The 135,044-nt window shown below is 38.1% G+C and overlaps 2 protein-coding genes across 6 annotated transcripts; both read right to left on the bottom strand.

The window, feature by feature from the left end:
• Positions 1-19,463: 19,463 nt before the first annotated feature.
• On the bottom strand, positions 19,464-20,529 carry LOC125374829 (uncharacterized protein KIAA1958-like). The gene is made up of 2 exons (XM_048386492.1): positions 19,896-20,529; positions 19,464-19,663 (listed from the first exon to the last, which is right to left on the bottom strand). Exons 1-2 carry the CDS (start codon positions 20,527-20,529, stop codon positions 19,464-19,466), a joined length of 834 nt encoding a protein of 277 aa, XP_048242449.1.
• A 26,128-nt stretch (positions 20,530-46,657) lies between these two features.
• On the bottom strand, positions 46,658-112,569 carry LOC124141029. 5 transcript variants are annotated; one of them, XM_048386101.1, is made up of 10 exons: positions 112,002-112,065; positions 81,095-81,242; positions 73,970-74,094; positions 67,756-68,381; positions 58,872-58,925; positions 57,767-57,905; positions 56,789-56,904; positions 52,999-53,071; positions 51,632-52,108; positions 46,658-49,891 (listed from the first exon to the last, which is right to left on the bottom strand). In XM_048386101.1, exons 2-10 carry the CDS (start codon positions 81,121-81,123, stop codon positions 49,818-49,820), a joined length of 1,713 nt encoding a protein of 570 aa, XP_048242058.1. In that variant the 5' UTR covers positions 81,124-81,242; positions 112,002-112,065; the 3' UTR covers positions 46,658-49,817. The 5 variants fall into 5 exon arrangements, with proteins under 5 accessions (XP_048242058.1, XP_046364841.1, XP_046364842.1 ...); XM_046508885.2 differs by lacking the exon at positions 81,095-81,242 and having other exon boundaries at positions 112,002-112,569; XM_046508886.2 differs by lacking the exon at positions 81,095-81,242 and having other exon boundaries at positions 51,639-52,108; positions 112,002-112,568.
• Positions 112,570-135,044: the final 22,475 nt, after the last annotated feature.

The raw sequence follows: 135,044 nt of genomic DNA, 5'->3' as shown, positions 1-135,044 counted from the left end.
TCAACCTTATCAGCTGGTGAAAGACTAAAAAGTTTTTGAAAACAACGTTTCAAAGGGTATAAGAAGAAAACCTAAACCCAATATAGTCTACAAACAAGAATCGTCGTTCCTAATAGGCAGTAGTTGCTCTCTGTGTGCGTTTACAAATTGTAATTATTAAACGTCTGATATGAACAGACGATACATTGATATAATACTAGGGGCCACGGGTAGCCCAGTCGTCTAAGGCGCCGATTAGCTGTGCAGAGTTGCGTCCCTTGGGCACGCCAAAAACCTATGATTGTGAGTTCGAATCCCGGTTCGCCCCGATTATGTTTCTATTTTTGTCAGCACCATACCCGTGCTCGTGGGTTTCACCGAAGTGGAAAACGTCTAAGACATGCATCACTTCGGGCTTTCCTCCCACATTAAGCTGACACGCCGCGTTATAACTGGAATACTGTTAAAAGCGGCGTTAAACCCAACTCACTCACTCACTATAATACTGATGCGTAAGAGACACTGGTAGCACGATGAAGGCGCCGCAATTCGCTTCGCAGAGCTAACTCCCGTATACGTAGTCGTATCGTTTGTTCTCCCTAATTATGCTCATTGGTTTGTCAATAATGTTGCCCTGCTAATTCCTCCACCAAGTTGGTACGGATAGTCCATTTTGGGCTTTTCTCCCACATTTAGCTGACACTGAGTCAAAGCTGAATAAACCCACCTACGTATTTCCAAGTAAGATAGAATTTCTTATTTAAACTGTTCTATTCTTACCATACCTTACAGGATACGGAGCGTTACCTAACACGAAAAACGTGTTTCATTTACACGTTGTGTATGCTGAATAGTTGTTTTTGTTAGATACATGTCACAATCAAAGCCTTCTTTTAACTTACTGTATCCATTCCTATACATTTCGTGGAAACTAAATATGTTTACGTTTTCGTGAAATAAAGCCCCAAAGAAAATGATGCGATTTCAAGTAGATCCTTGGTATTTTAAATATTCTCACGAATAGTGATTAATGGGTATACGTGTTATACATACGTGTGTAAGATTGATATCTTGCCACCTACTCGTTTGAATTCGTTTAGCCTTCAATTTCGTCTCACAATACACCGGCAAATTTCAAAGAATTTTCTTAATTTGTGCACGGGGACAAATAAGACCATCTGTTTCCTGAAATACTCATCAACGATTTCAGCTCAATTGGGAACGTATACAAATATTACAAATATTTACATAATTAAAAATATTATGTTATTATATACTTACAAAACATTAAAGCATCATTACAAAAGTTAATAATATTAGTCATGCCTACATTGCGTATATTTACACGTGCACATTTGTTTTATGTGGATCCATTACCGCCGTGCAAAGGAGCAAAGACATGGTATGCTGAGTGCCCATCACGGGCCTACTAGAAATGCTAAATATAAATATGATAGACCTTGAAAAATTGTTTGGACAGTTTTCTGAAGTGTTGATATGACGGATAACGTGATTTACAGCTTGTCAACAAGTACAGAGGCATGGTTAGAATGTTTCTTAAGGTCGATTGGAGAGTTTTCTTAAAAGGTGGGGGTGAGGTGAAATGGAGTTTAACGTCGCGTTAAGATGATTGTATGCGAGTGAGTGGTGAGTGAGTGAGTGTGTGAGTGGCTGCTTGTACTAGTCCGGACTGATGCTGATTTTAAAGTGCTAGCTCACCGAGATACCATGCCACAGTTTAACACGAATACCAGCTCAGACACAGTATACAGACTTGTTTTGGTATGACGCGACCTTCCGCTCTCCGGGCGGACGCTCGACCACTAGAACAATTAAGCGGTCTTTTCTTAAAAGTGATTTTTTACAAACATTAGTTCACATGATTTGTCACGGAGGTTATAAAAATGGAACCTTTCACCCATTCTACCAATTTAATTAATAATTAAGCAGCCTTACCAGTTCCATTCAGAATATTCCGTAAATGGAAGCAATGAGGGGATGATTTCTGGGACTCGTTTGAAGACAAATGGTTCACTTTACAGGAAGGCGTGATCGGCTGACAGTAAAGCACGTTCCCGACAGAACTGCAAATACACATATAGTACTAGTCTGTACGTGTGAATGAATGTTGTTTTACGCAACAACAATATTTCAGCTAACGAAAAGCGACATACCTTTCCACAGTCATAAAAAATATATGCGAAAAGCAGAGTCCATTGTACGATTCCGATCATATCATAAGCATGTCTATTAATCACTAACAATGGCGATGACACCACGTGTTTGAGAAAAGGTGAGCGTGCCGTGCCTCACAGGTGGCACCCGTCAAATATACACAGAAAAGGCAAGCCAATTGTTGACCTGAACAAACACGGAAACATATGGTATAAATCAAAATAGGGTTTCTGATGTGTCAAATTTGGAAATATCCTCCACATGTCGAGCATGAGACGTTTTTTAAATTTTACTAAGGCTCCGATCAAACAACTCGTGATCAATTGTCGTATAACACTTTTTGAGTTTTTGGTTGAAAAAACGTGCTCAATTGTACCTAAAAATTGTAAAATGAACACACCAAAGGCTGGAGCCGCTGCAGTATTGCTCATCATTAAGGGTAGGTTGTCTTTTGAAAAGTTGAAATCTTCCCTCTTGTCATACAATCTTATTGATTGTTTTTGTTACTCTGAATCATTATGTATAGATCTAAATATGAAACAGATTTAGGCGGTTTGATTGGTCTTTTTCATACCTGATGTAAGTAAATCAGTGGAAAGGAATTGTTCATTATTGCACAACATAAGATCTTGACCACGTGCCCTTGATTATGAAATGAATGAATGTTGATTCAGCTTCCACACAGGACGTATTTGTGTAAATATAACAGGATTTCCTCTTCAATATTTATCTTACTGAAAGGTTTAATGAGAAAAATGTTATGCGTGCTATGTCATGACTTAACAGAGACGTAAATGCGATAGCAAAAGGTCATGATTACAGAACAATTCACAGGAAACGATAAACTCAGGCGCTGTTGAAACCGTAAATACTTCCCTCCAGATGACCATAGAAAGGAGCATATCACCTTCCCAAATATGTTATTTCTAATAATAGAAATCACATTGGAAATTTATATCTTTGTTGCCTCAGTTAATATTTTTGCGGTTCCTTGCCCTCGTTTAACACCGATATCTATATCATTCGATCTGGTAATCGTGAAGAAATCTTGAAGGGCAGCCCTCACTTTAAGCCCGCTGTTGTCCATTAAACCATTGATCGATGCTGAATGAGATCATACATTCCACAGACGCTTAACCGTTGCAAAGCTCGTTATGCACCTGCAAATGTTTTACTGAGAGGTATGGGTCTGTCAGATTTCAAGCACCTGGTGCGTTGCCATCAGGAAAGGAGACATTAACAGGGTTAGATAACTCGCTCTTCTTAGGTTTTAGGCATTCCGTATCTAAACTACCAATTTAAACCTCGTTACTAATGGAAGGGTAAATGGAGAATCTTTTTTTTTGTCAAATACTAAATTCAACAGAACTACCCACTGTTCGCATGCAAAGATTTCCTTTCGAATATTCTATATCTATCTATTCTAGGTAATTTGGTAAAACGTTTCGTATTGTTAATCTTTAGCCATGTCGTCTTGTACAAAATGGCCACGTGAAGTCAATAGTGTGATCAATTTCAATTTATTAATCATGTACACGCTCCTCAAGCTTATTGGTACCCGAGTTAGAATTAGCCTTCAACAACCCATGCTTGTCGTAAGAGGGAGCAAATGGGATCGGTGACATGGTTGATTCATGTCATCGTATCCCAATGGGGTAGATCTGATGTTCATGGTGTCAAGCAATGGATTGTCTGGTCCGAACTCGATTATGCTTTGGACCGTGTACAAGTGTACAAGTATAGCTTAAATGAATGAAAACACCTTCTTATACAAGCAAATCCTGCAACCAAGATGTTTCTACTGTCTATTGATGTTTCTACGTTTCGGTATAGATTCTTATATCGTTGTCAAGCAAGACTTGCTTGCTTGACAACGCATTAAGGATCTATACCGTAACGTTGCTTTTACAGTAATTAAAGAAGTTGTTATCCATAAATTGTGTCTACTTTGTCATCCGTCAACTTCTAAGTAATGCCTATCAAACAATTTAAGAAAGTTAATGAAAGGTAACGCATCTTAAAACTTTTATTACGTGTAGAAAGAAACATATAACCTATGTTTCTTGATAACGGTGAAGGGGCGGTCTGGTAGCCTAGCTGTTAAAGCGTTCGCTCGTCACGCCGAAGACCCGGGTTCAATTCCCGACATGGGTACAATGTGTGAAGCCCTTTTCTGGTGTCCCCCGTCGTGATATTGCTGGAATATTGCTGAAAGCGGCGTAAAACCATACTCACTGATTACGGTGAAAGTGATACTGGGCAATTGTTCGCCGGAACTCCATGAAATTCTTTCTACTTTCTTGGCTTCAGGTACAATATTAGATGGGTGAAGCTGATGGTGACCGCGGGGCTTGTCTGAAATACGTCCACCCACATGCATATACTTCCTGTGCAACTAGTTATTCCTACCTTAGAAAACCAACCTGAATGCATTAATTATGAAACCAAGACGATGGTATCGTATTTATGGTATTGAAATGTTATATTTCATTTCCAAGACTTTTTAAGGATTGTTTTAATGAATGAGGTTATGTGTTTAGTTTGTGCTTCTATCTGTAAAAAGTGACAGAATAAATGTTATACATGATAAATGGACAGAAGCTCAGACAGAATCCCAACATGTATAACCTATGTTCACTTACATAAATAATTGCTCTAGTACACACGAACTACTGCTTGTGTCATGAAGACCATTATATTACAGTATTATTCTTTGTTGCAGAGAGAAAACCATTTTGAGTAAAAGTTTTAGCATTTATTGGATTCTGAAAATACATTGTTAAAGCAAGAGAATAACCAGTCTAGATTATCTGCCGAAACAGATTCCATTGCTGTGAAAACTATATGAATGGACAACTGAAAATCAGTGATGACACAAGGTGTTCTCGAAAAGGGTAAGCCCTACCGAAAACCACCTGCCATTCACACAATTTGGATAAAAAAGTAGGTATTTATAACCGGATGCCGCACATCAGTTCTCCATGCGACGGCGGCCTGTAAACAAACCAGACAATCAAGTGACACGATAGTGCCTTTACTGATTTTGTTGAAACAAATAAAAATCCAGATAAATAGATTGTACCTGTTTATCTGTAGATTGTCACTATTTAAACAAATAGGTATGAACTTCCGTGGGCCTAACACACCCAAGTGAAACACACGTTTTACACTTAATAAGTCAATAAATAACCATGTTACAAAGTAGGTGAGTGAGTGAGTGAGTTTGGTTTAACGCCGCTTTTAACAGTATTCCAGTTATATCGCGGCGTGTCAGCTTATTGTGGGAGGAAAACTCGAAGTGATGCAGGTCTCAGACGTTTATCACTTCGGTGAAACCCACGAGCACGGGTAGGTGCTGACAAACCTAGAAACATAATCGGGGCGAACCGGAATTCGAACCCGCAATCATAGGTTTTTTGCATGCCCAAGGGACGCAACTCTGCACAGCGAATCGCATGCCCCCTTACAAAGTAGGGCTAAACGGCAGATCCACGACTACGACGGCAATAGTCCTGGTATTAGGATGATAGCTAGGTTTCCTGTACTAAATATAAAATCAGTATAATGGATTACAACGGCAGCACGTGTTAATTGTGTTTAACTGTTACTTTTAGAAGCAGTTCTCAAATCATGGTCTAAAAGAGGAAACGTTGTCCCCGTTCGGCTGGAAATAACTTCTTATTGCCTCCCAAAAGTTGTTTATGGAACCTACACACGTGTCTGAAACTCTCACATGAGCATTAACATGAAGGGGCATCGGCAAGTAAGCGATAACGTCAAGATAGGGGTCATAAAGTCATCAGCTTGGTAGATGTCGCCACTACACTTAGCCATCAGTCCCAATTAACATATGAATGTCTGAAATGGATTGTACTTGCTCGGCTGCCAAGGGAGATATGTGCAATATAGAGCTACCCTCTAGTCAGAGGTGTTTGAGTCGATGCTCGTTATCCCCAAGCTGAAGGGACTAAATGAAACCATTGATAAAAGGAGCATTTGGTTATTGCACAACAATTAATGGAGCTGTTGATATCTGATTGTGGCAAATATGGTTTGCAAAAGGCACAAAAACAAACACACACATATTTCCAGGCAATAAGAGACAAGATCACGAAAACCTACCGTGACTCGGTTATCACATACAGTCTTGATTTAGTGATGTTGAGATTGACAGTTCCAGAAGTGGGGGTGGTTGTAGGAGTCTCGGGGGTAGTAAAATGATGTTTTATATAGACAGACATTAACTTAGCTGCTGGCACTGGTCATATATTGATTTCCCTTTCAATGTAATTACAATGAGAGAAATAATGTTATTGCCATCATTTTCATTTAGTTTTGTGATCAGATATGCTACTTCGAGTGATGTTGTCAATTATGATTTGACAATTGAAAGGCATTTTCATTAAATCTTAGCCGTAGTGTACAGAGTCATCTTGAATCATATTCATTCTCTATCTTCTCGTGCATCTCTCCCCACTGACACATATTGAACAAACAAATGCAAAGGCAATCTCAACGGAAATGGAAGATCCCTAGCAATTTTCGGTTGGGGGCGTTTGTTTATAAATAGAAATCAGACAAGTGTCTGGGTCAAATAGAAGAAGTATATTTTAAATGAACTGCCATAAATCGTCGATTAGGCGACGCGACTGAAAGAGAAGTCGAATATGAACACCAGGTCAAAGATATACTGATTTGAGAAGCAAACTATTACTTTTTCAATTATATTTCTTATGGTCGATACAGTCTAATATAAATGTAAGCTGTTTGAAACTAAGAGAAACCGTCCACAAAGGAGGGTCAGTCTTCTTAGGAGTTTGGGTTAAGACTGACCAAGATTAATGATGTTGTTTAGTAAATATAGTCTTAGTAATACATGTACTTAGCAAGTGTACAAATAAACAAAAAACATTACCTAATATGTGTCCGTAGACACATGTTGATTGAAGATTGTGCAGAAACAATTTTGACATTATTGCTTTTATTTTGCAGGCAAACTGCGGAGGATTAGGCGGCCGTTGTAGATATATTCCGCCTGGGCGTTGCGTACACGCTTGTGTTAACGGAGTAGTGAAAAACGTATGTAGACTCGCCCCTAGAAGACCCAATGAACGACGGTGCCTTGTTGGCCCGATCCATTGACTTCGAAGAACCAAATAGTGAGAGCATGTAGCTGATCATACACACCCGAAAAGGAATAATGGATCTATTTGGTAAATGAAGTGGAACATTGCTCTGTTGTACGCCATTATCGTTTGAGAGGATATGCTGCAAATGAAGATTTATTGGCCAGTATATTATCACGAAAATGATATTACCTTTCATTCCGAAATGGTCAATTGAAGTTATACTGAATCCACTGAAGTCACATACGTCGCCCTCTTACACATGGATAGTGGACATTAATATTGACACTGACGGATGAAGACCTAGCCTCTATTAATTGAAGAAGTCAATTCTCTCAATTCTTTATTTTACATAATTAGGATGGTAACAAAGCACCGCCCTGACCGTTTTCACGTGTATCTTATTCAATGCTCTTTGGATTGCTTGATTGTAAACGTTTGTGTCTTGCATAAACATATTTCATGCACGTGTACATGTATATATTAATCAATATGTTAAAACTTCTAATTGAGATATTCCAAATAATGTAAGCGTAGTTTGCAAGGCAATGAAGTAACTTTCGCGTATATTCTGTGAAGGAACTGTCAATCCTTGCCATTCAAATATGCAAAGCATCTGTTATTTGAACTCCCTTAAGATGGTGTAGAACATGTGAAGCTTACAACACAAGGCGGCATTTTGCAATGCGTATATTTTGTATATATCACGGTATTGTTGTATGTAATGCGTCTTGTGCAGCGACGCGTGATTCTGAGTATTTTGTCTGTTTTTTTCTTTTCGTTTCTGATCATAAAATACAAACTACTAATTCTAGGCAATGAAATGCATTTTAACGGTGCCAATGTCAATATATATATATATCAGATAATTTGATAATTCTTTAGCTTTATTACGGTAGCAGCGTGAAAATATTGTTACGTACAGATGGCCTATTTACGAGTCTTTCATATTATTAAGTAAGTATATTTAGTGTATGCACGTGAGAAATAAAGTAAACGGTAAAAGATGTTCTGTGTTCTGGTTGTTACTCAAGAGAACATATATCATGAGAAAGTAACAGATAGCAACGACGGAGCATGAGTTGAGAATCCCAAGTATGCCGCTTGTCACGTGGCAGCCGAGGCGACCCGAAGCCATACCGGTGTCATGGTTTCTCGGTTGGTGTTGATTTAACAGATAACGTAACTTACTGTCAGAAAGCCGAATCGCATTTACACGGGGACGAACTATATGTCCTTACCTTGAGGAGCAAATGAAGATAATTGGTCATATAAATGTCGGGCTATGCATTATCTGTATTCTAGTCGCGTGTTTGAGTTAAGATAAAGATAAACTTACATGCTCACGTTTCTTGTATCGAAGTTGAAGTCTTAAGATAATTTTTACATGAATGAGCCTTAAGATGTCTTTAGATGTGAAGTCCCAGATTGTGAGGAGGGACAGTTTATAATTAATGGTGAAAAAGTGTGTTCGTCTCGCTTTAAACAGAACAGCTTACATGTAATTTATAAGGCTAAGAGTAAGGGGGCGTCGCAATCACGAAAAATGGCAAGATGATCAATTTATGAAATATGAGTGAGTGAGTGAGTGGGTATGGTTTTACGCCGCTCTTAGCAATATTCCAGCAATATCACGGCGGGGAACACCAAAAATGTGCTTCACACATTGTACCCATAGCAGGAATCGAACCCGTGTCTTCGGCATTAGGTACGAACGCTTTAAACACTAGGCTATCCCACCGTCCCTGTGAAATATGAAGACATATATTCATGAACGATTGAATTTGAAGGACAAAATATAATTTGATATCTATCTAAAAATATATTATTATTATTCACGAATTTATCAATAATTGTTTTAGCATCTGGTATAATCTATCATGTAGATAGTTCAAGTATTCAATCACGATACCTATTTCAACAAACTTACAGAGATGACATAATTCTCCGACAAAAGACTAACGTCCTCCGTATTTTGAGACAAGATATAATTTTCGATATACTAGTATATCCAAGGGATCTCAGTTAAAGAAATAATGTTTGCTCTATCCCCGTGTGTAGTGTAATATAGTATTTTAGGCCCTGAACTATTATGTCAAAGTGCTTGGGAAGCAAGCGTCCTCGTGCTTTAGCTATAATAGTTCAGGGCAAAACTATATTTTATAACACGACACACGTGGGTAGAGAAAACTTTGTTTCTATTCTTAGATGCCGAATTTAAGATTAACCTTTTGTTTTATTAGAGATGGGTTTCTAAAGAAACCTGGTATGAGCGGGGCCTTAAATTGAAAATCCACGCGCAGGGCAACTGACGGGCTGTTCCACCTGCCCGTACTCTTGCGTTAAGAGACAAAAGACGTTTTAACATAAAAAACACGAATATAATTAGTGGTTTATGGTTTAACTAAGTAAAACTTTTTTTTATCCGATCAGTGGGTGATTATCAAGAACCCCATGCAGCAATAACAAGCATTTATATACTGAGAGGCATTAAAAACGCACACCCATTATCATGCTAAAAGTCGGCGTTATCTGTGTCTGTGTGTCTAATAACTGACATGAAGTAAAGTTGGTTGGTTGTTTGGTTGGTTGTTTTACGCCGCACTCAGCAATATTCCAGCTATATGACGGCGGTCTGTAAATAATCGAGTCTGGACCAGACAATCCAGTGATTGATATCATGAGCTTCGATCCACGCAATTGGGATCGATGACCTGCATCAACCAAGTCAGCGAGCCAGACCACCCGATCCCGTTAGTCGCCTTTTACGACAAGCATAGTCGCCTTTTACGGCAAGCATGGGTTGTTGAAGACCTATTCTACATGAAGTAAAGGGGTATACAGAACAATGTCGAACATCAAATGTTTGAGTTTTAATCCCAACTGCCATGAACGCAGTAACATGGCGACTAAAACGCAACCATGAAGGTGAAATGTGGGAAAACAGGAAGATCAGAAAAAGTCATGATGCCCGTGAAAAATGGGGACTTGGGCCCTATAAAAAACACAGGGCGGACAGGGTACCATGCGTATTCACGATGCCACGGTTAAGCAACGCACTGAGACATAGGGATGTTGGGAGCTGGTCAGACGCCGAAAGACGTTGCTGCGCACTTCAATTTTCATCGATCAATTGTTGTCAGACTGCAGCATCGTCACAGGACAACTGGGAGTGTTGCCGACCGTCCTCGACCAGAAACGCCGCCTGTGACGTCACGGAGGCAGGACCACCTCATAATTGTGAGTCACCTTAGGGATCGCTTCAGAACAGCACGACAGACTGCCATTGGCATGATGGGAATAAGGGGACGACCAATCAGTGATCGCACAGTCCGACGTCGCCTTGCTGCACGAAACATCCGGTGCCGTCGACCCTATAGTGGCCAGAGCTTGACTCACGCACACCGTCTCGCACGTCAACGTTGGGCAACTAAAGGTGGTCTTCTTGCTCCCAGGCAATGGAGAGATGTCATCTTTTCAGATGAATCGCGCTTCAACGTCAGTTTCCCAGATGGCCGCATCCGTGTACACAGACGGAACCATGAACGTTTTGCTCGAAACTGCGTCATCGAACATAATCGTTTTGGAGGTGGAGGTGTCATTGTATGGGGTGCAATTAATGCCAACTTTCGCTCTGACTTGGTTGTGATTCGTGGAAATCTCAACGCCCAGTGGTACATTGACACAGTGTTGCAACCAGCGCACTTACCGTTGCTGAGAGGACGTCGACGTGGCGTTAACCAGCTAGTGTTCCAACACGATAATGCCCGACCTCATTTCTTGCAACAAAACAATGTTCAGATGTTAAATTGACCTTCTCGATCGCCGGATTTGAATCCAATTGAACATTTGTGGGACAAGCTTGGCCGTAGGGTTCGACGTCAGTTGCAACCACCACAGACTGTCGCTGAGTTAACTCAAACTCTGCAGTTGCAATGGAGGGCCATTCCACAGGCGTTTATTCCAAGACTGTGCTTATCAATGCCTAACAGACTTCAGACATGCATTGTCGCCCAAGGTGGGCATACACGTTATTGAACTTTGAACTTTGATTTCATACCTCCTCTATTTGAGATGCTCTCCATTCATTGGTTTGCATTAAAACCTGAGAAAAACAACGTCATTTTGTCAAGATTGATCTCCATTACACGTTTTATGATCTGTTTATGTTATATCATGTGTGATATTATCAGTGTCGCATGATTTTGACTGGTGTGCGTTTTTAATGCCTCTCTGTATATTTACATTTTCATAATAACTGGCTTCATTTTTAACATGTGACTCGAAACACTCCACAAGTCCATTATGGGGCCGAGCTAACACATGTAAACATGTCCGACGTTCGGTGTCTCTGGTTATTGTGACTTGACGTGATTTCTGTCTCAAAAGTTGTTTCCACCACTTATGTTAGCAGACAGCAGCAACTGCAAGCCATGAAATACCGCGTTTACCGGGTTGGTTGCGCAATGTGATACCACAAACCGGCTTGAATCGACGGCCGTGATATTGCATGACCGTGGGACGAACATGGCGGAGGAAGACCTACAACGGTCGTTCTATTTGACTGCAGTATGTTGCTAAATGCCATACACTGAGCAGCAGGTGTACATATGTCAAAAAAAATTTCAAGGATTTTTCATGCCTGTGTCCATAGGCAGACATAAGTCCTTTGGGCACCAACTCCCGCTTAGGACGATTTTGTGGCACGGATACAGTGGTTTTAATATGTTAGGGCAAAGACCTATTTTATGGTCTCTGGTTAGAAATGGTTGACGTCATCTTGCCATATTTCATCCCAGGTAATAACATAATTATGATGAAATTATTCGACAAGTATAAAACTATTCATCGATAATTGATGTGGCTGTGCCATCTTTATTGACAGTAATGAAAGAACGATGTTACCACGGATACGTTAGATCAGGAGGGAGGTAATTTGAACAGCGTCATGACGTGTGCCCTTTATGACGAAACTTAATAAGTTTATCCCAGGATAAAGTACAGTCGGCGCCTATGTGTTTTTAGCGAAGCATCATAGAATTAGAAATACAGTGGAAGATCGATAGCTCGAATTGTAACTGAAGCACACCATGTCATTGGAAATATAGGATTTACATTCTGAATGAGTTTCTGTGGAGGCCTTGGAGAAACGTCGAGACATGCATGGCAATCGTGCTTAAAGAATACGAGAGTGAATGTGAGAATGAGGCATGAGAGAAAATGCGAGTTAGCTGTGGCATAGGTGACAAACGCGACTGAGTTGTTATTTGACTGTTACTGCCTGAGGCAAATGCCGGCAACACAGGATAAATCCATTAAATCCTTGTATAAATGTGTTCTCACACACCCGATGACATATACAAATGTTTGCTGGCAACAAGTAACACCTCTTACACAACCACACGATAAATACAGACGTCAGTCCAAAGACATGGTGTAAGTACATGACGTGGTCTCTGACGATATAGCAAAAGATACCATTGTCTCACAGAAGGGTGTGGCACGTTAATACATGAACATTGTTATCAGATTCGTGAACAGAATCTCAGGATCATTAGGTATCCATGTCACGCAGAACCTTATAATTATTTCTGAGAATGTCATTGTTGACGATACGCACCTTTTACATAATTATATGTGCAATGACCATTATGGCATATGCAATTACTCGCTTGAATTTATGATTCAACATTTGCAACACTTTCATCTGCATCAGCTTAAATTGCATAATGTCATTCAAACCGTGAACATTTTACCTCATTAACATTTGGCGGATACAGCTGATGGATGGGGGCTAAAGCCTTAAGTGTGAATTACATATTTTTGAAACTTAATTCAATGCAGCGGTAATCCGAGCGAGTCTTCAGAACCTTTAAAAGAAAAAGAAGTTTACATAAATGCAGTTTATCTAGTGTATGTAAAGCTATAAGATCATTTCAAAATGTTTCACAGCCTGAATATGTTCTGCCGACGTCAGGCGGACTGTGACGATGACCGTAACAAGGATAAAATGACAAAGCTTTAATAAATGACGACAGAACAGCGCAAACTAATGTCCTATAAGGCTTTTTTAAACGACACCCAGGTTGTGAAATCGCCTAGTGAAACAAGTCATAAGGCTGCACTGTTATTATTTCAGTTAAGAAATATTCACCACACGCAAAGAAGTGACATATTCATGTGGACTTTTACTACTGATTTATTGACCTTTATAATTCTAACTTTGTATTTTATCTGACCATTATAAGTGCCTAATGGTCATGACATGAATATGCTAATAGTGGATGTTGACAGAAGGAATGCTTAGAATTTCGCAAAGTATCCCAAAGGTCCTAACGATGTTTTTCTTTTCCGGGTTTAGGAAACGGCCTTGGCTTTATGCCAAAGAGTGTCATTCAACCAATTACAACGTTTATCCATTTGTCTGGAGCGAGTTCCTCAGCTGGGGCTACAGTATGGAAATCACAACCATGGAATGTCAAGGTAGCTGCATCATCAGGCATCATAAGGCAATGGACGTCGTCACAGTCATACGTACATGAAGACACATTGAATAAAGTTAAGCTCCTTTTACTGTATAGTGGCATATAAAATGGACACTTTCCAAATTCGTATCCTGTATTAATTTATTAACGAAACATTTTGAATTTTGTTTACTTATACTGAAAGCGAAATCGATTATCTAAAGACCGTTCCATGTCAATAGTTATGGGACTACCCGTTCCTCTGTTTCTTTGCATCATAGGGCATGACTAGGTTCTTGTGATCATCTGGAAAAAAAACCCAATGTGTTCTTGTACTAACGTGTCAAGTCTCACCAGTCTCGTAGACATTTATCAAAGTGAGATCAATACATATAAAACGCTAATGCCAGCCAATAAGCAGTCTCAATTATCCGGCGAAACAGATTTCACTGGCAAAAGGTAAAATGGCGATGAAAATTATATGATTGGATGGCTAAAAAATAGTGAAGACACCAGGTCGTCGTGACAAGGGTAAGCGTCCTGCCCTACCTCTAGCACAATACATATTACTAACCTGTGTACCTAGGTATATACGCAGGTACAAACACAAACACACGCACACACATACACACAAACACACACGCACGCGCGTGCGCATGGTTATGTTTCAAGTGTGATCATTGTTTGACAAGTAAAAGACCAGGAAAAGGTATTGATCCTTATTGACACAGGTGATTATTCACAACTTGTTTTATCAATTTTTTGTCGGATGGGTTTTGTTGGACATCGAAGAACACAGCGATATGACTACATTTGCCACAACGCCATAAGGACATGACAGTTAAAACACTTGTCAATCAAATGGGTAACATAAGGTTTCATGATTGATCTATATTCACAACATGATCGTTTCTTATATATGAAAGTGGGGAAAAATAGGATCAGGCAGGTTTGTAAATTTGTTACATTTACTTTTTTAAAATAATTTTTTAATTTTTTTTACAGCAATGGATATAACATAATCAGTTAGAAATACATTCTTAATTGTTCTTCAATGATGATAAAGGTATTACGAATTACAAATTTAAACACATAATTCATACCTGAAAGGTAAAAAGAGCGTATTAATAATGGTGCATTTCAGCACAAAAATGAAAGAACATAACTTCAAAACAATTAATGGTTTATATGGTTTGAACTATGTTATATACTATATCTGGTATTTTGAACGAATGAAGACAGTGTAGGCAAAAAGTAAACTGCCATAGATTGAAGCAACTACAGTTTTTCTCATTCACGAAGAATGCAAATGATTTCTACCTCAGCGAAGGCCTATAATTTACCCAAGCCCTTAAAATCTCTGCGTGGGAGGTTGTGTTGATTATTTTCCAATAACCGCTTCTTCTCATAGCTCAGTCAGAAGAGGTGTCTACATTCCAAGTATGCGATAAATCGTCTGGTGAAAGTAAGTGTTCACCGGATGTGTCCAAAAAAGCGGAAACAAAGTTGATTAGCGCTGGATTCGACATCCAATTGAGCTTTCCATTGTTTTGGATCCGATATAAACCCGTGGAATACATGATAGGCCTGGTGCCCTTAACAGTAATAGCTCATGATATCAGTTTATATAATTGCTGAAAAGTACACTGTTTATTGAACCTTGCTGTCTTCCAGAACGACATACGTCACTAGATTTACTGATAGGAAAAGTAATTTGATAGCGTTGTAGCAGCAGTCATTATTGATCAGGCATTCACATGACAATACTTCTCAATGCCGTTTATCAGATACCATTCAGAGCGCGTTGAGTACCAATTGAAAGGAATCCTCTTGTAACGAGTTTAGTGTGGTCATTGGTCAAATTGCTTCGAAAGGTTATTTCATAAAGTTAATGGTATTATATCTCGTTGAGGATGAAACAAATGAATAGACAGTTGGCAAAGATGAACATTAATCAAATGACCTGTCTCTTTATATACTACATTTAGATAATAAAACAGCACCGACTTCAAAAATTAATTAACAGTCTGCTACAAATGGTTTCCGTCAAGTATGAAATTGCATAATTGGCTATTCGTGACACATATTTAAGTTTTATTGCCTAGTTACGGCAGCAAAATGTTGATTTTCATAAGACACAGCTTCAGTTTTAATTGAGCAAATAAAAGCAACCAAACCCTTTTCATATTCATCAGAAACATCTGCCCAAAGAGTCGAATGTACATTTCCGACCATATCATGAGCCGTCCATGAATCACTATCAAATAGTGATGATACCAGGTGTTCGCGAAAAGGTGAGTGTATCCTGCCCCACCGGTGGCACCCGTCACAACCTATGCAAAGGCAAGTAATTTGTTCACCTGAACATAGACATTGGACCATATGGTACAAGACAAAATAGGGAAATGCATCGGACATCAGGTTTGTCACTGACGCGTCAAAATTGGAAATGTCCTCCACACAAGTATTCAGTGAACATTCCGCATTTCCCCTCTCATTATAAAGCATCCTGGGAATGACCCTTAATCTCAGCGTCATCTTTAAATGTTAATTAACCGTATGTAACGTATGTAGAGTGTGTGTTGGGCCAATTTAAAGATAACAAAACAATATGAAATATTAAATTGATGATGTGGCTAAAGATATGTGCACGTGTAAAAACTATAGTTTGTAGTAACGGAGATCCCCAACATCTTTTATTGCACATTGTTTTAAACTGGCTCACATGTTACAAAATAACTCTCGATATTGGTCGGGCACACTGTCTCATCATCGTATGTCATAGACCATTGGCATGATTTGATATGTTGAAATCTAACACACTATCTTGCCAGCTAATAGCATTAACAAGGGAGCAAGGACGTTGCGTCGGCTACAGCCGTTACACCAGCAACTATGTTCGTCATCCAAGGAGAGTCGTTACTCAACTGTTGGCGTGTTAAGTAGCAGAACTGGAAACATTGGACACTTGGTCCCGGGGAACGTTCTGAAACCAACATGTATCCTTTCGACCGTTTTTCAACAATTTTTTGTTGAGTTTTGCCTTCCATCTATCAAATCGATAGGACCCAAGTATATATTACACGTGCATGATAACATTATATATTTATTATACAAGGGTGGTCTAGGTAAACCCAACTTTACTCCGTTGCATATGTCTTGGATGCTTGCTGACAAATCCAGCCAGTCTCAATAACACTCTACACCTTTTACATGGTAATGCTATTATATGAAAGCAATGCTTGCTAGTTCTCTATGTTCGCTACAAGGTACAAATTAAAGGTTAGTTCGAATCTCCATCCCCGACAATAGTACTTGGTCTATCATGACCATTGTGTCATAGGTGGTGTTTGTGGAAGGATGTTGCTCGGGATTTAAATACGTTCCCAGGGAGTGAGCACTGTCCATGCCAAACCTGAAGTTGTTATAAAGCAGCTGACATTTTCTCGCTGGACAGTAAACATATTTGATTTCATTTGGAGAATGGTTTAGGCCAGTCTATCGCCGTTTTAATTAATGTTTTGAACCAAATCTAATTTATATCATGCACCGAAGGGCGTCTGGACTATAACCTTTATATCATTTATGTATAAAACTCAGTTAAAACTTCAATATGTTTCACTATACTTTTGACGTGATAGAGAGTGTCGAAAACTAGGTGTAGATACAGATAAAGATATTAACGTCTTACATTTGTTTGCCTAACTCTACCTGACCAGCCCCATGAGAGATGCGTGTCCTGTCCGGTATGTGTTATCGGGTTGACCCATTGGAGTCTAAAGATAATGGAACGTGGTCGTTAGCTGTAATATATATTCACAATTTCCAATTTTTAATATGTGGCATTTAACGTAATAAAAAAATTGTCAAACTTTGTTGATTTCTCCCCATATTAATAGTGTCCCCGGGTCCTTCTAAAATTTCGTCCCGAAATTTCCATAAACAAAATAGAATCATAGATAGTTACATGATAAAAGATGGATGGGTAAAGTGAAATAGCTGGCAGTGTCGCTTCATGTTTAACAGAGACAACTGGCAACATGTACCAATGATGAGAACATATGCAGAAATAGGATTCAAACACCAAGCTGTACAGAGGGATAAGGCATACGATGAAGGTAAGGTGATGACTGCCTTACCTACAGAAACATCTGTGGTGTTGAGCACTGGCATATCAACATATAATCGAGGACGAATGCAACCTACTATTTGGAGATTAGTAATGTTCATTGGTGCTTCTATCTTGTTCTGAGTTCAACATTTGTTAAGTTAAGTAATTGGAATGAAAAAGCATCTTGAACCATTTGTTATTTCCAATAGACCAGTACAGGACTGTTAATATCAGAAATCTTCTGATGGCAACTCCCAATAGGAAGATTAAAATGAGAAGGGACTGCAATGTAAGGACAGTGACCATGGCATGTTTCAAGGTAAATCCCATTGACTGTAATGCCACAAGAGGGTTATTTCTTGATGAACATGACAATCAACAGCTATTAGAAACCTATTTTGTGGGTATCGCCATTATGAAAAGATGTGTTTTCTGCCAATAGTAAAACCTGGGAAGAGGTTTTACATTTTTACCAAAACCCTGGGATGAGGTTTTTGTAAATTTAGTAAAACGTCATCCCAGGGTCTTTGTAAAAAGGTAAGACCTCAATACCAGGTCGTGCCACTGAAAAAAACACATTCCCGATACACACTGATTTTTCATCACAGGGTCTTACTTTAAGGCACATACCCGGACTTCTGCACAAAGACAACAGAAAACAACATCCAGTAACATCCTTTAATGAAAGTTAAATGTAAAGTAGAGAGACCCTTTTGGGGATAGACCTTCCAGACTTGCCTCAGTCGTTGAGTCTACAGAGGTACCTGCCGAAGTACCTGCAGAAGTAGCTGTCTCAGTTGCGGAAGTAGTTGTCTCAGTCACTGAAGTTGGTGGCGCACAAGACACTGTCTCCGTCTTTTTAGGAATCTTCCTTCCGATAATGTCTGAAGCCTTGGACTTTAGATCGTCACTGGTGCGTTTGTAGATGCGGACAGCACTACTCCGGTGCCCTAAAAAATATTTGTTATCGTTAATTACAACAAAGTATACAACCGTACGTTCTAAACATCTATAAAGCATTAAGCCTCTTTGGAAAATATGGCTACATCAAAATACATTTTTATAGTAAAAATTAACCATTTCTATACGTTTGTTAAAGGCCTTTTAATTTTATTCACATATAATATTCGAAACAGTGATAATCATAAAATATTGATAAAGGACTGTCCTATACATTGAACTAAACTTACCAGTTTGTTCGCAAATCTGCTGCTCGCTTACTTCCGCTTCATACTGTCTGGTTGCAGCTGTCGCTCGCAGTGAGTGATTAGTTTTGTTCCCAGAAACACCTGCAGTTTGGCACAGACGCTTGACTGTACCTTGCAAAGTGTTATGACCAACTGGCTTTCCATATAAAACTTCCCCTCCTTCGACTTCTTTAGTGGCGTGTAATAAAAGGCATTACACCTGGAATCTGTAGGAGGGCTGAAATCATATTTTCAATAAGTATTACTTGTCATATTAGGAAACAATTTTTGCAGGATAGAATATAACATTTTGAATTCAGTTTGAAACACTAAGCTTTTGTGGTTAATTACTCAAATTTCCCGTGCTTACCACAACATTTTGTATTTCTCAAATAGCCTCACGTAGCATTGTCCTGGATTGTCAATGTTTTACGTAAGCCCGCACTTCTTTTCTCTCCAACTTGCGATCTCTAATACCCCCTGTATTAGTCTTGGAAACATCCTCTCTATACTTAAAATACCGTCTACCATTGTTGTCCACAAATGGTCCGGTAATCTGGGGGTTCTGATGCAAGCGCAGAGCTTGGTGTTCCTTGCCACCGCGTAGTGCAAAGTAGAGTCCTACGTTTATAATAAGAAATACGAATTTAAATTCACAATGTTATGTTTGCAGAAGCTGTTGTCAAAATGAATGCCTACTAACATTACACATGACAATGTTAAAAAAAGACCTGAAGATTGACAATTTAAGATTGTGAGACGATAGCATCAGTATTATAAAACGGATTACAGTTAGACTTATAATATGTGCATTTGACATAATCACCACAGAAGAAGGAAAACTGATTCTTACCTGTCAGATAAACTATGGTGTCCAAGAGTTGTTGTGGATTACTCTCTCCGAGACATCCCTTTTCCCAGAGACAGTTTTCTTCCTCCCTTGATATTGCTTCTGTATGCTTTCTTACGTCTGCTCCCAGACCTGCACTACTTCGTTCATGCATTACTGCGTCCAGAGATTTTCTAGCATCAGCAAAGGCATCATCTTGCATTAAATTAAACTTACTTCCTCCAAGTTTCAAAGATGAAGCTAACGCAGTATAAAGACCATGCATGGTGACCGAGGGATACATACTACCATCTGCCTTCCTAGCTTCAACCAAGAAGTATTTCAATGCCATATTCATATCACTTGCATCCATATTTTCGAAGTCATCTTTTAATGCACCAAGCGGTTTCATGAAATTTTCTGCAATGGAACGCTGACGCCTTTCCTCTTGCCACCTTCTAAATACGCCAACGGCCCAGTCGTTCTTGTATTTGGTCTTTTGGGGAACACATACGTCGAGTTTCTTCTGAAGTTCTTCTTCAGACAATGGAGATGCAAAACGAAAGTGAAAATCATCTGCGTCGTCACTGACATCCTTAGTTTCCACAAACTTTCTTTGAGTTAGAAATAGGTCTCCGCCTTCTTCCTCGCTCGACATCTCGAACTCAACTGAGAAAGACAACCACGTGTTCTTACCGCATGTATCGCACGTGCACGGTTCAGGTTCTTTCTATATGCTTATCCTGGCAATAGCGAGGTAGTAAATCCCTGTTATAGTGCCCTAAATGGGAGATAATTAAATTTGCAGTAATTCTAAACGTTTAATGGTTTCTAAGCCGGATAAAACACTCCTCCTCGGTTTTGGTAGAGACTGTTAAACCTCAGGAGTCGGGAAATCCCTCCTCCCGAGGTTTTACATTCTCTACCAAAACCTCCGAGTCGTGTTTTCTCCATTACGTAGATCTGATTCGTAAACAAGAACTGAAAATAACATAATCAGTTAGGTCTAAAATTTGGTAGGCATGAGGAGATGTTCTATTTATTGGGACAGGAAATGATTGGACCTAATAGATGGATAAAGGAGAAGAGGAGAATGCTGTCAGAGGAATCTTTACAGTAATATCTATTTTCAACCAATCCTGGGCAAAGAGGAAATTCCCATTTCTATAGTAAGAGGTGACGACTGTGTTAGTGACATGAAAATGAGAATATTGTTTGTTCAAGGTATGCTGGATTCGCCTCAGTGTATGGGCAAGCACTTTGAGTGGAACAAGATAGAGTGAAAGTCTACCATTTACTACTTCCTAGTGGGATGCCTGATGAAGTTGATCCAACTGATGTTCAAGGGTAGTAGAATGGGCAATTTGGCGAGCTAAAAGACGTAGCATTCGCAGATAATATTTTTTCATATTTGACTGTGATTGGAGCAAATCCTTTTCTAATAGCAGAATGTCATCATCGTTTGATTTGATGCCATTCAGCATATTTGAAAAACGATCGTCTTCAATGTGCATATAGGATGATAGATCGCGTCCATGTTGCTTAGTGTGAACCCCATTTCTGGTGTCCCCCGCCGTGATATTGCTGGAATATTGCTAAAAAGCAGCGTAAAACCAAACTCACTCACTCACTCACTCACCCATGTTGCTTACATACATTGGCCATTTCAGCCGTTTGTTTGCTTAGAGATGCCATATGACATCCGATTGTTCGTACATCATATCATCTACTGTTGCTGTTCCCAAAAGGGACCTTGCAAAGGATCCTATAAATCCAAAGAGTGCTCGCCTTGAGCGAAATGGTAGGATGGGTGTCTCAGGGATAAGATCATGAATTTGACCACATGTATGGTTGAGATAATGTGAGAACTGAGATTCAAAAGAAAACATTGGGGTGAAACCATGATGAACATAATGACATCTAGTCTTATTCGTCAAGCAGTGGTTTGTGAAGACTGGGAGATTAGTTTCAGGGAGAGGAATCCGAAGTACGGAGTCTTCAGGGGGTAGTGAAGAAGCAAGCAACAGTTGGAAAATGATCACTATCAGGATACTGGGGCTGTTAGTGACCTTTGAGTTTAGGTATCCTTAGGTATCATTAATCCTTGTTAATAATTTGATTTGGAGATATTTATAGGGGCGTTTCCGTGTCTTACCTTTCATCGTGAAGCGGTTCATGAAAGGCTCCCTTAGAGTCGTCAGTCACATTTTCAGTGGGTTTCCAGGAGGGCTCCGAGTAACAAAATTACTAAATAGTAACGTTCACCCTGTTGCATGCGTTGACAAAGTAGCTTGTCAAGTGGGTAGTAAAGGTCACTTACCTTGGGTATCTGTTGTTCACGAACCAATTCCGATGTCTGAGGGAGTGTTGAATTGGTCATGGTTGTTTCAGAGTGTTCCTCTGATTGTGACCTGATCATGTCATCTTTCAAGCCATCTTGCTGTTGGTCACCTACCTTGGATACCTGCATCTCAAAATCCTTGGTTGTGGTCTAAGAGAGTAAAGGATTGTTGAAAATTGTTCTGTCCTCTGACTGTTAAGTAGCCATGACGTCTTCCAAGACGCCCTGTTGATTATCAGGGTCAATATTCACTTATGTACCAGGTCGACCCTGGACATTGATTGGCTCATTAAAGGGTTTTAACCTGTTTGCATCAGTGCATAATGGAAGCTCTTTCAATGTTTCTCTATTGTGCAGCTGATAAGTGTCATTGGAACACTTTCTGCTAATGAGGTATGGACCTTTGTAATTATTATTAATTTATGTGACCTTTTTGTTATCCAATCACCTTCATCCCATTCGGTCACAACCAGTCTTTTGAACATGCACAAGGCATTGAGCCAAAATGTTGTGGAGAGGACACTTGTTGATTGTAGTCATTTCAGTTATCGGTACATCGGAAAAGTCAAAGGTGAAGTTCAGCTACCATCCATAACGCGTCCCCTGTTGGAATTGATAGGGGCCTGAAATATCCTGCTCATGGAAGAGACGAGTATGCGAATCACATCCTGGGGAATTGTAGCCCACTCTGCCTGCAACGCAAAAGCCAAATGCAGCAACATCTGGGGTTATGGTTGACGTCAGCGTAGAATTATATCCAATTCATCCCACAGGTGTTCTATTGAGTTCAAATCCGGGGATCTTGAGCGCCGGGGAGAAAATCAATTGTGTTGTTGTGTAAACTAGCTCTTGTGATCCGTGTTGTATGCAGTCAAAATGACTCGTCGAACAGGACCTCTTGCTCGTAGACCTGCAGCTCTTAAATGCTTTCGTATGGTCTGGTCGGAGATTCTGCACAGTCCGGGTATTTAGGATGCAGTTGAGGTGGCTGTGGTTGTCCTTTCACGTGGGTGGCACAGTCTAATGTTGCGATCTTGGGCCGGGTGGTTACTCTTGGTCGTCCCGACCTTGGCTGATCACATGTTGACCCATGCTGTTAAAACCGATTCCATAGCCTTGTGATGGTGCTGGGCGCTACATTAAAAACCCTGGCTACAGCTGATCGGGATTCCCCTGCCTGCAAGTGGCCTATGACGTTGCTTCTTTGCACTTCTGTTATTCTTGGCATATTGTGGAACTGTCACTGTTCGATTGTCGCAGATGCCAGGCAATAAAAAACCCTGCACTATAATACCGTTCATAGTGCACCTGCACGTGCAGTGCGTGCAGCTCTATGGCCCTTATGTTAATGCACTGGGCGCGTTTTCCCGAATCGTACGTGTTTACCGACTGATGGTTTGCATGTCCTGGTTATCATTTTGATCCGGGAAATTTGTCACTGACACTATAACACATTAAACCACTTCATTTTGCACCTTTCGATCCGCTAATTGTACTTTTATGGCCAAAAATATCCGTATTGCGTTTCTTTTTTAAGGTAATTTTGCTCGAGCATGGGAATCACCAATTGCATCAAATGCATCCTCCAGGCGAGGCAAAGGATAGGAAACCGGAACTGTAATATTGTTCAAAGATCTGTAATCTATGGCAAAACAGAACCCACCTGATTTCTTCTTGACTAAGACAACGGGGCTCTGCCATGGTGATGTGGAGGGTTCAATGAACCCAAGGTCTAGAAGTTCCTTGGTCTGTCGATCGGTTTCAGCTTTGCCTTCAGAGCTCCTCCATTAAAAAGAAGATGTACAGATTTGGAGCCAGGCACTGTTTCTATCCGATGTGAAAATAGGTTAGTAACACCAAGTTCAGTCTTATCAACAGCGAATACATCAGTGTTTGCTTTAAGAAGTCTAGATAAAACAGATTTCTGACCATCGCTCAGTTAGGCTTTGCGAAGATCAAAGTTTAGGCTTGAAGACTTACCTCGAGATGTTGCAGGAGTGGTTCTGTCCTCGAAGGTTTGTATGAAGGCTATATCAACTGGCTAGAACAACTAGTTCGTTGGTTGGATTTAAAAGGGTGAAGCAGGCCCTACCTTTTTTGGACTTCACAAGACATTTAGCACGTGCCAATTTGTAAATGGTTAATTGAGGGACTGGTGCAAATAGAAAGGCACAAGATTGACCTTTGTGATAATTTAAACTAACAGGAATGGTGACTTCCATGTTAGGAGGTATGGAGACTAGTAGACGAAGAGGTACCATAACTAGACCATGATGGGGGGCAAGGGTATGAGTGCTATAGTCTGTTACAGCTTTTCAGATTAAGGAAATCTTGACCTTGGATGATTGAATGTTGCACAGATTTGAGCACTAAAAAGTCATGATTGACGGCGATACCACCAAGGGAGAGGGAGATCGTAACTGATCCAAGTACTTTAATGTGTTCTCCCCCAACACCGCTAACATCAGACAGTGTACTCGCCTGCATCTGTGATAGGGGAATACTGCCTTTCTCAATTTGGAGAGAGATAAAAATGACAGGTTGGCACGACATGTCTGAAAGATGAGTGCAGAGAAGTTTACAAGCGAGCATGTGAAGTCTGATGATTTAGGTGAGCATGCTAGCCCTGGGCTCAAACATTATTATAGACTATATCATGAGTATATGTTTTAGAAACCAAGAGGTTGATCTGGAATTCCAATCACCTCATGTATGTCACAGCTGGAAACCCCGTCATCTTTGTGTGTGAGAAGTTTGATAAGGCATTCTGCTTTATCGTGTATTTGTTGCTGCTTTGTTTAAGTGCTTAGTAAAGTTCCGTACTGATGATGTTGAACTTCTTTTACCACAAGAGCAATTTCCCCCAAAGCTGTACAGTGTCATTTTCAATGGGCTATGAGAAAGCATTTTCAGATATCCGTGTTACGATATTGATCCCTCGAACCAATCAGTGCTGTGTACAGAAATAGAATCCCAGTGTCAGTGTCAATCTTTGTAGTGGACCTATCACTGACATTCAAACAACAGAAATGTTCATTTTAGTCATTCAGAGCATTGTATTTCTTATATGCACTTGACCAAGTTCAGAATCCATCAAACTGAAGTGGAGCTATTGACGTTGATTGGGTAGAACAATATGCATGCTTGAAACTACTCAGAGGAATATATCATTACATCGAGAGACTAGGAAAAGCAATCACATGATCCCAAGATCACCGTGATCACTTTACTGTTGTTTACTCACGGAAGCAGTTGAGACATTTCCAAAGTATAGATGTGTCATCGTATAATTATCGGAGCATGTATTGTTGCTTTAGGAATACTTGCTATCCAAGACGACAGTAAATGCACCCGTTGCGCTAACCGCGCGACCTTTCACATCTTACAATTCGTAAGATTTTCACAATCTGGACTTTAAGCCAGTCAGGTGCCAACTTCGTGGAAAATTTCACTTAATTCTCCGTAAGGGCAGACATTGGTTACTGGTTTCGCGTGTGTCATCATTTGTGGGGTTTGAATTTGTTACTTCCATTTTCATGTACATTGCAGCACTAATACAAATGTGACTGAAAAGAGATTATCCCGTCGAATGTTAGGTCATCCTCAAGGAGAGTCGAAGTGCTATGTCGATAATGATGCCTCGTACATGGCTGAGGTACTTTGTTTAGCATAGCAATGCTCTTTCCAAGTCTTACTTTACATGTAATAACATCGTTTCCATATTTGTGCAAATTTCAAAATGACGAAATGTCTCTTGTTGTAATTAAATGTTATTTAGACGCTCGGACACCATTATGGCTGGGAACTTGGCCAACCTTTCGGGTTACCGGGTGACCCAGTCGTCTAGGGCGCCGTAATTCGCTGTCAGGAAAACGGGTTGAAATTCGAATTTCTGACGTCCTGAATATGTATCGATGTTTGTCAGCACCTTATCCGTGCTCGAGTGCTTCAACCATGTTGTAAACGTTAACGGCGTGCATCACTTCGGGCTTCCCTCCCGCATCCAGCGGCAAAACGCCGTATAATAACCGGATTACAGTTCAAAGCAGCATCAAACAAAACTAGAATGTGCTTTTACTCATAAAAACGGATGTCTTCCCCATACCCCTTTTTCATACATTAGTTCAAGTTGTTACTATAAATGTGTTTGCAAATTCAAGACACCATAATTGCAAATAAAAGCCTGTAAAGATAATGGTTTAATGCAGAAATATTCATTATTTGTAGAGTCCTTGCAGGAAGCAAACGCTAGTTGTTTGAGACTAAGTCTAAATTGTTTCCATGGAAACACAAGAAATGACAAAAAATGAATATGGACGAACAGGAAAAGGCAATAGTTGAGCATGTGAGGATTGCACATATATAGTTTCATGCAAGAATTATTCTTTAGTTGGAGAGTTATGGCTCGGAAAAGAAGCCTAGAGTTGTTTGAAACTAAGTCAAAATGGTTTCCATGGTAACGTTGAACAATAAATATTTGAAACATTTCAAATTGGCAAAATGCACCAGTTAAGCTGAAGAGTAATGCATATGCCATGTTACGTTAAAATATGTGAGTATAATTCACTCACTAACTAAAAAACAACGGTATTCCTTCGTACCTCATTAAGATTTGCCTCCATGGCATAGTGGATAGAGTTTCTGCTTGGAGAGCGGAAGATCGGTTGTTTGAATCCCTGACTACATCATTCCAAACGACGATAAAATATTAGATCTTGTTGTTACACACTGCAACAACGGCCCAAGTCCGGACTATTACAAGCAGCAACGCATGTCGCTATTCACGTGAACTAATCTTGAACGCGACGTTAAACCCCATTTCACTTTACCTCACCTTTCGCTATTTTGAAATCTGTTCTTCACATTTGCATTTTGTGGTACGCGTATATATATTAGAAGATTAATCAATGTTACAACGTCCAAGTGGCCTTTGTGTAGCTTTCAAATGGTTTTATGGGAGAACATTTCCAAATTTGACGCATCAGTGACAAAAATGATGTTCGATACAGTCCGCTTTTTGACTTGTACCATATATTCCCGTGGGTTTTCTTTAGGTGAAGAGATGACTTGGCTTAGCATGTATTTGTGACGTGGCCACCGGCGGGGCACGATACGCTCAGATTTTCGGGAACACCTGGCATCATCAATATTTGCCAGTGATTCATAAACATATGCGCATGATATAGTCGGAAATGTGCAATGGACTTCTAGCTGTTTTTTTGGTCTTTTTATCAATCAATATGTTTCAGCTTAGGCGTATGTCTATTTTGCACGGTTAAACAGCATAATTTGTCTACAGTGGAATCATATTTAGAAAACAAACATTACAATTCCACCTTTGTCTGTCTGCATCCGTGACATTTATGTAACACCTTGAAAACATATAAGCAGCGTCAGCAAAAATGTATTATGAAAAATGTAGACTGAAACTTGACAGGCATAACTTCGTATGTGAAGATGTTTCTTCTTGCCATTTCCGCTGTTGATAAGTTATTGAGTTTTATTGGTTTTAAATGGCAATTCACTTATATCACGGCGCTTCAGCATCATATGGGAGTAACATCAGCTGCCTCAACTTTTCAAAATCCTGTCCAACTTCCTTCCACAAACACCATCTATCAAACAATTGGCATGACAGACCAAGTACTATTATCCGGGCTATTTTGAGATTCGAACCAACGATCAGCTGATCCTGGCACTCCTGAAGAACGAAGAATATGGTGCCATGCAGCGAACTTTTAGTACTAGCAACCATAGGTATTATGTAATATTATTACCATGTAAATTGCATATAGTGTCAGCAGTGGTTGAGCCCAGGTAAAATGCTGACGCACCTAGAAAAATAATGGGGCGTATCTGGGATTCGGATCCACGATCATAGGTTTATGGCACGCTGAATGTCAGCCTCTTAGACGCTGAACATGGAGAGAAAAAGCATTCACTCTATATTCATGCGCACATTATCAAAATTAAGTTCTGCACACTTATGGGTTTTTTAAGTTACTCATCAACACAATGATACACTTTTCTTCCAAAATTCTTAAGATCTTACATATTACTTCGTTACAACAATTTCCCGTAAGGTAGATATTTTGGATTGGTCACAACTACACTGTCTTTCCGAATACAATAAAAATCGCAGTCGTACGCCAAGCATGCATAGGGTACTGGGGACGCATCCCAAACCGGGACCACTACATGGATCGCCGAAGGTGTAGGCTTTTGAGGATACGATTAATTGACACATAGTGCGCATACGACTGAGCGAGTAAACTACAATCGGTCACATACATGATAGAGTAGGTAGTGTCCGGACTACATACACCAATATTTGTCAGCATCAGCAGCTATCCACGCTACGGTCTACAATAGCACACATATAGCCAGGTTAGGTATTGCAACTGCTTTAACCCCAGTGTCGTGATCTCTGAGGACAAGCATTGGACTTGCCCTTGACATGAGCCCCAGACAGGTAAGAAGGCATGATGGGAGCGTGTTTTGAACCATTTTGTACGGAGACCAGATATTTGTTTCACTGCAGCTGCAAAACCAGCTATTTTGTAAAATAAAAATATAAACCAATATTGCAACCATGTGATTTTAGTGGCAGACAATCACTCCAGCAATATGAGGTTAATTTTTTTTCACGAATTTTCGGGGACGCTATATTTTTTCGATAAAATCCAAGACCCCCAGTCATTCCAAAATATAACATGGTCGACCCCTAAAACAAAAGTTATCACCGCCACGCAGCCGTCATTGTAGGAGTCCCAATACTTTCTTGCAATGCTTTCGAAGCCATCAATTTTTCTGTAAGAAGAGACCATCTTTACAACGCACTTCTTCACGCTGCGTAATTTAAGGCACGCAAACACTTTCCTTACTTCTCCTTCTTCTCGCGTAAACAGAGAAATCGTATCGTAAGTTGGTATCAATCATCAGGACTTGCTTTTCTTCATATTAAAAGATTATCGCCCCAGGCTAAGTTTTAAGACTGCAGTATTGACGTCATGGCTCCATAACAAAACCCATGCGGTGATAGTTTTAATCACAGGTAATTCCTTCTGAATATTCAGAGACTCGTACACTTGTTATTGAGGCATCACCACAGAAAAACAATGTCCTTCCGAGACGATTGGAATTTGTCCACTTTTCTTAAAAATAATGAAAACGCCTATATATACAACGACGACGGTGAAGGCGAAAACTACACTCCGGAGTTGAGTACACCAGAAAGACACTTCGTCGTTGTATCTTTGGTAGTGATCTTTATCACTGGTATCATTGTCAATATTAAAATTGTAGTCATTGCCACGAAGAACATAAGAAATGGAGCCCTGAGTTGGATGTATATTCTAAACAACACAATCGTCCAGATGTTGATGCTGATAGTGTGTTTACCAACATCAGCAGTCACAGTAAAACTTACAAGTTGGCCTTTTGGTAACATCATGTGTGAGTACCTTATAACATCTATACCTTATTTTAATACACTTGTGTGTTAAATGTTTGATTTTAATGTAATATTTAATACTCAAGACATATAACCTATCTTTATTGTGCTAAATGTCATACTGTCTGAGAGTAATTTCAAAGAGAATGTTGAATTAATGAATTATTCTTTGTTTTTTTTGTTGCCGTACTCGTCAATATTACAGCTGTATGGTTGCGGTCTGTAAATAATCGAGTCTGGACCAAACAGTCCTGTGATTGACATGATGAGCATCGTTCTAGGCAATTGGTATACCATGACAAGTCTAACCAGCATAGAGATAAAAAAAACCCATACATTTATGCCATTTTATTGCATTGTTCAGCAGGGATAAAATGGTTGTGTTCAAAGAATGATCGAAAATGTAAATCAAAGATATGCCGGAAAGTGTCAGTATCCGCCCTGTCACATGAAGTATTGGAATATTTTAGGGTTTCTATTAAAATAATTATCTCCTGCACAATGTAACAAAAGAAGGAAGTGGGTTCGTCAGCATGGCCAGGTGGACTCGCACTAAGCCCAACTGTGCCGCGTTCCTTCCTGTTGTTATCCTTAAGACTTTGATTGGTTTGCTGACGTCAGATTTTGCTGCACGGGGATGCCTTTAACGCCAACAGTTTAATCTAAAAATATACAATCGTTGACATTTGAAATCAGACTGAATTCATTGGGGACGACGGATAAAGATTAGAATGTCATTCATTACCATTGTCCATTAAAAAAAAGAATGATATCTTTCGGTTAAATCGAGCATGCTTATTCTCATAAAATTTCAAAGATCGTCATACAACTCTTGCTCAGGCTCGCTCGTCTGTGTTTTTTCCCCCGCTCGCCTCGGTTCCATAAATTTCATGTCTTCGGGTTTCTTTTCTAACTAGCATTTTTCCAACTGTGTATTCCCGTTGTCAGGGACCTAATGTTTGAATCTGGCGGTAACTGACCATGCTATTTGAAACAGCCGCCTTCTCCCGGACATATTTGTTCCGGCTCGTTACAGTTTCACTGTTGCAGTTATTTTCACCTCTTGCCTTGATTGACAGGTCCAATGAACATTGTTTTGATCTTACTCTCCGTTGATTGGCTACTGCCTTTGTAGGCGTGTATGTGCAAAAAATAAACAATCACCTGATTCATGACACGCCACAGTATGTATTCCTACATCTGGATTGTTTATCAGTCTCGTCATTTTTGTCTGATTTTATATATACAACTGTTTTTGGTTAAACTGTTGTAGATAAAACATGTTTTCGTTGTCGAATATAATTAAAAGCATTGGCTGTGTATTTTTTTCGGTGCACTGAGTTATGAATCGAAAAAAAGTACACAGATAATCCTTAAATATTTAATCCTAATGGCATCATCATAAGTAGCACATAGAAGTATTCACTCTCTACGCCAAAGAGTACAGGCTCTCATGCATACTTTTTTCTAGGTGTGTTCGCACGCGTACGATACCCGTGTTCATGGGTATGACCAAAGAGGTAAACATAGAAGACATGCTTCACTTCAGGCTTTCCTTCCACATCTAACTGATACAGCTGAAATAATGTTCAAAGCAGTGTTAAACGAACTCATTCACTCAAATTCAGTTTCTGTATATAATATATTACAGTATGTATTTTTTGTGAAAGGCGAAGAAGTACATATGTAATACCTACAATATGATAATTTGATAACAATAAATTTATCTAACTTTCCAGATGAAAAATAGAAGAGGGCTTGTAGTGTGCATTGTATTGAACGAGACGTACTTGTTAACTACCGCGTTAAATGCACACGTTTTGAAACATTATAACCACAAATGTGAATATAACGTTTATATATAGAAAACATCATCACGTTCATTTGTGTAAATGTCTTTTCATAAATCGATGAAAACCTTCTAATTTCCGTAACGTTTCCTCAACTTCTAACGTTCAGGACATTCCATTGATAGTGGCATATATTTAAATGACGTTCAGCAAATTGTTTACAATGCAGTGACGTAATAGTTTTAAGAACGTATTGTTTGGCATATGATAAAAAAGGTCAACTACAGCGAATCTCGAATATCCGCAACTAGCAATTTACCTTTAAAGCACCAGTAAAGAGGGATAGCATCGCGCATCATGTTGACTAGAGAAGTGTCCTGTTTAGTAAATTCCTCTGAAAATTATTTGTTTGTGAAACCTTGATCGAAAAGCTTAGTTGTAACTAGTTAAAAAGTACATGCTATAAAGTACCTAAGAAATTGAGAAATGTAGACGCCATAAGCTGGAGTTGATGCTATAAAGGTTCACATGAAGGGAACATTAAAGATTGGAAAATCGAAATCATTCCTCTTGTACTATGATTCTCGGCGTCACCGCTTCACATCGGTGGTTAGTTTGCTTGAGTAACATTATGTCTTTAGAACACTGCCATTTGAGTCAATTCGAATTGTCCCTTGAAGATCCGGGTTAGAACTGTTTTTTTGCAGCCAATACTTTTCGTAAGGATAATGGGATCGGTGACCAGGCTCGCTGACTTGGTTGATGCATATCATCGTATCCCAAATGCATAAATCAATACTCATGATGTTTATCATGATAATGTCTGGCTAAACAGACTGCTCTCATATAGTGAATATTGCTGAGTTCGGCGTAAAACAACAAACAAACAATTTGAATAGCGCTCCTTATAACATGAGCAAACCATAAGATATCCTTGGGTTGACATTATCATGTCTCGTAATAGAGATTATTTTGTACAATATAAACTAGGTAAACAATAAGTCTTTTCTACAACATGCACACTCAGAAAAGATGGAATCAACAGACGTAGATAAACAGGGTAACTAAAAGCGACAAAAAAGAAAGGAAATCTCTGCTTAAAGCAGAATCCTGACCCACCGATGGCTCCCGTCACAAAGACAGGCAAAGGCAAGGCAAGTGTCCACCTGAATAACAACAACACGGGAAGATATGGTTCAAGTAAAAAAACATAATTTTTGTCACTGTAAGCTTTGGAAATGTCCCCCACATGTCTACTATAAAACGTAAGCTTTGCTGAGGCCTTGATTGTTGTAATCTTGATCAAACAACTTTTGAGCAAGAGTCGTGTGAAAGAACATGTAGAAAGAATATGCTCGATTGTACCAAAAGCTGTGAAATGTAGACACCAAAGGCTGGAGCTGTGGGAATATTACTCGACATATAGGGAAACATGACTATTGGAAAGTTGAAGTCATCTCTCATTCATTCTTGTGGAGAGTTTTTTGTCACTCCGAATCTTTGTGCACAGTACTTTTTCGTTCATGAACTTATAATTACTCAATTTGGAATTAAAAGTTTACGCAAAATGTTACAGTTGTTCTCACTTGGGTAATTTGTTTTGTTAGAAGAATGCATTAAGAGTTTATTGTAAACATTAAAATGGCCTGCATCTATGACATGGATAAAGTGTCCAAAAACTAAATGGGAAGATTAGGTTATAATAGACACACACATTGTTTGATAGGCATTTCTTAAGTTGTTTTGTCTACTTTGTCAAAAGACACACAGTAATTGAGATTTTTAGATGATTTTATTTGTTGTTTGGCCCCACAATATTCCAGCTATATGGCGGCGTCCTGTAAATGATTGAATCGCGACTACACAATCTAGTGATTGATGTTATGAGCAACGGTCCAGACCGTCGTGGTCAACGACACGCAAACAAAGTCACGGAGACTGACCACACGATCCACCCAGTGCTCTCTTAAGCACGTAGATAGTTGAGGATCAATTCTAATCCCGACTCCCCACGTGTAATTCCTTAGAACAACAACAGCCAATGTCAAAGTAATATAATTAACCTACTTGATGACCCAACCACAAAATTACAAACGTTAGATCATCATAGGTAATAAATTAGTTATTTTTAATTTATCTTTAAAATACTACAGTCAGCCAACTAGACCAACATTTTACATGAATACATGACACTTTTTTAAGGATAACAACTTCTTTTATTCTTTGAAACGACGTTTCAGAGCTACTTCTTGTCTCTTCATATTCAGGTTATCGTCTGTTAATTTTAGATTATACTGGGAATAAATGTATCTTTGCAGTCGTTTGAAGATGTCACAAATATCTAACGTGTCTTGAGTTACAAATGTGGTTTGAATTACAAATGAGTTTTGGATTGCCTTCCAATCCTATATTCAATTGTTTCGGTAAAAAGTCCTCAGGCCCAGAACTATTTATAACAAATATAATTTGAACATTAAATACTGCAGCATATCAAATTACTTTAATGTATGCTTATCGGAGATTAACAGCATCTTTTATATACATTCTTTAGTTAGTTAGGAGGACAACAGACTATAACATCCCAACCAATCTATCCCTGTGATTATTGTCTGTGATGTCTTCAAAACATGGCACGTATGTCGGTAAAATAGGGCAAACGTATAAAGTGAAATAATATAATTAAGAGAAACGAGCTGTTTTGTCCAAGTACGTCTCTTAATATCATGCATAAGACCCAGCTTACCAATCACGTAATAAAGTATGCATACTTCTGTGATCCTTTAACATTATATTTAATTCATAGGGTTCCAGTGTTAATGATACCTTAAACACAGAGAATTGTTTCAATTTTGTTTACAATTAAGTTATGTTATTTGCTTTCAACATAAGTGTCTGTACATAAGAGTCTGAAAAAGAATATCTAAATAACTAGAGTATGCAGACAGACTGACTGACTGAGTATGGTTTTACGCCGCTTTTAGCAATATCCCAGCAATATCACGGCGGGGGACACCAGAAATGGGCTTCACACATTGTACCCATGTCGGGAATCGAACCCGGGTCTTTGGCGTGACGAGCGAACGCTTTAACCACTAGGCTACCCGAGCGCCCCTTCAATTTAAGATCACATACGTGACTAAAACAAGTTTGAACGTTAAATTGTACTGTAGGCCATGAGGCTATATTACTGAATCAAGTCTTGTCTTGTAAAACAGTTGTTACAAACTGAGGGGCAAAAGAAAGTATACCGAGTTTGGTTTTCATGTACTTGAAAATTGAAAGAACTGTTGTTAAATTTGATAATTTCTATCTATAGTATGCAGAAACAGGTCCCTTGATAGATATACCTCCCAGTGCCCACTTCTCAATATTTCCTTAATTTAACTTAAATTTCGATATTCATTCTTTTAGCTTTGTCAGTATTAACGTTTAATACATCTAGAATACTAAACGAGCTCCCGTGTAATACCAATTTTATGAAACGAGTGAATAGTTGTAGTATCTGACGAGCGAAAGGGAGTCAGATACCACAACTATTCATGAGTTTCATAAAATTGGTTTTACACGGGAGCGAGTTTAGTATTTTTTTTATTACTTGCCATTTATAACGTTTTTAGAATTATACTGTTGAGTCCGAATAGGCTGACACCTACACGGTCCACGGCATAATCCAATTGAGTTTAACACAATAATACTTCAAACACGTCAAAAGTTGAAACGTATGAATTTATTACCATACAACGGCCCACCTTTAGAATTCAGGCGTCCGTTCCACAAAATTTTCGTAGCGTTAAGGTTACCGCAACTCACAAGCTTTAACTAAGACCAACGACTGACGTTGAGCTGCAGTACGATCGCCTTGTGGAACGGGGCTTTGCACCTCAAAGTTTACAATCACGTCACAATACCCGATGACGTAATTTGTGGAATTTTGTTGCAAGAAACTTCGGCGAAACAATGCCATGTGACGTCAGCCTAGCAACAAGGTTGCTGGGATCATTGAGTGTGCATAAGCTCCCCTCAGTGATCTATCATCTCCACACACAATGTCGTTGAATAAGCCAAGGGATGTTGAGAGCTTTCAATATTTGTTCGTGAAACGTGTTCCGAGAGTATATAAGCACGCGTTTTGGTATTACACAATCTGTAATACAGCTGTATGTTTATTAAACGGGTGATCTCTATACGGGCAAGTAATAAAAACCTGTTACGAAGTTTATGAGGAATATATGTTTTCCTCTGCAATTCGAGAAGCGAATCAGAAGAACTGCACACATCATCAGCATATAAAAGTAAAAATAATTCCAATAAATCTTCATGAACAAATATTTCCCTACATGTAATCTGCAATCACTTTCCAACTGGTTATGAACACTGAAACTTAAAAATGGCTTAAAACGCCTACTTGTCTTACACAACTAAAACAGATAAACTTTTCGAAAAGGTGTACTTTGATACTTTAATAGACAGTAATTTTTTTAATAATAAAACAACATGATCTGCATTCGAATATAGAAGATACCAGAGAGGTACATATTAACAGAATCGACAAGAACAATTGTTTCGATCTTTAAGATCGGTGGAATCGTTAAACAAGCGCAAAACTGTTGTTGTACATATGTATGGATGTTTCATGTTCGCACATAAAGTTATTTTTTTCTTGTGATAAAAACTTACAGCAATTATATTTACATGAAACATGCTTACGAGGCAACAGTTTACCTAGTTTTAGATTACATTTGGCCATATCGTAATACAGATGCATTAAGTCGGTTCCATTGCAGCAGACGGTTGTATAACGTGATCTGAAAACGAGACGGCAATAAGACTACAGCAATAAATCCATATGAGTCATTGTAACTTTATTTCAGGTAAACTTATCAACTTCTTGATGTCAGTGTTTGTGGCTGTTGATGTCATGTCATTGGTTGCCATGGTAACTGAAAATAACCATTTTATTGGGACAATGTTAACAAACTCATTTAGGTAAGTATATGTCTTTACCTATAGCAAATAGATATGGTGATATTGCAACAAATATATCTGAACACCAATGTAAATGTGAAAATTAATATATGGCGAAAAACATATTTTACAAATGACAAGGACACGAGTCTTTAAATTAAATAGATTTCCCGACTTAACCTTTCCGGAACTGTTAACTATCAACATGTACAATATATAAGTTATATTTTCTCCCTATTGTCTTTTGTAGAACTAAGAAGAAAATGTCTGTTATCGTATTAGCGATATGGTGCACCTCCCTACTGACGATGACCCCTCGACTCTCGCTCTACCAGGTGCAAGATCTTCTCCTTGTCACAGAAGCAAGTCATATGTGCACCCGTAATTTTGGCCCTCTAACCAACCGCCAAGTTGACACTTTTATCATTTTTGTTTTCCTCTACGTAGTACCCGGTTTGTTGGTTATATGCTTGAACACCAGAAGTTACCAGGCACTAAATATTGTAGCCGGTGCAATTACCGAGGAATCCGATATCATTGGACATTCGTTGAAAGAAGCAAAGCAAATCGTTCGCCTTTCCTTTTTAATCGGCCTGACGAACCTGATTGGTTGGTTCCCTGTCCACGTGACGTCCATCGTACAGGAATTCTATGATTATGACATTCTTGCTGGTCGAGAGGTTTACACAGTTTGTGTTTTCCTTGCTACTTTTGCTGTTTGTCCGATTATTATTTTGTTCGGAAATAGATCTCATCCACAGCGGGATGATGATCAATCAACTTTACTTCCGGAACTAAAAGGATCTAGCTTCAGTGACGATTGACGATATATGTTCTGTGTGAGGCTGCATAACACGTCAAAGGAAAATTAGAGAACATCATGATCATTGAGACTGAAGTTTTGGACTTTTTAGTCGATGGGCCTTACAATCGAATGGATGTTCCTGTTGTCCTAACTATTTATCCATTCCTGTGTTCACATATACGGAAAAGACCAACCACATGTTAAAAAATGTCAGGTACGGGTTTTAACAAGTAACAAAAGAATGAGTTACTTTGAGCAGCAATTCAGCATGATCCAGGTCATGAAGTTTGGCGATAATGAGATTCGAACCCGCAACCAACGAGTTCCGGCAAGGTTAAGGGAGACAAATCTGCACAGTGATTGACTGCGCTCGCGCCACCCTAAAATAGCCAAACCGAAATTAATGAAACTTCCATTAGGGCTTGAAGTGATGAAATATAAGATAACGCGTGACAGGATTATGTAATCCCAAAAGTACAATAATTGCATGTCCTTTTCAATGTCTGGAGTGACGAAAACTGTCAAGCAATTATGAAATATATATTTGCAGCTTCAAAATAATTCGTAACACAGAAAACCTAAAAAGAAGCACATTAGGCATGCAATCAACCGAATCATCAAGCATTTAGTCGCTGGGTAACTATACTCTTACCTGGAATTCCCACGGGTGTCCGAGCAAAGAACCCCGGGAGATACGTTATAAAAGGAAGCACTGGAAGGGCGTGTATCCCGTGTATACAAAGGGGTAAAAATTGGATGAGGTGAGGTTTAATGGGGTTGTGAGGTGATTGTGTTTGTGATTGTGTTTGTGTGATTGTGTGTGTGTGTGATTGGTTGTGTGTAATTGGTTGTGTGTAATTGTGTGTGTGTGTGTGTGATTGTGATTGTGTGTGTGATTGTGTGTGATTGTGTGTGTGTGTGATTGTGTGTGTGTGTGTGTGTGTGTGTGTGTGTGTGTGTGTGTGTGTGTGTGTGTGTGTGTGTGTGTGTGTGTTCGGGCAGTCGCTCTCCACTAGACTACGGAATCAGTCCTCATAGATTGTAAGTTGACATAACTGAACTTCTGTCCAATGAAGCGGCAAAAAACACAACATGGCATTTGTCACGGTTATGACGCTGATGAAGTAATAAATGAGATTTGCCTTTACTGCATTGTTTTTTATTTTGTCATTGTAACGTTCACAGTTTGGCATTTGCCTGTAGATTCGTATCACGTGCTTTAGCCCGAGGAGTTTTCAAGCCTGTTTTCATTCAGGTCTACACTGACATCCTAACTCTAAAGGTTATAGGACATGTGGCCACTTATACTCAGGTATCAGTCCTGCCTGGGGCGGTTGGGAATCTCATTAAGCCTGACACTGACATTCATCATCAACTATTTATAACACAACACATACGAGGGCCTGGATACTAAATGTTCTGGTATCGACTTTCTGTGTCGAGGTGAAAAATCATGTTAATAATCCACAGACCCATTACGAGGAGACAACTGTGCAGATACTATATGTAGTTGAGTTTTCTGCACGGCTTTTTATAGAAATATCCTACTGTGATTGTGAAGGATACCGTACGTACAGAACTAGACTTTGAAATTAGTAAAATACCTGACAAGATCAACAAATAATTAGCAAATTACATTGAAACATACAGGATTACGTTTACAATCATAACAGGCTACACAATGGCTTAAAAAGGTGGCAGCAGCAATATCAAACAGGCCTATTACACACGTCAGAGTGTAATGTAGTCACTCAAGGAAACTCCTCGCAGACTTACCCTCTTTACCGGTTAATGAAGGGTAGTGAAGTGTCAAGCGGTGGGGCGGATTTTGGACTCGTAATCTTAAAGGAGGTCACTCTATTGTACGAGCTCCCTTTGGAGAATCATCTAAGGCCAACAGACTACTTGACATTTACTTGTCATATGAAATATCATTTCGCTGCTACAACGATCCTCTGAAACAAAAGCCGCTGCTATAGATCATCGGAAACAAACAATGTATGCTGACACATCACTATACGCTCACTTTTTTGCGAATATCTGGTGGGTGGAGGGTAGAGGATTCCAACTAAAAGCAATAGTTTCTGAACTGCAGATGCCAACTTAACAGTTCTTAACGAGGCAGAAACAGAGCAGCAATAACAACGTATAAATGTTTCCAGACAGACGCTGATGAAAATAACCTGACACAGAAGATGTATTTGATTGTGTAATGTTATATGAAACAGATGCTTGAAGGACACAAATAATAATGGACAGTTATTTACAGGCCTCTATAATAACCTCGTAATAACGACTTATTGGTTAGAGGGAAATAAAAGTGAAAAGAATTATTACGATTTTTGTGCGAATATCAATGGTATCTAAATAATCGTTAACTGGTTTCTGGTTGGCGAGATGTTGTATCTTCTCCTTCTCAGGGGCATAGTCTAGGTTTTGAAACTTCATCTTCTTGGGTGGCATCACACATTGTGATCCCAATATTATCCTGATCAATCTTCAGTACCTCAATGAATTTTACAGATTTGGTTGCCACCCCTTGAGATGATTTGTACTGCTCAGTGACAAAGTATTGTGCTTTGTGACAAAGTCATCTGTGGGATTAATGGTGGTCGGGTATCCTCTTTGGGAACAATTCCAATGAATGGCAGTTTGACGTTAGGTCTTAATCATGAACTTGTATCCGGCAAAAACCAAGTGCCGATCCTCTTAGAGCTGGGAATCAGCTGGTTAATTAACCTGCGCAATTGCCACAATGGAATGTTGTTTCTTGTCTGAAGTTCCCTTGGAGCTATAATCGTACTAAATAATGAATATGTCCACTCACTCATCTACATATATTTGAAAGGTTTTCACTCAGTATAGTGTATGTGAATATAGTTCGTTGTGCCATATGTGGCAAGTCCCCCTTAATCAGCGATTGTCTTACAAATCATCACGCTTGGGTGAATTTGTTCCTGTAACAATAAGTGTCGGACAAGAAGGAAGACCCCGATAAACCACCAGGCAAACTGGGCGCCCGTCCGATCATTGAAATTTCGCAGCGCGTCAAACACAGTGAACCCGTTTAATCACCACCATGGGGAATCCCCTCAGTAAGTGGGTAAGTAAGGTAAGTGTTTGTCGCATCGTGCTGCACCAAGCAATATGACGGGGCCATGTAAACATTCTAGTCTGTACCAGAGACTCCAGTCATCAGTATCATGAGCAACATTCCTCGTCGTCGGGGTACGACGCCACGCCATCAACCAATCACCAAGTTTGACCTCCCGATCCATCCACGCGCCATTGAGTAGAGAGGTGTATAAAGGTCATATTATGGAATAGTATCGTGCATCATATTTAGTATGTTCCTTTGAATGTCTACCATAACATTTCTGGAATGACTTAACCAGGCCTTTGTTCATGAAATCTTGATTGAAAAGCTTAGCTGTAAGCAAAATGCCTAAGTACCTAAGCAGTTGAGATATGGAGACGCCATAAACTGGAGGTGATGGTAAATAGCTCGACATGAAGGGGAATTCCATATTGGTAAATCTGATTCATCCCTCATATCATACATCTCGGTACAGAAGTTGCCATCATTCTAATTTGTTTCTTGATTTTCAACTCTGTTTGTCTTTATACCACTTGATTCAGACACTGTTTCTCTGTAAACCACTTCCTTCAGACAGTGTTTGCTTTATACCACTTCATTCAGACAATGTTTCTCTGTAAACCACCATATTCATAGATCATTGTATTTCTATACTACTCGATGCAGACATTGTTTCTCTGTGTACCACTTGATTCAGACATTGTTTCTCTGTATACCACTTGATTCAGACATCCCTGTATACCACTTGATTCAGACATTGTTTCCCTGTATAACACTTGATGCAGACATTATTTCTCTGTGTACCACTTGATTCAGACATTGTTTCTCTGTATACCACTTGATTCAGACATTGTTTCCCTGTATACCACTTGATTCAGACATCCCTGTATACCACTTGATTCAGACATTGTTTCCCTGTATAACACTTGATGCAGACATTGTTTCTCTGTGTACCACTTGATTCAGACATTGTTTCCCTGTATACCACTTGATTCAGCCATTGTTTCTCTGTATACCACTTAATTCAGACATTGTTTCCCTGTATACCACTTGATTCAGACATTGTTTCCCTGTATACCACTTAATTCAGACATTGTTTCTATGAATACCACTTCATACAGACACTGTTTCTCTGTATACCACTTCATTCTATTTCTCCAAACATCTCTGTTCGACACAGTGGTATTCTGTAAACCTATATATTTATGCTTTGTATGTAATGGATCACAGTAATATATCGTCACAAGGAAGAGAATTTATGGATGTCAACTTCTTTATTTTGAGGAACACAACGTTTCGGAGTACATGCTATTCCTTCATCAGGTGATTGAATCCCATGAGGCAGGGAGCATACATATGTACATGTAAGGACAACAAAATTAATAAGATAACAAAAGGTGGTAGGAGTAAGGAGAAAGCATGTACTCCGAAACGTAGTGTTCCTCATAATAAAGAAGTTGACGTCCATACATTATCTTCCATATGTGTATCACTTCTAAATGCCTTTCAAAGACCTTCACGTTAATGAAAAATTCTTCAATTCAATAATAATCACAGGTAAAGTTTGCAGACACGTATTGGTGACCGTGTGCTTCCACGAACTCTAAGAATAGGATGTGTGGGGCCTTGTTGTTAAAGCGACTTTGGGTAACAGCGTATGTTCAGGTTCCTATTTGTGACATTAATTGTCTCCCCGCCTTGATATACATGAAATATATCTGAAAGCGGTGGGAAAAAAACACATCATTAATCATTCCAACACTTATGAGAGCACACGTGTGTCCGTCTTTGAAAGATCCCCGTGATGATTAGGGAAGAGAATAGGTCTTCAGCAACCCATGCTTGCCGCAAGAGATGACTTTGCATGTCGTAAGAGTCGAGTGGTGTTCATGCTAGCTGACTTGGTTGATTCATATCATCGTATCCCAAATGCGTAGAACGATGCTCATGATATCAATCACTGTATTGTCTGATCCAGACGCGATTATTTACAGACCGCCGTCATAAAGCTGGAATATTGCTGAGCAGGGCTTTAAACAACAAACAAACGAAGTCTAGGAAAGATTACATATTTTATGAACGTTTCAACGGGCCTGTTGTGTAAAACCGACTAAAGTAAGCGATTGTACGATTCCGACTATATCATGAGCATGTGTTTATGAATCACCATCAAATAGTCATGATACCAAGTGTTCTTATCATACATCTGGTATGATCACATTGAAAGTGATTCATAAACACATGCTCGTGCTCATCATTCTAGAAATGCTTCTTGTTGTTTTTGAATGCAGTAACCCTGCTGGAATCATTTTCGGCAGATGATGGAGACGTCACTTTGAACAGTATTTCGGTTATATCAAGACGTGTCAGGCTAATGTGGGAGGAAAGCCCGAAGTGCAGCATGTTTTAGACATTTACCACTTTCGCGAAACAACTAACATACTCTGTATGTATTTTTGTGACAAATCAATGAGCGAGTGAGTGAGTTGGGTTTCAAGCCGCTTGTACTCCAATATCAATATTCCAACAATGATATGGCTGGTGATACCATACATGGGTGTAACACATTGTGCCCAGGGGGGGGGGGGGGGGGGGGGGGCTATTCCGGGAATTCGGTGTGACCAGTGGACGTACGTTTTAACCACTCAGCTACCTACCATACTGCACTTAAGGTTCATCAGAAGCGACTGGTAATGATTATTGAATTTTCCAGTGTGTATTTTAAAGCAGAGGAAGTTATATATGTACTGAAACACTTTGAAAACGGTTATTCGATCTTTTGTAATGTTTGACAAAATGACCAGATTAAAATCAGATTAAGTTGTATTAAGATAAGAAATAATAAAACACAACAGTTTCATTTTGTCACAAAGTCATCATTCTTTGTCAGGCGAGTATATATTTCCAGGGAAAATCGTTTTCTAGCCTTCGAGGTAGAGTTGATTTTACTGTTTCTCTATATAGTAGAGATATGGTTCAAACTTTAACATTTTCGGCTGTACATACACTAAAATAATGAAAATAGAAATTAACCGATCTCGCATCACTGTCTCTATGGGCGCGTTTTAAAACATTAATGCTTAAACTGTATTCAACGCATTCAGTTCAGTATATGCATAGATTGAAATTCATCTGTTTATAACTGAAGCCAGACACACTGAATTGCTTTTCTAATTTTGCATAATATTAACGTCTGTTTGCACGTTCAGAATATCCAGTGGATGCCTGGTCCAGAATCAACAGCAACAACAACAGCATGACGTCGTCAAAATGGTTTAAATTCTGTTCCATTTCTCTTTTTGTCATTTTTGTCTTAACTCCTGTTAACACAATTCCTATCATAATTCTAACGAAAACAAGTCAACTATTACATTTATTGTATTTTGTTTGCATTCTTAAACCAGATATTTAAATGATGTGTTTACATTATGCCAACTGTATTATATATATGTACAGTTATTTATGACACTGAAAATATGAACATGCGAAAGGAATTCGTGTATGAGGAAAACAAATGCGTTGTTTTTTAACACATAGCCAGCCTTGACATAATCTTGCTCATGAAATATATAATTATGACACTGATAAACAGGTACCACCCAGTCTATACATTTGCATAATTATAAAATCCTTCCGGGATTTGTTTATAAGAAACATGCTTGTCATTTTGAAAAGAAGAAATTACACATCTTTTATGTGCATTTTTTTCAATATAATAAATTTAAACCGTTATCCGTTTCCTTAAAATCCTTTATTACTTATAAATACTTTTGTTCAGTTACATACGATTTGAAATCTATTAATACGAAAACTATACACTTCTAGAAAGTGACATTTTATGTTTGTAAAGATGCATATTTTCAATATTATAATTTTAATGTTTCTTATAACGCTTTGTTGTATATCATTCTTTTAATCAGTTACATGTATGCTTTATAAAATTGGCCTGTCTTCTAACGTGCTACAATTCGCTGTGCAGCGTTGCGTCTTTAGGACACCAAATAGTGGGTTCTAATTCCGATTCGAACCGATTATGTTTCTCGGTTTATCAGCCCTATATCGGAGTTTTATACGTCTGAGATTATAGTAGACCCGCATCACTCGGGCCTTCCTCCCACATGAAGCTGACATGTTGTGATATAACTGGAATACTTACTTACTCAACTATTTTATAGAAATCAACACATGGTGTTGCTTATTCCATCCTTTATTTGTATGTTCAGGACCAGGCACGCAACAATAAAATGAAACCATAATACTCTTTCTTGATATAATCCTGGTTATTTTAAAAATGATTTTTTCTTTGTACATCTGTTAAAAGATGACGTATGCTACACTTAAACCAAGCATTACTTGTGTTTCTTGTGTTTGTACATTGTCATGTATATTTTCCTTTGTACATTTGTTTGGCTACGTGCATCCCATATCAAATTATTCTGTACAATTCTATAACCCTGTTCAGGGACACGTGTGTCATCTTGAAATACTAACGTGAACCGAATATTTTTTTCTAATTATGTACATATATTATATTGCTATGCTAAAGCGTCACTTTTCTTCAAAACCATGCACATTTCTTCTATCAACGTGTTAAGGTCCGTACATATTGTGATGAAAATAGAACCATGTTTGTAATATTTTATGTATTTTTTTTTTTATTGGAAACACATGAGTGTCTTACCAGTTTGTTTAACTCATCTCCTTTCCCGTTCCTTCCATCTTCCCGGGGCAAGGAAGTTAACTGACCATAACCGTCCAGTTTCCACCCTTGTAGCTATGCATAGTCCAATCAAAATCGCGTAACGAAATCGGCATCCGGTTATGACGATTGCCGTACAGATTTCGGTCAATTGCAGGATACACAGAGCATATTTACCGCCAACTGGGCGTCGACAGATATTTTCCAAATATTTTCATGTTTTTGATAATGCTCATCATATAGTCGGAATCATATGCAAAGGGATTTGTCCCTTTATATATTTTGATCAAGGGGCGGAGGTAATGTGATGCATTTCTCGAGGTAAGACCCGTTTTTATAGCACTATAGATCTTGATTATCGATCAGACCGTCTTGACTTAGCGTCGCCATTGAGGCAAATGCAAGTAAAATGCAAGTAATATGATAGGTGGAATCTGATTGGTCAATAAGAAGGGACATATCTCGTAATAGCCACTACGATCGGACTTAACTCCCTTGCCTCGGGAAGATGCGTTCCTTCTGTTGGCATATAAACTACACGCTGTCAAGCTGAAAAGAGATCAATGCCAAATTTCTTTATATTCTTTTATTATTCTGATAAGAGGACACAAACGCCTGCAGTAAGAACTGCTATAGTATATCTATGGTAAATAAGGTGCATATGCAATGCCAGTATCACATTCGGGTGGAATCGTCAACTATATACAATGAATTTTAACAGTATAATAATACAGGAAGGTCATAGTTGAAACAAATAACAGTATTCATACTATACATTATAATACCAACGCTACCATGTAGAAGAGTACAAAATTGTCATCATCATCATCATCTAGACCTAGTGTTCTAGACATATCGTAACATATCATTCGTCATTTAACCGGACGTGGTCATTGCATAATATACTCAATGAAGTGGACATTAGCTTATATACATGAATTATTTACAGTAAACTACATAGATGTCTATACTGCTATTTATTGCAATGTAGTAAAAAAGTTGGTATTGAAAATGAATACCAGAATTTGAAATTTTCAAACATAGTATTTTTCAAATGTTGAAAATAACAGTTGATGACAATATGCTGCATCTTTGCATCCTGTATTTTGGGAAAATGTGAAAATTTGTTTAAAGAACATATGTCCAGAGAAACGTGCATTTCCTGAATCAGAACAAAAACATATTCACATGGCCATTACTGTAAATGGCATTCACTCTAACATCATTTCGTGTATGATTTTACATTACGATATTGTTGGGCATTGTCACTCCGTTTTCCAGCAGTGATATGCATTGTCACATTGTTCGGTGTTGATATCAATTGAAGTGTTAGCCTCTATCCTCATACAGTGCTTGGAATTTTCACAAACGTGCAACGATCTTCTTCCAGATGATCTAGGAACGTTCGGGGAGCCTAGTTGTTAAAGCTTTGGCACGTCACGCCGAAGACCCGGGTCCCGCTCTATGTGTGGAGCCCATTATTTGTGTCACCCGCCGTGATATGACTGGAATAATGCTGAAAGCGGCTTAAAACCCAATTCACTCAGTCCAGATTCTCTGACCATTATCTCAATAATTTCTGGATTTATATATATATATATATATATATATATATATATATATATATATATATATATATATATATATATATATATATATATTTGGTCACTTTTTGGTCTTTACGGAACCTGTTTACTTGATGAACCTTTGGCTTACAGCATTATGATAATGACAGAACATTAAAAACAGAATCACTATTGGTTGTTGGGTTTTAACTGTTAACATTCGTCCTGAACACAATACTATTGGCAACGTCAAAATGCACGTACGTCTAAGACAATAAACATGTCGATTAGGACAGAATATCATTTTCAAAGAATGATATATGAGCGTTTTGCCAGTAATATAATGAGGCATTGATTTAATATGTCAACAAGTTACAGGTATGTATCAACCATACATCATAATCGAAAACACATTTTTATTGCTGTATTGTTAATTGTCAGCAAGGATAGTTAGCCCGAAACTCCGAATATGCCTAACACTGTGCACACACGACTGGACTGACTCTAGAAATGCGCTGGGTACCTTCTTATAATATTATATTTTTTTCATAAAGCTTCATGTAATTTTCTGACAACTCTCATGAACTTACAGAAAGTCTGCATGAGTAAAAATGTTAGTACGAGAATATCCCACCGTCATATATACAGAGGGGTTTGTCCGGAAATAGAAACCTGGATCAAGTATACATATTTTTATGTGTATTTGACATACACTTTTGATTTCAATCTTTAATAGTTGTTTTAGGTTTGGGTTAAATCTACATCGCTCCTTCCTTCGGCATTTATTGCCTACAACCTTGTCCACAGCGATCCCTAGGTGCAGCTGAGTGGCATGGCGCCACAATAAGCTATATAAAGTTATGCGTCTTAGCTGTGCCAGGATGCGTTCATCGCGAAATCAAATTTGATATTCACTCTGATTATGACAAACCATGCGCGTGCGCGTGGGTTCCATTAATGCGGAAAATATCTACAACCTGCGGTACTCTGGAATTTATTGTCACATTAAGCTGACAGCCATTGATAAAAACTGTTGTTGAAAGCGACCTTAAACGTCACTCGGTCAAATAATTACGAATTAATTGTGCATTCTGGGAATAATAGTAGTAATGATAAAAAATGGTTATGTATAGAAGTAGAAGGCTTGTTCACAATATCTTTTTTGCATACACCAGCGATTCGTAGAATCAAAATTTGCTCGTCAAAGCAAAACTTTTTATCGGTTTTATTTTTTGTACGGTTAACTTTGAAAGAGGTATTCCCTCAGTCTGTATCTTAAATGTATTTGAGGTATAAGATGGCGGATATGGCGCGTAGATTCTTTGCAGTACCTTTTAAACCATGTTAATGTAATAAAACGAGGATGTTAAATATCTTGATGTCACTTGATGTTTCAAGTCGGAAATGTAAATTCTACAAGAAATCTGGTATTGTTTCGTTGTTCAGAAAGGTTTTCACATACAGAATGATGGACCTAGTCAAATGAAATATTGAATTTAGTTCAGTATCGCACTTCAGTTAAGTTAACATGAAACAAATTTACATATTTTACAAACACGTGATGTCTATGCATAGTTTAATTCACTGATAGCTGTAAGCGAAGCAAACATGTTTGCCTGAGGAACCAAATAGAACTGAGTTCCAGTTACAGTCGCAATTGCCGTGGCGTCTGATGCTAACTGTAGTACAGGAGAACACTACTCAGTGTAGTGCATTCTAAAGTATATCGTAAAGTACGTAGTAAAGTACATAAAAGAACTTAGCCACTTGGTGTCAGCTGTGTAGATGTGGCGAAAACGTCAGATAACAGTGCAAAATAGAAGTTCAAAAACGAAAATGAAACGACGAGCAAGGACTTCATCAGCTTTTGCATATTACCTCCAGTTCGTCCTAGAAGGATATCCAGACAACGAAATATATTTCAAAAAGAAATTAGTGACTTTGTTTTGAACATTAACACTAATGATGCATACATGTCTTAAATATTACATTTAAAGAATGATATATGAACGTTCTGCCAGTACTATAATACGGCACTGCTTGCAATATATCATCAGATTTCAGTTATGAAATGTATCAAAGTTTGATTTCCAGTAAGGAAATATCAAACTGATTAATTGTCTGTCGGATGTTTCTTTAATGTTGAAAATAAATTCAATTTTTTCATTATTTCTAAAATTAATTTTAATGCCATATTTTTGAGATCATGAATTACTGTGATATCTTCTCTTGGCAAATCCTATTCTTAAACATCAATATACCAAGGTGAATTTAAATTTGGATGATGTTCTTGCGCTGTCCCTACCAAGTGTTTTCAGGGAACAGGTCAAAGTGGCCACAGACACCCTGGTCAAAATAGCCACATAAAAAATCAAAATGGCCTCAAACCCTAGTGAAAATGGGAAGCGGCTATGTGATCTTGATGCCTAAACTGCTGTTAAGATATGTCATATGAAATGAAAAAAGGATATATAACATACAAATGTTATTTTCACATTTTTAGTGCGGACATTTTGACTTTTTATGTGGCAATTTGAACTAGAAGTGTGTGGTCACTTTGACTGCTTTTAAGGCCATTTTAACCAATGTGTTGCGGTCATTTTGACTATAACCCGTGATAACATACCAAATATGATAACTTGGTCTGGTAAGAAAATCAAACACCAGCTGTATTTATAGAGGGTAGATTCAGGAGAACAAATTATACCCTGTGGCGTAAGACATTTGGTTGACTGAAGTACTTCACCCTGAAACAGTAAAAGCACCTTTGGCAGATTAAAGTGAAGGCGCACATGACAAGATATATTGATTTGAGAGTAAGAATCACTGTAGCTTATGATTTCTTTAATGAATTTTTATCTGTTAATAAACATAAACTCATCCTATTAGAGGTGAAAATTATATTTGACATGAAACTGTCATGCAATTTTTGATATTTTTATGTTTTAACGTCCAATATACGTAACGTCATCTTCAATAATGCATTTGTATTATCTACGTATAAGGATGTTAAATTTTCAGAGTTGTAAGGCATTATGACAACAATGATCATATCAACAAGGAATAGTGGAAACTCCTGTAAAGAATACTTCTCGAACAGGTACTCTTCAGGACAACTTTCTAAATGAAGCTGATAAAAAACAACCCCGTGCAGGCATATATTGCATTAGAAGAATAATGGGATATTTGATAAAAGACTAGACGTTGTAGGGTCCTGGGGTGCTCTTCGTATCACACATTGATCTCTTCTTCGGAGTTGTCCTCGCGCCTCAGAGGTATGTTACTTGTGTTGTGACTTCGAAAGTCTGCAACAGAACATTTAGGATGTAAGTCTACATATACTTGTGGAAATTACATTTTGGGAGTCATTTCTTGTACTGATTACCATATCACATGAATAATTTTCGATTTGTACCAAGTGTCTCTGCCTTTGATATTTAATTGTGGTGTGACTGAATATATTCTTTTTCATTTTTTTCTTCATAACTAGTTAATGGTTGTTGATTCATATTATACATGGTGTCAAGATTGATGTGACTTGATCCAAATGTGACTTGATTTGTTTCCCCATATTTTTCTACTCTTTTAATTAGCTGTCAGTGCAGTTTATAATGCAAAATATATCACAGTTACCCATTTAAGATAGATTTTAAAGAATCATATTTGATGTTTTTTCCGAATTTAATCAAATGAATTTTCTATTTTCGACATTATGAACTTGTGATACAGGTTCCAAACTACCATTTGTAAAACAGTCATTTGTGAGGCTGTAATATTTTTCTTGTGGTTTCTTTAAATGGCACTGTAGTTTGGAATTTATATGCATAAATTTACATGCCTTTATACGATGACAATATGTTACATACTCACATTTACGGCTGTAAGATGTAAAGCCAACATCATTATTTCATTCATGATTGCACTTACTAATATTACCTGTTGTGAGATGTAAAGCCAAAACATAATTATTTCATTCAGGTTTGCACTTACTAATATTTGAATATTTGCTGTTGTAAGATGTAAAGCCAAAACATAAATATTTCATTCACGATTGCACTTACTATTACCCATTGTAAGATGTAAAGTCAATATCATTTTTCCTCATGAACTAAATCGCAAAAAATTTCCCACAAATAAAGCAGTTAAATTGTTAGTATTGCTAAAATAGAAAATAACACCCTCTAACAAGTGATACACTTCACGGAAAGTACGCCCTGTGCTTTACGCGGTTAACTTAACCTTCGCCATAATCGTAGTGCCATGATGCGCCACCGTCGACCATGTTACCATCAGCCGATGCTAAGTCAAAACACGGTCTGTCAAATAAAAGATTAAAACCTATGAAAGTGCAAAAGAAGAGCAGCAAAGTGTACCAAACGGTCTTTGTGGCGAGGATGAACTAGAATATATAAGCAAACCAAAAAAAGCTTATGACACATTTGTCATTGATCTGGGGAATATCCAGATCCTAAACTGGCACCCGTTGTCTGTTCCGTACAGACCTTTTCACCAGTCTTCTACTCAGTCAACAGGCAGACCCCAAAAGAAACTGGCCATTATTTTTAACCCGGGTTCGAATGCACGAAGGTCACTGTCAGCCGACTCTATCCATCAATCGAATCAGATTATGTCATCTAACGTATACTATTTTAAGTATGTTGGGGTTTGGTTAGTATATGTGAGTATGCTCCACTGTCATATTCCCACATTCGGTTTCTAATTGTAATTAAATCAATCACAAACAGCTCGATTGATCTCCATCATAAAATTATCACACAAACGTGTTTTTAACGATTTGGATAACATTTTCTCAAAGCCATCAGCTGACCCTCGCCTACCTCCCATATCTACTAATAAGTGTCGATTTTGAAAGCAATATGAATTAACAGTTTACTGGCCAGTAATGTTTGTGTTCATTGGCAAGTGCCAGGTGACTAAGTAGATACGAAGCGACAACACGTTCACCAGTTGGTCCAGGGCCTTGATTTCCCTGAAGTGTTCTCCTTTGGTCAGAGGATGAATAATAGAAGAAAAATAGTCCTCACCACTCACCACATAATTGCTCCCCCTCGTGTACCCTGGTGTACTACGAACTGAGGCTTTACTGTGAAAACTAGCTCTACGTGCTTCTTCCGACGCAGCTCTATCATCTTTGGCTGTCGCACTTAAGAAACCATCGTTGACGTAAAACACGTTCCCATTTTCAATATTTTCAATACTATGACTTCTACGAGGAACCGTATGACTTCGCTTCCAAAGAACTTTTTTGGGCTTCTTTTTCTTAGTCTCTACCTTTTTGGCTGGTTTTACATCAATCTCAATCGCTTCGTCCACTTCCGTATCCTCTTTTACGTCATTTCCGTTTTCGTCCTCGTCTTCGTCTTCGTCTGCCAGAGCCTCTCTGAAGAGTTTGCCATATATTTCGTCCTCGTATATAGCGTTTTTACCCAGTGTACTGATCAGCATGAGAGATGCGAATGAAGACATGGCGGCTATTGTTGCATTATGTCGCCCTTTGCCATCTGAAATTATTATTATTTGGTCACGTGGTCATTTAGAAGAATCAAGTGATATTAACTAATATACACAGACACAACAGAGAAAAAAGCTCTGATTATACTTAACGCGCATGGGCTTATTAATATTATGCTTATTCAAAATATATATAATTCAAACGTCTAAATTTTGTCTTTAACGTTTAAACATCAGTTGTATTTGACTGGGTTGTAGAATTGTGTTTTATGAGCTTTTTAAAGATTTTCAAAGTATTAAAACTCGAATGAGGATTAATCGTTAAAGCAATAACGTCCAGATAATCACAAATACTTTTAATTTTCAGGTATTTATACACATATCCCCGCACATTTACTTTTTTCGCCACTACAGAGTTTAAATCGGGTTTTGTCGGGGCATTCGGGTATATTTGTTGTGCACCAACATTTTCACTCATAAAACTATAATATAAGACAATGTTGTTTTTCTAGTTTCAATGTTATACTGTATTATCTTATCATATTACGATATACCTTACCATTTTCAAAGTTGATTTTTTTTCTGAAATCACGTGAAGATGTCTTCTGATATGATATTTTCAAATAAAAGCGACAAGAGCCTTTCCATAATCATAAGAGTGACCTTACGACAGAATTCAATCTTTCTATCGTCGATAGAAGCAGCCGAGATGCATAGTTTCCGTTAAAGATAACAGAGCGTCAACATAGGAAATAATTACAACCCCGTCCTGCATACGGTAAACATGAATGAGAGTAGAGATGCGGAAAAGTTTTGTAACGATGACGTCATTCGTTGTTACCTCATTTTGTGACATGAAATAAATCATTCGGATATAAAAATAATATTTACCTAGAAGAGATATACAAATGTGAATTTATTCATTTTTTCGTATACTTACAAACGCATGCTGATATTTCAATTTCGGGGATGTCTTTGCTTTTGCACAGGGCGACTAACAGCTGGACGTCTTTCTGCAATAACATCACATCAACATGAACAATCTGAATGATGGTGATGGTGATGGTGATGGTGATTATTAGTAACATGTAAAATGGTTGCTAAAGGATGAATTTGTCCATTTGATCACTTGGTATATATCACGTTTAGTTTACTTCAGACCATACAATTCACAAAAAATATGTTCTGCACGTCTGTTTCAGGGAAAATGTGTTCATAACTGCCCTTTAATAATATATGTAACTATCGGGACATTATTGTACCGCTGTTTGACAACAATAAGCGTTTCCCCCGACAGTACCAACATTTGTGCATCCCCAAGAGATATGGTTTAAAATTATTTGGTTTACGGATGTATTTTCGAAACCATATGGTCGGAGGGTGAAATATAAATATATGTCACGTTCGTAAAGCGATCCGTAAAACTATTGTCGGTAGAGTAAAAAAGCAAAAGTGAAACGAAAGAGAAATGTTTTGGGAGATGTTAAAGAGTTACTTCCCTTGCCCTACTAGATGTTTTGGCATTACTGGAAGTAAACTCCCGGACAAAAGTAAGAATACACCTGAAAAAGGATTTGACGCAAAAATTACAAACGTTATCAAAACGTTACTTGGCTGTAAACAGTCGCCGAAACACAGCTATGAATGAATGAACCCGTATGAAATACATTTCAATAGAATTCTTTCATATTAAGCCAACATCAAACATGGGTGAATACTTTCTTTTGCCCGGCAGTTTAGTTAACCTACTCAACGGGAAGAAAAATCTCCTAACAAATCAATTAAATCCCGCATTTGTGAAATATTTGTATGTGTAGGCCTACTGATTATAAATAAACGCCGAAAACAATGTGACTCGTACTCTTTGCATTTTACGGATTGATATAACTCTCCTAGCAAGACATCTTTAAGCTGTTAGGTAATTTTGGGGCCTTCATCTGGATGTATTTGATGAAATGCATAGACCTAATTTTATTGTAACCATTATATCAACAACTCATGGCTACGCAAAAAGTAGGCGTACACAGACACCATCCATTTTAGATGCTCTTCGATCAGTTGCAGAACGACGTTAACATGTAGGCGCATACTGTACCACCATTCCATCAAAGGAAAGAACAACGGCTCTTCTCTGAGACAAGCCGCTTCGATGAATGACATATTGCATCCACTGGGTGTCTCTTGTCTTTAGAGCGATCCTGGGTCATGAATGCAAGTACCACTCTTAAATATGTCTAATTTGGTCGCAATAATCCGATTTTCTGCTTTTCGAAATCCTATCATTCTTTTTTTTCTAAATATAATACATTTGTTTTCGGTTTACCAACAGATTATTACATTACAAACCTTTCGAAAACATGTTTTACAGACGTTTAGAATTCTCTCACAATACCAAAGATCATTATGAAAGCGTTTAATTCGTTCTTAAAAGACAAAGCTAATCTACTCTCATTGGTATCCTCTATCATGGGGTTCGAACCAATTACTCTTTGAATGTCCAAAATCTCATAAAAATACGTAAATTTGTTCAGTAGCAACGCCAGATAAAATACTACATCCATGCATATCTAAGACTGTACATTCAAGGTGTCTCCCCGTTTGACAGACACCCCACTGGTCAGATAGCTTATAATCGCATAGGTCATGGTTGAGTGGATAACTAATCCATCCGTTGATACGTTCCCTGTGGCATAGGCTCCACGGACAAGCTGATCCTTCGGTTTTCAGTTTCTTATAAAAAACAAAGGCTGTGGTAAACATAACATGTTTTATCACCTAACAAAGGTCAATTTGATATAATTTTTAACTTATAAAATAGTATCTTAATTATTTAACCTTTGGGCTATTTGGTGAAAAAATAAAAATATTATTAAAAGTTTAGTTTAAAAGTTTGTTTGGGCTCGGCTTTATTTTTTCAATAGATATGTTCCTATTTGAATGTGTTAAACAGGATTATGATATATTCTAAAACGGGCCGTTATTTTAAGTATCATATTTGATTTTTTTAAACATGATTTGGGAAAAATATTTAACTGATCTAAGATATGAATAGAACGATGTGTCAATTGAGATTCTCTCAGACAATCTGGGCTGATCCATGGTAACAATAGGCAGACTTAGCCTATCATCACAGCCCTTCCTTGTTGACATGTCTGACAACTTGGGTATTTGAGAAATAGAGTATTGAAACCACATTCGATACTGCAATATTCACCCGTCACTGATGTTATACGTACTCGTCAATGATATCATAAATATCCATCACTGCTGCCATGCATACCAATAATACACACTCGAATGACCTTTCAGTGAGTGAGTAAGTGTCAAGGGTTTTACCGCGTTCTTATATTAATGGTTAAATATCGAGACATACCAACGTTCCAACGTTGGGATTCACAGTTTGTACCCGTAGGAATAGAACCTAGATCATCTGACCGATTAGAAAATACTTTAAATTAACCACTGAGCAACCAATATCCAATTACCGTGTGCAGGCGAAGTCAAAATATTTTGCAGTACTGTGACAATTTCTTAAAGAAGTAATGCAGATTGCTCACTCTGGCCTCATAAACAGCACTCGAGTTCTAAAGTCAGTTATTCAGGATCGTTTTACACCACCTTTTAAATCTTCATGTGACATTACACAGAATAGGCTTCGCAAATTGAATGGGGGTCGAAATCAAATCAGTTATGGGTGAACGCTGTACATCATACCTTCTAGATTATGTTACAGAATTCCTTTCTATGCTACATCATATCATGATATTTACACTGGTGGTAGTTACGTAACCAAATCTGCGCTATATGTTTTGTGAGTACCTGCTACACACTACATTATACTTACCTGATTGTCTGCAAGTGGAGTGTTAAATAATGCACACTTATATGTGAGTTTAACGCCACAGTCAGCAATATTCCGACCACATGTAAATAATCGTGTCTGGGCTCGACACAGTGAGTGAAAGCATGATCAACGATCCAAGCGATCGAGGAACGATGACAGCCACGTCACAGAGCCTGACCACCCAATCACCAATACAGTCGACTGTAAGGACACACATGAAGTACGGGGGACCTATTCTGACCTGGGATCATGCTATATACATACCCGTACTGTGTTCAGCAAGTCGTCTTTCAATTCACAACATACCCGTCAAGGATCGGGTGTTCAGACGGGTGGTTTTTAGTTTTATTATACTCGTCACTGTTGGTCATATACACCCGTATTTCTGCCAGTCTTGTTCAAGAACAAACCCGTCATTAGGTTCAGCATACCTCTATTTCTGCCAGTAGTGTGCCGAACTGTGTGTGCTTCGTCACACACCGGTTACTGCTGCCATGGAAACCCGTTACTGCTGCCATACGTACTCTTTACTGATTTCCTACATACCCGTCACTGATGACATATATACTCGCCACTGGTTTCATACATACCCGTCACTGATGTTATACGAACTCGTCAATGATGTTATTAATATCCATCGCTGCTGCCATGCATACCAGTAACTGATTTAATAAACACTATCGCTGATTTATACATATCCGCACCTGATGTCACGCATAGCTGTCGTTGATGTCATGATAAATAACCTTCATAGATGTAGATATCATTTACTGATGTCATGCATGCCTGTCAATGATGTCATGCATAAACACAATTGGTGCCATACATACCCGGCACTGATGTCATACATACCGTCACTGATGGCATACGTATTGGTCATACATACCCGTATTTCTGCCAGTAATGTGTTCAGCTTTGCGTTCTTCACCTCACTCTTCTTTTTAGCGCGTTTTATGGTCATCATTTCAATATGGTGTTTATGATTCACCGTCATCAGGAAACCTGAAATGAACATGTATCATTTAAAGATAGACATCGAGAATGCGAAACGTGAAATGCGAAAATATACAACTTTGGCTCTGGTTTAATTTAAGTGACATACAGCCCCGCATTTTGCAATGCAAAGCTACGTCCATTTGTCCACCAAGATCCGCTGTTCGAGTGTTCGAATCCCAGATTCAGCAACATACATAATTCACCGAAGTGGTAAATGTGTGACCTGCCTCAATTTAGGGACATGACATTCCTACATTAAGTTTATACTTGGTGATTTAAGAGCACAGTTAATCCCAACTCACTCACTATGGAAAAGGGGCGGTCGGGTAGCCTAGTGGTTAAAGCGTTCGCTCGTCACGCCAAAGACCCGGGTTCGATTCCCGACATGGGTACAATGTGTGAAGCCCATTTCTGGTGTCCCCCGCCGTGATATTGCTGGAATATTGCTAAAAGCGGCGTAAAACCTCACTCACTCACTATGGTAAAAGAAGGACAATGTCAGTCAGCAAACTTAAGATCTGAAGTCAATGCTTGTGTCATTTTCCTTCAATCATTGAGGCATGGATAATTCAAACCATACCAGGCTAAACAAAACTTGAATGACTTAATATCGTTTCACGCAGGACTCAGCATCATTCAAAATCTACAAGTATCGTGTCTTAATCACACAAACCAATACTTGATAAAATAGATCCACACCGTCAGTGTACGAGGAATCAAATCAGTAAGCGTCTGTAACAAATTTGGGTGGTGGAAGTTATTCCGCCGAGAAGCCTCACGGAGGATATATGCATTCAAAACAATGTAGGTGCAGAGCCGTTTCTACATTCTTTATGCGATTCACTGCGGAAGTTTACAGATTACTCACTATTTACAATCCTCACTACTCTCCATGGTAGTAACAAGACGAGGATCGTTGTAGCATCTTTCCCTGTCTCATACCAGCGGCTGTCCAGAAAGATGAAATCCAAGGCAAACGATGCTATCACTATGAAGGCGTCAAATACCTAAAACCGAAAACAACCATTTCAACTCTTTCAATCGTTTAGTGCCTGCTATGAATAAGTGGACTTTTTTAATGGCATCAGTGCTTTACGCAAAAGGTAAATGCGAAGAAATATCAAATCCATATCAGGAAAAGAAATTGTGCAGTTCTGTGTATGTCATTGCACAGTAAAGTTCTGTAGCTGCAGTTATATTATAAACATTCCATGAAGGGATGATACAAGGTTTTTCACATGTACATGTATAACAACAAAGGCAGCTAAGATCGTCACACAAGCCAAACCCGTACGTTATAGTTCAATATGATATCTGATCATGAGTTTTGTGTCTATTATATTCTACTTTCTAATATCATATGAATAATACGATGGAGCAGTTGCTTCATGCTGTCTGGGTTTGGTTCAATAGAAAGATCTAAGCGAAAAACAATCACAGTGCTATGATTTATTTGTGGACAGGTGCCCGGACCTCATGTAACACGTTTCATAACACCGTTTAGTTTAGTCAAATATATGCTAGTACTTCTCAAAACAAGTTAAAGAGCACCCACAATTCGAAGCTGTGCGTATCAATACCCATCAACCATGACAGATTAATTTTAATCATATGAAACAGTAGGGTGTTCTTTAACTCCTGATGAGTAGAATATTTTACACAATGTGTAAATTCACTACAAAAGAATAATTAGCCTCGAATATCTGCCGAAACAGGGCGTAAAAGGCAATATAGTCTTGAAAAAAGGAATGGATTACTGAAAACTCAGTGATGACACCAAGTGTTCGTGACAAGGGTAAGCATGTCCAGCTCAACAGTTGCACTCATCAAGTAAAAGCCAGTATAATTATATAATTAAGGTGTGAAAACTCCATGTCCATTATGACAATAATATTAAAGATAAACTAAGAAAACAGTTTATTCTACATTTTATCACAATGATATCCAATATGTATTGTCCACATGCACCTTACCTCGAACTTTTTCTTGAAAAACTTTAAACCAACACAGAACAGCTTTATGAAAGTCTGAAAACAAAAACAGAACAGGATAATGAAAGGACCGAACTAGCTAAATAAATAAACAACAAAACATTTTACAGCTTGACAAATGTCGGTATAAAGGCTCTCCGATGGAATCTGGCGAACAAGGTAGACAACTCTTGGGGCTATGTTGGAAACGGGCCCAATGTTTCCTCCACCTCTGTAGATATTTAAGAGATAATAAAAAATTTGGCAAGATCGTAAGATTTTCTCCCCTGATTCAGTACCAGTATGTAAAATGCAGTCTATTTGAAAATCTCTGAACCAAGTGCGAGCTGTAATGAAATTCTCTAGCAAACATATTTGAATATTTAAAAATGAGTAGAAGAAACAAATTGGGTCTGTTGAGCGTACGTGTAAGTTACTGTTACCATGTTATTAATTATTGCATAGCTCAAGAAGTCCATGACCCTACACATGTTCGTTTTAGTAGATATAAAGTGGTGAGGTGAATTGGGTTGTAGCTATAGACTTTCGAAAGCTTTGCATTGATTTTGATGTTCTTTAAAAGGAAAGAAAATGTTGTTGTGATGACTTTTTCTATTTACCCAATATGCACTATTACAACATGAAACAACCTGATCGGTTTTGAGAAGAGGCTTGTCTTGTTCAAACTTAGATTATTGATCATCATGTAAAGCAGTGTAGTCCATATCATCAAACTATGGTAAGACTTCCGCCCTTATCCCTCCCAAAAATATATATAATTTAAAGGTATATATACATACATGTATATAAGTTTTGGAGGGAGGATTCGGGCGGAAGTCTTACACAAACTATTTGTAATTTTTAACTATCACTTAAGGTATCTGCACACAGTAACCATATACCTTTGTCAATGTAATATATACTATAGTTGCTGCTGATCGATATTTCAGATTGTTTTTTTTGTAAATGTACTTATCTTACCTTGCACTAAGATACTCGGTTCTGATTGGTTACTGAATGGGCAATTTTGTTCATATACCCCGCTGACAGATAAGACACAAATTTCATATACCCCGCTGGGAAATGACAAACTTCTTACCAATGAAAATACAATGATCGTCATTATGTCATTACAAAGATATCAATTACGAGGGATGACTGAATAGTTCTGAGCCTATAACTACGAAGGGTGTATAGTACACCCTTAACAGACTGCATTTGAGCCAAATACAAAAACAGGCAGCAGATTTCTGCAGATTTCAAAGTGACTTGTGATTCTCTGTTGTAGAAAGGACTAACTCTAGCAGACATGCATGCAGACATCGTGTCAACGTTAGGGGATGATGCTCCTTCCGTTACCACTGTCAAGAGGTGGACAGCGGCGTTCAAGAGTGGAAGAGGAAGCCACACGCCACATAGCCAATACAGTAGGCATCTTTCATGAGAGAGTAGATAATATTCTGAGGACTGAATGGCATAACAAACGTTTCAGCAGGTTGGGTTCGAAGGCTTCTGACGACTGATCCAAAACGGCCCAGTTTCATCATATCTTGTGTGAATCTATATCGTTTTGAAGCAGTTTAGCTGATTTTGTTGAGCGATTTCTAACCAAAGATCAGTCTTGGGTTCACCACTAACAGCCAAAGCAGTGGAAACATCTAACGTCTCCTCCTCCAAAGAAGCTTACGTCTGTTCCATCAGCTGATGAGGCGACGGTTTCGTTTTACTAGGATTTCAAAGGAATCGTTCTGATGAACTCCATCCTGAAATGGTGAGACCATTAATGGCCAATATTATGCTAATTTGCTTTGGCAACTGCTTGAGAATGTCAAGGCAAAACGTCGTGAGAAGCTTAGTAAAGGTGTGTTGTTCAAAATTTGTTTGTTGCCATACATCCTCCATATTCACCAGATTTGGCACCATCAGATTTCCACCTTTTCCCAAATTTGAAGAAAGAACTGTCTGACAAGTATGCAAAAAGTTGATGACGTCATTTCTGCCGTGGATAAATTGTTTAAACCACCAGGAGCAAGCCTTCTACACCAATGGGATCCAGACACTCAAACTTCGTTGACAGAAGTGTCAGAGGGGCTTGTATTGAAATATAATTAGCAACCAACTCCATCAACGCAGTCCATCATATTTACACTCGGAACCTTTCAGCCACCCCTCTTATGTATTACAATTTATATTCCTTACATATGATATTTACGATACGGAAACACACTTGGATAATAATTTCTATATAGTTAAGACGTATCACATGTATCAGCCTATTGCTTCGCCAAAGGATGTATGTTAATTCCCTTTGAAATTGATCACTAATCCCAGCTTAGAACATGTCCCAGGTACCCTAGTGTGTTAAACGATGCGACGACACCGAGATGGTCACGATGGTTGGAATACTGTTTGGGTTTGTGGTCACCAGGATGTAACAACTAGCAGCTGAACCTGGCTGATTGTGTGTCATCGTACATTTGTTTGTGCTCATACTATCGATCACTAATTGTTCAAGTACATGAAATTGATGACACATGCCGTTGTTGTATAGCTGTGCTAAATCGGTTGCCTAATTCGCACACTCCTCGATGCTTGACTTCCTCATGTCCAGGCATTTTCATGCAACTGCGAGAAAATCAAACGGAAATGAAAAAGAGTTGTTCAATTATAAAATCCTTTCATTTCAATAATCATCTATCATTATTCAAGTTAGCGTTACCGTTTGCAATCATTCATCTAATGGTTTTAGAAAATATGATTTAACTACAGGAATAATTCCGATCATCGTTAACTATAACAACGAAGCGTTTTTAAATTTCAAATCTTAAGGTAATGCCATTTCGAGTAAAGTGACAAAAAACAAATAATAGAGATATTAAAGAAAATATCATTACAGCTTTGTGTAATTTGCTAATTCGTCTTCTAATCTCGAATGCATGCCGGCGTTTAATCAGGGACTGGCGCCCAATCCCCAATATAATGAACCAGATACTCTTAGTCTAGTGTCAGTGAAAAATATGAACGCGAGTTCGTCAGTGTTTCCTTACTGGAACGATGAATGCTTGCAAAGCACTGGTTTTCTACAACAGGTTGCGGCACGCGGTAGACAAATTAATCACGGCAATACTCATTGGAAACAAAGCATTGCGTTTAGGTAATTACATCACGTATCAATGGCAATCAAAGATGAAGAAGTATTAAGTGTATCTTTGGGAAGCTACTAATTTCAATAGACGGACGTTGTAATTACGTGTTCTGAAGAAGAGCTGAAAAAAAATATTTCAAATACATAAAATATAATTAACAAATCCCTGGGAAACAGTTTCACTGCTATATTTGTCTCCATATTAACGTATGATACACAGTAGATTCCAGTTGCCATCATGCCTAGAGGTTAAAAAGGCCATGGTTCGATTCCCCGATGGGGTACATAGTGTGAAAATATTTTCTGTTGTCCCCCGCGATGCTGGAACATTACTAAATACAAAACGTCAACAAATAAAATAATCAGTCTCGATTATGTACCGAAACAGATTCAACTGGTAGTAAAAGGCATAATAGTGGTGACAATCGCGTGAATGGATCACTGAAATTCACCAGTTGTTCGCGAAATGAGTTCGCATGTCCTGCTCTACCGGTAGAGCCCGCCACCTACACTATTTGTACCAAAATGTAAGGCATTTCTCCTGTTACACGACGGCGGCCACTAAACAATCGAGTCTTGACCAGACAATCCACACCCACTCATACAGTGCTTTCTGTTTAAGTACCATTATATAAATTGTTTTCATGGTCACACAATTGTGTTCGATCCCTAATACCGGTACAAAATGTGAAGCCCATTTCTGATGACCCATTGCCGTGATATGGCCTGACTATTCCCAGTAAGTGGCGTTCAAGCCTGTTTGTGTTAAATACAATTATAACATGATCTTTTGCAATAGGAAATAAAGATCTTTTTAATAAAGTATTATATTCACACAATGTTATCGTGTACATTGTAGATTGGGGGGGGGGGGGGGGGGGGGGGGGCATGAGAATGGCATATGGGGGTTAGGCGGACAGACAGACCTTGAAGGCAGAGATGCTGAGAGGCATGGGGGCTGAAAGGCAAGAGATTGAGAAGCAAAGGGGCGGAATGAAAGATCGATCGAGGCATAGTTGTTCTGCGGTACAGAAAATCTGAAAATAAGAAACGAGTATACACAGTGGGGGCCTCAGAGAGAGAGAGAGAGAGAGAGATAGAGGAGGGAGAGACACAGAGAGAAAGGAGGCAGAAGACAATGTTACAGTGAGGAAGGGGAAACAGGACAGAAAGTGACATAGACACAGACAAAAATTCGAGAATCAGAGGAGGTGAGGAGAGAGAGTATAGAGATAGCGAGGAGGATAGACAGGGTGATACAAACAAAAATACAGAGACTCAACACGGAGAGGTTATGCGTAAGGTGCCTTTGTACAGAATTATTAACACTCTGACAAGGTACTGGATATTTTGCGCTTACCGTTCCTCCAAATAAAGTATACGATATGTTCTGATTTTTAAATACAAATTGTTTGTTGACCCACTTTACCTATACAACAGCCCAATGAACGGCTAAGTAGCCTCAATCTTGAGAATTGAGCCCGGCGTAACTACTCGAGCCTGGAACTAATTATGTAATGATAAAGAAATGAAAGCATGTCACAAGGATCAACTTTGAGTAATCAATCATACATAGCAAATCACAGACATGATCAAGAGGGGTGATTGAAGCATTGCCAAAAGTCGGCACTCAGACATCCTTGCCGTAAAGTTTGATCAATAGCGACATTCGCGCCTATTTTCGACACAGCTGTAGATCCCACTGGGTCATGCAGCAGAGTTTCGGGCTCTAATCAATTCTACCAGTCGTTATTTCATGTTGGTTTAGGAATGATGGCAAGGTTCTCATCTCTGTCAATGCTGGCTGTAAAATTACGAATAATTTCTGCCCAAACGTTGGTAGGGGACTGGCATTACCGAGGTTCCATTTCCACTGTGTGCAGCTCAGAAACCAATTGAATATTATGGCTATTCGCCATATAAAGAGATGATGGATGTAAAGGAAATATATGGTAATCACGTGCTACCCACGTGGTACTATGGACAGGAGGTGTATCTTATGGTAAAATAATAGAACAGATATGTACATTCGTGTTACGTACTGAGTGAGTGAATGGGTTTTAGTTCCAGCAACATCTCGGCAGGGTACACCAGAAATGGGTTTTATACATTGTACCCATATTGGGAATCGACGAGCGAAGGCTTTAACCACTAGGCTACCCCGCCCCGTGTTTCTTATTATTTGCACAGGTACAGATATAGCACAAACATGAGAACATATGGTGCACAAACGCTGCAACATATGCAGCTCAAACATAAGTACAGATCAGTAGTATCAACACGCCGAAACAGATGCCATTGGGCGTAAGAGGCAAAATATGAGTGAACATTACATGTATGAATCAGTACAAATCAGCGATGACACCAGGTGTTCACGTGTTATGCTCTCTGTAACTGTACAAGTCTTTGAAATAACAAAATTGGCTGGGTTTTCACATGTTAAATGTAATTGCGTCAGGTTTTATTTTACGTCGATGCTATTTGACTAATCACCACGACATAAGTAAATAAAATAAATAAGTAGTTAACAGTGTAAACATACACAGAAGCAATTAGGATAACGTGTGATAGCAACTGTGCACTATTCTTGCTTTAACTGAAGATACATGTATAAAATGAAAATAGGAATTGGATTTTCCTTCAGGATCACATATCCGTTCAAATTTTATAATACAAGAAACGTCTTATGATGATACAGGGTAGGTTCATGTTTGATGGAGCGTTCACTCTATCATATGTTTTCCTTTTTAGCTTTGATGAAGCATATTAGTATCTGTTTCTGTATCGGGACGGTCGGGTAGCCTAGTGGTTAAAGCGTTCGCTCGTCACGCCGAAGACCCGGGTCCGATTCCCGACATGGGTACAATGTGTGAAGCCCATTTCTGGTGTCCTCAGCCGTGATATTGCTGGAATATTGCTAAAAGCGGCGTAAAATAATACTCACTCACTGTATCATTATTATCAGTTTCATGTAGTTTTTGTTTTGATATCCACGGAATTATATTCGTTCGAAAAGTAGAATCCTTTACATGTACTTTTTTATTTCTTGTTAAACGCACTTTTGACTCTATGAATCAGTTACGTGAGCTTTTTTTGAATGACTGATATGGCGATCTTTTGTACCTCAAAGTAGTGAGATGTAGACACCAAAATGTTGCAAGAACATTGCTACATAAAGGGAAAGTTTACTATTGGAAAGTTGAAGTCATGCCTCTTGTCACAGTCTTCCGGAGAGTTTTTTGTCCCTCTGAATCGTTATTCATAGACCTAAACATGAACAGATGAGATGGTTTCACTGGTCTGTTTTATTTCTAGTTTAGGAAAGAAAATAAGTAGAACGTTACTTGATCACTTTGGAACGATATTAGATTATCGATATACCTAAATCTTAAAGTATACCACTAGCCCGAATTGTTTTGATTTTGCCAATCCAATTAAATTCCGATTCATATGCTTAAAGAACCAGATCAGACAGAAGGTGAACACAGCTGGAGCCTATCGTAATGCCTACTTCTTGCCTTAATGTCTTCTCACAAGACTAATCAAAGCAATTGTCTACTTTTCGTAGCCTTAAATATATCGTTTATATACCACTTACTGTTTGAGTTGCAAGAGCAACAAAACAATGCCCGACGCTCTATTAATACAAATATCGGATGAGCTTGGTAGGCATTTTGGTCAGATGTAAAACAAAGCAAACATACTGTTGGCTTTTTGTAGAGAAATGATGTTCAAACAATTTAGTAAAAACCTTTTCGATTCTTTCTCCACATCATGACAATGTGTTCTCGTGATGGGTACATGTAGCCTACTCTAACCAAATGATTTAAATGAATCTTTGTTTTTATGTAAATACCATCACCACTTTCATTAACAATAAGTTGTACAGTAATTAGAAATGACGCTCTGCGAATAATCACATATTTTGATGTTTCAGTACACAAATTTAGCATACAATACATGTATTTAAATAGCTTGGTTACTGTGTAATAGTAACGAGATTGGTATCCGGAAAAATGATATTACGTCCAAATATTATTATTTTATATTATATACAAATATTCAAGAATCAAACTAAAAAGGCATTGTATACGTATACCGATATAGGCCTATTCATGCTTTTCATTTAAAATATCAATTCCCAGTTGAAATATGTGAAAGTTGTTTTCTGCTGCCCAACATGAACATCGCTTTGATGATACATTCCCTTCGATTATAATATAAGAGAGAACATGCTCTTCATTGATGTTCGTCTGCATAATTATAATCAGGGTTCGGTTGTCATGGAACACATGACGTCATTCATTATTTGTTGACGTCGATGCATTCCAAAGTAATCCAATTTCTGTCTCACAACTTTTTGCGTCCGCATACACAAAGAGGGCCTGCAGATAGCTTTTAATTTACAATGTCGATAAACGTCGTCTGTTCCAAATGGAATTCCCACGTCCATAATACCAACAAATTTGAAAACAGCTGCAGGTTCCTTTGCTTTCAAATGAATTTCTCTTGTGTATGATGCCCAAGAACACCATCGACATCAAAACACATAATCTATCAACTAACCGTTGAATACATGCAGAGAATGAATGCGTGTGACTTGAATCAAAAGCACCTTCATTTTCTCAAAGATTTGATCTTTATCCGCAAACTTTTACTTCAAACTAAAAAGGTTGACACACGTCAATAACTCGTCTCAAGATGCTCCGTGAGGTGCAGTTAAACATTAGTGCAATTTCATTAATCACTTCAAAAACAAGTTTTTTTCTTACAACAAACACGTCAATTGGGTTATTCATATCACTGTCAGAATCAACAGTCTTACAAAATGGAAGCAAGTCGGTCCAGAGCCTAAACTCAAGTGGCAAGTCGGCCAAGTAACATCATTGAAACACTGTCAGTGGTGACACCGCGTGTTTGTAAACCACAGTAAAATTTGACACCAGGTGTTTGCGAAACAATGTAAAATGTTGACACCAGGTGTTTGCAAGACAATGTAAAATGGTGACACAGGGTGTTCACGAAATAGGTGAGCATATCCTAGCCCGGCGGCAGTGAAGGGCAAGGTCACAGTTTGCAAGAGATCTTGTCAGACCATGATCTAAATCTCTCTTAAAACACGTGTCGACATTCTTGGCTCTACTTCTACTTCTGGACATCCACAAATGAAGTTACTGGTATGAACATTATCTGTATCCAACTGCATACACAAGGGCATATAGGGTTGCCAAATGTTCAAAAAGAAAACCATGCGAAAGATACATCATTTGTAGAACGCAATGAAAACTCTGTGAAATGTGTAACACTATTACTCTCTGGGCAAGACTAATCCCCATTGATTTCATTAAGATTTCTCTTGAATTGCCTGAGTCGGCCACATCGGGATCAAATTCGTTCAATCTTTCTCGGCACGAAGACATGAGGATAAGGCATACCAGTGTCCAATCTAAAACTTATAACCCCAACGAGGCGTCCTCCTCACTCCATCCATTCGTTTAAAAGGGGACGATACTCAATGCTCTGGAGCCCATTTTCTGCCCAATTCTAGACATTGTAATTAATACCATGTGTGAAACTTAGACATAGTAACTGTGTAATCAGGGTTAGTAATAACTGTAAAATTGGTACACGTCATGGAATTTGAACTGGCAGACAGAGGTGGATCAAATTTGCTTGGAATGCCAATTAGCCGAGCATAGTCCCCCTTTAAAACGTCAAATAATCACTGATTGATTCTCTTACCTCGATTACCATAATTGACAGTATCGCTAGACTCCCGAGATGGATTCCAGTGGAGACTTCGTGTATTTTCTCGTACTCGCTGTGGAAATGTTGATGCTTCGTCGTGTCCTGAGCCACATGTTCTGGGTAGTACTCCGCCACAAGAAAGAAACTCTCCTTAACGTTGTTAATCTCCAAGACAAACACTTTGCTGAGGTCAAGAGGAACAACTGTATCATTACCTGTCGTTGTCCTGTTTTCAATCACACTATTGCCATCTTGCAATTCCGTAAAATGGGTAGCACCACCCCCGCCATCGTCCAATATGCCACTAGTCAAGGGTTTTGTAGTCACAATATCACTTTGAGAAGATTTGGAGGAACTATTTACAGGTTTTCCGTTGGGTTTAGTTGTGTCTTTAAGTAACGTGTAATCCTTAGGGCCTGGCATAGATATGGTGTGATTCTGGTTACAATTGCAAGGTAAACAGTATAGATCATTCTCACTTCTTAATCTGATTTTGCTCTGCAATTTGTAGATAATATCCTCCATTGTCCTCCCTTCAAAAGAATGAAATTCCGCAGGGTAGGACTTCTTCAGATAATCCACAAATCTTTGAATTTCGTGTTCTTCATTTTCAAATCTGACTGCAAACAAAAATAAAGACCATGTTATTATTTACATGCAAAGAAAAGCTTCGTCAAGCAGTATGGGGGTTGGGGAGCTTATCGACCATGAAAAATATACAAACGATATCAGTAATGTGTCGTAGCACTCTCCTTATGTGACGTGAACGTCACACTAGAATGCCACGGCGTCATTCAGGAATATAATGATGTCATGTTACAATGGATTACGTCAATTGCTTGCGTGACACATGAACCAGTCTGAATGAGTACTAACCCTAACTCAATTGGAGTTAAAAAATTGATCAAATGAAATATTTGATTAATGTGGTATTCATTCGATGGCACATTCTTTCAAATCAGGGAGTGAGGAAAAACGAATACTTTTAAAAGTGAAGATTTGTAAGTTGTATCTGCATCCCAATCAGCCAATCAGATTGCAGCTCACGCTCATTTTAAATTCATGTTATACACGTGCAGTATGCACTCCAAAAGAAAGGAAGTACAAGCAAAGAGAGAAGGTGTGTCAGGTAACAAACAGACACTTACTTTTTCATGTAAATTGTGTAAGTGGTGGGTGTCTACGGGTAGGGTAGTACATGCTTTCCCTTTTCGTGAACACCGACCGCCATCACTGATTTTCAATGATCAATTCATATAATTTTCAGCTCTATTTTGCTGTTTTTGCGCCAAATAGATTCTGTTTCGGCAGATAATCGAGAGTGATTATACTCTGGCGGTGAATTTGTATATTTATATTCAGTAACCAAAACTCACCAACAAATTATTATCACCCACTACAATAATAAAGTAATACGGGATTAAAACAATCAACAATTAAAGCATTTGCACATAATATAAATGACTAAAACGACCATGTGCCCTGAATTAAATAGGCATTGCAATCACAACCGAGACAAATGAGGGAAAGTACGACCCCGAGTGGTATTGAAATATCCATGACTTCAAAACAGAGAGCACTTTGGATTTGACGGACCCTGGCCTAGGGGAGTATTGTAAGACTACCCGACATTCATGCTGTCTTCTGCTGTCCAAACTTTCATTTCCTCCAAACTTGAGATGACACTCGAACTGAATGAAAACTGTTTAAATTTAGAACGACGGTACGAAAAAACCGCCACCTCACCTCTAAGTGTAGCATTACAACGAAAATCGAATTCGGTTTCTAAACAAAATACTTAAAGCAATACCGAGTCTGAAGGACTTTTTTCATAGTTCCAATTTAGCAGCTTTCTGTCTGTCGAATCCTGCTAGGCTCAGGGGTAATCGATATTGTGTTACACTCTGCAAACTTTAGCTTGGTTCTTTTACAGATATGAGTAACAGAACTGCCCCCAAGGGCTTTCAACCTTGTTGGAAGGATATAGATCAGATCGGCCCCGGCTGTGTATTACGTGAACGCCACATGTTATAAATCCCTGGCACTTTTTTGTAGTTACGGTTTCCACAAACTGTATAGTTTGACTCCTTTTATTTCTTGGACATTGAATTTGACAAAAACAGTTTCAAGAATTGAACAGTAACGTAGGGCTCTGGATGTTTGAAAATTGAAAATATATTATTTCTTGAGAGTACAAAATTGTTATTTTGTTTAAAAAATTGTATTGAAATTTCAATGGTGATGAATTCTTCACAAGCCTGCACAATGTGTGACTGGCATTGTGAATCCATAAATAAATTCAGAACCTCTGAGAGCACATCGATAGTGTTTGTTACGTAACATAACACATCTCACCCACTGTCACAGTAATTGCATCACATTTTGAATCGAACAAGTTATTGCTTTTTGAGTGCTATTTCAGATCGCATATTCCCTTTGAAATAATAACGATCCATGTGAAATGACGTCCAGAAATAAACACAGATCGACAAATAAATCCTGAACTTCGTAACCGGAAAGCAATCGGGTTAATTGGAAATGGTCATAATGATGTGAACTATTACTTTGTTGAATGCAACTGAAGCATGGAAGTACAAACATACGCCTCCAGAATACTGCTGCGTGCAAGAAACGCCATGAAACCATATAAACATGTATAAGAGATTTCAACGAAATGATAACAAGATCGTATAAAGAAGTGTACATGTACTTTGAAATCTCGTCACCGTGGAAGTCACTTTCTAAGCTTGTTAAGAATAGAGAGTGAGTATGGGTTTACGCCGCTTTTAGCAATATTCCTGCGGAGGACATAAGAAATAGCCTTCACACATTGTACCCATGTGAGGAATCGAAGTCGGGAACTTTGGTGTGACGAGCGAACGCTTTAACAACTAGGCTTCCCAACCGCTCTTTGTTAAGAATAGATTCTATAAGTTATTATTTATCTCCAGGCAGAAGTGACAAAACACAAGGCTGTTCAATGCTTGACGACATTTTTAATACGACCATGAGACAGGAACATATCATCTTGTTAGTAAGAACACTGTACAATGTAAAAAACTGAACGGTCAGGAAATAATAACTACACATGGTTCCCTGGTGCGGTAAAGATCGTTTGTGACGTCATCAATGAATTTTACTTTCATTATCCTCTATGTTATCAGTGATAAATCAGGATATTATGGAACCTGGTAATGCCTTCTCTTATCTCTACTCTATATTAACATATTTAATGTCTTATGCTGGTAATTCTCCATAGTGTCTAGACAGTCTATAGATTTAATTCATTTAATTTAATGAGTGAGTGAGTGGGTGAGTGCGTTTAGCTTAACGCCGCTTAGAACAATATTTCAAATACTACGAAACACATGAGAACCGTACTGACTAACTAAGAATAATAATCAGGGGAAATCTGGGATTCGAGCGGGGTTACATAAACCGTCAGAGCCTTCGCGGTGTTCTCAGTAGTTAACCAGACGATACCATATACATACTTATAAGAAATAGAGAACTATTTGCAACATGTTCTTACCCATGTATAATATGTGACGTACAAATTACAATTATACTGCTGACCAACCTATTCCTTTACTCATATAATACGTTTGTGTCGTAAGTACATGTAGGCATATTAACTCACATTAAAGACTTACACATACGCACACGTACACGCACATGCATACGTACACGCACACGTACAAGCACACGCACACGCACACGCACACGCACACGCACACGCACACGCACACGCACAAGCACACGCACACGCACACGCACACACACGCACACGCTCTTACGTGAAGCTTAAGCATACACGCGTATAAGGTAAAGTTTAGTTTTCAGGCTTTGACAAGCATGGTCTTTCATTTGGTACTGAATTGGGTTTGACTATTTTGTAAATACTTCGACAGTATGGCGTGTTTGTCTACAACACAAAATAAGCAACACTCCGAATTCGTATTTCAGATTCCATTCTTTCCCAATGCATGGGGAATCCAGGGACATGAAAGGTCATCAGTACATCACTCTTGTAGAAAGGTCCGGGTCATGATGGTAGACGATGTGACCTTACTGTGGCATCGTGCCCCGATGTCGTTGATCGTTAGTGTTGCTCAAACCCTCTTAACTACTGTTTTTTATTGCCAAGGCTAGGTTATTTACAAACCAGTGTAATATAGCTGGTATATTGCTGATTGGGACGTTCAACAACATTCACTACCTAATTAAATAATGGACACAAAAGGTCTAGTACACCGAGGAAACCATTTTGATATAATTTTATTCCGCAAATTCACGGTTCGTTAAGATAAACCTACACTTTAGGCGATAGTAATATCAGAAAAATCAGATGTCGGTTTGCCAAGTCTCTGCATTCCTTTCATTTTTCTGCAACACAAGTTAGTGTGACGAGTGCAAGAATCGCTATTTTAAATGTGAAAAAAAAACAAGAAATGAGTTTCGCGAACTCAAGCTCGCAATAATAGTAAGATAGGTGTTAAATACGTTACAACTTGAAGAACCTAGATAATGTGCTTCCACCACCTATCGAGAGGAAACTGGAGTAAAGCGAGGCGATATTGTTCGTATTAAAGGTAATTGTATTATATAATTATATGGTACATTGGGCATATAACTTCCCTGGAAGTCGTTGGAAGTAACAGCAAAATAATTCTACAACAAACGTGAACTCGTGAACATTAATTATGATTGTGCATAATCCAATTCACGTTTAATATGAAGCAGATGATGTCAACATTACAAACATCTACCATCTACTAAACTTCAAATCATTCTTCCACGCAAGGGTATTTTAAAAAAACAAAGTGTTTTTTATTATTATTATGATGATGATGATGATGATGATGATGATGATGATGATTATTATTATTATTATTATTATTATTATTATTATTATTATTATTATCATAGTGATTCATAAACATTTGGTCAGAATCATACAATGGACTCTGATTTTAGCAGATAGCTATTTTGGTCATGGTTATTCAAAGGGTTTTGTAGCTCTTATCTATATCTAAATAAAACAATTCCTTCGTGATAAAATGTTAACTTCTAGTGTACACACTTCATTGCAATCCTGAAAGAATACTACTTCTTCTCCTATAATTCCATACAAAGATTGACTAAGCCTCTTCATGTATGTACACGTGAGATGAAGACACACATACTAGTATACTTTGCACACTAAATCTTACTTCTGTGTCAATACACCTTTATGTCTGTGGAGTTGTAGAACTGTTATTAATTTCTCTCTGTAGAAACTGTTACTTTCATTTTCTGGAGCAAATATATCGTCTAATGTACCCTATAATTGGTCTCTCGCTTCCTAAGTTACTTGATCGTGTTGTCTTCGACAATATACCTCCCAGCTAGAAGGAATGATTGTTTTTGTCGCATATATTATTTAGATGATCATTATTAACTGATAAAGAACCATCTTTTAAAGGAGAACTTCTTTGATATGTTTCGATACATGCGATTTTCTCTTTGCTTTGTCCTGGAAGGTACAGTCGATATTGACTATTTTCGTTTCCAATCATGTATATTGTCATTAACCATGCATTGTGTTGTGTTTATGTATTTAACACGACAAAGATGAATACCTTTGGAATGTTATTGGTTTTCCATTGTCTGTAGTGTATTGTGTTTATATTTACACATTATAATAGAGGACTGTAAGATATCCTAGCGGCCTAACAGACACTCACTCCCTGTTATAACGGAAAAGAATTGTTTATGATATTTGGCCCCGATATAGTCGATATTTTTGTGCTTTGTTCAATTAACGTAACATTCTACTGGAGAACGAGTTCATACGTTACATGTATTCTTTTTACTGTAGTCGAGTTTGTGTTGTGTTCATGTATACATTATGACAAAAGAGAACGCAATAAACACGCTACCTGTTCCATATAGTCAATAATGTGTTGTGTCCATGTATATATAATGGTAAAAAGAGAACTACTTTAACATGTTTCCAGTTCTCTACAGTCAATAGTGTGTTACTTTATGATAACTTGAGGGGGAAATGACCTTAAGATGTTATTTGCTTAAACCGTTCGAAATGTCAGCTGCACTGTCAATGAAGATATGAAGTGAAACAAAACAGACATTTGAAAACTTGAACCATGAAACCAGGAGGTAATTTTGAAGGTCAAGTGTTAATTGAAATTAAAAATACATTACTTACACCTAATCCCCTGCAGGTCGACCATGAGCTCCACCAGCACGCACACACACTCAATGACAACCAGTGTGCACACGGCAATGAGAGCGGGTCTGCTGTCCAGAAACTTTAACGTCTGTTGCCGGCAACTGAAAGAAAAACATTTGTGTTGAGTACAGTGAATGAAGACTGTCTAAATACTTTAATTATCATAAGGCCATGCGAAAGGTTTCTGATCAGAAGCTTATTTCTAAATGAAAGACATCTCATTTGTAGCCATGGCGAAATCGTTTGGGCAAAGAACTCGGACGCTCTTGGCATTCATAATAACATTCATACAGCATGATTTAACTTTAAAGATCTCCCATGTTCTATTTGTCGTACAAATGGACTGTGCTTTCAAGGACTAGGGACATGGCTTCATGACATATAGCTTCAGAGGGAACATAATCATTATCAACATCATCATCATCAAAACGTAATCATAATCATAATCAATAACATCATCATCACCATCCCAACTGTCATCAGATTAATGCAGTCCATCATAGACAAGAGACTTTAAGTTGCCATTCACTGTATATTCTGTGTTTCAGCTTTTCGATTTAATTCTTCGGCTTTTTTTTCACCTCAGAGAGTGATAGTCATAATGACAAGAATTAACCATAATCGTTTCAATGAAATAACACCTTTACAGTATTGGTTTGTACGGACGGATTGGTAAGTGCGTTTGCTTGCAACGCACAGGCAAATGGATCGATTCCCAACACGGATACAACATGTGAACGGTATTCCCGATGTCCTTTGTGAAATGCTAGATTGTCTCAGACAGGGCACCCACTCGTGACTCTCGTTAGGTCCATCACTGAGTTGTAGTGTACATGAAAAAGACAAGGATCGCAATCAGGTAAAATATGGTCGCGAGGACTTGCACGTTTCGTCATCACACTGTCGTGACAGTCATTCCTATTGAATACAGACCTCAGTTACCGAGTTTCATTGACCGTTTGTTCACTAGTTTGACTTGCTGTATGTATTCCCGTGTATTGACAGATGAACACTTGACTCCGATTTTCATGTGTTTGTGACGGATGCCACCCATGTGGCAGGATATAGTCACACCTGGTATCATCACCATTTGATAGTTATTCATAAACACTATGCTCATGATATAGTCGGAATTGTACAATAATTATGGAAGGCGTTTTGTCGCTTTTTTATATTCAAACACCTGATTTACCCCAACCGTGATGTGTGGTTTGACGTGACTCTCATAACAGTGACATCTACTATGTCCTGCCACAACTTTGATCGTGTGTTTGTTCTTTTCCGCCTGACCTAGTAATATTCCAACTTTATAAAATAGGCCTGAAATCGAGCTCGACAAGACTTGAGGACAGTAGGGTGAAAGCATGATTTGACCAACGTAGCGAACGAACTACCGACTATATGCTGGAATGAGTGCATTGGTATGGTTTTAGGGGTCTTTCAGCAATATTCTAGTAAATTCTCCTATCAAGGAGGGGGATACCAAGAAGTCACTTCACACTTTCTCTCAATGTATGGATTTGAAACCGGGTCTTCGGATTGACGAGCGAAGGCTTTTCCACTAGGCTACATAGCCGCTCCCGCATGCTTGATGTCGGGTTACGTCACGCGATGCAATGATTACCCTAGCTGGATGTGCTTAATTTGATAAATATCCAAACAAAACCTTTTCCATAAAAATAAGTAATCTCTACTGAAAGGAGACTCCATTGTACGATACCGACCATATTAGAAGCATGTGTAATGAATCCGTATCAAACAGTGATGACACCTGTATCCTGCCCAACTGGAGGCACCCGACACAAACACAATCAGGCAAAAGCAATTCAACATATTGTTCACCTTAAAGAACACATATCTACCATAAAACGTTTCCAAAGCTTTACTAAGGCCATAGGGTTGTAACACTGATTAAACGCCTCAAGGCAAGTGTTCACCCGAATAAACGCGGAAACATACGTTACAAGTCTACAAAGGGAATTACATTGCACATTATTTAATGTGACATTTAGCAGTACTGTCTATATTTTGTGAATATATACCTCGTTCAACTTACTATGTTATACATAAGTTTGTACGTTTTCTTACTTAAATGAAAATTCGTCACGTAGGTGTTCTTATATGTTTACGGATACAAGCATAGCACGTTACTGAGAGGGAATCTCCGTGCATCACACTGCAGAAAGCGGGATTACTCGTATATATGTTTAGATCCAACGGTCGATACCCATAGTTCCAGACATATAAGAGCATTTTGTGTCTGAGCTGGTGTCAATGCATCTCAACCACACGTGTTGAGGATGCCTACTGTCACCGTGGTCTGTCTGCCGCTGACGTTTGAAGGTCACATTACGCTAACCTTATGCGTTTTTACAAGACAAGCAGAGAAAGAGAGGAGAGAAGACCAATTTGTACTCTGTGGTGGTCATTTAATGAAGCTGGAGACTTTACTTGCAGAATTTGTCACTAATGAGGGCCCCAAGGGACCGTCTCAAGGCTATGTTTGGTTATTTTAGGCGTGAGTGTACAGCTCTTGCCATTCTGTGAAAACAGAACAACAGTAGCATCTGTCATTGATCAAGCGTGTGTGCTCTTTTGGGGGGTAAATATAGCATTAACGAATGTTTTCTTGAAATAAGATTACATTCATTACCAATCAGTTTATTTTTACAAGGAGGGGAAATAACATTCGTGTTTATACCTTTTGCACATGTTTATTGCAATGTTTATGGGTGATCAAACCGTTCATATTTACACTCTTTCAGCCATTTAACACTATACATACATTAATCATGAATTGCTTCATCTTAATAATCTTGCCATGTCGAATTAAACGATTACAGTAAAGTGGCATGTGTGGATGTTTACTTTAAGAGTATGGAAAATTCATTACGTGGGTACGAAATATTTCTCATCTCATAGGTTTGTGGCACGCCTAAAGAACAGCAGCGCCTTACAGGCGACCACACTACTATCACATATACACATGAAGATGGTAAAAAAAGGTGGTAAACAAGAGAATAATTAAGGGCCGTTGAGGATATATGTTCGAACTTCGATCAGATGCTAACGTGATCAATGTCGTTAAGATGCCAGTGCAAAGGCCTGGTAAGTGTCAGGGCCTGGTTTGACTCCAGTTGAAAATGATAACGATGAAAATAGCAGTAGATATTATTATTCTCTGGAATCTCTTGAACACATTTTTAAAAATGTAAATGGCACTAAATTATTATTTTCACTGAGAGAGAGAGAGTATGCCGCTGTTAACAATTTCAAGATGGGGGACACCAGAAACAGACTTCACAGATTGTACCCAAGTAGGGAATCGAACCCGGGCCTTCGACGTGACCGCACGGCTTCCCCAACTTCGCCATCACTGGGAGAAACCATGAATAATGATTATAGTGACATATAGAGATATCAGGATAATGACATTCAGCTAAATAGCTAAGATGTTTAAAACGTTAACAAATATTGCATAAAATATGAAAACAAATACATAATAACAGAGCATGTTTACAACGTACCATTATACAAACACACATATACCTAACTGAAACAAAACTGATACCTGAATTCGACCCCGAAGGGATTCCGAAATAGAATACACATGTAAGTCCCGAGTAACCTAGGTCAAGCTTGCTTGTCATCGTACCCCGATGACGTGTATCGTTGCTCACAATATCGATAACTGGATTGTCTGGTCCAGACTCGAATATTTATTCTGACATCATATAGCTGGCATATTGCTGAGTACGGCGTTAAACAGACAAACTTGAATGAGCGTTAAAAAACCGCATACCATTCATAGTGCACCTGAGTAAGGCAACTGCATCAAATCGAGTGTCAAAACAAGCACAAATTGGCTTAGTTTAAAAACATATCGTCATAGTATGATGGATCTGAACATCTGGGGTCAAACCCCAATGTTGTCATACCCTTTAAAACAACATTAATTAGTAGCAATCACTGAACAAATGAGAAACCACCACGAACACAAGCATTTGTCATTATGTATGACATTTAACCACTGTTTAATCGTTAATGTGAATTATCTAAATAGAAATGTACAACATACAGCCACATGTATATATATATATATAATTGTACAAATAGCATTGTTTGTGACAATGATGAACAGACAAAGATGTTTTTAAACAGGCAAGAAGTAAATAGTATGCCTTAGCTCAGCGATACATAGCAACGCATGCTGATCAAGAGTACTGGTAGAAAGGGCGATATATTACCAGTGGCTGAATGATATGGTAGCAAGAAATAGTATAAAAGCGAAGTCTTTGTGATGGACTTAAATGAAAAAGACATGACTCTTATATTGAAAAGTATAAAGAACAATTTAATGTTGATATTTGACATCGAACTAATTCCTTTGCATTTACATGTATCCACCGTGCACTGCACCGTTTCGGCAATGTAAAAACATGTACATTTAGCACTTAAACGCATACACACTGAATATATTAAACTGTATCCTGAGAGAAAATTATGTTCATCATTATTGCTGTTAGAAACAGGTAGGACGGTACACAAGCCCCATTCAGATAAAATGGGAATGTTCCGCCAATCCAATCATGGATTAAGCCGTCATGAGAAATTGACGGTGCCATCCCCATTTCGTTGCAATTCCATCTATTATGGGTTGTAAGGGTCATGTAGATGGGGGAATATTTAGGCGAATAAAACACTTAGACTCAACACGCAAATACATCGATTATATTCAAATCCATTGTGTTTTTAACAGCGGACAATGCCATGCTTGTTTTTTTTCTAAATTATTGATAAATGCCATCGTTATGTAACAAAATATACTGTTTATATGGTAGTTATAAATTTGCAGATAAACATTAGACACAAGTGAAATTTGGTTTAACACCGCCTTGAACAGTGTTTTACTTATATCACTGTCTGCTCAATGTAGGAGGACCTTTACCAAATTTGGTGAAACCCACGATCTCGGGTGTGGTGCGGATAAATCAACAATCATAAAGAGAGCGAATCTGGGATTCAAAACTTATGACCCTTTGTTTTTGGCACGCCTAAAGGGACACAAAATCTCGCTCACTCTTTGAGGGTTCCTTCTTTTTAGGGGTTCATTTAAAAGGTGTTATAGGGGTATGCCTCACGAAAGCTAGACTAATCTTTACACAGCCAGTGCGAGTGTGAGTGAGTGAGTTAATTGTATGACGCTTTGAATAGTATAAATTTCAGTTCTATCACGATGTGTCGAGATAAGATCCCAACATGACGCAGGTCCTTAACTTTTAACAGTTTCATAATCGGGTGCATGGTACCGTCAGTCTGAAGATATGAGATTGGATCAGCGGATCCTTTCTTATATGCATAGAATATTATACTTACATCTTAAAAAGCAGGATGTACAGCTAGTAATAGTGTACAGTATGCTATTAACCTTTCAAAACAATTCGGTTAGTAAATAACTACCATTAGATTACTCTCTCACAATAAACGTAAATATAAACAAATGTTTTGTTTCCATCAATAGCACAACCTAAGGCATTCATTTATATCTGCATCGTCACGGTAATGCTAATATTATTCTGCACTGACCTTTAGCGTCACGGTAACATAACAAATTTCTGATATGGAATATGTGTAGCATCTGGTAAACGAGAAATATGTCCCGGACGGAGCATCGTAAGTAGTGTTAAACGCCCTCCGGTAATCGTATTACACACGTGAGGTGTAACGCTTCCTACAGAACATGTGAAAATAGTATTAAACTGCACTAAGCACTCTTGCGGAAAGCATTAGGTACACGTCCTGATATCCTTGCAGGATTGTGGAAACACCTATAGACACTTAAAATGATGTATTCTTTAAAGAATGAGGTGAGGTGTTTATTTATAACATTTTCAGATACAATTAGACGTATTGCTGATATAGTCACGTTAAGAAAAGTGAGCATAAAGGCAGACAACCATGCAGAAACGAAGCAGGGTGAATATTAGTTATATCATGTCTGGCAAACAGTCAAAAGCATTCCTGTTAGATAAAGCTGAAAAGTATTTTGATGATATGTTCCGCCCATGGCCAATAGCCAGTTCAACAAAAACGAAGGTTTAAGGCGACACCCACACAACATACTTTAGTAGATTTTCGAAGATTCTATATATACTTTCAACAAGACTAAGGCGGATTCGTGTTTTCTTGTCTTTACAGGAAAAACGGTACATGGCCATTTGCCAATGTTCTTAAAACTGTGGTGGCATTGGCATGGCAGCGTTTGCGTGTTGTGTAGGAAAAGGAAAATAATTGGACTAAGCCAGTTATGCAGGCATAAAATCAACATAGGCCGGCGTGATTTCAGAACGCGGTGTGCGTACTTTATAGGATAATCAAATTTGTCTAATTTCATTATTTAAGTAAACTAGAAATGTCTTTGCATTTCGCAGTGCAATAAGCAAGTTAATACTTAAGACATAACTGATAACCAGCCTCCAGACGATGGGATGAGGATTGAAAGCGGGATAGCAAGTTCGAACAAATTATTTTCAAGGAAGAGTTATTTCAGATGAATCAGACTGTAATTCTCCAGACGTCATAAGCGGTTTTTAAGGAAATTCCTTAATCATACTCTGCCATGGTTTGCCCTTAAGCGTCTGTCGAAAATATATCTGGCAGTTCTTGCTGAACTGAGACAACGTAAACTAACCCACTTAGCTGTATTGTAACACAATTCTCTTTTTCGGTGGTGCGCAAGAATGGAACTCAAACCGTCAAAGTATTTAAGCAACAAATAAATAGAATTACGATCATGTGATGAAGGTCGATATATGGCACCAATCAGGTCATTCGATGTTCTTAAACATATCTGTAATACGTTCTTTCTGAAACTTATATATACAATTGATTCCATTAGCCTTGCGTATGAGTTCATGGACTTCAGCGATTATCTGTAACCTTATATTCAGCAGGATCTTAGAATACATATTCTTGGCCTCTTGGCATCCTCTTGTGAAAATAACCAATCAGTATCACAATATCAACCACTTATAAAAGAGCATCGCAAAAATATGCATCATGAAAGCTTGCGGATGGCATGCTTTAAGCGAAAGTACTTACCTTTGTATTTTTCTCATCATGAGAGGCATAACTGTATAAGCAGTGGAAGCGCTGTTGGTTCACTGCGCATGTCTTCACCGGATGGTAGTTATGCCGTTATATAACACAGTTTTGGCTTGTAATAACCAAGTTTACGCCAAATGGAACCCTGTGAAGGCAGAGAGTTCATATCCTGATAAGTAAGTAGCACCTTGGAGCAAATTTGTACTATCGTTTTCACTTACGGTAACCATGGTGATGACAATATAGCAGGTGAGACACTCTAATCAGGATGTTCCAATAACACCACGCATGCGTTATATGTTCAGGTAACGCTGTTCATGTTCTTTTACACAGAACTTATTGCGCTAGGTGTGCAAACAGTTAAACCGTTAAAAGGTTAAATGAACATCCAGAAAATGTTGATGAGTATTTCATCGGAAAACAGCATTACACTGACGTTAAGGTAGAACACGTACGTGGAGTTATCATGTCACAGCTGTGAATCCCTCTTGTATGGCGTAATTGTTTATCAATTGCAAAATGATCGGTCGAAACTAGGCAAGTTTTTAACCATAAAGATTGACGGTCTGGAAGGATCTTGATGTGTTTCATGAAAGAACACACAAGTCAGTACTGTATAAGAGGTTATTCATGACTGAAACTATTAATCGATCAGTCCAATGATATGTCCAGAAGTATTCATAATTTATAACATCATATCTGATTAAGCTTCTGTAAAACTGTACATTGTTCCCCGAAGAGATATAACTTCAATCGAATATCAATTTCGATTCTCTTACATTCTTAGGACACACACATTAGAGCAAATGGATTTCCTTCACAACTGAGCTGGAACCATCCCGTGTTTTTTACAAAACTGTAGATAATCTTGAAAATTCAGATGGCTGCTACTTGTGTTCATTTATTCTCACACGAACACAACAACTGGTTGAACTGTCTTCCGCTGCACAACGATGCCCATATATCCTATAGCACATGTACTCCTCAAAGTCATAGTACATTTAAGGCAATGCTAGCCACCACAAATATATGAAGTGACTATGCCTTACCACAACCAAAATGACACAGTAACCATGCCAACATCGCAGGGAAATACACTAAACCAAAGCAAATACAGCCGTCATAACCCACTTAATGGAAAGGCATTGGTATGACTTAACACACCTTCTGCAGCCGTTCAAACGCATGTACATATCCACACACACGTGAGCCAAGTTCTTCTCACATCATACCTGACAAGAGTATGTGTGAAACCACAGGTGCGTGCCATGCCAAGAAGAAGCATGCCTCTTCAAGAAGTTAAATCAAGGAGCCGTAAAAGCTAAGGCGTGTTCTAACTTCCATCTCTTCTACGACGTAATGCTATAATTCGGGCAAGTCAAACACCTTGTTTGGAACCAGGTAAAGGCTAGTTAATTGGTTGTAGCTGCTTCTGAAGAATATATCTACGCGGCGCAGCTCTTATCATGAAACCTGCCCAATCTAATAATATCCTCCGTGTTGGCGAATTTATCAATGAGAGATTTAACAGGTGTGTGCATCCAGTTGACTTTCCGGAATCAGAGGCGTTTAGTCAGTTGGATATATCGGCTTTGATTCAGCCTAGTATCATACAGCAATGGCCTGTGGTGTCTTGACCCATGATGCATGGCGATTTGTTGGACCAATTCGGGTATTTATATGTGAGCATCGTGTGTAGGAAAATAAAAGAAACATGATATTTTGATATGATTAAACTTCTAAAGAGTGTCAAATACGGCGTAAAATGAAACCTGTATATGTTGTGGTAAGTGTGATTGAAGTAATTAAAAGCCTGTTTCCAAACCTTTACGTTCAGGTGAGTGAGTATGGTTTTACGCCGCTTTTACCAATATTTCAGCAATATCACGGCGGGGGACACCAGAAATGGGCTTCACAAATTGTACCCATGTCGGGAATCGAACCCCGGGTCTTCGGCGTGACGAGCGAACGCTTTAACCACTGGGCTATCCGACCGCCCCTACGTTCAGGAAATACTACTGTTATGATCAGTGATGTACGTTACACGGGTTGACGCAGTTGTCGTACATTTAATAGAAAGTACGCATTGACCTACGCTATTCATATGTACCAAGGTCAATGCAAACGGCATTCACATGTGTCAATACAGAAGAAAGCTCCGCATGGCCTAAATGATCTGATTATCTACTTCAGGTTATTAAAATTACCACCTCACAATTGCTCTCGTGGAAAATCGTACATATATCTGGTATACATACGCATACATGTATTGAGTGGATGGTCAAATTCCCGGATATCTCGAACTCAATCATTGTCCCATGAAAATAATTAAGGCGAAAAACTCATAATTATTATTTTTTGACAACAGACGAATCAAATACAAAAGGTATTGATGCATAAATGTAGATATTAAAAAAATATTAATACATAAATGTTATCACAATAACGCCCGATGTGTTACATGTTTAAGAAAGACACTGTTTCTATAGATTGTACTGTGTTTTCATAGAGATGCACATATGTAATGTAACAATTGTTGTAGCATTATAGATATGTACATGTGTAACATTATCTATTTCGGTGATTGCTTAGAAAATAGCTGTGGTCGTCTATGTCAGACTCGCTGTGCAGAGTTGCGTCCCTTCGGTGTGCCATATCCATGTGAACGTGGTTTCGAATTCCGGTTCACCTGATCCTGTTTCTTGGTTTGTCAGCACCTTATCCTGCTCGTGGGTTCCCCCCAAAGTGGTGAAAATCTAACATTTGCATCATTAAATTTGACATACTGTCAAAACCAAAAGTCACTCACTTACTCACTTAAACATACCCGCTTACACAGCCTCTCATTTCTAAATCTGTGGCTTATTATCTTGTAGTGTAAAGACTACAGGAGTTCGACATTTGATACTGATATAAAATCATTAATACACAAACATTAAAAATAGATACCCAACGAAACGTTTGGTCTCAAACAAATTATTAGCACTGAATCAAATAACATTTGTCAATATGTGCCGTTTCACTACACAATTAGAAAAGCGTTATAACTATGCGATAAAATGCAAAACTTATAATGGATCAAGATTGTCTTGGTTAACCGAAAACCTTCGTATAGATCCACGTCCCTATCACATAAATAATAACAATAATAATGCGCCAGAATTAACTCACCAAATTTATACTGGTGGGAAACATCACTAGGCACCACATGATTCCAGCAATGTAAAGTGAAAGTTACAGAGGACGAAAATATCAATATATTGGCTTGGGCTTAAACGTTACTGAATTAACATAACTTGTTTATTATCGATGGAATTTTGAAATAATGGACAAATATAACTTCAAGCACGAATCAATACTCCGAGTGAGAATAGTTGGCACTGTACAGTAGTCCAAGCTATTCCTATCACGATCTGGTGCTCCACATCGACCCCAGCAGTATTTCAAGGAAAATAATTACAAACCCATTCTGAAATGTAATATTTAGGGCTTGGACGAGTCCAAATTTAATACCCCCTATTACTCGACCCTACCCGGAAAGTAGGGAACAAAATGTCTGATTGGTAATTGTTATACCGCAGCCCTGGCTAAAACTATTTAGATACATGTATCAAACAATCAGATCATGCGTTCACTGAAGTTGACTGAGGCTTTATCTTTACTTAAAAATATACAAGTCAAAAGGAATGTGTGCATCGTCAGAAAGAAATGCGAACATTAGCGACTTGTAGTGTAACCACTGTGCTATTGTGAGTTTTTGTCATTAAACAATATATCACGTGACTAACCACGGCTCCGGGTAGTCCTGTGGGTACCCGGGTCCTACTGACGACCCACCCGACTAGAGCCCTTGTAGTATTACCTTCGTTTTGGTCACTTTTCATGTTTATTTATGAAACCCGAGAAATCCAATTATTCCACAGTGCAAACCCTTGTAAACAGGCACAAATGACTGTGAAATTGTTATGAACAGTGACATCAAATACAATAAAACCTCTGATCATCGCGTCAAGTATACTGATCAAAGAACTCGCTTCGTTTCAGTACGTTAATTAATGACTTCATTAATCAAGTGTACATGTATTGGCCCTCAGACCCGTAACTAGGCCAATTGTCCATAAAATTGGCTGTTTTGTTATGATCCCAGAATAATGATTCATCGGTCTACTTCAATGCGAATCACTGGTTATAGGGACAATCACGAATTGATATTTGTGATGTTCCATTGACACACATGATATATGCAATGACCAAGAGGCCAGGAGTTAAATTAGCTTTTGAGCTTAAATTTTGTTTTAAAAAATGAACAGAAGAAAAATGTCATGTTTTCCCAAATAGATATTTAGTTGCACAACCTTTCTCTATTTATGAAAAGGAATAGAAAGTTATCATCTGGTGTTTTCTTTCCACAAGAACACTCCCAGAAATGCTTTTCTTACATGAACTAAATCGTTATTCAGATATCAGTCCTATCTTTACGTCGGTGGTATTTAGAAGCTCTAATAACTGCAGAACAGCAGAATCAATAACAGCAGAATTGAATTACAACTTCTTTTATGTTTTCAATGCTAATGGATTTCAGCTTCCTATCTCTTTCAGTGCAAGAATGTTGAAATCCATAATTGGATCCTGTATTTATACATGAAACGTATCAGGTTTTATTTCTCAATCCTACAACATGATATTCTGATGTCTAATTATACCAATCGACTATAAAACATAAACTTAATATGCCAACATTCGTGGATACTACCATCTGGTAAAGTCATGTTATGAACCTAAATAAATAAATATTTTCCGCTTTATTATTATCAGCCGTGTAAGCCAACCATCAACACATATTAATTTCGTCAACAGTTTTACATGCAGGGTTGTCTATCAGCAGCGGTAGCATGATCCACCTGTCAGCTGATAAATGTAATTGATTTGTGATGTGACAGAAATGTACTGTTTTTGTAACGCTCGTTTCATTGGGATGTGGAGAGTTGTACAGTATCTGATACCGGAGTAAGGTTATCGGCTTTGCTTATAGCGGAGAATTCCTATGATTTAAAAAAAAGGTTTTGTCGCTTTTATTTGCAGGTATTGGATTGTGAGATCCTGCCGGACTTCAACTACAGCACTGGATTAAAAGTGACTGTTATTGCGCGCGTGGTGAATTTCGGGTTATTCATTCAAGCGAAGGGTTGCTCTTAACACACTGGACATAAACTCGATGCAGTGGTCGTTCAGAGGCCAATTAGATATGCCACTTTGCTTGGTTGACACACATGTCTGTACCGTCAAACAGTACAAAGCCATCAACAAAATCAACATTGAAATTGAGATTATGTCCAACATCCTTGGCCCGTTTATGAAACTGCGGTAGTGCCTTGTTTCCGTAAATATAAGCGATTGAAGGAACAGCGAGGGTGTGGGATCTATTGTCTGATATGATTCTTCGTATGAGGGTGTCATTACCCTGGTTTTTTGTTTCGTCCAATCAACAACACCAAAAGAATAAGAAATGACGGGTACAGCATAAGTATTTGAGGCTTTAACTTTATTGCGAGCGTTCAGCTCTGAACTCCTGATTTTCTTTTTCCGTGCTATAAATACTATTAAACAAAGTTTTTCAACCTTTCAGATTTTGGCACGCATTGTGATTCTGATGCTATCAAACGTACAGGCAAAAGTCTGGGGCTTTATTTAAATGTCGATGCTTTTGAGGTGCTACGAGTATCTAGTAACCGAGCCCAAACATTACTGAGGGGCGAAATGCGGACACGAAGCATTCAATAGGCAATTCATCTGTCATCGGATCTTTGATGAAAAGAAGTTCACGTCTTTACCTACCGGCTGCATCCGTCTGCGTAACCTAGGGATTCAAGTGTTCCCTCACCCCGCCGAAAATCCGGCTTGATTCCTCACATTGGTATGTTGTAAGATGCCTCATGTTTATTTTACTTTTTCATCATGCACGTAAATGTATGATGATTGTATTATGTTGACTTAACATATATGGTTGGGTTTTTTTCAGGAAAAGGACATAACATGCTCAACTCTGTCTTGCATGTTATGGCCTATATTTAGAAAACAAATATGAAATAGCAAAATCGCTCAGAGAGAATAGCAATTACATTTGTTTACCGTGCTGACCGAATGAGAAACCCGCTTCCTGATAAGACCAACTTCCGGCTGTTGCTAAGCAACTGAAAGTAGCAAGTAAACAATGATGGCGTCTCGTGACTGGCTCACGGGCGAAAACTTCCTAATTTGTAATATTCTTCTCCTTGATGTAAGCACCGCCGTTCAGGATGCTGCAGCTGGGGTGAAGTTGTCATGTTAATTAAGAGACTTGAGAGTTGGGGAGCTTAACATTTCCTTGACTCTCAATGAAAATGGAAACTATTTCTTTCCTACTCTATCAATGCCACGGCGTGTCAACACCATTTGCAGCATATATTTCATATATGAGGGTTCAGAAAACATGACTGTTATTGACTTCATTCACCCGACCATAATTACTGGAGTGAGTATGGTTTCCGCCCCTTTTTGCAACATTCCAGCAACAGGGAACACCAGGAATTTGCTTCACACATTGTAACCATGAGGGGAATCGAAACGGGGTCTTCGGCGTGACGAGATAACGCTTCAACCACTAGGCTACCCCACCTCCCCTTATTACTTGTGTTGCTTCATGTACAGTGTGCAAGTACTGATTGGTAAAATTCGTTTTTGGTCAGATGGTCGGGGGACACGAGTGGCCCAGTCGTCTGACGAACCTCAATTCGCTGTGAGGTTTGGCGTCCCTTGGGCACGCCAGAAACCATGATCGTGGGTTCTCATCCCCGTTCGCCCCGATTATGTTTCAAGATTTGTCAGCACCATACCTGTGTTATTGGGTTTCACCAAAGCGGTATCGCTTCGAGCTAAGACTTGCATCACTTCGGGATTTCCTCCCACATCAAGCTGACAAACCCTATTATTACGGGAAAAGTGTTCAAAAGCGGCGTTTAATCCAACTCACTCACTTATTACAAGTCATCCGTATGTTTATTTTGTTAATCACAATTCCTGATGCTTTTGATGCTATTAAACACCTAATTATTCTAAAGATATCTATTAGTTTCATAGGAAAAAGTCGCATTAAGAAAATGCAGTATGAAACGCTACCAGTTTATAAGTCACCGGCTGTAGGAAAAAAGTGAAACAAAATTCAATACATTATACCAATAAATACCCCAAGTACGTTCTGAGATTAAAATACAAGTACATTTATATGCGTCCAAATAAGAGTGAAACTTTGAAAATATATGTACCGTCTATGGCATTATACTATTTCTATACCTCATTGACTTCTTTTATAACAAATCCAAATACTTAATAGATTGAAACATTCATCCTGAGCATGAGCTATCGTCTTTCAGGTTCGTTTAGACGTGACAACTAGACCAATCAACGTGCTGGAAGACCATTTCGTTTGAAGATCTTTATTATCGATCTACTTAAATGTTTGGTCCTCTTTCAGATAACTCTGAGGTGATCTTACAGTTTGATGGAGTGATGAACTGGGGTTTTATATCAACAACTCAGAAGACGTTATCTAGTTATTTCAATGGATATTATAGACTGCTGCTCCAGTTGGCCAAAATATTTTTTTAAGAGTAAGAAATATGCTGACATAGCAAAATGCGAAAACCCATACGTATATACAAGACGAAACCTGACTTACGACAAGAGCACTGTCTCATACATTTCTATAATGGTGCTGTTACACCCAATATAACGTCATTGTACGTTTCCATGCGTGGTTTTATCACGTGATGATTCCTCCTAATGTTCTAGGAAACGACATTGTCTTTGTTTCGGCAGACAAAAAACTTGACGCCTAGTTACGTATAGTCTGTCGCCTGAGTTTTCTTTAAAGATGCACAGCTTTCATGGTGAAGTGGATAGAGCGTCTGCCCAGAGGTTGGATCCCCTGACCGGGTCATACCACAAGACATTACAAAATGGTATTTGTTGTGGCGCTCGGCATTAAGGGGATGAAACAAGTAAGTATATTGTGTCTGAGTAGGGTATCCATGTTGAATTGCGGCTATAATATATCTAACCTTTCCCCCTTCGAAGAGATGAGAGAAACATGATATTTCACGAGAAACATGGAATACCAGTATCCTATTTATTGTATACTTTTTTAAAGTTAACGTAAATTCTCCCTACGCAACAAGCAGGGATGTTTCACCTTCCCTTGGAATTGTGACTTAAAAAGTAGTTCCGAGTTTGCAAAATCTTAATAAATATAAAAAAAGTCTCAACAAATATTTGAGGTAACGACATTTCTTTATCATACATTTAGATATGATTATAAACAAAATCAACTTCGAAAAAAATATTCTTGAAATCTACGAGACCGCTGTTGGAAGCGAAGGAATACACGCTGGTCAAGTATCAAAATGGCGCTTTGCGAAACGAACAGTCACGATTGCCGAGTTAAATGAGAAATTAACAGTTTAAAACGTAACATTTTCGAGAGAATAACAAACGGCAAGAAGCGGTATAAACTCCATAAATGACTATCTGTCTTAATTTTGCCTTGTCAGTGTGGAACTAACGTAAAAAGGACGTCAACAGTCTGTGTGATAAAGGGAGACAATTTGAGGGGAGGTAACTCTTGTATGACAATAGTTCCTTCAAAGTGTTAAGTTCACTGCAGTGAAATATCAAGTGTTATGACCACTACAGTGAAAAATCAAATGTTATATTCACTGCAATGAAAATATCACTTTCTCAATTTCAGAAAACTCAGTCTTTCACACTGAAGTATATAATAAAAATACTTTTTTCTACATGTTTGTGCTTCTTAAAGTTTAAAGACTCCATATCACCATGCATTATCACTAACTACACAATCCAATACAATTCAGCACAATCAAATTTAATTTCAGGCTAAATAGGTTTAGATTTTGTTTTCGTATAAATATAAAATGTCAAAGCAAGAGAATAACCAGGCTCTATTCTATTGCATGTACAAGGCAAGATAGCGGTGAAATTATATGACAGATCACTGAAAATTAGTGTTGACACCAGGTGTTATCGAAAAGGGTAAGCATGTCCCTCCCTACTAGTAGCTTCCGCAACTCACAACATCTGTGAAAAAGGTCCTTTGACATATTCAAATTAAAGGTTCCGCTGCGAATGGAAAGTTTTATACTTTTCTTCTTACGATTATGAATCTGTCCAGGGCGCTGGACACCATAGAAAACATATCTCGTGACGCATAAGATGAATCTGTGAAGAGAGCGGGACACCATAGGGTCGACATCTCGTGAGGCACTGGATGAATCTGTCAAGAACACTGAACACAATAGAGTACATATCTCGTGAAGCACTAGATGAATCCGTCAAGAAAGCTGAACACGAAAGGGTCTATATCTCGTGAGGTATTAGATGAATCTGTCAATAGAGCGGGACACATTAGGGTCCACATCTCGTGAAGCATGAGATGAATCTGTGAAAAGAGTTGAACACCATAGAGTACATATCTCGTGAAGTATTACGTGACAGGGCCCCTGGGCTTTTGAGTCAGACGAAATAGCTGTTTACAATTGAGACGACATTCATTTTTAAATATCTAACATTTACAGGATGGATAAACAAGAACCGTGCCTTTTCAATAATTCATCTTTCGACGACCGTATAAGCTGGAAATGACACCAGTGTAAAACGTGTCGGGAACATTAGACATTCCAATTTCGAGATGTTGAGTGAACTATCTCAAGGACTGTCAGGCTTCCGTGGTTATATTAGTATGCAAAACATGATGGTGATAGTTTGTCTCGGTGAGTCTGCGTTAAGAGAACAATTGCTCCTCAAGGGTTTGATGTTCCTCTCCACAGAAGCATCATGTGTGTACATTCACAGAGTAGAGTAATATTGATTAAGTCTATTTACTGCAAGACGATCTACACAATTCGTCGGTACGAAAAGTGATGTTGCTGAAAGCTTGATGAAAGTCTTTCAAAGTGCTGAAAGAACGTGGGATTATCGTTGTTATTCATAGTCTCAGGGGAACCACAAAAATCTAAATTGTCAGCAATGTGTGGGGGTACAATTTCATTACACGAACCAAATACTTGATAAGATTAAATCATTGTAGCACATGGGCACTCCCGTTAGTCCTGTATCGATTCTTAAAATTGGACTTTGTGGACTGCACCAATCCCAGGAACAACTTGTGCACCAACATACGTGGTGTATGACGTGTCAAGAAGCTGGATCTTTTTCACATTCACTGACAATGCGATTTTACGATGAAACCTGGTTAATTCACATTAATGGGGACCATAAGTCGAGTTACCCAAAGTTCGAGACAAGCGAGGTCTAAAACTTTCCCAAAACATCTATTAAAGGAGGAGCCAAACAATTGTTTTCGGAACACATTTTTATCAGGACATCCAGTATGACTAGTGAAAAAATTGTGCTTTTTTAGTAAAACATTGGGACAAAATATCTATTTATTGCTTTTATATATATAAAAACACCTCAGGTGAGGTGAGGTGTTTTATTCCCTTAGCACAAGGCTGAGTAACATCAATTGACATGTTTTAAGGTCTTTTGGTATAACCACCGACCTTTCGCCAGACGCTCTATTCCCTAGACCAAGGAGGTGGTCAAAGAAATATGAAGGGTATTCTGTTAGTAAGGTTCGCTGATGAGGAGAATAATGAAGGAGACACCGTTATCACTGGGCGCGCCCCTGCTTTGCAGAGGCGGACATTGATATATTATAATCATCATTGGCATTACAACACCAATATTGGTAATATCATTTTTAGCACACTCATCAATAGTCATACCATGATATATGTGAAGCAAACGTCACGTTTGATGAGCTTTGGAATGGTTCGTGGCGGATGCTTTGGAATGGTTGGGAAAACACTTGTCGATATAAACTATACTCATATATAAAAAACCCTATCCTCTACTTGTATACGACATATCTATCTACCTATCTATCAATCCATCCATTATCCATCATCCATCCCCTCTCTCACTCACCAACCCATCAATCAACATCCATCCATCCACCCATCCATCCATTTATTCTTCCATCAATCTGTGAACCTACAACTCATGAATACTTCATCACGTTCATCACCAAATTGATAAAGGTTTAAAATAACACAGCTTTGATATGTGCCATAGAATGTTTACCAATAACATAGATGTGTGTATTTGCCAAACAGACGTTATGCTGTAAAATATTCAGCCCAATTCCCAGCCAATCACACTCATCTTATGTGTACGTTGCATCAAGAGGATGACCTACAAGTAAACTCAGCATTAATGCATTCAGATGGAGCCGATGTGGAAACAGAGACAGCAATATTACTCCAATTGCTAAGAGTGTAAGATGAGTCAACAAATTTGTCCTTCGACAAGGTCAAAGATTTTGATTAAATATGGCGGTGGAGGGATTGCGGGTGAGAGTTATTTACTAGAAGGGGTCACGTTTCTGATTATCTTCAAATGTTTATTGATTCTCAGCTTCACAGACCTGTAGCGTAACGCAACTGCTGCGATAATTTAGTTAATGGGTATTTCATATCTGCTATCACGAAACATCACTTCCTTTCGCTCTCCAGTTTCTTTCAAGCGTATTCGGTCACTGAGCCTCCCAAAAAATAGGCATTGTGACTACTGCGTCAATTTGCTCCGTCTTGCCAATTTCTACTCTGTAAATTAAATATTCCACCGTGTTCTTCATCTTCAAGATGCATACTTTGAATGCATACTTTAGTATTGGAACATTGATTAATGGTTAGACATGTCAACACCAACATATGCAATATGAAAGATGAATTTGAAATTCAATTTACGTTTTTTGTTTGTTTATGGCTGATCTGAAAGAAAAATCTTTGGGCTCGATGTTTGCATGCTTTTTGCTGTAAAACATCATGCCAACTTTGAGCCCAAAGATTTTCTTTCAGACCGACGCGATAGTTTCAACGGCTTCGATCCACACAATGTTATTGCCCTGGCACTGAATCAATGGCGTTCGTCATTGCTTCAAGGCTTCGTTATGTATAAGGTTAGCTTCTAACTAAACTAGCAGTGTAAATACTAGCATTTATGTAATCAACTTATGACCATAACTCGAACGCTCAACAGCGGATATAACGACGAACACACAGAGACACTCAAAATCAGTTCTTTACATTCAAAAATTAAAGGTCTTTATTCTCATGACCCAAAACGTTGATTACCCCTCCAGTGGTGAATTGGGTTCGCTACAGTCGGATATTCCAAATATACTTATTATGTCCGAAGTTAGTTATATTTTCTTATAAGATGAAGTGAAATGTATGTCTGCCATCAAATTTAAACAATACAGAATTTCTTACTCTAGTAGTCGCATTTTATAGACAGAATATATCCACTTTAAAGGCAATAGTCTAATCACTGTTTTACTATTGTTAATTGAGGGTATAAAAACAGATATCCGTACTTAATCCAGTTGATCACTTGCAATCAATTGTTTATTACCGCTTTGAACAACCAAACGTGGCCGCGGATGGTTTGATAGGCTGATTGGTGACACGTGAGCAGCTCAGAGATTAACAGTTCGTATTAAATATAAGCCACCGATGCTGTGGTGAGGCCAAGCGATACTGTAGATATAAGTGTCAGAATCGGTATTAGAATTGTGTCATAAATAATCAAGTGGAAATTATACATACTAATTTATTTGAACATGTCTATTGCAACCAAATTGTTCAAAAGAAACCTTAAATAGAACACTGGCAAACACGCTGTTCAGATAACAGATAGGAAAGGCAGTGCGTGGTGCTATATTTCCATTGCACTTTGATAACGCTAGGTTATAAACAGCCCATGTTTTGCTTTAATTACGTTAAAACAAAGCCCAGGGTTTCTTTGAACCGGTTTTAGCTTCCTATTTCTATTGATGTATTATCACAAAGCCTCCATAACGCAAAAACACAATGCACACAAGGCTTCTTTAATTCAGCTGCAGCTGCGAGGAAATGCCTCTGCGATATTGATTCATAAACTATATTTGTGCGATACATGGGCTATAAAGCACAGCGAGTTACCAGCGTGAACGCGAGGGGTTCAAAAGAGCATGAAAATATTTGCAATCTGGCTGCTTAATGGCCATCAGTTGAACAAAACAGGTGATAAACATTAGGGAGCAGGGTCAATCAATACTGGGTTGGGTTCTGGCATGGTCCTTGATTGATAACAAACGTCAGGAAAGTAGCACTGCATGTATTTTAACATTAGGTTTGTTATGCACGAACAAGGATTTAAATTTAGACGTGTTAGAGATTTCAAAATCGTATCTTTTCTACATTTGGGTTTTAAGAGCCAATTCTCAAAAGATTTCAAACTCCTAAGCCAGCAAGAAAATTCACGAAAACGGACACGAATTCAATATAAATTTAAATTCGATTAGAAAGAGGGAAAAGAACATGCTGAATATGAAAACAGGTCCGACCCTATCTGTAGACCCTGCTCTGTGGTATAATGAAACAAAAACACAAATCATTGAAATTACACCAAGTGTTTAAATGGAACTCCAAATGGATGATCTTGTCCTCCCCACCACCAAAGCTCGCATTTGATTATTTTTATCACTTTTGAGTAATATCAGTTCTTGAAATAAGCATATTTATAACTTACATGTATATTGTTACTGATGCTCTATTAAATTCTTTTACCGACTGGCTAAGCATGTTTGAGTATGACAGAACATCCCATCTGGTGACTTGTTCATGTGAGGAGTGATACGTGTAAACAAGTTTTGGCTAGTGGAAGGGCTATTGCATATCGATTAATCTTACAGGCTCGCAGAAAATGTCGTCAATGTTTAAAAGTGATCATCGTTACCGCGTTTCATTTAGTTGTCTGGGAATGATAAAGTTCACTCAATGAAAAACGTGGTAAATGCGTTTATGCACGAATTACCTTTAATTATTATGTGGATGTGAAATCATAGGAACATTGACAGTCTGTTGTTTTTTTGTAAGATGAATGGGGAAGTGATGACCTCGCGTTCAAGGTTATTAAACTTATATTTATATGTATGTACATGTGTGTTTGGCTGCTTGTTCTAGGTCGGACTAATTCTGGTTTTATATTGCTAGCCAACTGAGATACCATGCGCAGTTTAACATGGATACCCCACTTAGACACATTGTACTGACTCCGAGCCGGCCTGGCCTTGTTTTATCCCCTTAATGACTATCGGCGGGCAGGGTAACAACAAGTACCTTATAACGTCTTTAGGTATGCGGCGAAGATCGAACCACTGACCTCCCACACTCCGGAGAGACGAGTGAGTAAGATGAATGGACAAAACCTAAATCATACTACGAAATCTTTACACGCGAATTAAAAACATCCACATTATACCAACTGTGATTTTATGACCAAACCCTGAATCAACAAAAGTAACCATACAGAAATGGCGTCAACAATCTTAGACAAAAAGGAAACGCCCGCTGTTATCAATTACAGTTATTTTACGAAGCTCCGCTGCGTCTCATAAAACCATTAATGTAAAATGTTCAGCCAAATGAAGAAACCATTTTCAAGCAGCAGCCTTTGGCGTCATGAATTACCTGACCCCGGTATATGTATTCAAAGTATGTCTTTATATTGACGCTTGCCATACGCACGGGTTTGTATTGGTAGTTGTGACATGGAGAAACAAAACATCAAACGGACTACAAAACAGCTTATCTTGTTTTCAGTCAATAAACAATACTGCTGAAAATTACAAGATGAACATCGCCATCTAAAGCCCTAGAGCTTCATTTGTATCCATGAATGACATATGTTTGTCGTTAGTCGTCACCTTTTAACGTGACACTGGGGGCAAAACTATCTGAAGTTGGTAAAAACGTCTAACTTAGTTTTGTTTGAACAATATTTCATTTTTATCTGGCCTTGCTTCACAAATTTCTTTAAAAGAGTATGTCAAAATGTGGACTATTTTGGATTGAATGAGAATGAGTTGAAGTGCATCAGCAGGAATAGGACGCGTCGTTTGTCAACATGATGCACGATGCTATCCCACACTGTGATCTTTACATGGTGCTTTCATACACCCATACTCACAGGCATTTACTGTTTTAATTGAAGTTATAGGAGTGTCAGAGTTTACCTGTAGAGCAGAACATGCTTACCATTAAGGCGAGGACTTTTTTCATCACTAAGTTGCAGTGATCCATTCACATATATTTCGCCACTATTTTGCCTTTTATGCCAAGTGGAATGTGTTTCGGCAGATATTCGAGACTGGTGAATTCTCTGGCGTTGATGTTTCGAATTCGATTGCTTTATATTGCGTTAGATTTGTTAAATAACTGCAGTGAATAGAAAGGCAACAAAAACTAAGAAGTAAGAACGTTTGTTCGACCCCGATAAATGGAACCCCTGCTTTAACATACGCTCCGACGACAAATGCGATCCTCAATGCTTTGTTTGAAAGAAGCGATTTTAAAAATAATAGTGACCCCGCTGAGAATTGAACGCTAGTCTTCGGCGTGACAAGTGAAATCTTTTCTCATTACGCAATCCCACCGCCTAAGACAGAACAAGTTATGTTACACGCACAAATAATAGTCGTGAGAAAAATTAGAAGGACAAATGGACCAAAGAAAAGCATATGAAAAATGAGATATGAACACGTGACCATTGCTTCCTGCAATATCGTGGCAGAACCATTTGCGATTATAGGAACATGTTTTCTTTGATCAAAACAACATCTTAATTAGAACAGACTACAATATACATGTAAAATACAGGCTCACTCATAAAGCACTACAACAAAGACTAAGGAATCGTACACCAAAGCAACATCCCGATGGATTTCACCACAGAACAATACGTTTAAGAAGAGTTCTTCACCTCTTTAAACGCATAAATAATTAAATTTAAAAATAGCATTCGACGAATGAGGACCCTCTGGGTACCACTTCCACCGTCGTCAAAAATATCCCAGTCGTTGGAAGGTCACCTCAATGCAGTATATTTTCCCGTTCCAATTAAGCATGTTTTCTGTTAATCTTGTGTGCCATTCTGGTTTACCCTAATAACTGGACCCAAAAAAATGTAATAGTCACAGGAGAATATTTCAAATATCAACTTTAATTAGTAGAAATACATGTATAGGTCTCATGAGAGGAATATTGACATTTTGGCAGTGTTATATATGGCGTGAGCATTTGCGAGAAATTCTGATTGGCAATCAGCTGAACAACACCAATACATGATCAATGCTCGCTATGTTGACGTCATGCCTGAGAGTGAGAAATGCCAATTCTTATTATTTTCCCGTTGTATACATCTTCGTTCACCGGAAAAGGCAGGCATGCTGAGACGCGATCCTTGGAAATTAAAGGAAATAGTTTTTACACAAATATTTGACTTATTTTCTTGTCTCAGTTTGTACTGGCCGAATCAATTCAACAAATAATCTTTTTTCAAATTACATGTAAACACTAATTTTGCTGATAATAATATAACACAAAATACATAATTTTGAAATGATTTATTTTATTTGTAGATAGTTTTTTATTGGTGAAATTATTTGTTGAACTTGTTCTTTTTATTTTGAATATTGAATATAAAGTGGTGGGTGCTACCGGTAGGGCAGGTCATGACTACCCTTAACGCGAACACCCGTTATCATCATTGATTTTCAGCGATCCATTCGTATAATTTTGCCATTTACGTCCAACGGAATCTGTTTTAGTAGATAATCGAGCATGGCTATATTCTGGCGTTGACGTGTTACATTGACACCATAATTATATTTCTGTCTTCAGAGAGTATATTTTGTGAAGACTGCAAACTAACATTGATTTCAAGTCTGACACCTCATTAAATGAACATGATTGACAGATCATATTCTAAGACATATTCAGGGCTGTTAAGGTCAACGTGTTCAGTTGCACACTTCGAGAAGATTATCTTGGTAATATATATTACACATTAGTAACACCTTTGTGACGTCATAACTTTGTTAATAGCCCCACTTACGTCACTGATGACGTAAAATGAGGGTTAATAATCTATACTGACATGAATACTTTTGGCAAAAAATGTTGACGTTTTTTTGTGCGATTGTGCTGCATTTAAAATTTAGTAAACATATTCAGCTGGATCACTGTGTACATAAAGGGCACACCCTGCACTGTATACAGTTAGTACAAGAATAAGAATTTTCTAAAAGCCACGTGTTATATAATTTTCTCTTCAACTGTTTTCGCCATTAATTTACAGCTGGAGAGTTAATATTTTGGTCACCAAATTGAAGAAAATATGTTTCCGGTACCGGACTAATTTTTGGTAAATAATTTGGGACACTAAAATATAGACCGAGTCAAAAACAAGCGGATGTGAGGTATAACACAATACTCTCGCAACTTATTGCTAAAAATCTCTGGTGAAATGAAAACATAAACAAGGATAACGAATCTTGTTTTAGCTCATAATAAGTCTTCCTTATCTCCCGAAATAGATTCTGTAGGGCGTAAAAGGCATCATATTGATGGAAAATGCATGAATGTATCTCTGAAAATGACACCAGGTGTTCGTGGAAAGGGTGAGCATGCTTTTGCTTTAAATTCTTCCTTTTGCATGATGATGGTACGAGAGCCACTTTGACGTTAGTCTCATGCCAGTAACTATCTCCAAATGGCCATGCAGCCCACTGCCGTAAGGCGCCATGACAACACAAAGAGATAGACTATATATAGTGAGGAAGTGATTTAGGAAAGTAGGGTGAAAGTCCCAAATTACGTTTACCACTGTGGTCGGGATCGTCAGCCTGGCCATGTATCTCACAGAACAAGGAACACATGACATAAATCTGGGAATCGAACCCACATTCATTTTAACGAGTTTTAGCGCCCTTGACCAATAGACCACCGTGCCTAATTGCCCTCGTATGCTTATCACAACTGTTTTCACAAAGATAGTAATAGATGGTAGTTTGATATCAAGAACAACGCCCAAGTCATCTTGGCACGAAGACATGCAATCAAGAAAGCCGTTGAGCATGACCTCCCGATCAAATTTAGTCACCTCGTCTGGCAAACAATGGAGTGCTGGGAATCTATATATTCTTGGTCCTTCGGATTTTGCATGTAAAAGGTTCTTTACGGAATGTGACACAAATATCTTGACATGAAAAGTCATCTATGGTAATAAATGTATAAAACACAATCTTTCATTCAACAGCTTCCAATAAAAAATACAAACCTGCTGAGGTTAAAATGAGATTTCAAGAAAGGGTACAACGTGTACACCTGATGAGGTTAAAATGAGGTTTCAAGAAAGGGTACAACGTGTACACCTGATGAGGTGAAAATGAGGTTTCCAGAAAAGGTACAAAGTATATACCTGATATGATTAAAATGAGGTTTCAAGAAAGGGAACAACGTGTATACCTGATGAGGTTAAAATGAGGTTTCAAGAAAGGGTGCTACGTATGTACCTGATGAGATTAAAATGAAATTTCAAGAAAGGGTAAAACGTGTACACCTGATGAGGTTTAAATGTGGTTTCAAGAAAGGGTACAAAATTTATATCTGATGAGATTAAAATGAGGTTTAAAAAAAGGGTACAAAGTATATACCCGATGAGATTAAAATGAGGTTTCAAGAAAGGGTAAAACGTGGACACCTGATGAGGTTTAAATGAGGTTTTAAGAAAGGGTACAACGAATATACCTGATGGGATTAAAATGAGGTTTCAAGAAAGGGTACAACGTGTACACCTGCTTGCGTTAAAATATGGTTTCAAGAAAGGGTAAAACGGATATAAACCTGCTGAAACTAAAATGAGGTTTCAAGAAAGGGTAACATTAAAAACATCCTCCTCATTAAACACACACTGAGTGCTAACCTCGGGGAATAGCTGCAGGAGAAAGAATACCATGCCTCCTTGGAAGTGACATGATGTGGTTGCCTGATTGGATTCTGTTGTCAATCAATCCGTTCTCCCTAGATGGTGCCAACTCATGCAGAAGACACAAATCCAAATGTGACCTGTGTGGGGGGCCATCTTTCTGCATGGCGACTCCCGTTAAGTACACTGTAATGAGGTTTGGTCGAGACATCGAGACCTAGGTAATGGAATGTGGTAGCTTCAGGAGAGGAACAAACACACGGATGGTTTGGAGATTGGAAGAATCATGGTATCGTTCATTTGTCAGTAATCGTTGCCACAGACTGATACACGTTACACAATTTTCGTTGAATATCGGGGGTCATTTGGACAGGTCGTGGGCGGGTGTAGTTTACCGTTGATTTCAGCTTGTGGGCGAATGGCTTCGAAATACCTATCATCAGAGTATTCAAGTATTGACGCCCTCCAAATACACTGCGTTGATTTTAAATTACTTTCTGCTCATATCCCCTAATTGCGATATTTCTTTCACGTGTAGAAGACCGTTATCTAGTAAGTAATTAAGTTTTTTCAGTACCAACAATAGTAATTTGGTAAGTTTAAAGTACCAACAGCTTTAGAATATGATCACTTATAAAACATTGAACTTTTATCTCTCAGAAATTAAAAAGTAAATTATTGAGTGATAAGAGACTACAATGAAATATCTGTAACTCAAACTCAATTAACTCAATTTATCGTTTACGTTATAAAACATTATGTTCCAGGTGACACTGGTATGTACTCGCTGCTTGTCTCGAACTATGGATAGTCCCATAAAATTTCGATCGTACCCTGACATCGAATTTAGGAAGTTTCACTATCTAGGAATAAATAATATCACATACTTTTACCTTTTCAAATGTGACTCTCAAAAACTACATTGTAGTTTGCTTTTCAGACAAGTATTTAATTATTAAAATAATGGAAAGGAAACAAAATAAGGCGTGATTTATCTTAAACGTGGAGCATCAAAGGTGTGGGTTATGAAAGAAACAGAACAAGTAATTTGGGAAGTTTGCCAAAAAATGACATATTTCAGAGAAGAATTAATATATTGTTACCCTGCAAGCCGGGAAAGCAAGTACTCCACCTTTCCATAACATATGGCTATTCCCGAAAGGGTTAAAGTATCACTTTTTAGACACCCCATCTGAATACCATAGTGATAAAATAGGTCTTGTCATCAGGCTACATAGAAAGTGAGCTTGTACATTTGCTGTAGCCAATAGAGGCTTGTCTAACGATCAATCTGCACTGCACTATTGCAAGATCCGTTTTGAAACCAAATAGACAATGGAGACCTTCTTGGTGTAGCCCTAGGCTGTTGTAATTAGAAGTCAGCCATGGTCAGGGGCAAGATGAGATTTCTTCCTCAGGCTGCAATGGCACTGTGGGGGTAGTTGATTACTTAATATATAGCTGGAGACTTGCAGATATTCTCTTTGCCTCAAAGATTAGTGCAGTTATAAGGTGGCAAAAAAGTGACTGAGTGAAGGAGTTAAGGAGGTAATATAAACATTATTTTAATGTGCTAGGAAAGTCAAACTGGTACATGTTGAGACAAAAACCAACAGGTACGCATATGGCGCTGACAGTGTAGCATTGTTATCTGGGATTCCATAAGCAAGTAATGAAAATAATGAACCCAGAATACAAAAAAGGGAATACCCAAAATAAAATGTCAACAAGAATCAGAGTAAGAGAGTTAATTTAATTTTACGATGCTAACGTCAAATATGAAAAATGAGAGTAGCCATTTGAAAACTGTATGTTTAAGGTGAAGGGGATATACACTGAGAGGTCTGTCAATTGCATCTCACAGTGTTTGGCAATATATGCAAACGTTTTGCAGTTTGCAAAATACATGTACCTTGCATCAGCCCTTATGCCCATAGTAGCATGCCAAAAGTAATTATGATCATCCCGTGTGTAGCACCTCTTGCATGAGTGAGTTGGGTTCATCTCCGCTATTAATAGTAAATCATATATATCACTGCGGGTCAGCTTAATGGTGGAGGAACGTTCGAACACATGCCGGTCTTAGACGTTTCCCATTTTGATGAAAGCCACAGGTGTATGGTGCTTATGAACCAAAAAATAATAATCAGGGTGAATCCGGATCGTGTATGTATAAAGCCAGTCTCCCCGTAGTAGTTAGCAGACCAACAATCCTACATGATGTTCAGCCCTATCTAGCAAGTCTACCAAAGGTCGTTAGCAGATCAACAATCCGACATGATGTGCAGCAATACATGCGTCTTGCAGTTGGAGAGGGAGACCAATGCATCTCAGTTTTCGAATCCTTGTTCATTATTCTGGTCACATTTCAGACTACACGGCTTCATTATTCTCACCGCCAGGATCGGTTAAAGTGACAAGAACAACTAACTGACTGGAATACTCCTCGTGGTTCTGTTTGAGATTGCAGGCAAGACGTAAACAGTGGAAATCGGTTAAACACTTTGCAAGTTACATTGATTTTGGATGGTCGTGAATACCCTATTCTGAAGGTCTGAGCGCCGATTGTTGGATTATGTCTGGTAGAATTCGCTCTGAAAGACCAGGACTACTAATGGTGTCGAGCATATCTCAAGTCATTGATTGCCTTGTGTCTGAGCTACAATGGTACGAGGTTGAATTCCTCTAAACTGTAAAATGTTCAAAGACGTGGTCAAAAGTTGAAATATATCTGCTTTCTTCAGACTTGTAAAACACTTCGTGATGAAGACAGTCAGCATATCATGGTGCCAAGTGACGGTCAATCTGAGAATTACCCCAAACATATTCCAACGTTGAGATTAAACTTCTTCCCACGTATCGGGGGCATAGAGTAAATCCAATATGTTTTTAGTTTATTTATAGAAATATTGACTCTCCCAATATCCTGCTAGGTTTGCAAGCATTATTCCTCTGTGGGGATTATTTTGAAATGCATCGATGGACAGCGAATAATGATTTTAAAGTTAAAAAGCCAATAAAATTGGTTGCCAGGGTAAACGACGATTTATGAGCATTGGCTAAACATTAAATTGATCGGCGAGTTGCAGTCATCTCTTGATTTAAGAATGTTTCCAGTATGGCGGAACAAAAATCAATATAAGTACCACTGCTGCATTTGCAAATATGGGTCTAAAACATTTATGTCGGTTAGCCGGCTTGCGTTATGTTTCATATATATTATACGTTTATATAGTCGTGAATGAGGTGTTGTGAAATCTTACTCTATTCTGTAACACGCTGACACTCTTTTACTACAACAATTATATGCGACATAGAGACATAGCACTGGTTTCACTCATTGTATCCGTGTGAGGAATCGAGCCCCGGTCTTCGGTTTGAAGAACTAAACCTTTAACCAATAGGCTTCCCCCTCAACCTTCTCCTTTGGAAAGCGCGTGCATGATGTCGAAATAGAGGCTTTATGACTAGTTAATGTGAACCTTGCACCAGAGTGTGTTTTTATGCCGCTTTCAGCAATGTTCCACCAATATCAGGGCGGATAACAAGAAAAGTGGGGTTCACACATAGTACCCGTGTGGGGAATCGAACCCGGTGCCTTCGGCGTCTCGAGTGAATGCTTTAACAACAAGGCCCCCACCTTGAGTACGTTCTATAGTATTCGAATAAGCATGGTGATGGATGATGGAGAGTTCAAACAAAATGTGGAGTGAAAGCGACGATTAATGGCAGAAGGCATGTGATTATAGTTCTATCGAAGTATACTTTGTTAAACAACATGCAGTTAATCCTATTACGCAAAGATAAAGTAAGTCCTACTACCGATGGCGTGATAAGATGCCTGCACCTCCCTTTACAATAAGAGCAAGCCTAGGCGTCATGTGACGCATGTCATGATCAATTAGGATCAGCTAAAGCTAACTTGCATCTCACACTTGTTCATGCGACACTTACGTGTGTGTGTGTGTGTGTGTGTGTGCGTGTATATATATATATATATATATATATATATATATATATATATATATATATAGGTTGTATAACAGTACTTATAATTGTTAATCTCAACATAGTCCACCAGATTTGTACAAAAAGGCAGGTTTGCCTCACTAATCATTATTTAGATTAGTTGAGAACGCTAGTTCCCCAACATGTAAGTGTACTAAATTTGTGAGAATCTGTATATGCAATCAGGAGCCGGATATATTTGGGTGTGAGCAATAATTTCACGCTAGCTTTCTGATAGCTATTTTCGGCGCTGCGATATCATTAATGTTTAAAGAAAGATCATTAATTACATTCATACATTTCTTTGATGTGTGAGAATTCATTTCTGCGGCTAATTCATTCAGGTTTAGGTTTTTGTCTGGAAGAGTCCTTATGTACGTAAAACAGGTCAATAAGTTAAACAATACTTTGTTCATGAAAGTAACATAAGGGTAATTAAGGCACGTGCACAATGCTTTTCACCACCATAAGAAATTTCCTCTGAAAGCAGAGTGCATTTTATTATTCCAACTTAGCTTAATTGACATTGAAAATAATGCCACATATAAAGCCAGAATGTTGAAATCAGCCAAAACCACGCATCAGTACTATCAACTTTTGTCTTCACTCTAAAGCCGGTGGACACGTCCATTCCTCTTTTGTACTGGATTCCACAGGCCAATAACAACCCGTACAAAGACAGAGATATTGTACTGTCTTAATCCCTGTCTCAAAGATTAACCATTCTCATTTACAGAAAGTTGGAAGGTGGAGCAGATGCGATGTGGACTCGCAAAAGCTCTGAGGTTTTGCTTGAACTTTTGCAGTCTCAGAAAAGAAAGAAGGTCCATTCTATCTCACACGATAGACATAAAGGGAAAACTTCATTCCTTGACCCACGGAGCATTATCAGTAAACGTGGTGACCATAGTTACATCTCAATCTTCAAAGATTGAGGACAATTTGTCAGAAAAGAAGGCCAATGTCATCTGAAGTTACTAAGAAAACAACATGTGAAATGCCGGACTACCTCATAGATAACGTCTATGAAATTTGAGGTAGGACATTTAGGCAAGAAGCAGGCACCAGTGTTCTTGTTGTTACGTTTCTCAATAGATAAAAGGCATAATTTCTGCTCGGATTGGCAAAAACAAAACAAGGGGATTTGGCCAAGAAATCTGAGTTTAGTTTCCGGTATATCGGTGACCTGATATCGTTCAATAGTCAATTCCCTTCCACTGATTTACCCACCTGAGCTAGACATTTAAGAGACCAGTGAAACCTCATCTGTTTCATATTCAGATTTATACATAAAAATTAGATTGACAAAAAACATCTGCAAGAGGAATGACTTCAACCTTCCAACAAGTCAATTTTCCCTTTAAGTCGAGCGATATTCCAGATGCTCCAGCCTTTGGTGTCTTCATATCATTTCACAACTTTTCAACGAAGAGTGTCACACAACTCTTGCTCAAAAGTTGTTTGGTCAGGGTTGCAGCAATTTAGGGCTTAGTGAAGTGGATGAAATTTTTGTCTTATTATCTGATCAATATACAGTGTGTGTCATATACTGAACACTTTAAACTGTGTCTTATGTACTAAACAATTAAAATGTGGCTTTTATGCTTAACATATATACTGTGTTTTATATCCTGAACAATATATAATGTATCTTGTTTACAGAACAATGTAAACTGTGTCTTCTTTACTGGGCATTGGAAACTGTGTCATATACAAAATAAATTAATCTGCGTTTTCTCCACTGAAGCAAATACACTTTATCTTAAAAACTGATAGATCTTAACTGTTTCTTGTACAAAGGATTTGAGATTTCTGAGAATCATGGAAAGAATTTTGACACTTTTATTTAAATAGCGTTTTCTGAACCATATGAATAGTGCTTATACGTTGCAGCATAGAAATTACATCTTTATACTGAACTATGTAAACTGTTTTTTATATATTGCAGCATAGGTATTGCATCTTTATACTGAACTATATAAACTGTCTTGGCAAAGGACTTGTGATTTCTGACAGTTATGGAAAGAATATTGAAGCTTATATTTTAATGGCGTTTTCGGAACCATATAGACAGTGCCTTATACATTGCTCCACAGAATTTGAATCTTAATACTGAATCATATAAACTGTTTCGTAAATGAAAAATCAAATTGTGTGCTTCTTATGTTCTGGTTTTTTTTATATTCTTTTATGAATGGTGTATCAGTGAGTGAGTGGGTATGGTTTTACGCCGCTTTTAGCAATATTCCAGCAATATCACGGCTGGGGACACCAGAAATGGGCTTCACATATTTTACCCATGTCGGGAATCGAACCCGGGTCTTTGGCGTGACGAGCGAACGCTTTAACCACTAGGCAACCCGACCGCCCCGAATGGTGTATCATGACGAAAGATGCGTAACATAGTTCCTATCAATAAATGTAGATTTAAAGAACAAATAGAATTGCTCTGCGATGCAATCAATCTACACTTCATAGATTATCGATATTTTGACATACCCCATGCTCCTGAAAGCCTTATACACTCAGTGTACTATCCACGTCAAGCAGCCAGTGCACACAGCATCGACTTGTGCTTGGCACGAGTGTTTCACGTAGCGTATCAGTTACCATGGTATCACGTGCAGCCCATGTGATTCTTCAGCTGTTAACTCCTGACCCATTTACAAATGGTTTACTGATCAAAAGATCGTACACACCAAAGCACTCCATGCTTTAGTATCATTGTTGTTAATAATATCCTGTAAACCTTTGAGCATAGGTTCTGATTAGTGAATATAATTTATTCCCTTTGTATGACAATTTGTGTGTCCGGTGTCTAGAAAGCGATACATTATTGTGGATCACAGGAGCAAAGCGTCTGAGGGTGGAAATCGACCTGCCTTCAGTTTGACTTCTGGTAAATACCTAGTGTTAAACGCCAAGACAATATCAATAGATACGCGTGCTCTTGCTACATTCAAAAGTTCCATACGACTCTTGCTAAAAACGTTTGATCAGGGTTACAGAATTCAATGTCTTGGTAAAAATTTCAACACGTTTTATGGTAGATATGTGAAGGCCATTTCCACCAAATTTGACGCATAAGTGACCAAAAGGATGCCCAATGCACTTTCCTATTGTTTTTTTGTAGCATGGGTTATGTTCCCGTGTTTGTTCAGGTGACAGGTGATCTTGAATCTGCAACCTTGAGTTTTTGTCCCGGATATCTCACAAAGTGTAGTAACATGTTAATGGGCACTATTGCCGATCGATAAGGACATGTACATGTACCAAGGTAAACTGTTTTACCTTACTATGAACTTATGATCAAATAATGACGCCTTCCCTGGAACTATGAGCTCTTGTTTCAGCAGAAATTTCTTATGACTAAGGAGAGGATTTTGTTCTTTTTTATTTACATGTGACAAAATTCAGCATAAAGGAGTGAGTGAACAGTATTCCAGTTATATCACGACGTGTCAGCACAACGAAAATCGTAAAGGGATGCAGACGTTTACCACTTTGGTGAAACCCACGAGCAGAGGTATGGTATTGACAAACGTAGAAACATAATAGGGAGAAGCGGGATTTGAACTACAGCGAATTGCGGTGCCTTAGATGACCACCCGTGCCCCAAGCATAAAGAAATATACAAATGAAGACCATCAACATCACACATGGATTACATCAACACACTGTGGACAGCATGTAATTCAATCTTTAAAGGGGGACTAAGCTCGGGTAAATAGGCAGTCCTTGCAAGCTGGAATCATGTAATTCAAAACAACTTTCTACCCTCATGTTTTATTATCTAGGTAACATAGAAACATTGTCATAATTTAAAACCGGTCAAGGGATAGTATATATTGACCTCAACTGAAATGGGCTTTAGACTTTAGACCCTACTCCCCTTAAATATAGTCATTGAGTCATACTGAAAGGCTAAATGACACGTGATCTACATACGCCACAATTGATTTCCCAACCTACATACGCAACAGTACATCATCTTGATTAAACGTATATCGCAAAACAAACAATTAAATGAATAAACACAAAGTCTATACGCAAGTAGTTTGTGCTTCTGGCAGGTTACCTTTGGTGGGAGGACCGTCCAACCTTAACGATTGTTACCGTGTCCCTTATGTGTTAAAGTCCAATTTACCGGCATCAATGCAATGGTAGGAACTGACGTTAAAGTATTTGTGGTTTTCACAACCGACAACCCGTATTTCCGGTATGTACGAATGTCATGGAAACTAGATAATGATACCATCGTCAAAACTGAAGTAAGCTTTGACGGAATAGTAAAGCAGTTTCGACATTAAATATATTTAAAAACGTGATGCCTTAGCTAATCTTATGAAATACTAATAACCTTCTATGGAATTAATATTGAGCAAAAGGCATATATGTGTCATAAGTGTACCTGTTCTCATGTAACATAGACATAAAATGCATCCTCAGCACTTTTATCAGTGACCCTTTAACAGCTACGGTATCTGCTCAGATGTAATACTTCCCTGAATAGCCGTTGTAGCAATAACACAGTTATGTGTCATCATTTTAACATGTGCACGCCAATCATCCACTCATGCAGAAAACAGTTTTGCTAGCCATTTCTATTTATGACTTTCCAGCTTTGATATTGATGGGGTGTTTTTGTCAAAGAAACGAAAGTACAAAAAGTGCAGTTGTTAACGGATCCTGTCTCTATGAAATGCGATCCTGAACATCAATAAAGAGCGCCATTTGGATTCTGTTGGACAGCTGATAAAATGCGCTACTATCTTGAGACAATCAATACTGTTAGCTCCTTCACAAAGAGAAACACTTAATTTGGAGGATTTGAGGATCATGGGACTGTGTTGCATCTGAAAGGCGCCCTTGCACAATCATTTGCATCTTGATCTACAAACTGTTGCAATGGTCATCAAATGCCGCGAGAAAAAAAAGTTTTAATCATTTTATTTGCGACTGTATTCCAATATATCTAAAACCAATGTGGACATTAAAGAATCGCTTGTTGTTATTGCTAACCAGACTCCGCTTAACTAGAAAACCAACTTAACAGGTGGGTCTCATGCAGCAGTATCCTTCTCCTCCATCAGTTACTACTGATAACTCGAACTGGATAATGTGTGGATAGCTCGACACTATGGTCCTCTGGGTCCTCTGAATTTACATAGTCAGCGTCATTGCACTAGACCGTACAGTTGCTGCACGAGTGAGTGAGTTGGGACTTTTGCCGTTTTGAGCAATATCACAACAATATCACGGCGGGGGACATCAGAAATGCTTCACACATTGTACCAATGTGGGCTATTGAATCCGGGCCTTCGGCGTGGACGCGAACGCTTTAACCGCTTGGCTACCATACTGCCATGAACAGTCTCGTTAAATACTGCTTGCACTTAAGCTCAAGGCCTTGAATTGCCACTTAACGAGAGTTGACTGTACAGGGAATTGCAATCGAACATTTGAGTGTTTTGTTCTGTCCTTCAAATATAGCACACAAACCAACACCAATAGAAAAGGGAGTGAGTGAAAAGAGAATATTTTTCTCAAAACTCAATGTTGACCTTGTCCACATGTTGACATTTCATGACATAATGTACAATTACCCTTGTCATAATTATAAAGCTATAATAACTTTGGTTTTCGTCTATTTCTCATATGACAAGAATTAACTTGTCTTAATGGTATAATGTTGATAGAAAATTAATCAAACAGAAGCAGCAACGTGAATATGGTTCGGTTAATTGGCATACGAATAACACATACACATTAACACAAATAACACACGGTGCAGCGTCATCCCTATTCTTGTAAATGCCAATAATAATTATCATAAGGCTCAAGGGATCATGACAGTTATCATTACTTGTTTGATTGAACACAAGCACTGTCAACCGTGCCAAAATTGGTGCACCCCATTGCTTCAGATATCTGGAAACATCTGGATATTTTCCATTTACATGTCGGCCAAGCGATTTTTTTTTACGTTTTTAGATATAACTGACATTTATTAAATCCAAGATTTGCCCTGATTATATTTTGAGCTTTGTCAGCTCCATACCCGTCCTACTCCTCACACATTCATCTGACACGCCATGATATAACTGAAACACTGTTCAAAGCGGCTTTAAACCCAACTCAATCCGAATTATACTAGTATTTTTAGTAATTAATTCTTTGGACTTGCTGGGGACCGCCCAAGAATTCCTTGCGGACAAAAGTGAGAAAATAATTATCATATTCATAGAGAGTAGGAATGAGAAAAGACATTAATAGGTTGAATAATATCCTGATTTATCATCGATAACCTAGATGATAATGAAAGTAAAGACCACCGATGACATCATAAACGATCTTCAGCACACAAGAGGACCATGCGTGGTTATTATTTCCTCACCGTTCGATTTACATTGTACTTCTAAAATCACAAGATAATATTCCAGTATTATGGTTGTATTACAATGTCAATGAATAATCAGATATTGAATTGACTTGAGTTGAGTCATCAAACATGTTTTCTCTTGCTTTGGTTCTATGGATTATTTCCGTGCTTTGTGTCTGAAAGAATCTCGCGTTTTACTCTTTTGATTATTTTCTACTGAAATATAGATTCGGTCAAAAATCTCGCGAAAGTCTTCAATACCCTTTAACACCCAACAGTGAGTGAGCTAGTTGGGTTTAACGCCGTTTTGAACAGAATTCCACTGCGTGTCAGCTTAATGTGTCAGGAAAGCCCAAATCACCCGTTTCTTGATCACAGGTTTCTGGCATGCACAAGGGACGCAACTGTGCATAGCTAATTGCGGCGCCTCAGACGACTGGGCCACCCGTGCTCCCTCAACACTCAATCAGTTATGGTCATAGATTGTACATGTTAAGGTTCGTTGAATATGTAATATGCTTATGTCGCAAACCTTTAGTTCCACATTCAAATTGGGTGACACAATATATCGTTTGTAATGAAATATAATTACATATCAATGACCAAAACTATGCTATTCGATGCCATTCCCTATTTTGAAATGTAACATAGGTTCCCGTGTTTTTCAGGTAACAGTTGACTTGACTGATGGGCCAGGACACGCTCATCTTTTCCCTAACACCTGGCACCATCACTAAATGGCAAGTGATATGCTTATAATATATTGGGAATCGCAGAATGTTCTCGGTTTTAAACAGAGATTTCCTATGATTATGGAAATGGTTTATATCAATATCATATGTAACCTGATATACCGTAGACCATTATGAAAACATAATCAAAACAACTACTATACTGTCATACTTCACAAACCAGAACTAACTAAGAATCCGTAGTATTGTTCCAGCAATCGTTGGTATTCGTACAGTAATTCAACAGCCTACTTATTATTTACAATGACGTAATATTCCATTGGCCGTGATTCCAAAATTTCACTTCAGATCATCCTGAATAAAATGGAGGGCATTATACAAAACCATACAGCGAAAATCAACATGACCGTGTCATCCTTCTAAGAGCCAGCAAGAAGAGTTTTTAAACGGACGCTCGCATTTGTTAGCACTGTGTACACTTTTTCATAAATATACACCATTTTCTAGTTTCATAATATAAGTTATGTTCTTGCCGACGATTCACAGTTTGCAAAAGACAGGTTACTTGCCTGTCTTTATAAATATGCCAAGTAGCTACATTTGACGAAAACAGCAAAGCTATACATGAGAATATAAATATACAATGTAGAACGTTGAAGCGCACAAATGTAAGATGAGTTAATTAGTTTCCTGCTTATCTAACAATTTACATGTTGTCAGCTACATCAACACAAGCTTCACTCCATCCTTTTCTATAGGTGGAAAATATTTTGCTGGTGATATATGTATGGTAAATAAAATACATATTATGCATCAGAGCTATTTTTAAAACTACGTCACAGAAATGTATAATTTACATGTAATTAATAATCATATATTTTCAGATATATTTTACCTTGGTTTAGCCTTGGTTTTAACCCTTGGAGGTGCACCCGTTGGGGTGGACGTTTCGGTCTCCATTGGCTGGACTAAAACTTTGGTCAGGATGGACACAATCCCTTGGTCCTGGAATTCCATACACACTTCTAGCGCGGTCTGCAGTCGGTGGTGGCTGGTCTTCTATGGCTTCTCGAAGCAAGATAGTCCTCGATCGATGTCCAGGTTCTGCTTTTAACTATTTTTCCTATTGGCATCTACCATTGCAAGCTAAACAATGAAACAGTTAACAGCAAACAGAGGTTCTGGACCTTCAAAGTAACAAAGGACAACAAAGAGCATGGTCTGACAGTGTAGCCTGTGGGCACTGCTTTCACACCGGCATCTACGCTCCGTCCGCGGCTTATAGATGCTGTATATTTGTCAGTCGATGCCGGTTGTCAATTATTGGGCCAAAGCCAGATAAGCCCGCCAGGAATCGATGTGGTTCAGGTCTTCTACTCGGATTGGCCCCACCGCGGTCACAGAGTGATATTTGGCTGATGACTCTAGGGGTGCGGATTAGCAACTGCATGTCGATTGTAAGTGATGAGCTGTTCCTTCTGAAGTGTCATCTAATACCCCATCGTCTTTACAGAGCAACAGTGGACTCGGGCAGATAACGATACATGCTATTAATAGCACCAGTCTTCTAAATATTTTTGGGTGTGTTAAATGAGTGAATATTATAATATAGGGGCAACCAGAGGCCTCTTTGTACATTTTACATGCTGGTAAATAACATGATATTATCAGAAAATAACGACGCTTGTTATCAACAACACCATTAGTTTATCTTGGTGTCCATCAGGAGGTGGGGCAGCCTTGTTGTGAAATCGTTTGCTCGTCATACCGAAGGCACCGTTTCGATTCTCCACATGTGAAGCCCATATCCCCGACGTTATATTGTTGGAATATTACCATAAGCGGTGTAAAATCAAAACCATTTACTCACTTACTCTCGGTAAATAAACTCTGTAGGCTTATCGCACCAACAGCCGTACCCTATATGTGTTTCTTAGTGCAAAATATCATTGGATTTGAAGGATCATCATACATATTGCAATACTTGTCAACAACCCTGAGGCTGATGTGAATAGAAGTATATAGTACGGGATAAATATACGAATAACGAAGTGCATTATCAATAACTATATCGGCTGTTCTAATAATTATCTGATACTACAATTGAACATCATGTGTTTCTTAATGTTGAACGAGAAGTAGATATTATTGGATAAAAATAAAATAGCGATGCTCGTTATTAACAACCATATGAAGATGTTCCTTAGTTCACATAATGATTATAGAACTGTGTAAAGTATACAACCGGCAAAAAAGGCCAGTCTTGTGCACATTATGATCAGATATCAAAGGATAAATGTACATTGTGGATGTGTCTTATGTACATAATAAGCAGATATAATTGGATAACTGTACATAAGTCAATACTTGATATTAACAACCCTATGTGTGTGTGTCTTGTGCACATTGTAATCAGATATCATAGGATGGTTGTACATGAGTTGATGCTTGATGCTAAAAACCCTATATGTGTGTGTCTTGTGAACATTGTAATCAGATATCATAGGATGGTTCCACATGAGTTGACGCTTGATGTTAACAACCCTATATGTGTGTGTCTTGTGCACATTGTAATCAGATATCATAGGATTGTTGTACATAAGTTGATGCTTGATGCTAAAAACCCTATATGTTTGTGTCTTGTGAACATTGTAATCAGATATCATCGGATGGTTGTACATGAGTTGATTCTTGATGCTAAAAACCCTATATGTGTGTGTCTTGTGCACATTGTAATCAGATAGCATAGGGTATTGTACATGAGTTGATGCTTGATTCTAAAAACACTATATGTGTGTGTCTTGTGCACATTGTAATCAGATATCATAGGATGGTTGTACATGAGTTGATGCTTGATGCTAAAAACCCTATATGTGTGTGTGTCTTGTGCACATTGTAATCAGATATCATAGGATATTGTACATGAGTTGATGCTTGATGCTAAAAACCCTACATGTGTGTGTGTCTTGTGCACATTGTAATCAGATATCATAGGATATTGTACATGAGATGATGCTTGATGCTAAAAACCCTATATGTGTGTGTGTCTTGTTCACATTGTAATCAGATATCATAGGATGGTTGTACATGAGTTGATGCTTCATGCTAACAACCCTATATGTGTGTGTCCTTTGCACATTGTAATCAGATATCATAGGATGGTTGTACATGAGTTGATGCTTGATGCTAAAAACCCTATATGTGTGTGTCTTGTGCACATTGTAATCAGATATCATAGGATTGTTGTACATGAGTTGATGCTTGATGCTAACAACCCTATATGTTTGTGTCTTGTGCACATTGTAATCAGATATCATAGGATGGTTTTACATGAGTTGATGCTTGATGCTAAAAACCCTATATGTGTGTGCCTTGTGCACATTGTAATCAGATATCATAGGATATTGTACATGAGTTGATGCTTGATGCTAACAACCCTATATGTTTGTGTCTTGTGCACATTGTAATCAGATATCATAGGATGGTTTTACATGAGTTGATGCTTGATGCTAAAAACCCTATATGTGTGTGCCTTGTGCATATTGTAATCAGATATCATAGGATATTGTACATGAGTTGATGCTTGATGCTAAAAACCCTATATGTGAGTGTGTGTCTTGTGCACATTGTAATCAGATATCATAGGATTGTTGTAAATGAGTTGATGCTTGATGCTAACAACCCTATATGTGTGTTCTGTGCAGATTGAAATCAGATATCATAGGATATTGTACATGAGTTGATGCTTGATGCTAAAAACCCTATGTGTGTGTGTCTTGTGAACATTGTAATCAGATATCATAGGATATTGTACATGAGTTGATGCTTGATGCTAACAACCCTATATGTGTGTGTCTTGTGCACATTGTAATCAGATATCATAGGATAGTGTACATGAGTTGATGCTTGATGCTAAAAACTCTATATGTGTGTGTGTCTTCTGCACATTGTAATCAGATATCATAGGATATTGTACATGAGATGATGCTTGATGTTAAAAACCCTATATGTGTGTGTCTTGTGAACATTGTAATCAGATATCATAGGATATTGTACATGAGTTGATGCTTGATGCTTAAAAACCCTATATGTGTGTGTGTCTTGTGCACATTGTAATCAGATATCATACGATGGTTGCACATGAGTTGATGCTTGATGCTAAAAACTCTATATGTGTGTGCCTTGTGAACATTGTAATCAGATATCATAGGATGGTTGTACATGAGTTGATGCTCTTTCCTAAAAACCCTATATGTGTGTGTCTTGTGCACATTGTAATCAGATATCATAGGATATTGTACATGAGTTGATGCTTGATCCTAAAAACCGTATATGTGTGTGTGCCTTGTGCACATTGTAATCAGATATCATAGGATTTTTGTACATGAGTTGATGCTTGATGCTAAAAACCCTATATGTGTGTGTGTCTTCTGAACATTGTAATCAGATATCATAGGATATTGTACATGAATTGATGCTTGATGCTCAAAACCCTACATATGTATGTCTTGTGATCATTGTAATCAGATATCATAGGATGGTTGTGCATGAGTTGATGCTTGATGCTCAAAACCCTATATGTGTGTGTGTGCCTTGTGAACATTGTAATCAGATATCATAGGATGGTTGTACATGAGTTGATGCTCGATGCTAAAAACCCTATATGTGTGTGTCTTGTGCACATTGTAATCAGATATCATAGGATATTGTACATGAGTTGATGCTTGATGCTAAAAACCCTATATGTGTGTGTGCCTTAAGCATATTGTAATCAGATATCATAGGATGGTTGTACATGAGTTGATGCTTGATGCTAACAACCCTATATGTGTGTGTCTTGTGAACATTGTAATCAGATATCATAGGATGGTTTCACATGAGTTGATGCTCGATGCTAAAAACCCTATATGTGTGTGTCTTGTGCACATTGTAATCAGATATCATAGGATATTGTACATGAGTTGATGCTTGATGCTAACAACCCTATATGTGTGTGTCTTGTGCACATTGTAATCAGATATCATAGGATAGTGTACATGAGTTGATGCTTGATGCTAAAAACCCTATATGTGTGTGTGTCTTGTGCACATTGTAATCAGATATCATAGGATATTGTACATGAGATGATGCTTGATGTTAAAAACTCTATATGTGTGTGTCTTGTGAACATTGTAATCAGATATCATAGGATAGTGTACATGAGTTGATGCTTGATGCTTAAAAACCCTATATGTGTGTGTGTCTTGTGCACATTGTAATCAGATACCATAGGATATTGTACATGAATTGATGCTTGATGCTCAAAACCCTACATATGTATGTCTTGTGATCATTGTAATCAGATATCATAGGATGGTTGTGCATGAGTTGATGCTTGATGCTCAAAACCCTATATGTGTGTGTGTGCCTTGTGAACATTGTAATCAGATATCATAGGATGGTTGTACATGAGTTGATGCTCAATGCTAAAAACCCTATATGTGTGTGTCTTGTGCACATTGTAATCAGATATCATAGGATATTGTACATGAGTTGATGCTTGATGCTAAAAACCCTATATGTGTGTGTGCCTTAAGCATATTGTAATCAGATATCATAGGATGGTTGTACATGAGTTGATGCTTGATGCTAACAACCCTATATGTGTGTGTCTTGTGAACATTGTAATCAGATATCATAGGATGGTTTCACATGAGTTGATGCTCGATGCTAAAAACCCTATATGTGTGTGTCTTGTGCACATTGTAATCAGATATCATAGGATATTGTACATGAGTTGATGCTTGATGCTAACAACCCTATATGTGTGTGTCTTGTGCACATTGTAATCAGATATCATAGGATAGTGTACATGAGTTGATGCTTGATGCTAAAAACCCTATATGTGTGTGTGTCTTGTGCACATTGTAATCAGATATCATAGGATATTGTACATGAGATGATGCTTGATGTTAAAAACCCTATATGTGTGTGTCTTGTGAACATTGTAATCAGATATCATAGGATAGTGTACATGAGTTGATGCTTGATGCTTAAAAACCCTATATGTGTGTGTGTCTTGTGCACATTGTAATCAGATACCATAGGATATTGTACATGAGTTGATGCTTGATCCTAAAAACCGTATATGTGTGTGTGCCTTGTGCACATTGTAATCAAATATCATAGGATTGTTGTACATGAGTTGATGCTTGATGCTTAAAAACCCTATATGTGTGTGTGTCTTCTGAATATTGTAATCAGATATCATAGGATATTGTACATAAATTGATGCTTGATGCTCAAAACCCTATATGTGTATGTCTTGTGATCATTGTAATCAGATATCATAGGATGGTTGTGCATGAGGTGATGCTTGATGCTAAAAACCCTATATGTGTGTGTGCCTTGTGAACATTGTAATCAGATATCATAGGATGGTTGTACATGAGTTGATGCTCGATGCTAAAAACCCTATATGTGTGTGTCTTGTGCACATTGTAATCAGATATCATAGGATATTGTACATGAGTTGATGCTTGATGCTAAAAACCCTATATGTGTGTGTGCCTTAAGCATATTGTAATCAGATATCATAGGATGGTTGTACATGAGTTGATGCTTGATGCTAACAACCCTATATGTGTGTGTCTTGTGAACATTGTAATCAGATATCATAGGATGGTTTCACATGAGTTGATGCTCGATGCTAAAAACCCTATATGTGTGTGTCTTGTGCACATTGTAATCAGATATCATAGGATATTGTACATGAGTTGATGCTTGATGCTAACAACCCTATATGTGTGTGTCTTGTGCACATTGTAATCAGATATCATAGGATATTGTACATGAGTTGATGCTTGATGCTAAAAACCCTATATGTGTGTGTGTCTTCTGCACATTGTAATCAGATATCATAGGATATTGTACATGAGATGATGCTTGATGTTAAAAACCCTATATGTGTGTGTCTTGTGAACATTGTAATCAGATATCATAGGATAGTGTACATGAGTTGATGCTTGATGCTTAAAAACCCTATATGTGTGTGTGTCTTGTGCACATTGTAATCAGATATCATAGGATATTGTACATGAGTTGATGCTTGATCCTAAAAACCGTATATGTGTGTGTGCCTTGTGCACATTGTAATCAAATATCATAGGATTGTTGTACATGAGTTGATGCTTGATGCTTAAAAACCCTATATGTGTGTGTGTCTTCTGAATATTGTAATCAGATATCATAGGATATTGTACATAAATTGATGCTTGATGCTCAAAACCCTATATGTGTATGTCTTGTGATCATTGTAATCAGATATCATAGGATGGTTGTACATGAGTTGATGCTTGATGCTAAAAACCCTATATGTGTGTGCCTTGTGAACATTGTAATCAGATATCATAGGATGGTTGTACATGAGTTGATGCTCTTTCCTAAAAACCCTATATGTGTGTGTCTTGTGCACATTGTAATCAGATATCATAGGATATTGTACATGAGTTGATGCTTGATCCTAAAAACCGTATATGTGTGTGTGCCTTGTGCACATTGTAATCAGATATCATAGGATTTTTGTACATGAGTTGATGCTTGATGCTAAAAACCCTATATGTGTGTGTGTCTTCTGAACATTGTAATCAGATATCATAGGATATTGTACATGAATTGATGCTTGATGCTCAAAACCCTACATATGTATGTCTTGTGATCATTGTAATCAGATATCATAGGATGGTTGTGCATGAGTTGATGCTTGATGCTCAAAACCCTATATGTGTGTGTGTGCCTTGTGAACATTGTAATCAGATATCATAGGATGGTTGTACATGAGTTGATGCTCGATGCTAAAAACCCTATATGTGTGTGTCTTGTGCACATTGTAATCAGATATCATAGGATATTGTACATGAGTTGATGCTTGATGCTAAAAACCCTATATGTGTGTGTGCCTTAAGCATATTGTAATCAGATATCATAGGATGGTTGTACATGAGTTGATGCTTGATGCTAACAACCCTATATGTGTGTGTCTTGTGAACATTGTAATCAGATATCATAGGATGGTTTCACATGAGTTGATGCTCGATGCTAAAAACCCTATATGTGTGTGTCTTGTGCACATTGTAATCAGATATCATAGGATATTGTACATGAGTTGATGCTTGATGCTAACAACCCTATATGTGTGTGTCTTGTGCACATTGTAATCAGATATCATAGGATAGTGTACATGAGTTGATGCTTGATGCTAAAAACCCTATATGTGTGTGTGTCTTGTGCACATTGTAATCAGATATCATAGGATATTGTACATGAGATGATGCTTGATGTTAAAAACCCTATATGTGTGTGTCTTGTGAACATTGTAATCAGATATCATAGGATAGTGTACATGAGTTGATGCTTGATGCTTAAAAACCCTATATGTGTGTGTGTCTTGTGCACATTGTAATCAGATACCATAGGATATTGTACATGAATTGATGCTTGATGCTCAAAACCCTACATATGTATGTCTTGTGATCATTGTAATCAGATATCATAGGATGGTTGTGCATGAGTTGATGCTTGATGCTCAAAACCCTATATGTGTGTGTGTGCCTTGTGAACATTGTAATCAGATATCATAGGATGGTTGTACATGAGTTGATGCTCAATGCTAAAAACCCTATATGTGTGTGTCTTGTGCACATTGTAATCAGATATCATAGGATATTGTACATGAGTTGATGCTTGATGCTAAAAACCCTATATGTGTGTGTGCCTTAAGCATATTGTAATCAGATATCATAGGATGGTTGTACATGAGTTGATGCTTGATGCTAACAACCCTATATGTGTGTGTCTTGTGAACATTGTAATCAGATATCATAGGATGGTTTCACATGAGTTGATGCTCGATGCTAAAAACCCTATATGTGTGTGTCTTGTGCACATTGTAATCAGATATCATAGGATATTGTACATGAGTTGATGCTTGATGCTAACAACCCTATATGTGTGTGTCTTGTGCACATTGTAATCAGATATCATAGGATAGTGTACATGAGTTGATGCTTGATGCTAAAAACCCTATATGTGTGTGTGTCTTGTGCACATTGTAATCAGATATCATAGGATATTGTACATGAGATGATGCTTGATGTTAAAAACCCTATATGTGTGTGTCTTGTGAACATTGTAATCAGATATCATAGGATAGTGTACATGAGTTGATGCTTGATGCTTAAAAACCCTATATGTGTGTGTGTCTTGTGCACATTGTAATCAGATACCATAGGATATTGTACATGAGTTGATGCTTGATCCTAAAAACCGTATATGTGTGTGTGCCTTGTGCACATTGTAATCAAATATCATAGGATTGTTGTACATGAGTTGATGCTTGATGCTTAAAAACCCTATATGTGTGTGTGTCTTCTGAATATTGTAATCAGATATCATAGGATATTGTACATAAATTGATGCTTGATGCTCAAAACCCTATATGTGTATGTCTTGTGATCATTGTAATCAGATATCATAGGATGGTTGTGCATGAGGTGATGCTTGATGCTAAAAACCCTATATGTGTGTGTGCCTTGTGAACATTGTAATCAGATATCATAGGATGGTTGTACATGAGTTGATGCTCGATGCTAAAAACCCTATATGTGTGTGTCTTGTGCACATTGTAATCAGATATCATAGGATATTGTACATGAGTTGATGCTTGATGCTAAAAACCCTATATGTGTGTGTGCCTTAAGCATATTGTAATCAGATATCATAGGATGGTTGTACATGAGTTGATGCTTGATGCTAACAACCCTATATGTGTGTGTCTTGTGAACATTGTAATCAGATATCATAGGATGGTTTCACATGAGTTGATGCTCGATGCTAAAAACCCTATATGTGTGTGTCTTGTGCACATTGTAATCAGATATCATAGGATATTGTACATGAGTTGATGCTTGATGCTAACAACCCTATATGTGTGTGTCTTGTGCACATTGTAATCAGATATCATAGGATATTGTACATGAGTTGATGCTTGATGCTAAAAACCCTATATGTGTGTGTGTCTTCTGCACATTGTAATCAGATATCATAGGATATTGTACATGAGATGATGCTTGATGTTAAAAACCCTATATGTGTGTGTCTTGTGAACATTGTAATCAGATATCATAGGATAGTGTACATGAGTTGATGCTTGATGCTTAAAAACCCTATATGTGTGTGTGTCTTGTGCACATTGTAATCAGATATCATAGGATATTGTACATGAGTTGATGCTTGATCCTAAAAACCGTATATGTGTGTGTGCCTTGTGCACATTGTAATCAAATATCATAGGATTGTTGTACATGAGTTGATGCTTGATGCTTAAAAACCCTATATGTGTGTGTGTCTTCTGAATATTGTAATCAGATATCATAGGATATTGTACATAAATTGATGCTTGATGCTCAAAACCCTATATGTGTATGTCTTGTGATCATTGTAATCAGATATCATAGGATGGTTGTACATGAGTTGATGCTTGATGCTAAAAACCCTATATGTGTGTGCCTTGTGAACATTGTAATCATATATCATAGGATGGTTGTACATGAGTTGATGCTCGATGCTAAAAACCCTATATGTGTGTGTCTTGTGCACATTGTAATCAGATATCATAGGATATTGTACATGAGTTGATGCTTGATGCTAAAAACCCTATATGTGTGTGTGCCTTGTGCATATTGTAATCAGATATCATAGGATGGTTGTACATGAGTTGATGCTTGATGCTAACAACCCTATATGTGTGTGTCTTGTGAACATTGTAATCAGATATCATAGGATGGTTTCACATGAGTTGATGCTCGATGCTAAAAACCCTATATGTGTGTGTCTTGTGCACATTGTAAACAGATATCATAGGATGGTTGTACATGAGTTGATGCTTGATGCTAAAAACCCTATATGTGTGTGCCTTGTGAACATTGTAATCAGATATCATAGGATGTTGTACATGAGTTGATGCTTGATGCTAAAAACCCTATATGTGTGTGTCTTGTGCACATTGTAATCAGATATCATAGGATATTGTACATGAGTTGATGCTTGATGCTAACAACCCTATATGTGTGTGTCTTGTGCACATTGTAATCAGATATCATAGGATATTGTACATGAGTTGATGCTTGATGCTAAAAACCCTATATGTGTGTATGTCTTCTGCACATTGTAATCAGATATCATAGGATATTGTACATGAGATGATGCTTGATGTTAAAAACCCTATATGTGTGTGTCTTGTGAACATTGTAATCAGATATCATAGGATAGTGTACATGAGTTGATGCTTGATGCTTAAAAACCCTATATGTGTGTGTGTCTTGTGCACATTGTAATCAGATATCATAGGATATTGTACATGAGTTGATGCTTGATCCTAAAAACCGTATATGTGTGTGTGCCTTGTGCACATTGTAATCAAATATCATAGGATTGTTGTACATGAGTTGATGCTTGATGCTTAAAAACCCTATATGTGTGTGTGTCTTCTGAATATTGTAATCAGATATCATAGGATATTGTACATAAATTGATGCTTGATGCTCAAAACCCTATATGTGTATGTCTTGTGATCATTGTAATCAGATATCATAGGATGGTTGTACATGAGTTGATGCTTGATGCTAAAAACCCTATATGTGTGTGCCTTGTGAACATTGTAATCATATATCATAGGATGGTTGTACATGAGTTGATGCTCGATGCTAAAAACCCTATATGTGTGTGTCTTGTGCACATTGTAATCAGATATCATAGGATATTGTACATGAGTTGATGCTTGATGCTAAAAACCCTATATGTGTGTGTGCCTTGTGCATATTGTAATCAGATATCATAGGATGGTTGTACATGAGTTGATGCTTGATGCTAACAACCCTATATGTGTGTGTCTTGTGAACATTGTAATCAGATATCATAGGATGGTTTCACATGAGTTGATGCTCGATGCTAAAAACCCTATATGTGTGTGTCTTGTGCACATTGTAAACAGATATCATAGGATGGTTGTACATGAGTTGATGCTTGATGCTAAAAACCCTATATGTGTGTGCCTTGTGAACATTGTAATCAGATATCATAGGATGTTGTACATGAGTTGATGCTTGATGCTAAAAACCCTATATGTGTGTGTCTTGTGCACATTGTAATCAAATATCATAGGATATTGTACATGAGTTGATGCTTGATGCTAAAAACCCTATATGTGTGTGTGCCTTAAGCATATTGTAATCAGATATCATAGGATGGTTGTACATGAGTTGATGCTTGATGCTAACAACCCTATATGTGTGTGTCTTGTGAACATTGTAATCAGATATCATAGGATGGTTTCACATGAGTTGATGCTCGATGCTAAAAACCCTATATGTGTGTGTCTTGTGCACATTGTAATCAGATATCATAGGATATTGTACATGAGTTGATGCTTGATGCTAACAACCCTATATGTGTGTGTCTTGTGCACATTGTAATCAGATATCATAGGATATTGTACATGAGTTGATGCTTGATGCTAAAAACCCTATATGTGTGTGTGTCTTCTGCACATTGTAATCAGATATCATAGGATATTGTACATGAGATGATGCTTGATGTTAAAAACCCTATATGTGTGTGTCTTGTGAACATTGTAATCAGATATCATAGGATAGTGTACATGAGTTGATGCTTGATGCTTAAAAACCCTATATGTGTGTGTGTCTTGTGCACATTGTAATCAGATATCATAGGATATTGTACATGAGTTGATGCTTGATCCTAAAAACCGTATATGTGTGTGTGCCTTGTGCACATTGTAATCAAATATCATAGGATTGTTGTACATGAGTTGATGCTTGATGCTTAAAAACCCTATATGTGTGTGTGTCTTCTGAATATTGTAATCAGATATCATAGGATATTGTACATAAATTGATGCTTGATGCTCAAAACCCTATATGTGTATGTCTTGTGATCATTGTAATCAGATATCATAGGATGGTTGTACATGAGTTGATGCTTGATGCTAAAAACCCTATATGTGTGTGCCTTGTGAACATTGTAATCATATATCATAGGATGGTTGTACATGAGTTGATGCTCGATGCTAAAAACCCTATATGTGTGTGTCTTGTGCACATTGTAATCAGATATCATAGGATATTGTACATGAGTTGATGCTTGATGCTAAAAACCCTATATGTGTGTGTGCCTTGTGCATATTGTAATCAGATATCATAGGATGGTTGTACATGAGTTGATGCTTGATGCTAACAACCCTATATGTGTGTGTCTTGTGAACATTGTAATCAGATATCATAGGATGGTTTCACATGAGTTGATGCTCGATGCTAAAAACCCTATATGTGTGTGTCTTGTGCACATTGTAAACAGATATCATAGGATGGTTGTACATGAGTTGATGCTTGATGCTAAAAACCCTATATGTGTGTGCCTTGTGAACATTGTAATCAGATATCATAGGATGTTGTACATGAGTTGATGCTTGATGCTAAAAACCCTATATGTGTGTGTCTTGTGCACATTGTAATCAGATATCATAGGATATTGTACATGAGTTGATGCTTGATGCTAAAAACCCTATATGTGTGTGCCTTGTGAACATTGTAATCAGATATCATAGGATGTTGTACATGAGTTGATGCTTGATGCTAAAAACCCTATATGTGTGTGCCTTGTGCACATTGTAATCAAATATCATAGGATTGTTGTACATGAGTTGATGCTTGATGCTTAAAAACCCTATATGTGTGTGTGTCTTCTGAATATTGTAATCAGATATCATAGGATATTGTACATAAATTGATGCTTGATGCTCAAAACCCTATATATGTATGTCTTGTGATCATTGTAATCAGATATCATAGGATGGTTGTACATGAGTTGATGCTTGATGCTAAAAACCCTATATGTGTGTGCCTTGTGAACATTGTAATCATATATCATAGGATGGTTGTACATGAGTTGATGCTCGATGCTAAAAACCCTATATGTGTGTGTCTTGTGCACATTGTAATCAGATATCATAGGATATTGTACATGAGTTGATGCTTGATGCTAAAAACCCTATATGTGTGTGTGCCTTGTGCATATTGTAATCAGATATCATAGGATGGTTGTACATGAGTTGATGCTTGATGCTAACAACCCTATATGTGTGTGTCTTGTGAACATTGTAATCAGATATCATAGGATGGTTTCACATGAGTTGATGCTCGATGCTAAAAACCCTATATGTGTGTGTCTTGTGCACATTGTAAACAGATATCATAGGATGGTTGTACATGAGTTGATGCTTGATGCTAAAAACCCTATATGTGTGTGCCTTGTGAACATTGTAATCAGATATCATAGGATGTTGTACATGAGTTGATGCTTGATGCTAAAAACCCTATATGTGTGTGTCTTGTGCACATTGTAATCAGATATCATAGGATATTGTACATGAGTTGATGCTTGATGCTAAAAACCCTATATGTGTGTGCCTTGTGAACATTGTAATCAGATATCATAGGATGGTTGTACATGAGTTGATGCTTGATGCTAAAAACCCTATATGTGTGTGTCTTGTGAACATTGTAATCAGATATCATAGGATGGTTGTACATGAGTTGATGCTCGATGCTAAAAACCCTATATGTGTGTGTCTTGTGAACATTGTAATCAGATATCATTCGATGGTTGCACATGAGTTGATGCTCGATGCTAAAAACCCTATATGTGTGTGTCTTATGCACATTGTAATCAGATATCATAGGATGGTTGTACATGAGTTGATGCTTGATGCTAAAAACCCTATATGTGTGTGTGTCTTGTGCACATTGTAATCAGATATCATAGGATATTGTACATGAGTTGATGCTTGATGCTAACAACCCTATATGTGTGTGTGTTGTGCACATTGTAATCAGATATCATAGGATATTGTACATGAGTTGATGCTTGATTTCAAAAACCCTATATGTGTGTGTGCCTAGTCAACATTGTAATCAGATATCATAGGATATTGTACATGAGTTGATGCTCGATGCTAAACCCCTATATGTGTATGTCTTGTGAACATTGTAATCAGATATTATTCGATGGTTGCACATGAGTTGATGCTTGATGCTAAAAACCCTATATGTGTGTCCCTTGTGAACGTTGTAATCAGATATCATAGGATATTGTACATGAGTTGATGCTTGATGCTAAAAACCCTATATGTGTGTGTCTTGTGCACATTGTAATCAGATATCATAAGATATTGTACATGAGTTGATGCTTGATACTAAAAACCCTATATGTGTGTGTCTTGTGCACATTGTAATCAGATATCATAGGATGGTTGTACATGAGTTAATGCTTGATGCTAAAAACCCTATATATGTGTGTGTTGTGCACATTGTAATCAGATATCATAAGATATTGTACATGAGTTGATGCTTGATGCTAAAAACCCTATATGTGTGTGTCTGGTGCACATTGTAATCAGATATCATAGAATTGTTGTACATGAGTTGATGCTTGATGCTAAAAACCCTATATGTGTGTGTCTGGTGCACATTGTAATCAGATATCATAGAATTGTTGTACATGAGTTTATGCTTGATGCTAAAAACCCTATATGTGTGTGTGCCTTGTGAACATTGTAATCAGATATCATAGAATTGTTGTACATGAGTTTATGCTTGATGCTAAAAACCCTATATATGTGTGTCTGGTACACATTGTAATCAGATATCATAGAATTGTTGTACATGAGTTGATGCTTGATGCTAAAAACCCTATATGTGTGTGCCTTGTGAACATTGTAATCAGATATCATAGAATTGTTGTACATGAGTTGATGCTTGATGCTAAAAACCCTATATGTGTGTGTCTGGTGCACATTGTAATCAGATATCATAGAATTGTTGTACATGAGTTGATGCTTGATGCTAAAAACCCTATATGTGTGTGTCTTGTGCACAATGTAATCAGATATCATAGAATTGTTGTACATGAGTTGATGCTTGATGCTAACAACCCTATATGTGTGTGCCTTGTGAACATTGTAATCAGATAGCATAGGATTGTTGTACATGAGTTGATGCTTGATGCTAAAAACCCTATATGTATGTGCCTTGTGCACATTGTTAAAGATATCATGGGATATTGTACATGAGTTGATGCTTGATGCTAAAAACCCTATATGTGTGTGTGTCTTGTGCACATTATTTAAGCGATAATCACACAAAATAATAAAAGATACAGAACCATTTCCATATTGAAAAGAAATCTCTGTCAAAAACAGAATCGTCAACTGTCACCTGAAAAACACCGAAACATATAGTACAAGTCAAAATAGGGAATGGCAATGGGCATCGTTTTGGTCATTGACACGTAATTATATTTCATTACAAACGATATAAGTTAGTCAATGTGAATGTGCAACTAAAACTTTGCGACATAAGCAAACTTTTATTTCAAGAAGGTGTATGTTTGTCAAGAAGGTTAAGTCAATGGTTCATCTGAAAAGTGAAGTTAATATTTGCTCTAAACAACCATATAGAATGGGTGTCGCGTGTGTTTCATAGTGCTCACTTAAGTAGTAGTATTTCGAAAAAATGCCCTATGATAATGTTATTAAATCAAAATATTCTGGAAAGTTATATCTAATGTTTATAACTGGTCAGAATGAGCTAAGATCCTGCGGTAAGGTCAGGGTTGTAAACAATAGTGCATGCTACATTCTCCCTTAACCAGGAACTGTTTGACCCCTTTCCTTTGTCTGTACTTGTCCTATTAAGTGTCATATATATTCGCTGATTGTTATGACGCACGTTGTAACTATTTTATTTGTATTAATACTTACTTTAACCAATGACCTTTTAGATCGAGCTGCTTAAGAACTGTGCATTGAGTCACCAACACCTATATAGAAAGAGCATATCTATGAAGAAATAGAGAAAGAGAGGAATCAAGAGGTGTTCGAACAGAGTGTGCCTATGTGTGTCTGTGTGTATGTCTGTGTGTGTATGTCTGTGTTTCTGTGTATGTGTGTGTGTGTCTGTGTGCGTGTCTGTGTGTGTCTGTGTGTGGCTAAGTGTATATCTGTGTATGTCTGTGTGTCTGTGTGTGTGTGTCTCTGTGTGTGAACTTCATCTTCAGCACTATCCTCTTCACAATCTTCACTATCACCATTGTCCTTCACACAACCCAGGGCACTCGGATGACATTATTACCCTGGTTGACGTGCATTATAAACAGGATAACCGTACACAAGTCAATACTTGTTATTATCAACCCCATGGGATGTGTGTCTTGTATACATTATAAGCAGATATTACATGACAAGTATACATACTTGTCAGTTGTGTTGACATCTACCAGCATGCAATATGGATGATATAAATTATCCATGACCAACAAAAAATGGTCTCTCGTGTTGTTATTTGGAGGTAGAATTCTGTTTATTGCATGTCAGGTGTTTGCAAAGTGTGAACCAAGAAAGCAGTTGTACATGGACAATAATGCATGGACTATATCCCTGTCGCAAAGGATTAAACACCACTATGACAGAGATCGATAAGCCACGAGGTGCAGACTATTGGCCATGGAAGCCCTGACGCCATTGAACTACTTTTGTAACCATTTCAAGGAGTCTGTTGCAACCTAATGTAACTATTAAAGTCCAATTTTCCAATTCCAAGCATTAAAATGGAGCGCATCGAATTAGCATTTAGAAACATAAATAGAGGCTTACCAGGCGAATTCATACCAACCAGTTCTGATAAGCGCAAGAAGTAAACCCCAGCGAGGGTGATGGCAAAATCGATGAGCATCTTTAAGCATATCAACTTTGCTCGCGATGAATATTCTCGCACGATGATGTTTCAAATAAATGGAGAATTTTGTTGCGGTTTTGTAAAGTATAATGCCAGTCTGTCAGTATACGTTATGTTTATTGAGCGTATACTCTTTAACCCGATGTGATATCATATTCTTTCGAGACTATTTATTCAATTTATACAATTCCGGGGATTTCAGCAAATATGAAGAATATACGCTATTCTCTACCGTTGCGATGTGCATTGTATATAGTGTACACTTGATGTGGTTGAAGAGAGAGTGATTATGTTCTTGAAGTAAATCAATATCCAATGTAAGTTGCCATCAAAAACGATGTTACATACTATATTAAACAGGGCAATACTAAGGTTAACGATAAAGGAAGGAATGAACAATGTCATGTGTTCAGTTGAGAGATAGTTAGTTAAATTGGATATGAAGCACTGCTGCAAATGTGTATCCTATATATCCTTTTCTCTCAAAACATCTGCTTGTAGTGAAACTTAATTGAGTTACGAATTCACAGAGTGATGGGAACTATAAACTTAAACATGAAATACACGTGAAAGGGTTATAAAATAGAGTCTGTTTTCAGAGGAAATGAACGCCATTTATGAGCACCAATTGCCAGAAATAGACTCGTGATAACGTAACAACTTGCAGCCACTTTATTGTCATCCCTTGCGTTATCAAAGTGATAGTTACCCCTGTGGGGATTCCGAGTTAGAATAGTAGTCCAATGAGCTATGCTTGTCGTAAGAGGCGACTTAATGGGTCGTCGGTGTCCTGGTTGATTGCGTGTCATCTTGCCCTGACGGCATGGGACGTTGCTCGACTGTCAGTTACTGGTTTGGCTGGACCAGTCTGGATTATGTACATCACCCTGTGATGTAGCTGGAATATTGACGAATACGGCTTTAAAGAACAAACAAACACAGTGACCGCTCGGGTGATAAATATAACGACAAATAACGATAACAGTTTGTTTCAGGAAACAACAACTGTTGAAAAGCCAGCATTCCGTTTAACTGCAGTTTGTACATTAACAGCATTAACAACATTTCCCAATAATGTGATGATTTATCATCAAAACAACCTACGAAAAAAATCTCAATATAAAGTGTCAATGCCGGAGACCAGTCTAGATTATCCTCTGAAACAGACTTCCACTGGGCGTTAAAGGCAAAAACGACCCCAGTTACAATTTCTAGGAATGGTTCATTGAAAATCGGCGATGACAACGGTTGTTCGCAAAAAGGAGTACGCGTGTCCTGGCCAACCGGTAGCACCGCCACTCACACAATGAAACGCTATGAAGGAAACTTGAATCTTATCTTGATTGAATGTTCGTATCACGTTATCATTAATATACTCAACACAACCAAAGAAGGAACACCCATATGGATATGAAGGTTAGAGTTGAGGCCGTCATTATTTTCAAACATAAGCAGATGAATATAGGGTTTTGAAACAATGCATCGAATCCTGAGGATTGAAAATCGTGCCAGAGCTGCTTGAATGCTCGAAACAGTTGACATTACGGCACTCATTATTGACAGATCAGACAGTACCAAATCACATGATCTTAGAACTCTACAAAGGGCTCTCAATCGGGAGAGCAACGCCATGCCTAATTTTGTCAATGAGAATCTGGGGAGGAATATGAGGTCACGATGCACCAATTTGATATAAAACAGGAGTAGTTACACAAGATACTGCCTTTCTGCGAGTTTGTGTGAACATGATCTTGATGGGTACCATCTATTGATTATAGCTCTTTTCGTATGTAAAGATAGAAAGTCAACGCCTGAGAATAACCAGTCTCGATTATACTCTCAATCAGATTCCCTTGGGGCCTAAAAGGCAAAATAACGGTGAAAATAATAGGTATTTGTGAAATGAATCACAATGCATTCATTTTCAGCCAATTGGTCTGTATTATTTTGGGAAATATGTTGTGGTTTTATTCTGGTATATAAGATGACCCTTCAATAGTTACGCTGAGTATAAATATATTACTTCATACCCTTATTGATATCGCCACAAAATCTTGCCAAGAGGTTTGCCATAAAATTGACGTTTATTCAAAATGGGAATACCATGTGAAGTAATATCAATGAAAATCCATACCGTTCTTTTAGCAGGCAATTTATAAACTTCGCGATGATTGTTTTGTCTTTTACAGATATATTTGTAATATCGCAAGGGTATTTGTAAATGCAATAGTCGACAGATACATGCATTTTTATACGGCCTATCTTTAGTTATTAAGCACGGATCGGGATCATTCCGAATGGATTTTCGAATCCGTGATGATCCATAATCTGTAAGCCGTATTTCCCTGAGTCTTTGTTGTCCTGGGCAACTAAGATGAAACTTACAACCTGCTAGAAGCCAATATGTTGTAAGGAAACACCTTTTGAGAAACATGAGCCAATTTTCAAATCTCTATCTCGTGATCTGCATTATATCGTCGCGGTTCCGAGTTAGGAATTTGGGATCAGTTAACCTCGGCGGGGAATATGTGAGATCGATATGAAAGATGATTAACATGTGATTATAGTCAAGAGAATGAACGTTTCATATCTTAAAATGGTACGTAACGGAAGATGATATTGATGATTCAGATCGTTTCCATGTGTAAATGTAATGAATTAAATGCTTCAAAACATTCATTTCATACAAACACATAAACGCGATAAAATTAGATTCCCTCTGCCCCATATACACTACTTAGGTCCATACTGCATAACAACTTAACTGCAGATCTAAAAATTGTCTTTTATGGAATCTCCATGGTAACGTTGCATTTCTCGAGCTGTTTGCAGTTTGATGTGGAAGCGAAAGAGCCTTGGAGACCACAATCAAAAGACGACTGTCTGACTTAATAGAACTATTAGCTTAGATCTTATTGAGACGACGCTCTATCCCGTCTTCGTCTATGAGAAATTGGGTTTGGCCGCATACATGTCCAACGTTTCCAAATCGACTCATCTCCGAATCCGGTCTTTAAAAAGGCACCGACTGATCAAGATGACTTAGTTAAAAGAATCGGCTAGCTTCAGGCCTAATCTCAAGAACTCCCGACGTGGATCTCACGCTACAAGAACAAGAAAGTATAGTGTGCTATGTCTGTCATTTTCAACAGCTCTTTCAACCAAGTGCCTCAAAGGAGTAATCAGCAGTGAATGAAGAGTCCTTGGTGGCTGTCATCTGTCACAGTTAGTATCTGATGTAAGTTGTAACACTGTCAGTCTATAGGCCATGCACTTAATGCATTCGGGTCCACTTACCTTTGTCCGGTACCTGCATACTTTGTGTTTGTTGTTGTTTAACGCCGCACTCAACAATATTCCAGCTATATGCCGGCGGTCTATAAATATTCGAGTCCGGACCAGACAATCTAGTGACTGATATCATGAGAATGACATCCATCAGCCAAGTCTGACTACCCGATCCCTTTAAAAGCTTCTTACGACAAGCATGGGTTGCTGAAGACCGATTGTAACCGTGATTTGCACATGTCACCTGCATACTACCGGGCAGCAATGGAGTGGTCACATTGCATGACTGTACTGCAAGCCGCAAACGGAGTGTAGAAACTTGAAACATGAAATACACATGGTAAGGTTATTAAGTAGAGTCTCAGTTTTCAGAGGTAATGCATGCATTCGATGTACACCAATAGCCAGAAAAACACTGTCAGTATTATTGTGTATCGTAATAACGTGTCACTTGGTAGCCATTTTCTTGTATCCATTGAATCGTCATTGTGTCACGTCTAACCTTGCGAGTCCCTTGCGGATAACGTATTATAAATATGCAGCAATGTGCAGCAATAATCATCAATATTTCAGCAACTGTCAGCCATATTCAGCAATATTTCAGATATGGACTTCAAACACAGGAATCCTGGCTACTCCACTGCAAACTTTATTAGTATTGTATCCTGCAGCTTTTGACGCATTTGAAACAATAATATAGTTGGTTGGTTATGTGTTATAGATGTCATTGTTATCATGCATGTGCTTTGCACGAAGATAACAACTTGAATTAATTGTATTGTTTTTAAAGAGGGAGCATTGGTCAAGAACTTGGTCAAGCGAATGTAATTAGTGGTTTGTGATCTTGAGAGGCTGATCATTAAAGGAAGAAGTCGAGTGATGTCCAAAGGCCGGAACCAAGAGTAACATTAACACGTGACCTTAATACGCCACAGTGTACAAGGCACTAGTGTAATAGGTACTAGATCGACAAGTATATGGATTAGAAGTGGAGCCAGCACACAACGAAGTGGGACAGGCCTCGCTCACCTTTTAGACGTCGTGCCCACATGATTTGATAGTGAGTCATTAACACTTGCTCATGATACTGTCGGAATCGTACAATGGACTGGGCTTTTAGCAGATAATTCTTATGATCATAGAAATGTTTTTGAAACTTTTGTTAAAATATATTTGAATCAGCTGTGTATAACGTCCCTTTGAACATTATTCCGGTTATGTCACGGCGTCAGGCGTCCCTTTGAACATTCTAACTATGGTTAAATACTGGGCATGGTGTTGACAAACCTGGAGTTTAATTAGGGCGAATCTGGTATTCTAAACCACGATCAGAGGATCCTGACTCGTCTGAGGGACGAGATCCTGTACTTTGAACTACGACACCTATAAACGTATTCTGACCATAATGGCACGGAATAAATTAAAGTGAGGAGGCAAAGAAACTATACATCTCGGTTGATTGTATCATATGTTTGATTTGATATAAAACTTTAAAAAATTATAAAATGTTGCACAAGACACAACTGATTATGGGTATCTCAAATATGTTGTTTTTTTAAAATGAAATTTAAATAAATTTTCTTTTTTCGGCACAAATTTACAATACTGTCAAACACTGTTGTGTCGACGTTGAAGGGACCTACATAAAAACTTCGAGTTATCGACACAACCGAAAATAATTAACAAAGAAGGATACCCCGGGTCTAAGCTTTTACTTCGATATAAACGTAATTTCGACAAATCAAAGTTCGACACAAAGGTGTTTAATCGTATTTCAAACATGGTAGGGGCCATGTGGGTGCAAATTCATTTCTTACCCTAGTCTTCATTGATCCAATTAATTTTTACACTCAATTACTCAGCAACAGATTACTTTTTACAAACTGTTGCAGGAACAAGTGATGAATAGATAGAAATTATCAAATTTAACAACAGTTTTCAATTTTCAAGTACATGAAAACCAAACTCGGTATACTTTCTTTTGCCCCTCAGTTTGTAACAACTGTTTTACAAGACAAGACTTGATTCAGTAAGATAGACTCATGGCCCACAGTACAATTTAAGAACTTGTTTTAGTCACGTATGGGATCTTAAATTGAATGGGCGCTCGGGTAGCCTGGTGATAAAGCGTTCGCTCGTCACGCCGAAGACCCGGGTTCGATTCCCGACATGGGTACAATGTGTGAAGCCTATTCCTTGTTGCCCCCTCGCTGCCCCCCTTGCTAGAATGTTGCTTAAAGCGGCGTAAAACCATACTCACTCACTCTTAGATTTAATACGTGCAGACGGAACACAGATTAACTGTTGCGAGTGAGTTACAAATAGAAAAAAACAGGACGTTAAGTTTTACGAAAGTTGAATGGTTGACAAGCCGAAGACAAATCCAAATTCGAGGTACAAGTGACCAAAATGGTTCAGTTCCTTATTTTGACATGTGCCATATGTTCTCGTGGCTGTTCGGATGAACACTTGACCTGCAATTGCATGTGTTTGTGACGGGTGCTACATGTGGGGAAGACTATCTTCACCTTTCCGCGAGCACTTGTTATGATCACAATATGATAGTGTTTCATAAACACGCGCATTTGTAATTCTCACAAAAATGTTTTGTGCAAGACGTGTGAAGGGCATTTCCAAATTTGAAGCATCAATGACAGAAATGATGTTCGATGTCGATGCCTTTGGTAGCCTAATGTTTAAAGCGTCCGCGAAGCACACCGCAGACCTGGGCCCTGTTCTTACAAAGCCATCATAGCGCTAAGGTGAACACTGGCTTACTATGGTCGTAGCGCTAATATAGCCCT

Source organism: Haliotis rufescens, unplaced genomic scaffold (assembly GCF_023055435.1).
Source record: "Haliotis rufescens isolate VD_foot unplaced genomic scaffold, xgHalRufe1.0.p SCAF_6, whole genome shotgun sequence".
Classification (NCBI taxonomy): Eukaryota; Metazoa; Mollusca; class Gastropoda; order Lepetellida; family Haliotidae; genus Haliotis; species Haliotis rufescens.
Note: the sequence above shows the minus strand (reverse complement) of the source record. Positions and strands in the feature narration are given on the sequence as shown.

Coding starts and splice junctions, on each gene's coding strand:
- LOC125374829 (XM_048386492.1), bottom strand. CDS start 20,529: ATGTCGAGCGAGGAAGAAGGCGGAGACCTATTTCTAACTCAAAGAAAG. Junction 19,664..19,895: donor CACCATAGTTTATCTGACAG/GTAAGAATCAGT, acceptor TTATAAACGTAG/GACTCTACTTTGCACTACGC.
- LOC124141029 (XM_046508885.2), bottom strand. CDS start 112,123: ATGGAATTCCAGGACCAAGGGATTGTGTCCATCCTGACCAAAGTTTTA. Junction 74,095..112,001: donor AAAACCAAGGCTAAACCAAG/GTAAAATATATC, acceptor TTTTTCTTTCAG/TTGCCGGCAACAGACGTTAA. Junction 58,926..67,755: donor TGTCAATTATGGTAATCGAG/GTAAGAGAATCA, acceptor TTTTGTTTTCAG/ACTTTCATAAAGCTGTTCTG.